The 144,179-nt window shown below is 35.5% G+C and overlaps 6 protein-coding genes across 12 annotated transcripts; 2 read left to right on the forward strand and 4 right to left on the reverse strand.

The window, feature by feature from the left end:
- Positions 1–33,426: 33,426 nt before the first annotated feature.
- LOC108332031 (uncharacterized) lies at positions 33,427–40,484 on the reverse strand. Of its 3 annotated transcripts, none has more exons than XM_017567123.2 (13): positions 39,861–40,484; positions 38,014–38,092; positions 37,853–37,909; positions 37,696–37,751; positions 36,696–36,924; positions 36,379–36,465; positions 36,216–36,290; positions 36,049–36,129; positions 35,383–35,447; positions 35,126–35,309; positions 34,957–35,045; positions 34,729–34,840; positions 33,427–33,675 (listed from the first exon to the last, which is right to left on the reverse strand). In XM_017567123.2, the coding sequence occupies exons 1-13, from the start codon at positions 40,370–40,372 to the stop codon at positions 33,634–33,636; spliced, it is 1,668 nt and encodes a 555-aa protein (XP_017422612.1). In that variant the 5' UTR covers positions 40,373–40,484; the 3' UTR covers positions 33,427–33,633. The 3 variants fall into 3 exon arrangements, 2 of the variants coding, with proteins under 2 accessions (XP_017422612.1, XP_017422611.1); XM_017567122.2 differs by having other exon boundaries at positions 34,729–34,843; XR_008248388.1 differs by lacking the exons at positions 33,427–33,675; positions 34,729–34,840 and having other exon boundaries at positions 35,126–35,325.
- A 27,790-nt stretch (positions 40,485–68,274) lies between these two features.
- LOC108329959 (NAD-dependent protein deacylase SRT2) lies at positions 68,275–74,698 on the forward strand. 3 transcript variants are annotated; one of them, XR_001832273.2, is made up of 12 exons: positions 68,275–68,460; positions 68,753–68,795; positions 68,931–69,168; positions 69,316–69,381; positions 70,425–70,470; positions 71,013–71,173; positions 71,265–71,394; positions 72,668–72,832; positions 73,638–73,765; positions 74,116–74,215; positions 74,299–74,415; positions 74,530–74,698. XR_001832273.2 is itself a non-coding variant. In XM_017564368.2 (11 exons), exons 1-11 carry the CDS (start codon positions 68,437–68,439, stop codon positions 74,347–74,349), a joined length of 1,152 nt encoding a protein of 383 aa, XP_017419857.1. In that variant the 5' UTR covers positions 68,276–68,436; the 3' UTR covers positions 74,350–74,698. The 3 variants fall into 3 exon arrangements, 2 of the variants coding, with proteins under 2 accessions (XP_017419857.1, XP_017419858.1); XM_017564368.2 differs by having other exon boundaries at positions 68,276–68,460; positions 74,299–74,698; XM_017564369.2 differs by lacking the exon at positions 68,275–68,460 and adding an exon at positions 68,487–68,580 and having other exon boundaries at positions 74,299–74,698.
- A 772-nt stretch (positions 74,699–75,470) lies between these two features.
- LOC108330768 (RNA polymerase II transcriptional coactivator KIWI) lies at positions 75,471–77,795 on the reverse strand. 2 transcript variants are annotated; one of them, XM_017565312.2, is made up of 5 exons: positions 77,679–77,795; positions 77,406–77,557; positions 77,206–77,311; positions 75,891–75,913; positions 75,471–75,742 (listed from the first exon to the last, which is right to left on the reverse strand). In XM_017565312.2, the coding sequence occupies exons 2-5, from the start codon at positions 77,532–77,534 to the stop codon at positions 75,683–75,685; spliced, it is 318 nt and encodes a 105-aa protein (XP_017420801.1). In that variant the 5' UTR covers positions 77,535–77,557; positions 77,679–77,795; the 3' UTR covers positions 75,471–75,682. The 2 variants fall into 2 exon arrangements, with proteins under 2 accessions (XP_017420801.1, XP_017420802.1); XM_017565313.2 differs by lacking the exon at positions 77,679–77,795 and having other exon boundaries at positions 75,891–75,945; positions 77,406–77,625.
- A 691-nt stretch (positions 77,796–78,486) lies between these two features.
- On the forward strand, positions 78,487–89,588 carry LOC108331581 (vacuolar protein sorting-associated protein 20 homolog 2). Of its 2 annotated transcripts, none has more exons than XM_017566365.2 (7): positions 78,487–78,930; positions 86,887–87,208; positions 87,414–87,566; positions 87,780–87,932; positions 88,529–88,612; positions 89,124–89,253; positions 89,350–89,588. In XM_017566365.2, exons 2-7 carry the CDS (start codon positions 87,107–87,109, stop codon positions 89,373–89,375), a joined length of 648 nt encoding a protein of 215 aa, XP_017421854.1. In that variant the 5' UTR covers positions 78,487–78,930; positions 86,887–87,106; the 3' UTR covers positions 89,376–89,588. The 2 variants fall into 2 exon arrangements, with proteins under 2 accessions (XP_017421854.1, XP_052732128.1); XM_052876168.1 differs by having other exon boundaries at positions 86,986–87,208; positions 89,124–89,252; positions 89,348–89,588.
- A 5,685-nt stretch (positions 89,589–95,273) lies between these two features.
- Positions 95,274–98,707, reverse strand: LOC108330593 (farnesylcysteine lyase). Its single transcript, XM_017565083.2, has 5 exons — positions 98,138–98,707; positions 97,420–97,593; positions 96,580–96,939; positions 96,285–96,460; positions 95,274–95,751 (listed from the first exon to the last, which is right to left on the reverse strand). Exons 1-5 carry the CDS (start codon positions 98,669–98,671, stop codon positions 95,487–95,489), a joined length of 1,509 nt encoding a protein of 502 aa, XP_017420572.1. The 5' UTR covers positions 98,672–98,707; the 3' UTR covers positions 95,274–95,486.
- Positions 98,708–106,635: 7,928 nt separating this feature from the next.
- On the reverse strand, positions 106,636–109,888 carry LOC108330374 (uncharacterized). The gene is made up of 11 exons (XM_017564859.2): positions 109,725–109,888; positions 109,031–109,267; positions 108,760–108,943; positions 108,547–108,672; positions 107,954–108,447; positions 107,779–107,860; positions 107,602–107,691; positions 107,396–107,437; positions 107,240–107,307; positions 106,822–106,912; positions 106,636–106,737 (listed from the first exon to the last, which is right to left on the reverse strand). Exons 1-11 carry the CDS (start codon positions 109,886–109,888, stop codon positions 106,636–106,638), a joined length of 1,680 nt encoding a protein of 559 aa, XP_017420348.2.
- Positions 109,889–144,179: the final 34,291 nt, after the last annotated feature.

Below are 144,179 nucleotides of genomic sequence, written 5' to 3' on the forward strand. Positions count from 1 at the left end.
AGTACTATGTATACCTGGAGGACACTTCCAAAGGAATAGATCTGGCTCAGTGGTAAACATTAGGAGGATTGATCTGACTCCTCTTGCAAAGTATTGGATGGCATTTTCTCATGCCAACATTCAGCCATGTTCACATGTGCCAGATATTACTCTCAGCCGGGCACTCTTCATCTACTGTGCTATCAGGAACTTAAATGTTAACATTGGGCAGGTGATAGCTGATGAGATTAGTGTGTGTGCCAATACCTCAAATAACAAAGCACCCCTCGGACATCCCTCCTTAATCACTCACCTTTGTAAGATAGCTGGGGTGGACACTTCTGCTCCACCATTTGAAAGGCCAAGAAAAGCCATGGATGAGGCATATTACAGACAGTACTGTGGAGGTGAGGAGGCAGCTCAGCCAGTTCCACCACGCCATGCTCGCAGAGAAAGAGGGCAAGCACAGAGCCAGACATCTGCTGAGACACATGAAGCATAACCGTTCCAGATGAGGGACATGTACATGTCTCTTATAGGTGCTCAGTTATAGTCCATTCATAGAGGGCAAGTGGCTACTGCTGAGATGATTGTGGGGATGTGTGATACACCTCTAGCTCACAGGTGGACTCTGGAGGAATTCCATAATGTGGTAGCTTGGCCAGAGGAGCCGGTGCAAGGAGAAGGAACTGAAGCAGCTGAAGCTTCAGTTAGGGAGATGGAAGAAGATGAAGCTGATGATGATGATGCATTTGAAGATGATGAAGATGAGGAAGAAGAGGAAGATACAGAGGACAACTCAGATTGATGAGGAGCTGAGATAGCATTTACTGATGAATGCTATCATGAACTTATGCTTTTGTTGGTTTAAGTGTTCTGAACTTATTTACTTTTGTTTTAGATTAGGGTTGATGTACTCAATTGGAAACTTGGTTTGTTATGATGGTTTGCTATTGATTGTGATTGTGTGATAAGTAATGTTTGATAATGATTATTGATTGATTGATGTTGAGATAGATGTGCACATAAAATGCTTATACAGGTGATTCACAAGTTTTGTGAACAAATGCAGGATATTATGATTGTGATTGTGAGATTAAGCAGGATGTGTATGTCAAATGTGAATGAGCTTATATGTTAGGTTTTAAGCTCTAGAGTTTTTATTGATTGAATGTTATTACTTTGGAAGCATGAATGATTTTGCCCAGGTTTTCTATGATTGAATCAATTGCTTGTTTTGCATCATATGATCAAGGTCGTTTGTTGGAACCCTTTTTATTGGGCAAATTCATAAAGTTAGCCCACTAAAAGAGAACACTTTGTGTTCTATCCTTTGAACCCTTAGCCTTGAACATAAATTGAAAACCCTTGTTGAAAAGCTTTACCTTGAGTTAAGTAGAAAATCTTGTGTGGTATTGATAAATGTTCAAGTTTGGGGTTGTTGGGAAAGCATGAAAAAGAAAAAGGGAAAAGCATTGAGCTAAGAAGCTAAGAAATAAGAATGTGAAAAGAAAAAGAGAAAGAAAAGAGAAGAAAGGCAAAGCTCAATGCAAACGAAAGTTGGGAAAAATAAGAATAATTGTATTGTTATGATTCTCTTAACTCAAGGATTTTGTGATCCGGAAAAACCAATTTTCTTGTTAGCCCAGCCACATTTTAAGCCATTGAAAAGTCCTTGTGATGATGCATGCTTGTTGATGATTTTGATTGTGGTTAAATGAAAGGCAAAGTTGATTCATGTGACATTGTGATAGTGGAGTGAATGAGTGATTACCTCTTATACACTTGAGTGTGAGTGAAACACTTTACCTGGTGAGGAAGTATTCCATGAGCACATAAACATCCATGCTTAATTGATTGATCATTCATGAAAAATAGCATTTGTTGGATACTAAATGAATTTGTGAACACTAAAGCATGTGCACATCTTGATTGAAATCTTGGTCATAAGTTTGATTGAAGTTTTTACTTATCTTAAAAAGAAGATTTTTGAATGAGTGAACCATCATATGAATTGGTGGAAGATTGAGTTACATCTTGTTTGCTTGAGGACAAGCAAAGTTCTAAGTTTGGGGTTGTGATAACAGTTGAAAAACTGTTATTTTCATGCTTAAAATTGATACTAAAAGCAACCTTTAACCCTTAGAAACTAGCTTGAAATCATGCTTTTGTTCATATTTTCAGAAATAAGAGAGCTGGACAGGTTTATGCTTGATTTCAGTGTTTTTGTGCAGGTTTTAAGGTGAATTTGGTGAAAGAAGTGAAGAAGGAGAGAGATGGAATCAGAAAAGACATCAAAAAGTGCAAAAGGAGGAGCCGCAACTACCGCTCAGCGGCAGTTTACCGCTGAGCGGCACTCAGGAGTTCACGGGGGATCCGCTGAGGGGCAAAATGGCCACTGAGGGGAAGAAACCAACTCACGCACTTACCGTTGAGCGGTACTTTACCGCTGAGCGGCACTTTTATGGGCTTGGGCCTAATTTTTCTGTAATTTACGAATAGTATATAAGCTTTAGGGTTTCCTAGGGTATGTATTTTTGGCAGAAACGAAGCAAACACTCTCTCTTCCACCCCTTTGAAGGAGGATCTTGGATGCTCAGGCTACCTCTTCACCTTTCTAGGGTTTTATCTTTCATTCTTTCATAATTATTCATCTAGTTTCACCATGAATATGGTGAACTAAACCTTGTATTGTTGTTGGGGAATCAATGTAGTCTTGTGAAACTCTCATATATGGAATTTGTTTTTACATCTTATATTTAAGACCTATGCTTTCTTTCATCATTAGTTAGGGTTTTTCCTCTTTGCTCAATGCTTGCTTTGTTTAACTCATTCAATGCATGATTAGTGATTTTGTCAATACGGGAACGTACGGGGAAGTCTAGATCTGGGGAATTTCTCCCAATAGTATATTGGTTGCCGTTAAGCTCCTGCACTAAAAGAACTAATTATTAGGAATGCTAGGAATCGTATGAACTCGTAATTAGGGATAGGCCTTCTTGCAAGGTAATCACAACAGGGAACCTCAATCCAATATTTACAAGATTGCAGCCTCTAATCTCTCAGTTACACCCAATGTGCAGATTTGATCAGCCTTTGTAAGTGCAGTTAACTTACTCTTCAAGAATCCAAAAGGATATGATCACCACGGTCACTTCTTGTTTCTTGGAGCTCTTTCTCTCTTCCTGTTAGAATACACTTTCTACAAAAGATATCACAAACTGTTAGATTCACAAAAGTTCTTATAGAAATCAAGTTCGCGTCAATTTATAGATAAACACAATTCTGACGCATTTTAATCGACTAAGCTACTAATATAGTCGAATATAACAATTCAGTTAAAGCAGTTAGCAGCAATCAATGCAGTTAATTGAATGTAATAATTAATGCAGTCGAATCTCATTTAATGTTTGGTCAACATATTTAAAAATATAGTCGTTGTAACATTTAATTCAAGCATTAATAGAATTTCAAAACTGTAACAAACTTAGTCGAATGCACGTTGCATGTAATCGACTATGTAACACAGTTAAACAAAGTTTTGAAAAACTTTCACTTTGAAAATTCGCACACCACACTTTGAAAATGGTTTGCGCAAAGCCACTAGTTTTAATCGACTCACCCATAATGAAGTCGACTTAAAACTATTGTTTTGCCACACAATTAAAAGTTCAACATAAGTCCTTGTGGTTTTCCTTCTATAAAACATCAGACATGCATTCACAAATAAAATCAATTATATAGCACAGTGAAATGCAATGTATCAACACAATCATGTTCTCAATACTTTAAACAGATTTACACATTGATTAAAACATATCGCATGTAAGCAATAGAACATGTAACACATAAATAGTACATGTGTTATTAATTATGTTGTCATCATAAAAAACCAGAAGCTCTAAGATTGTAGGTTCAACTAAACCAGTGCTCCCCTATTAACTCATTTCTTACCTGTAATAATTCTTACATTACAATGATTCTAAAATGCTTGATCTAGAAAAGATCTTGAAAGGTTTTGCAGGAACATTGCTTCTGGATGAACAACTAGAGATTAACTCAAATGGAAAGCAATGAAGTCGATTGCAATTGGGGATCAATCGATTACTGTTTAGCAGGGGTTATAAATTCCATGATTTGGAATTTGGTTATTCTGTTTATTGATCACATATTATTAATTATTTGTTTTTCAATATATCTTTATTCTTTGGTTGATTGAAATTACTTGAGATAATATTGATATTTTTGATTGATATTGTATTTATGCTTCATTGATGTGTTTGCACAATTTCTGTCTTGATATAATATTGTCACATGCTTATACATGCTTTGAAATGTTCTGTGAAAACTGCATTGTGCATTTGGGTTTTGATTATAAAACATGCATAATGGCAAGGGGAGCATTGCATAGGATATTAGATAATTTCACATGCGTACACTTAAGGGGGAGATTATATCTTTATCATCTGATTATTTGTGACAGGGGAAGCATCTGTGTTTGCTTTATGATTTACTGATGCATCTCTGAAATAATTGATCATCTAAATATCAATACCTGTTTGCATACCTTTTTTGCTAATGCCTAAAGGGGAAGAATTATACTGCTATATGGATTCATATTTGTTTGATAATCTTTATTGTTGTGTACAACATGGTTGTTTATTAATCATGGTTGTGCATCATCAAAAAAGGGGAAGATTGTTGAGATTGTTGATAGGGGGAGCACTGGTTTAGCTAAACCTACAATCTTAGAGCTTTTGGTTTTTTATGATGACAACACATAATTAATAACACATGTGTTGTTTATGTGTTACATGTTCATAACTTTCATGTTTATGATTATTTGAGAACATGTTTGTTTTGATTCTGTCATTGCTGCAATTCACTGTGTTTTACATGAGATCTTATCTGTGAATGCATGGCTTTGCACAAACTTTTTCAAAGTGTGTTTTGAGTATTTTTGGAAAGAAAGTTTTTCAAAACTGCATTGAAGTGTTACAAAGTCTACTGTATGCGCAAGCTACTCGACTTAGTTAGTTATGTTTTGAAATTTTGTTAATGCTTGTGATGTCTAACGGCTATATTTTATATCTTTGACTAAGCATTGATTGTGAGTCAACTGTATTAAATGCGAAATCAATTAAGTTTGTTTGACTGCTACTAACTGTTATAACTGTCTGAGTATAATCGACTCTATTAGTAGCATAGTCGACTTAGGAGCGTCAATTTTGTAAAAAAAAACTATATATAGACGCGAATTTGATTTCACCAGAGACTTTTGTGAATCTAACGTTTTGATTGAATTATTTCAGATTATTGATATCTGGTAGAACGTGCTAAAGCTCCAAGAATCCATCAAGAAAGACTAAGGTGTTCATTCTTTGGTGATTGCTTGACGAGCAAGAATCTGTGTGCATTGACTGATTGATCAACTTGCGCTTGAGGTGTCTGATACGTGCTCAACTTCTTCTCTCAATCTTGTGAAGATTGTGGTTGCCCTATTGTGACTACAAGAAGAGAACGTACGATATTCTGGACTTTGAGGATTGTTCAAAGTGATTAAATACTGCAGGAGAGGGGACATCTTGCTACTATTCTTTATTTGTATATGCCTATATTTTGATTAGAGGGTTAGAGAGGTGTTTTATATTTTGACGTAGAGGTCGTTATAAAAGCCTTGTTGTAAAAACCTTGATCATTATAGTGCATTTGCTTCCTAGGATTGGAAGGACACTATATGTAGGCAGTTTGGCCGAACCAGTATAAAAACCTGTGTTTCAATTCTCTATCCCTGCACTTTTAATTTTCTAAGTCGACTTTACTTTTCACGTAGTCAACAATTTCCGCTGCACTTAAAAAATCTTATTCCTTGTGATTCAAGAAACTTTTGAAAGATCATCCTTTTGTGAAAAAGATATTTAAAAGACTCTGATTTTTGTGTTTCACCAATTCAACCCCCCCTCCCCCTCTTGGTATTGAAACTAAGCCATTCTTTTTCAACAATTATCACTGGCAGTTGCATTGTGTCTTTTTGAGTTCAGACCTGTGAGTTATATATAGTGGTCTAAAACCCTTAGAGGGTTTATCTAAGTCACTTGAGAATACAGTGTGATCTGAGGAAGTTCTCTAAGTGTTAGTTCATTGCTTTTGTCAAGTCTTGTGAATAGGAGAAGCTCGCGCTTTGAGTGTCAAAGGTCGGAGCGGTTCTCTTCAAGTTAACAAAGTTGTTTTCTTCCGGTTCGTTTCTCGAAGGAAGATTTTCTACTGCACTGTTCCGATTCTTCTGTCAAAGGAAAGTGCTCGCTACTTACTTCTAGTTCGTTTGTCGAAGGAAGTTTCCTTCCCGTCCATTTGTCGAAGGAAGGTTTTATTACTCTTATTTCATTTTCCATTTTGTAATCTCTAAATTTTTTTTTAAGGAAATCGTTAATCACTCTTTATAGTCATTAACAACTGGACGTAGAATCCTTTGATTCGAACCAGGATAAAAATCTACTGTGTGATTTTTTTCTACTCCCTACACTCTTTACATTTTCTGCACATCAATTTTTTGATAAAACGTTTAAGAGAAAATTAAAGGAACCATTTTTTAAATTGGCCGAACAAGCTCTTTACTTTTAACAATTTGTATCGTACTCTGTGTTTTACTATTTCCGCTGTGCAATATCGGTATCGATTGTTCCAACAATTGGTATCAAAGCTTGCTTTGATATTCTTTCAAATTTTTCGAAAATGGTCGGTCATCAAAATCAAGTATATGCCGAGGATGCTTCCATCAACTGACCACCACTTCTTACTGGTGATAACTATGCCTTCTGGAAAGTCAGAATGGAAATTTTTATGGGGTCTATTGACAGAGGCATCTGGGAAGCTGTACTAAATGGTCCTTATATTCCAAAAAGTATTGTTGATGGTGTAGAACTAGAAAAACCATATTTTAACTGGACTGTTGAGGAAAACAGAATAGCCCAATTTGACATCAAGGCTCATAATATTATTTCATTTGTTGTTGTACTTGACGAGTTCTATAGGATTTCTATTTGTAAGACAGCACAGGAAATGTGGGAAGTCCTCAGAGTCACACATGAGGGCATTGATGATGTGAAACGTGCAAGGAAGAACACGCTCATCCACGAGTATGAGATGTTCAGGATGCAGCCTGGAGAATCAATTTCTGTTGTTCAGAAGCGCTTCACTCACATAGTGAATCATCTAACAAGGTTTGGGTAAGACCTTTGATGTTGATGAATTAAATGTAAAACTCTTGAAATCATTGGACAGGTCTTGGCAACCAAAGGTGACAGCTATCTCAGAGTTACAAAATCTCACCCAAATGTCGATGGCAATTCTCTTTGGAAAGCTTTGTAAGCATGAGCTTGAATTGCATAGATTGACTGTTGAAGAGGATCAAGGAAGGAAGAAGACTCTTGCCTTCAAAACTGAAATTTCTAAAGGAAAAAGGTCAAAAAGAAATGAAGATGATGACTCTAATGATGAGGAAAACATGAGCCTCACGATAAAGAAGTTTGCTAAGTTCATGAGAGTAAAAGGAATAGACAAATACCATGGGGAAAGAAAAGAGAATCAAGGTTCTCCATCAAGTGTGAAATGCTATGGATGTGGAGAAAGAGGACATGTGAAGGATGATTGTCCTAAGAACAAGAAAAGTGAAGAAAAGATAGAAAGAAGATTTCCCAAAAGAAGAAAGCTTACATAGCATGGGAAGAAAACGCTTCTAGTTCTTCAAGCTCTAATGAATCTGATGAGGAAGCAAATCTCCGTTTAATGGCAGACTCAGAGGATGTTGGAAGCCAAGTAAGTGATTTTAGTTTTGACTCAAAGGATGAATTTCATTTACAAAAGGCCTTTCTTGAACTGTTAAATGAATCTGAGAAACTAAATGTTGCTCATAAAAATTTGAAAAATGAGTTCAAGGATTTGCAAATTAAATATGAGAAACCATTAGATGAAGAAGTGGTATTAAGAAATAAAGTTAGTAATCTAGAAACTAAAATATGTGTTTATCTTGTAAGAGTCATATGTTTGATATTGACATTCTTGAAAATCTACTTGCAAAGGCAACCAAGTCTAACTCATATGATAAAACTATCTTTAAAAAGGGCAATAATAGTAGCAAGAACATGCACCATCATAAAAAGTCTAAAGTTAAGAGAACTCGTAGAGTATGAGTTGAAAAGGGGATTTTTGTGAAAACAAGGTGCATCATGTTTGTTGTTTTTATTGCATGAAGCATGGTCATACAGCAAACAAATGTAACATTAAACATTTTGGAATTCCAAATGGAAAATATGCTTGTTATTTTCCCTTTCTAGAATTCCTAACAACCTGAAACTTGAACATTTATCAATACCACAAAGTATTCTCAACTCAACTCAAGGTAAAACTTTTCAAAAAGGGTTTTCAAATCATGTTCAAAGCTAAAGGTTCAAAGGATGGAACACATAGTGTTCTCTTTTAGTGGGCTAAAATCATGCATCTTGGCTAAAAAGGGTTACCAACAAATGCCTTGATCATATGTCACATACCAGCAATTGATTCAATCATAGAAAACCTAGGTAAAGTCATTCATGCTTTCAAAGTAATAACACTCAATCAAAAACTCTGGATCTCAAAAACCTCACATATAGGCTCATTTAACCATTCCACATACACATCCTGCTTAGCATCATAATCACAATCACAACATCATGCATTTGTTCGCAAAGCTTGTGAACCATTACCTATATCTCAGCATATATTGCACAATCTCAACATTAATCAATATCCAACTATCATCAAGTAATACTCATCATGCATAAGTCATAAGCAAACCATCATAACAGACACAGTTTCAAATTGAGTACATCAAACCCTATTCTACTAACATAAGCAAATAAGTTCAATAGTACAAAACAAAAGATAGAAAAGATCCTACTCTAGTAATGATAGCATCCATCAGTAGATGCTATCTCATCCCATGTTGTCATCTGTATCTTCCTCCTCTCCATCATCTTCAGCATCTTCAAATGCGTCCTCCTCATCATCATCTTCATCATCATCCATAGCTGAAGCTTCAGCTGCTCCAACTCTATTGCCCTGGGCTTGCTCCTCTAGTCCTGTTACCACATTATGAAACTCATCCATGGTCCACCTGTGTGCTGGGGGTGTATTATACATCCGAATAATAATCTCAGCAGTGGCCACCTGCCCTCTGTGGATCGACTGCATCTGGGCATCTATAAGAGACATGTACATGTCCCTCATTTGAAATGGCTCTGCCTCATGAATCTCTGCATATGCCTGACCTCGTGGTGGTCCTCTTCCTCTACGAGGACAACGTGGTGGTATTGGCTGAGCTGCCTCATCACCTCCACAATACTATTTGTAATAGGCCTAATTGATGACAAATTTATGAACACCGAAAAACGGCGCCACAAACTTGTTTAACCCTCGGCAAGTGTGACCGAATCATATCAAGTAATAAAACTAGGTAAGACCAAGTATCGTTTTCCCAAAGGACTCACGGCCTAGTTAGTTATCTGATTTGTTGATTATTTAAGACTTGTGAACGATTGATTGTAGGTTTTAAATGCAAAAGACATTAATTAAACATGTATGCATGAATTTGATCAATGGCAAAAAGAGTAAAACAAACACGGAATGAATTATATCGATGAGTATGTTGTTGGGGTTATCAATTTCATCTTATCCACTCTCATATACTTTAGGAATTCATCAATGTTAATGCCACTCTCTAAATCACCTTATCTAGAAGGCCTATCCTTAATTACGAGTTCATACAATTCCTAGCATTCCTAGTAATTAGTTCTGAAGTGCAGGAGCTTAAAGGCAACCAATATATTATTGGGAGAAATTCCCTGGATCCAGACTTCCCCGTACGTTCCCATATCGACAAAATCAATGATCATAGCAATGAATGAGTTAAACAAAGCAAGCATTATGCAAAGAGGAAAAACCCTAACTAATGATAAAAGAAAGCATGTATCTTAAAATAAGATGTTAAAACATTAATTCCATATATGAGAGTTTCACAAGACTACATTGATTCCCCAACAACAATACAAGGTTTAGTTCACCATATTCATGGTGAAACTAGATGAACAATAATGAAAGAATGGAAGATAAAACCCTAGAAAGGTGAAAAGGGAGCCTGAGCATCCAAGATCTTCCTTCAAAGGGGTGGAAAAGAGAGTGTTTGATTCGTCCCAGCCAAAGATACAAACCCTAGGAACACCTAAAGCTTATATATTGTACCTAATAATACAGAAAATTAGGCCCAAGCCCAAAATAGTGCCGCTCAGCGGTAAACTACCACTCAGCGGTAAGTGCGTGAGTTGGTTTCATCCCCTCAGCGGCCTTTGCACCCCTCAGCGGAGCCAACGTGGGTTTCTGAGTGCCGCTCAGCGGTAAACTGCCGCTGAGCGGGGGTTGCGGCTTCTCCTTTTACACTTTTTAATGTCTTTTCTTATTCCATTCCTATCCTTCTTCACTTCTTTCACCAAATTGACCTTAAAACCTGCATAAAACACTGAAATCAAGCATAAACCTGTCCAGCTCTCTTATTTCTAAAAATATAACCAAAAGCATGATTTCAAGCTAGTTTCTAAGTGTTAAAGGTTGCTTTTAGTATCAAATTTAAGCATGAAAATAACAGTTTTTCAACTGTTATCACTCATCAATAGTTTTTCTTGGCCTCTCAAATGGTGGAGCAGAGATGTACACTACAGCAAGCTCACATAGGTGCGTGATCAAAGAGGGATGTCTCAAAGGTGCCATGGTGTTCATAGTGTTCGCACATACCTGTATCTCATTGGCTATCACCTGTCCAATGTTAATGCTCATCCCTCTGAGCACACAATATAAAAGAAGTCCCCTGCTAATAGTGATGTCTGAGACATGGGAGCACGACTGAATGTTGGCATGAGAGAATGTCATCCAATATTTTACTAGAGGAGTCAAATCAGTTCTCCTAATGTTCACCACTACACCATTCCTGTTTCTCTGAAACTGCCCTCCAGGCACACATAGCACACTTTCTACATCACCAAAGTCTGTTCCTTCCTCCATATTGAGAGCGAACTGACATTGCTCACCAACCCATTCAGTATCTAAAAATCTATTGATAGAGTCAGGATCATACCGAATGGCGTGGCCTATAACATAGATCAAGTAATCCTCAGCAGGATGATCACCCAACCTCCTTGCGTTGGTGTAAAATTCTTTCACCATTGCTATGTTAGCTGGTGCAGGGTAGGTGGCTAGCCTTCTCCAGTTCCTACTCACCATTTGCTCTCCAAACTGTGGAGCTAAATAAGGAACCAATCCAGCTTTTCTTTCCATTAGGAGCCTCCTATCTTGAACAATTTTAAAGTGTTTCTCATGCTTGCGGGAAAGGAACTTGCTAGAATGAGTGCATTATGGTTCCTTATCCTTCCTCTTAGATCCTATAGTTTTGTATCTCTTGCCAGATGAGGAAGCCATCCCTACATCAAACACAATTCACAAACCACAAGACATGTTGTTAATCATTAGTAAACCACAAACAACACCCCAAAATCATGCCAAATCACCGTTGAGGGCAAACAGAACCCCTCAGTGCAACTTATGCATCAAACCAGCAAGCAAAAAGAGCCAAAAATCCATTCTGCCAGAATCGCGCTCAGGGGAAATTTCTGTTGAGCGGCGAATCTGTAGATTTTTCAAAATTCCTTTTAAAATGTCCTATTCTCTACCCACGTGCAGTCTTTTTAGTTCCAGACCCAAATCAAGCATTTTAATCGGTTCAAACAACAATTAATTCACCCCTTGGAAGAAGATTTTGGATGCTCAGGATCCACTCTTCAAATTCTAGGGTTTTATCTTTCATTCTTCCATTGTTTTTCATCTAGTTTCACCATGAATATGGTGAACTAAACCTTTATTGTTGTTGGGGAATCAATGTAATCCTTTGAAACTCTCATGTATTGAATTTGTTCTTTATAATATATGCTTTCTTTCATTAACTGTTAGGGTTTTTCCTCTTTGCTTAATGCATGTTTTGTTTAACTCATTCTATTGCATGATAATTGATTTTGACGATATGGACACATACGAGGAAATCTAGATTTGGGGAATCTCTCCCAATAGTAGTATAAACCTAGACATAGGAGTATGATGGTTGGTTGCCTTTAAGCTTATGTGCTATATAAGGCATGAATAATTGTTAGGGAGACAAGACATTGTAAACTAGTGATTATGAGTAGGCTTTCTTCGCCGAGACATCGGGTTTAAGGTAAATTAGAAACTAGCATTAACATTAATGAAGAAAGGTGAATTCTTGAATACATGAGAGTGGATAGGATGAAATTGATAAACTCCAACAACATAATCATTCATATATTTCAAATCACGTGTTTTGCCTCTTCTTTTCCATTGATCAATACATGCATTCATATTTACTTTTCAGTAATTTGCATTTAAAATCTCAAAGAATTGGTTTTACAAGTCTTAGATAATCAACAAATCACATAACTGTCTAGGCCGTGAGTCCTTTGGGAAAACGATACTTGGTCTTACCAATTTTATTACTTGATACGATTCGGTTACACTTGTCGAGGGTTTAGTCCTCACAACAACTCTCAAATCAATCAATTAATCTCTCTTCACCCCTCAAACCTTCAGTTATTACAAGTTAAGCACACTGGACTCAAACAAATAGAAACATAAAAAAAATGCAGAAATACTGGGTTGCCTCCCAGCAAGCGCTTCTTTAACGTCACTAGCTTGACCCAAAGCAAACATAAAATAAACAGAAAAAATGCAAACTTAAAGAAATAATAAACAATTAGAAGTTTTTAAAACACTGGGTTGCCTCCCGGTAAGCGCTTCTTTAACGTCAGTAGCTTGACCCAATAAGCTCATGTCACATCTTTGATCTTGGTGCTATTTTTTTCTTTTCCACACCAAATGGTCTTTAGTAATTTCCTGTTCACCTTTTTTATTCTCCTGGAAATTGGAGATTCAATCTCTATCAGTCCATCAGTTCTGAGTTCTTTCACAACCCACAACTTTTTGTTGAATCTCACTGGAATGCCTGGTCTAAATTCTTCATGTTTCTCCAGGGAGTCTTGATGAACACTTTTTTCTTTGTTGTCTTTTTCTTCCTCTTTTACTTGTGACAAAAACCACTTTTTACCTTTCTTACCTAGCTTAGCCGCTTTAGTACTGGTCTCTGGTGTATCTCTACTTGAAGTCTTGAGACTAGTCTTCTTCACCTGAATTTTCTGCTCAACCTTGAAGACATTGAAAATCACCTCCTCTTCTTGGTTTTTAAGTGCTACAGTTCCATCATCAACATTAATAATCACCTTGGCCATTTTCATGGATGGCCTTCCAAGAATAAGAGGAATCTCCAAATCTTCCCCATCTCCATTATCACATAGTCAACCAGGAATCTGAGATTTTCAATTTGAACCATCACATCTTCCACCATACCATAGGGCTTTTTTATGGATCCATCAGCCATAAATAGAGTCATCCTTGCAGGTTTGACTTCAAGACCACCAATCTTTTCAAGGACAGATAAGGTATTCACATTGATATTGGACCCTAAATCAATTAGGGCTTTCCCTATTTTATGATTCCCAATAGTACAAGGAATGGTGAAACTTCCTGGATCTTCATCCTTAGGAGGAAGTGCCTTTTGTAAGATCACACTGCACTCTTCCTGTACCTCCTTTGTCTCCTCTTTTAAATATTCTTTTCTTTTGAGGAATTTCTTCAAAAACTCCGCATATTCAGGAATTTGTTGCAATGCTTCAGTCACAAGAATTTTGATCCCCAATTCTCTAGAGATTTCTTCAAAACACCCTAATTGTTTTTCTTTTTCTTTTCTGGAGCACTCTTCAAGGTGATTGAGCTTGTTCTCTAATTTTTCTTTTTCTCGCTCAACCTCTCCATTTTTTTCTCTCTCACTCTCCTCTCTTTCTTTTTCTTCTTTTCTCTCTATTTTTTCTTTTATCTCACTCTCTTCTTTTTCTTTCTCACTCAACTTTTCTTTTTCTTTCTCTCTCTCTCATCTTTCATACAAACAATAGCCTTACATTCTTCTTTGGGGTTAACTTCAGTATTCACCCCAAAACTTCTGATAGGCATCTCATCCAACTTCTTGGCCATTTGACCAACCTGCATCTTCAGGTTCCTTATAGTAGCTTCAGTGCTTTTCTGAGTGGAAAGAGTTGCCTGCATGAATTGTTGGAGAGTCTCCTCAAGCTTGGTAGTTCTGTCAGATATAGAGGGTTGTTGTTGCTACTATTGTTGGTGCTGTTGTGGTGGTCTATTGAATTGCCCACCAGTTTGCCCAAACTGACTTTGTCCATTGCTAGGATGAGATTTCCACCCTTGATTATAATTATTGGGACGAAACTGGTTGCCCATGTAGCTAACTTCTTCATTTATATTCTCAGGCACAACACATTGACCATTGATATGATCACCGCCACATTGTTCATAAAGTTGTTGTTGAACTTGTGAGACATTCTGGCACTCCTTTCGTGGCTTAGAAAGCTTCTTTGTCAACTGATGACAAATTTATGAACACCGAAAAACGGCACCAAAAACTTGTTTAACCCTCGGCAAGTGTGACCGAATCGTATCAAGTAATAAACTCGGTAAGACCAAGTATCATTCTCCCAAAGGACTTACGGCCTAGTTAGTTATATGATTTGTTGATTATTTAAGACTTGTGAACAAATTCTTGTGGTTTCAAATGCAAAAGATAATAAGTAAACATGTATGCATGAGTTTGATCAATGGAAAAGAGGAACACAAACACGGAACGAATTATATGGATGAGTATGTTGTTGGGGAAATCAATTTCATCTTATCCACTCTCATATATTTTAGGAATTCATCATTCTTTTCATCAATGTTAATGCCACTCTCTAAATTACCTTGCGAAGAAAGCCTATCCTTAATTACGAGTTCATACAATTCCTAGCATCCCTAATAATTAATTCTGAAGCACAGAAGCTTAAAGGCAACCAATCTCATATCCCTATGTCTAGGCGATATTACTTTTGGGAGAAATTCCCCGGATCTAGATTTTACCGTATGTGTCCATATCACTAAAATCAATAATCATGACATTGAATGAGTTAAACAATGCATGCTTTGAGCAAAGAGGAAACACCCTAACTAATGATGAAAGAAAGCATGTATCTCAAATAAGATGTTTAAACACAAATTCCATATATGAGAGTTTCACAAGATTACATTGATTCCCCCAACAACAATAAGAGTTTAGTTCACCATATTCATGGTGAAACTAGATGAACAATAATGAAATAGTGAAAGATAGAACCCTAGAACGATGAGTAGGTAGCCTTAGCATCCAAGATCTTCCTCCAAGGGGTGGAAAGGTGTGTGTTTGCTTCGTCTCCAGCCAAAGATACAAACCCTAGAAAGTCCTAAAGCTTATATACTATTCGCAATATTACAGAAAAGTGGGCCTAAGCCCAAAATACCACCGCTCAGCTGTAAACTGCCGCTCAGCGGTACCAGCGCGTAGTCAATTCTCCGCTCAGCTGCACTTTCACCCCTCAACGGAGCCAACGGGTGTTCTTGAGTGCCGCTTAGCGGTAAACTGGCGTTGAGCGGTACTTGCGACTTCTCTTCTTTTGCACTTTTTGAGTTCTTTTTTTATTCCATCTCTATCCTTCTTCACTTCTTTCATCAAATTCACCTTAAAACCTGCATAAAACACTGAAATCAAGCATAAACCTGTCCAACTCTCTTATTTCTAAAAATATGAACAAAAGCATGATTCTAAGCTAGTTTCTAAGTGTTAAAGGTTGCTTTTAATATCAATTTTAAGCATGAAAATAACAGTTTTTCAACTTTTATCACAACCCCAAACTTAAAACTTTGCTTGTCCTCAAGCAAACAAGATGTAACTCAATCTTCTACCAATCAATACAATGGTTCACTCCATTCAAAAATCCTCTTTTCAAGATAAGTAAGTACTCAATTAAGCTCTTGACAAAAACTTCAATCAAGACATGCACATGCTTTAGTATTCAAACAATCACCCAATATCCAACAAATGCTATTTTTCATGAATGATCAATCAACTAAGCATGGATGTTCATGTGCTCATGGAATCTTTCCTCACAGATAAAGTGTTTCACTCAAACACACAAGTGTATAAGAGGTAATCACTCATTCACCTACTATCACAATGTCACAAGAATTGATTTTGCCTTTCATTTAACCATAATCAAATACATTCACAAGCATGCATCATCACAAGGACTTTTTAATGGCTTATAATGTGGCTGGGCCAACAAGAAAATTGGTTTTTCTAGATCACAAAACCCTTGAGTTAAGAGAATCATATAAACACAACCATTCTTACTTATTCCCAACTTTCCTTTGCATTGAGCTTTGCTTTTTCTTCTCTTTTCTTTCTCTTTTTCTTTTTCTTTTGACATACTTAAAATTTTTTAGCTTTTAGCTCAATGCTTTCAATTTCCCTTTCATAACTTCCCAACAACCCCAAACTTGAACATTTGTCAATACCACAAAATATTTTCTACTTAACTCAAGGTAAAGCTTTTCACAAGGGTTTTTAAATCATGTTCAAGCTTAAGGGTTCAAAGGATAGAACACATAGTGCTCTCTTTTAGTGGGCTAAATTCATGCATTTGGCTAACAAAAGGGTTACCAACAAATGGCCTTGATCATATGATGCAAACAAGCAATTGTGTATCTCATTGTCATTGGTAGCCATGTTTTCAATTAATTCATAGTCTTCCTCTGGAGTCTTGCACCTGATATTGCCTCTAGCTGAGGTATCTAACATCAATTTGGTCTGTGAACCAAGATATCCAAGGAAAATAATGACTACTGTTGCTTCATCAAAACCATGAGTAGGTGTCTTTCTCAGCAAGCCCTTGTATTTATCCCATGCTTGCCCTAATGTCTCCTCCATGCTTTGCTTGAAAGAAGAGATTTCTTGTTTCCCTTTGTTGATCTTTGATTGTGGGAAGTATTTATTCATGAATTTTGCAACCACATCTTCCCACTCAATAAAACTATTCTTAGGAAAAGAGTTCAACCACAGTTTAGCATTGCCTCCCAATATTCAGCTTTACAGTATTACAGATCTCATTCAAAGTTGTCAGATGCTCATATGGACTTTCATTTGACAGTCCATTGAATTTGTTGTTCTTCACTAGATAGATCAACGCAGGCTTCATCTCCATACTTGCGGCATTGACCCTCGGCTTTGCAATGCTATTAAAATGATGAGGGTCAACCACTGTTGCATAATCTGCCAAAGTAAGCCTAGCACCATTGTTGTCCATGCTTTCTTGATCAGATTGTAAGGCCTGTGAAATTCTCTCTAGAGAAGGTTCTCTAGATAATTTGCTTCTTCTTGGTCTCCTACTAGTCTCAAGTCCTTCAAGAAGAGGTTCAGCACTTTTGTTCCTCCTTGTTCTAACTGTATCCTGCATAAACTAGACACAAAACCCTAGAAAATTTGTTAGCAGAAAAACAAAAATAAAGGACACAAAACACAACTAAAAGAAATAAAAATAAAAATAAAATCAAAGTTAATCAAGAATCACACAAATAGAATAGTTTAAACTGTGAGTCCCCGGCAACAGCGCCAAAAACTTGTTGATGGATTGGCAAGTGTACCAAATTGCACAAGTAAATATAAAATGGTAAGACCAAGTATCGTATCCCAGAAGACTCTCGGCACTAAATAATTGTGTGATGACTCAATTAATTAAGACTTAAATAAAATGAATTCATTGGTTTAAGATGCAAGAACAGAAAATTAAATATGAATGTAGTTTGATCACTAGCAGAGTAACAAAAAGATGAACGGATGTTGTTTATAATGAGATGAGTATATTGTTGGGGTTAGATTTCACCAAGTTCCATCTCATGTATGTAAGAATTCTTCTTTATGCATTAATGTTAACGTCACTCACTAAAGGACCTAAACCCGATCCCTTGATGAATAAGTCTATCCTTAACCACCAGCTCATGCAATTTCTAGCATTCCTAGCAATTAAATGTGAAGATCAGGAGCTTAAGATGACCAAGACTCATTGATGCGGCTCTCGCGGCCCATCAATTTTGATGTGCATTAAAGAATGCAGTATAGTGCTAGGAAGTGACTCCTAGGTCGTCTCTCAAGGACCAAATGTGGTTCAAGACTTAGGTCAAACACGCAGTGGGGGGTTTTAAAAGTGTTTTTGCAAGGAAAATTAAACTAATTTAAACTGGAAATTAAACATAACTAAACAGAATCGTAAGCGTTAAAATAAATGTGCAAAACAGTAAAGCCGATCGGTGTTCTTCACAGAGCCGAACGGTCCTATTCACAAGGTCGAACGTCCTGACAAGGAGACTGAACGGTCGGTTCCACAGCAGAGTCCGAATTGTAAAAGTAAACGCACAAGGAAATGACGAACAAAACAAGCACAAACCGAACGTCACTGAGAGAGCAACAATAATATAAATCTGAACAAAGAAAATGTCGAACGGTCTCTAACAGTGAAGCTAGAGACCGAACGGTAAGCTACAATAAGCAAATGCAACTAGTACACATGAGAAAAACCGAACGGTAAATAAACAATATAGGAAAGGCCGAACGGTGTTAGGTGACCGAACAGTATGAAGACAACAGGCAATGGAAAACTAAACAGAAAACAGATGAAGACAAGCCGAACGGTCTATAATAGTGAAACATGTTAGAGACCGAACGGTATCAATAAAAAACGAACGGTGTGTGCAGTAAAAGCAGAACGGTGAACGTGCAGAATCGAAAAGCAGCATAAATGAAGTTGTAGACGCTGGAACAGTAAACGCTTTAGCAGAAACGATATTGCAGTGAATTAAAATGCACCAAACAAACTCAAACACAAAAACTCAAATCTAGAAACGCAAATGATAACGAAGTGAACAGAAAAAACGCGAAACAAGAAATGTAAAACAGCAGCGAAGATGATGATGAACAGTAAAAATGCAACCATTAGAGACGAGAAAGAAAGTGAACAATAAATGCACGAACGATTTCAACTCTTAAATTGCAATGTAAAAGGAGTTAATACATGAAATTGGAATGAAGGCAAAACCTAAACCTCCCCAAAGGGGGAGGAGGAAGAAAATGCTCCCAAAAAACAGGTACGTAGTGGTGGCCGGGAGACTTGGGTAAAGTGAAGGTGATTTTGGGATATATAGACCCCAAAAGATAAAATTGCCCTTCTAATGGGCTGTCCTACAAAAATGACATAAAAATTGGGCCCAAAGCCCTAAAGTTCGACGTGGCCACCCTTTTGAAGTCCCAGAACGTGCTTCCAATACTACTGTTGCTGAGTTCTCTGGTCATCTCATCTGATCGTTCGGTCATTAAAGGCTCCCACCGTTCGGTCAACAATGGTCTACAGGCTAGTGTGCAGTGCAGTCTTTACAAGGTCGTTCGGTCAAGAGCAATTGCTAAGATCGTTCGGTTACTACAAAACCATTCCCGTGCTCGGCCATTCATTGCAGGTTCTCAACATACCATTCAGTCATGTCTTCAGTAGACCGTTCGGTCAATGCTCCATAGACCGTTCCATGCTCGGCCATCCAGTGTAGGCTCTCAATAGGTCGTTCGGTCAAAGTTTCCAGGACCGTTCGGTTCATGGTGCTTGACCATTATATTCAACAGTGCTCAGGAGATAGTTGCTCGTTCGGTGTAGACCTCAACAGACCGCTCGGTCTGACGCACTTTGTCAGACCGTTGTTAAGACTCTCATGTAGTTTCAAAGACCGTTCGGCAAAGCCTTTAGAAAACTGTTCGGTCAAGTAGCAGACCGTTTGATCATCCACTCTCAGACAACAGGTTTTTGCCGTTCGGTTCTATGAAGCTCGGCAATTCTGTTCAACAATGCTCAACTGGTAGCTGACCGTTCGGTGGAGGCTTCCAGCAAGGCTCTCAGCTTGTTTGGTGCAGACTTTGACAGGCCGTTCGGTCACATCTTTGACAGGCCGTTCGGTTCTGCCATTACGTTCAAACCTTTTCTCAACTTTTCAAAAGTGATTGTCCTGCAATTTATAATTGAAATAATTAAGCTCAAATAATTCAAATTAATTAAAATAAGAATTATTCTCGAAATTAAGCCCAAATAGTGAAAATGAGATAAAAATGGAGAATTAAACACAATTCACTAACAAAATATGGTGCGAAAAGCTGAGTGTATAATGAAGAATTGTGACTCATCACTCATACCCTCATTCTTGAGAAATATTACTCTTGGGAGAATTCAATAAGAACCTGAATTGTAAGGAACCTCCCGACACTCATGCAATTCATAAATCATGCGATGAATGATTTAAACAAAGCATGTAATAAGCACAAATGAATTACTCTAACAATTAATGAAAAAGCATGTGGAATTAAGAATCAATTCAAACACATGAGAGTTCACAAGGTTACATCATTCCCCAACAACAAATAGATATTAGTTCACCATAGACATGGTGAGACTAGATGAATAATGGAAAAGCATGAGATAGCAAAACCCTAAAAGTAGAGGAAGGACGCTTTCGCATCAAAATCCACCTTCAGAGAGTGGAAGAGTGTGCTGTTGTGCTGCTCTAGCCAGAGATGCAAAACCTAGGACGTTTGGGTCCTTTAAATAGAACAGAAGCATAACAGAAACAAAGCCCAGGCCCGAGTCGTCGGCACTCAAGCACCCTACTTAGGGCGTCCGGGCGGCGAGCGATGATCTTCCACGCTCAAGCCTCTCAGAGGTTGCTCAAGCGCCCCCAAAAGGGGCGCCCGGGCGGTGAGCGACACTTCCTGCGCTTAAGCCTTCGAGAGGATGCCCAAGCCTTCTACATCCGGCGCTCAAGCGCCCCCAGAAAGGGCGTCCGGGCGGTGAGCGGCATTTCATGCGCTTAAGCCTTCCAGAGGACGCCCAAGCTTCGTGCAGTTGGCGCTCAAGCGCCCAAAAAGGGGTGTTCGAGCGGCGAGCGGTGGTTTGCTGCACTCAAGCCTCGAGCTTCTTTCCTTGTGGTGCTTTTTCAGGACCTTTCTGAGCTTTATCTCCTTGGCACTTTATCCCTGCTTTCCATATTAACTCATTTTTTATCAAAACAAAGGGAATTAGTCATAAAATCATCAAATTCAACCTCAACTCTCTTATTCACACAACTTAACAGAAAAACATGATTCCAAGCAAGTTTCTAAGTAGAAAAGGGTGCATTTAGTCTTAAAAGCACATCACAGATAACGGTATTTTCAACCGTTATCAGGAACAACCTCTTTTGGACTTTGGTATCCCTCTAATGCTACACCTAGTTTGATAGGTTACTCTGATGCAGACTATGGGGGTTGTAAAATAGATAGAAAAATTACTAGTGGTACTTGTCATTTTCTAGGATGCTCTTTAGTGTCTTGGCACTCAAAGAAACAAGCATGTGTAGCCTTGTATACCACTGAAGTTGAATATATAGTAGCAGGCAACTGTTGTGCCCAAATCTTATGGATGAAACAGCAATTGGAGGACTTTGATATCTTCCTTTATCACATTCCTTTCAAATGTGACAACACTAGTGCAATATATCTAACCAAGAACCCTATAATGCACACTAGAACTAAGCATATAGAGATTAGGCATCACTTCTTAAGAGATCATATCCAAAAGGGAGACTGCAAGATAGAATATATTGATATTTTGCATCAATTAGCAGACATTTGTACAAAAGCTTTGCCTAAGGATAGGTTCTATGATCTTAGAAGAGAATTAGAAGTTATAGATATATCTTAATCTTAAGATTCATGACCTTTTCAAGTTTTTCGTACTTCCAACGTATTTAATCGATTATTATGGGAACATAATCGATTATTCTGTGCTTGTAGAAAAGATTTTCATTCGCTAATAATTGATTATTACAAGTCATAATCGCTTATCCTAACTTGCCTTGAAATTTGGGTAGTTATGAGCAGACAATCGATTATTACCAATCAATAATCGATTACCATGCAAGTTCTGGAAATTAACTTATGAACGGATAATCGATTATCACTTACAATAATCGATTATCACGCGTGCAGAGCCCAAAATAGAGTCGTTACAATGACTATAAACGGCTAGTTTTTGAATCCTTCCTATAAATAACCCTTCATAATCGATTAACAACCACTCCTCTGCACCCAAAACTCTATCCAACTCATTCTTGCATGTTTTTGTAGATAACATAAAGTTGCTTTTAAACAAATGATTTTTTATCATCATCAAAAAGGGGGAGATTGTTACCAATAAGGTGCATTGGTATTTTAATAGATAATGATTTTGATGATGCTGCAAGAGAAGAACTCCAAGAATGTAGTTGTAATTTATTTAAAAGCACTTTTGTAGACTGGAAATGTATTAGGAATAACCTTGAACATGTAAACACTTAGAAATTTACTGTCTTTAGGATATCTGCGCATATAATCGATTATGTGATTAATAATTGATTATCTTGAGCCTTGTTGAAAAACCATTGCTCTCACAGATAATCGATTATTGCTTGAAATAATCGATTATCCTGGTCTGGATGAGAATTGCCCAAGTTTCGCATATAATCGATTATCACTTTTTTGAAAACCTTGTAACAGACTTGAATAATCGATTATTACTTACAATAATCGATTATCACTGGCAATTGCATTGTGTCTTTTTGAGTTCAGCCTATGAGCTATATATAGTGGTCTAAAACCCTTAGAGGGTTTATCTAAGTCACTTGAGAATACAGTGTGATCTGAGGAAGTTCTTTAAGTGTTAGTTCATTGCTTTTGTCAAGTCTTGTGAATAAGAGAAGCTCGCGCTTTATGTGTCAAAGGTCGGAGCGGTTCTCTTCAAGTTGGCAAAGTTGTTTTCTTTCAATTCGTTTGCCGAAGGAAGATTTTCTACTGCACTGTTTCATATTGTCTGTTGAAGGAGCTGCTTGCTTCCGGTTCGTTTATCGAAGGAAGTTTCCTTCCCATTCGTTTGTCGAATGAAGGTTTTATTACTCTTATTTCATTCTCCATTTTGTAATCTGTAAAACTGTTTTTAGTGAAATCATTAATCACTCTTTATAGTGATTAACAATTGGACGTAGAATCTTTTGATTTGAACCAGGATAAAAATCTACTGTGTGATTTTTTCTACTTCCTACCCTCTTTACATTTTCTGCACATTAACTGTTTGATAAAACGTTTAAGAGAAAATTAAAGGAACCATTTTTTAAAATTGACCGAACAAGCTCTTTGCTTTTAACAATTTGTATCGTACTGTGTTTTATTATTTCCGCTACGCAATATGGGTACCGGTTGTTCCAACAACATCGTTAGAGTCAATCAACACATCAAAAGTATTGTCCACTTTAGAGCTCAGGGTTTCAAAGTAGGTTTGCCTGTAAATGGTGTCATAGGTCTTGTTTAATTTTACTAAATGTTGCAAAAAATAATTAAACTCTAATTGTTTTTAACCTTGCAACAGGTGCATAAGATTCAGTGTAATCAATACCTTTTGCTACAAGTCTTTCCTTGTTTCTTATTACCTTTCCATCTTCGTCTAGCTTGTTGCGAAACACGCATTTTTCTCCAATGATGTTCTTGCCTTGTGGTGGCTTCATGAGCTTCAACACATCATTCTTGTGAAACTGATCTAGCTCCTCTTGCATGGCTTTTACCCTTAGGAGATGAGAGCAGTTTGGCTTTGTCTGTAGAAGGACCTAGTCTTGACATTTTTCTTGATGTCACCAATCACTTTATCTTTTGGATGTTTTTTTCTCCATCAAACAATGTGCTCCACTAGGTACTCTTTTCTCTTCAGGTTCAAATGCTTTGGCCTCACTTGGATTCTTAGACGTTTCAGGTACAGACGATATGTTGACATCTTTGGATCTTGTTCAATTTATCTACAATTTTGAAAATTCATCGTCTAACTCTGACGTTTTATGGTCAGGCTCAAGGTCATTGAATTTTACTTGGATAACATCTTCCACTTTAAAAGATCTTGAGTTGTAATGTGTAAATGCCTTAGAAGTTTAAGAATACCCAAGCATAATTCATTCATCACTTTTGGAATCAAATTTTCCCTATCTTTCCAATGCCTATAATTTTTCCTTGTTGATTTCCTTTAAATGTGACTATTCCACCCTTCTTGCTCCTGAGGTCTTGGAACATAGACCTTTGACCCATCATATGTTACGAGCATTAACTATCCAGGTACCATGAGTGGGGTCTCCTTCTGGTCATCAAGCAAATATGCAAGAGAGATGATTTTTCCTTTAGGTACCCATATTCCTTTGGGTTTTGCTTTGTTAGTCTTATTCATGTTCCTTTTCTCAAAGATTGGTGCATTGTTATAGATTTTCTCTTTAGGTTTAACAAAATAATAAGTTTTGAATTTAAGTGTACTATGATTGTTGTTACTATTAAAGTTTAAGTTGAGTTTGTCAAACGGATGCTTACATCCTTTGACTAGAAGTCCTAGACGTTCATTTCCTTCAAATGTTTTATTCAACACCTTATGAAGAGTGTCATTTTCATGTTTGAGGACTTTGATACGTTTAGCGTCCCCGGCAATGGCTATCATTTCCACAAGTTTTTCATTTTTCAAATTGAGTTTTTCATTTTCTCTTTTTAGAATACATAGTTGCCCTTCCAAGTTACTAATTTATTTTTGTAAAATCTTAACACTATCATCAGACAATGTTACTTTACTTTTTAAAAGTTCATTTTCTTTTGAAATATTTTTATTTTGTTTTCATGTAAGTTGAAAAACTTCTAACAATTTGGAAGAATTTGACAACAACTCATAATAACCTTCAATAACAGAGTGTAAGTCAGTGAAATCTACCTCATCGTCAAAGTCTTCTAACGAGCATTCATCATTGTCTGCCATGAGACAAAGATTAGCTTCCTCACCTTCTTCATCAGATTTTGAGAAGTTTATATCCTCACATGTACTTATCAACGCCTTTTTCTTTCCTTGTTTGGAGAAGTTAGGTTTTCTCTTTGTCTTCTCAAGGTCAGGACACTCAAATTTGAAGTGGTCTGGTTTCTTACATTCATAATATACGAGAGGAATTTCTTTTCGCTAATCATTTATGGAAGTTGATCTAGGGTGTGTGCCTTTAAACTATGTACCCTTCTTCCTTATCCACATTGAGTAGATCTTTTTCGAGATAAACAATGCTTCATCTTCTTCTCCTTCTTCCATAAAGTCTTCTTCACTAGTTGACTATTTTTGAAGGTTCTTCTGCTTTTAAGGCTTTTGTGAGAGTGCTTTTGGCAGGCTTCTAAGTTTTCAACGCTATATTCTTTTCTTTTTTTTATAATTCCATCTTGTTGAAGCTCCTGTTCATGAACTTTTAGGATTCCAACAAACACCTTTAAGTTTATCCCATCAAGATTCTTTAAGGCTCTTAAAGCGGTGACTTGTGATCCTAGGGAGACTTCGAAGAATTTTGTCAATACTATCAAAATTGTCATAGGTCTTACCTAGCGATCTTAACTCATATAAGATCATTTGAAACTTATTGAACATGGCTTGGATGCTTTCATTGTCTAGCATGGTGAATAACTCGTACTCTCGAGTTAGCAAGCTCAACTTGTTTCTTTTGACTTCATTTGAGCCTTCATATGTGAAAACTAAGGTGTCCCCACATTTCTTTTGCTCTCTTGAACGCATGTACTTTCTTGTATTCTTCCTCAAATAAAGCACACATTAGCAAATTTCGAGCTTTAGAGTTAAGAAGGTATCTATGTTTTTGCCCATCGATCCACGAGCTTCTTTGCAAGGGCTCTCCCATATTATCAAGAGGTATATAGTTATCATTCTCAACCACATCCCACATGTTGATGTGATAGGATTCAAAGAATGTAATTATTCTTTGTTTCTAATAATCAAACTTTTCCCCACTTGAATAGAAGAGGCATGTTGACAACATATCCTTCGTTTTCCATTACCCACTAGGATCTTTTCTTCAAGTTCTGTTAGGAACTCGCCCTTTAGGTAAACTTTGATGCCAACTAAAAATACAGGAAAACACTAGAGAGGGGTGAGTAGTGTTTTTGAAATCCTTTTCGCAAAACAGTGTCTAATGGTTTGTAAAGGAGATATCTAATTTCTAAGATGTTTAGTCGTTGGTTTTTATAAGATGAGTAAATGGAAAACATTTTAAATAATAGAGCAATAAACCACAGATTTTATACTAGTTCACTTAACCTGAGCTACGTCCAGTTCTCCCTTAAGAACTTTTAAGGGATTCCACTAATATTTTACAAAGATTACACGAGTTTTACCTCTCCAGGTTCACAATGAGTATTCTTACCATTTATGGTTCACCTAGTCAACATGAATAGTTCGTGTTTAACCACTCTTGGTTTACAAGTATTCTAACCATTTCTAGTCTCATGTCTTCTAACCACTTTTGGTTTTAACCCTAGATAACACGTCTAGACAAGCTTTTAGTTCTCTTTAGAATTTACAACACAAACAGTGTTTAAGAGCAAAGATACAAATGATAACTCTCAAGGAGAGAATATAATCAATATAAAGAGTTTTGTGATTTGCTAAGATTTTTCTCTCAAAAGTAATATATCTTTAGACGATATATAAGCACAGCAAGCTTGAGTTCATTATTCTATTCTTCTTATATTATCCTTATTATGCTATCAGTCTTGTCTTCTCTTCGAGCTTTCGTCTATATATAACCTTTCTTGAAATATTACCGTTAGATAAGGAAGTCAACTTCAGGAGAGTAGATAGCCTTTAAAGGAGAAGTCAAACTTTAGTCTTCTTTTTAGGGGTTGGAGCTTTATCATAGCCTTAAGCAAAGTGGGCTTATACGATGTAACAGAGTAGAAGACTTCAAGGAAAATATTCTAATAATGTTCTTCTTCTCTCACAACGTCTTTTTCTTGGGTATAATAATTCTGATAATATCTTTCTGCTTTAGTGATCTGCACATATATCAAAAACAAAGTATATAAGCATCAAAGAACTTTATCGTACATGCATTAAATGTTTTGAACATTGATAAATGTTAGACTGTATTGTATGTTCAAGACATCTTATCATTTGTTATGTCATTCATAAATGATTCGTTTGGTAAAACATATAGCATGTCAGATGGTATAAACATTAGATATTTCTTCAATGTATATATCGTTTAGCAGTCATTCATTAGACAATGTATTCTTTAAAACATTTTTCGTGAGATAAAACTTGTATTGAATAAAAATTTCTTTTAGCCTCAAATTTGTAAAAGAGATAGACTTTTTTTTTTCTTAAGACGCTAGCTTGTTACTATATATATAGTCTATTAGATAATTTTAAAGATAGACACTTTCTTTTCTTAGATGTTGTTTATTATTTTAGTTCATTAGACAATTTAGTCTAGAAAACATTGTTTATAAGTTTGATTCCATTTAAAACTGATGTTACAAAATATTTCTTTTTTGGACACTATTTCTTTTAAACATTTTTTTCATACATACCAGTATTCCATTTAATGTTTTTTGTTAAACTTAAAAATCTGAGTTGTTTAGACAGTATATTCTTTATACGATCTTGTCGTAATAGTGAGTTGTCGTAATAATATTCAGTTTTTAAAAAAAATAGAATTTTTCCATATCTTTCTCAAAATCGAAACTTATTCAAACAATGCATGAAAAAAAAATTATTTACCATTCATAAGAATCTTTCTCATGAATTTTAACATGTTAGACGAGTAATGTTGAGAAAATAAGCGTCGTAGCATGACTTTCTCCAAGATAAATGTAAAACATTATGCACATGAGATATTTGATATTGAACTTTTACTTCGCATATAATGGAACATATTAAATGGAAAATATGAAAACAAAAAAGAAAGATCGAATAGCGTTACACAGCTCTTTAATTGAAACCATCATTTAACACACGGAATCCATGAAAAAGCAAGAGAAAAAAATGAGAAAAGCTATTTAATTGATTATCTCGTTGACGAAAATGTCGGAACAATCGGTACCGTTATAGAGTCGCGCAGCGGAATAAAGTAAGATAACGGAAAGCGTGTAACGATCACAGCACAAGTTAAAATAGTCGGTTTCAAAAATTGATTTTCTTAGCGAACTTTTATCGAACAGTTGATGTGCTAAGAGTTTAGGGATCAAGAAAATCAACACAGAATTTTTATCCTGGTTCAAATCAAAAGATTCTACGTCCAGTCGTTAATCACTATAAATAGTGATTAACCTTTTTTACTAAAAATATAGTTGTACAGATTACAAGACAATGAAATGAGCAAAGAATAGAAAACACCTTCCTTCGACAAACAAACCAGAAGAGTGCAACAAGTAACTTCCTTCGATAAACGAACCGGAAGAGCTTCCTTCGACGCACGATCCGGAAGCAATAGCTCTGCCAACTTAAAGAGAACTGCTCCGACCTTTGACACACAAAGCGCGAGTTTCTCCTATTCACAAGACCAGACAAGAGCACTCTATCACTTTGAGAACTTCCTCAAACAAACTGTATTCTAAAAATGGCATAGATCCTTTTCACTCACAATTGAAAAGTGCTTTCTAAGAGCTGTGAAGACCTCTATTTATAAGCCTAGTTTCGTGCAGGGTCAAAAACTGAAAAGACATCTCCCAACTGCCATTGATAATCGATTATCATAAGTGATAATCGATTATTTGTGTCCGTTATGGGGTTTTCAAAAAAGTGATAATCGATTATTCTGATCAATAATCGATTATTCCAGAGACTTGGACAGAATTAAATGAAACAGTGATAATCGATTATTTTGTGTAATAATCGATTATTTGCACAAGCAACTCTCTTCTAAACTGGCTCGTGATAATCGATTATTCCTCTTGATAATCGATTATTTGTGCAATGACTCACTAAATACGAAAACTTCTAAGAGTTTTTACATCATTATATTTTATCCTATACATTTGTTTCTACAAAATGCGTTTAACAAAGATGCATTTAGAGTCTTCAATTCTTCAGCTTTTTATCATCATCAAAATTTCACAATAGCTTCAAGATACCAATGCTCCTCATTGGTAACAATCTCCCCCTTTTTGATGATGATCAAAAATATCTTCTTGTTAAAAGCATTTCTAATTTCCTGCACAGGTTTCATACTTACAAACATGTTACTAATAATTGCACTACTTAAATTAGAAGTTTTCTCCCCCTTTTTTATCATAAGCAAAAAGTAAAAAATTGGAAAAACTCCCCCTCAATTTTTTCTCCCCCTCAACAAAAGAATTGATGCATTTCAAAACATAAATAAAATTGAAATTTCATAACATGAAAGAACAGAATACCTCAGCAATATAAGAGAACCAGAAATTCAACTCTAATTAAGAAGTACAAACAGTATTAATTAATCCATAATAGAGATAAAAACAAGATATCTAACAAAACCATATATCTTCCCCTGAATGTAATAATCCCCTTTTAAAAACAGACTCTCAAATAAAAAAAAGTTTTTTTTTTATTTATTTTTTTTTTTTTTACACTATGACTTAAGATAATCGATTGTTACTTTAAATAATCGATTATGTGTGAGCCAAATTGTCAAAATCCAAATTTTTGAGGATGAGATAATCGATTATTACCTTTGGTAATCGATTATTTACGTTAATTTCTGAAAAACACAAATTTGGGCCAAATTTTCAACTTAAGACACATCTAACATTCATAAATTATTTCAAAGCTCTTAAAAAATACCAGGATACCATAGAGTCTTCTTTTCCTTTTGAAAAATTAACCTGCAAAACAAAACAATAGAGTTTTGGTCCCCATAATCTCATTTGGGTCCTTTGAGGTTAGAGACAATTTACTTTATAACAGGAATCCAAGCATATTTTCCATTTGGAACATCAAAATGTTTAATTCTACATTTGTTAGAAGTGTGCCCCTTTTTCATACAATAAAAGCATGTGACAACATTTGGGTTTTTATAAGCCACAATTCCTTTTTCAACCCATACCCTACGGGTTCTTTTAATTTGGTTCTTACTTTTAAAAACACTTTTGTTTTTATAAACCTTTTTAACAGTTATAGGCATTTAAACATTATTATTTCTAGTTGCAACTTCAAGAAGATTTTCAAGAATATCAATATCAAGCATATGACTCTTACATGAAAGACATTCAACAGGATGTTCAACATTTGAAGACTCTTTCATTTCCAAGTTGCAAATTTTATTTCTCAAACTTACTTCCTCATCTAATGCTTTCTCATATTTAATTTGCAATTCTTTAAACTCCTTTTTCAAATTTTTATGAGCAGCATTTAATTTCTCAGATTCATCAAGCAATTCAAGAAAAGCTTTTTGTACATCAAATTCACTAGTGTCAAGGCTAGAGCAACTTACTTGGCTTGCAGTGTCATCAACATTAGCTGTCAAACATAAGTTTGCTTCTTCAACAGAATCACTTGAACTACTTGAGTCATTATCATCCCAAGCAATGTGGACCTTCTTCTTTTTGTGAATTTTCTTGATAATTGGACAAACGGCTTTTATATGGCCTCTTTCACCACATCCATAACATTTAAAGCTTGATGATGAGCCTTGATTGTCCTTCTTTTTCTTCAAGAGTTGGCTTTTAGATGATTCATTGTTGGCCATTAAGCATAGATTTTCTTGCTCATTTGAATTGTTTGAGCTTGAGGAGCTTGAATCGAACAACGTCAACTTAACAACATCTGTGACTTTATCATGAGTGACTCTTAAAAATTCCCACATTTCCTGAGCACTTTCATAAACAGAAACTTTGAAAAAATCATCAAGGATTAGTGCAAATAAAATTATGTTCCTAGCCCTAACATCATATTGTGCCATTTTATTTTCATGCATAGTCCACTGTAAAAAGGGTTTTTCTACCTGCATATCATTTACAAAAATAGTGGGAACAATTGGTCCATTCATAACAACTTCCCAAATACCCCTGTCAATAGACTCCAAAAATATTTGCATTCTAATTTTCCAAAACGCATAATTTTCCCCCGTAAACAAAGGAGGTCTATAAATAGAAGCACCCTCAGCATAAACTTGGTTATGACCTCCCATTTTCGAAAAATTTGAAAAACTATCAAAGCAAGCTCTGATACCAATTGTCGGAACAATCGGTACCGTTATAGAGTCGCGCAGCGGAATAAAGTAAGATAGCGGAAAGCGTGTAACGATCACAACACAAGTTAAAATAGTCGGTTTCAAAAATTAATTTTCTTAGCAAACTTTTATCGAATAGTTGATGTGCTAAGAGTTTAGGGATCAAGAAAATCAACACATAATTTTTATCCTGGTTCGAATCAAAAGATTCTACGTCCAGTCGTTAATCACTATAAATAGTGATTAACCTTTTTCACTAAAAATATAGTTGTACAGATTACAAGATAATGAAATGAGCAAAGAATAGAAAACATCTTCCTTCGACAAACGAACTAGAAGAGTGCAACAAGTAACTTCCTTCGATAAACGAACCGGAAGAGCTTCCTTCGACGCACGAACCAGAAGCAATAGCTCTACCAACTTGAAGAGAACTACTCCGACCTTTGACACACAAGCGCGAGCTTCTCCTATTCACAAGACCAGACAAGAGCACTCTATCACTTTGAGAACTTCCTCAGACAAACTATATTCTCAAAATGGCATAGATCCTTTTCACTCATAGAGAGCTTCCCTTATGCACAAAGCTCTAATACTCTCAATTGAAAAGTGCTTTCTAAGAGCTGTAAAGACCTCTATTTATAAGCCTAGTTTCGTGCAGGGTCAAAAACTGAAAAGACATCTCCCAACTGCCACTAATAATCGATTATTTGTGTCCGTTATGGGGTTTTCAAAAAAGTGATAATCGATTCTTCTGATCAATAATCGATTATTCCAAAGACTTGGACAGAATTAAATGAAACAGTGATAATCGATTATTCTGTGTAATAATCGATTATTTGCACAAGCAACTCTCTTCTAAATTGGCTCGTGATAATCGATTATTCCTCTTGATAATCGATTATTTGTGCAATGACTCACTAAATACGAAAACATCTAAGAGTTTTTACATCATTATATTTTATCCTATACATTTGTTTCTACAAAATGTGTTTAACAAAGATGCATTTAGAGTCTTCAATTCTTCAGCTTTTATCATCATCAAAATTTCACAGTAGCTTCAAGATACCAATGCTCCTCATTGGTAACAGAAAATAGTAGCACAATATTTTTAGTTGACAAAATGAAGTAACAAACAACATTTGGTTAAGTACGATTTATATATATTAAGATCCTAAGATGTCAAAGAGTACAAATACCTATAATCCTTCTTATTGTAATGTGAACGATAAGACGGAATCCTCACCGTGACATTTTCCTATGAGAATTTGGCTTTCATACTCACAAATAACATAATTGGGCCTGTTATTTAACTAAATTAAACCTATTTAGATAAGAAACATTAAACAATTTTCATAGCAGTACAAAATAGAATAATTAAGTTATAAATGCATTTCCATTTGGTACTGTTCGAAAGCCAATTTTCTTATTTTTAATATAGATGAACAATAACACTTTTCTTGTTTTTAATGTAGATGGACAATAACAATTACTTATTTTCAATGTAGATGAACAATAATAGTTTACAAATGAATGTTAGGTCAAATTTGATTTCTAAGATTATCACCATTGTAAGAATTATTACATAATATCTTCATTTATTTTTATAAATATTATAATGTCCTACTGATTTTAAGATTTTATTTCATCTCGACGTATTTTAACAAGTGTCTTAATCTTGTAATTATTGAATGGAGCAACCCTTATACCATTTTCCAAAATAAAAAATATCACATCTTCATTCGAAGCAACACGGTTTTCTCAACATCTAGTTCTTTAATCTACCCAGGATCTGTTCCATTGGACATCAGTCATTATTTTCTATTAATGAAACTACTAGGTCAGATTATTATTTCAGTCAAAGTTAATCCATAATAATTAAGCTTATATTTGTAATATCATAAAAAACTAAATATTTATATAATAAAATAAAAAATCGAAAAACATAAAAATGTAAATGTGGAATGGTTATAAAAAGAGTATGTGAATATTCATATGCGAGTTCCAATTTAAAATATAGAAAAGAAAAAGGGAAAGCTTGAAAATATACAAGTTCAGGACTGACATGTTACTGAATTTCTGACTAGTTCTAAGATGAGCCGGTTAAGGTAAACAGTAACCAGACATATTTCTAGTCAAACAAACTGTCAAAGATTCTAAAATTATACTAACAGTTAAAAAAGCTGAACCTATGTTACCACCCTCAGTATCTTACAATTCACTACTATAGAGTTCGGCGATAGCACTCCCCATACCATTAGTCCAGTGGTAACCAAGAAATAAACTCAAAAGAACTTACGGTTACAATTGAATACATTGGAGATCAAATTAAATTACTGGTCATGAATATCACACCACCTGGACGGTAAAATTTCTGTAACCATACATCTAATAGTACAAGTCATGAATCAAAATTTATAAACTAAACTTAATTTCTGAGAACTACTGTGAGAAAAATATGCAAACTGTCGTCTGAGAACTAAAAGGTGTATAAGCACTTCTTCAAGCGTCCCCTTTAAAGTTGGCTTCGTATATCTGAGGTTGCTGCAAAACAAAAACAAGTTTGAGATACCCACTAAAAGGAAAGTGATGCATCAAAACCACAAGTTTGCCATTTGAGAATCAATGTATGCACACCATTATTACACAATTTTACAAAAAGTAGCAGTTGAAGTTTAATTTAACCCACTACATAAATGTTCAATAACGCACAGTGAATTAAGCGCCCATCTCTTAGAAAACTCAATACTGCCAATAATACCTAGCATGCAAGCCAATGTCAATAAAATACACATCTCAATTTTTACACAATTCACTTCAAAGCTTCGTACTTAAGGATCCTCTCATTAAAAAAAACGAATTTATCAAGAGTGATAATATCAATATTTAATTGTATAAGATTTTATCAACAAAATTTAAGGTTCTAGGTTCTATTAAGTGTGTTAGATACCCCACATCAACCAAAGATATAGTTAAATTATAATATATAAAAGTATATGTAAATTTCATCTTCCAAACCCATTTTACAAGTTCACTTTTAAGATAGTATTAGTATTTATCCTAACAAAGTTTTTTGGGCATATCATGTCACCCATCATCATTAGTACCTACAAATATTTAGTCTCACTTGATAAGTCTTGTCCTTATATTAGAAATCCTACATTGACTAGAAATATGGTCAAATAATAGTATATAAATAAATACAAACTTCACCTCAAAATGGTTTTGTAAGGTTAGATTAGACAATAAAAATGTAATTGGAAATAATTATTTCCCAATGATGAGTGTGGTAATAAGGAATGCACAAATATGCACCATCAATCAGTAAATATATTGTCAAAAGGGTTGGTTCAATTCCCACTACTTATCAGATCAAAACATTCCCCGACACAGTTATCCCATGTGATTTGTTTAAGTAACACTAGTACTTCTTGTTTTCTAAACTACATTGATATTAATCTCCCCAGTTAAACTTCGTCAGACAATGCCCAGTTTACAGACACAAACCCTCCATTAAAGACAGTTAAAATCAGCACGTTATAAAACTGAAGAAACAAAGTCAGCGGGTAACTCAAGACAAAGTGAATAAATGCATACCATATAGATAGCAGAAATCATTCTTCCTGCAAACCACCTTGTGTGCATTGCACGTTGAGCAGCACCAGCTGCTTCGACTGTTTCAAATTGCAAATACACAAAACCTGCACTTCTTCTGTACAAAAGATGCATCAATTATAAAATCGGAACTACATACAGCATATGTGGGAAAGATAAGATGAAAGAATGGATTATTTATGGACAAGTTCTACGTGTTCATAAACTTACTTGTCAACATAAATATGTTTCACCCGTCCATATTTGGAACACTCTTCTTCCACGTCCTCTTTAATGTCTAGATCAAAATCTGGCTCAGTCTGCATCTTGTAATATTTGATATTAGTACTTTTTGAATGAAAAAGCAGAGGGTAATTGTAATCAATCAGTTAATCCTCACCTCAGTGTTGGGATCAAACATATTCTTCAACAGTAGACACTCACTGGGGTTTCCAACAGGTTCAATCACCGGGGTAGGCACAATTTGCGTAGGGACAGCTGGTGCTGATATTACACCTGGATTACCAATAGGCATCATAGCCTGTTGAGCAGGAGCTGACCCATTCCCAACCGGTAGACCAATGCTGCAGTGTTTGAAATCTGTTAAGAAAAGGAATAAGTTAACAGAATATGGTAGAAGAAAATATTTAAACAAACCTTGCTGCAATGCCAGAGCGGTCCAGTTTCTGCATAAGCAATGCTCTTGATTGGGCATTTAAAGCCTGTATACAGAAAAATGCATAATATATCAGCAACAAACTCATAACAAAAAACAGACTAAAGTAACAATTTTGATTCAGTTTTCTCAACCACCACACCATGTCCCAGAAGCCCACATAGAAAAGAAAAAGATGAAGGTTCTGGCTGCAGAATAAGTGGGAGCATAAAATACAATTTAAAGTTTAGATTTTGAGCCGGATCAGGGAAAAAGTAGGGAAATGGAAATACGCCTAGTGAATATGCAAAAACAACACAAGTAGTAAGACATCAATTGGTATTTAATTTGTTTGACATCAAAAATTTGTAATGCCTTCTCAATCCTAAGCTTTACTCAGTAAAATAATAAAAATGGTCAAAACTTAATTGAAATAAAGCTTCAATCAAGTATCTATCAAATAGTAACAATCCAGTCATCTATCCGTGCAAATATTTAAAGCTAAATTATTAGTTACCAAAGTGCTACTCAAACAAACAAGTTCTGGTCAATTGAACCAAACAAACTGGAAATCAAATCCACCCAAATAAAATTATCATACAATGAGAAATGCCAATTAAAAAATGCCTATAGAAACCATTTTTGTTTTTATTCAACTGAACACTTACCAATCCACCTTCATCATCATCAAAGTCTGCAGATTTTGCAGTTGTATCTTGGTTTCCAACATGATCTGTTACAGATGAAACCTGTGTTTGATGAACAACATTAATTACAAACTCAAGGACAAACATATGGGAGAAAAACAAATAGACCCACACAAAAACATGTCTACCTTTATAGTCCTGCCAGCAATTTCTAGCTTTCCATTTAAACTCTGAGCAGCCTTGGCATGCTCAAGATGAGCAAACTGTTCCAGAATTTAATATACAAAAGAGATTAGTAACATCATTATTATTGGAAACAACACTTTTTGAAGTTAAGCATTAGTAACAAACTTGAACAAACCCAAAGCCCTTGCAATGTCCTGTCTCCAAGTCAAGAGGCAGTTGCACAAGCTCCACTGGACCAAATGGCTCAAAAATCTAAAGAAAAAAAAGTCAAAAGCTTATAAATGACAAGTTATCAAATTATTTTAATTAATGTCTGACAGCAGACTAGATTGCACTAAGCAAGTTTAGCGGTTCCCAATTCACTTGTTCTTCAGGTTTTATTTAAATAAAATCAGTGTTTGGTTCTCCTCTTTCCTATTCCCTAGGATGACTGCAAGTAATGAAAATTCATGCCATATTCACCACACAGCAAAGTAATATACCTCTCTTAATTGACCCTCTGTCATGTTGAAGTGAAGATTCCCCACATACAGTTTCCTGTCCACAGCTCCATATGGTCCTACTACCCCAGCAGCTCCACTGGTGGTATTAGATTGGACAAGGTTCTTTTCGGCCTCAGAAGGTTTGACCATTACAGGTTGTCCCAGAAGAAGTTGGCCAGAGAGAGCAATTGCCATTGGCACTGACATTGCATCATAAAATTCAATGTACCTGCAGCCTCATCAAGAACTTACATCAAGTTTTCAGAACTACAAAATACAAAGAGTTCAAACAAAAACTTACAAAGAATACAGCAAAGATGTAGGGAAACAAAAACTCTAGCACACACAACTCAATCTGAGGGTATCTTTTGATGCATCTGAGTCGTGAAGAAAATGTTAGCCTGATATAAAATACCGAACTAAAGCATATATTTCAATCAATAGAGAATAAGATACATGTCAGAACCAAAAGCCGTGGGAAACCACTAAGGCGGGGAGGATAGTAACCAGCAAGCAGCAACTCTTCTTTACTTATATGTGTGTTCAAGCAAATGAAATCCTATGAAAGGGACCTAAGGAAGGCAGGCCTGGAGAAGAAATTATTTCCACACTCAATGCCACTACCTATCCCCCAAAAAAGTAATAAAATGAATGGAGAAGAAATGTCCTTCCATATCAACCTCGTCAAGAAATATGAAATAACCAGTTCAAGAGATATAAACTGAAAAGGCTCAACAACAAACGAAAGAAATCTTCACTGCATGCAGAGGAAGAAAATTGGTAAAAGGACCAAAAAGGAAACCGGGATTATGTCATCTACCTTCAGTACGCAGCATGAATTGATTAAACATGAGTGCAAGGTATTCCCATCATCCCTCATCATTATCGCATTGCTAGTCCATTTAAGAATACAGTTAAACATAATTCTTGAAAGTTGATACCTAATACCACAATTGTGCATGCACATGAAGAATAAATTATGCTATAAGAGAGCGCATACCCAACTCCTTTAGATCGTCTTGAGTTCCTATCCATGATTAGACGGACATCCCTTACCTGAAAATAAGGAATACTAGATGTAAATAGTGATACTATTAAATCAAGCATACAGAAAACCACATCCAACTGTTCAAAATAACGTGTGCAAGTTTACTGACCTTGCCAGCTTTTGAGAAGAATTCATATACATCCCTCTCTGACGCCTTTAAGGGCATCTGTAATCATCACATAGCAGATGGCATTAATTAGAACGAAATACCAAATCCCAAATAGATCAAGGCTTTTAATATTTATAACAAAAAAGGCTCAATCAATCAACCTGGTATGCAAAAACAGTCCTCTGATCCCTTTCTGGATCTGCCTCAGGCTCTGCTGCCTCTTTCTTGTCCCTATATCTCCTGCAATTGAAATTGAATTTTAGCATAAGATATGAATAGAGCAGTACATCAAACTTATACCGAATATTCAGATTGTATAATTTGTAGCATAAATCCAAACGTACATTGCTAATATTAGAGTCCCAAACAGCACCTAATCTTGAGAGGGAGTAATGTCTCAATCTCTTAACTGTAGCCATTATTCCAAAGTATATTGTTAATATAACAATCCAAAGAAGCATTCAATCCTATAACATTCAGATATACCACTGCCCTTGTTCTGGACTTTATTTTCCCTCATAAATTAGTCAAAAATATTTCCAGGTTTTTAACATTTAAAATCCAATGCAACCTCCTAGCTGCTTGTGTATCTCAATATTTATCCCCATATTTTCAATCTCAAGTAGCAGGGAGCTGTAGCGGGCAGGTTGTTATTTTAAACACTACAATACAAACCACAAAAATTATACTTCTCTTATAACTATTCAAAAACCAAAACAACCCAAAATTAAAGAAACTGATGATAAATAATAAGTTGCTGTCCACGCACACAGTCACCACCAATCAAAGTAAAAAAATGGGAGATAATAGCGGAATTGATACTACAAAAATACTCAACATATTACATAAAACTAGCAGAACGTGAACTAGGAAGTATAAAGAAACAAGACAGCATGGACAAGGGAAAAGATAGTCCTCTAAAGTGTAAAGAAACATGGGTCAAAACAAAGGTAAGTTTTTGCAGGATAGTAAAGGAAGAAGGGTTTAAAATCTCACTATTTATATGAAGCAAGAAAACCATTACAAAATGGGGCAAAAATCACAATTGCAACCCGTGAACTAGGAAGTATAAAGAAACAAGACAGCATGGACAAGGGAAAAGATAGTCCTCTAAAGTGTAAAGAAACATGGGTCAAAACAAAGGTAAGTTTTTGCAGGATAGTAAAGGAAGAAGGGTTTAAAATCTCACTATTTATATGAAGCAAGAAAACCATTACAAAATGGGGCAGAAATCACAATTGCAACCCAAAAATTCGAACATCATTGTTTCTAGGGTAAAATGTCTATATCACGGTAGCACCAATATAACACATGGAAATGGTTACTATCCAAAATCACACCCCTATTTGAATCCCATGGCAGCTTAAAACCTCCCCACTATAGCACGCTATTGACTTTGTACACTTAAGAAAAACCCAATATTTACTTGATGATGTAGAAAATTTAAATCTACATCCCGGGTGGAAGACATCAGACATAAAACACCGGGACGGATTCAATGACTTTTTCGGTAACTCTGGTTAATTTCCATGTGTTAAATGACCAACCTCAATTTTCCAAAAAAATATACATGTATAAGAACCCAGTTAAAATTTGAGCAAAGTTATCGAAAGTTTCTTTACATTTCTCGAGAAAAAAAATCACTTTCTCGAAAAAAAAAACCACGGAATCCCTTTCCTAGTACACCTCACTCATACACGAATAAAAGATACAAAGAGTAATGAAAACTAAATTAAATTAGTGCAAAAAAATTGACAGAAACTCTACTTGGCTCCAGAAAAGGGATGTGTACTTCCTGAAACCAAATAGTACTCTTAATTTCTCTGTTACATCCCATCTTCTAAAAGTAAAATGACTTGGATGATAGACAGTCTAGAGGAAAAATGAAGCTAATCATACTATCATGGACTATAGAATACCAAATAGTATATTTCCTGTGATTTAATATATAATATAGCCATAAATTAAAATGAGAATTGGCAAAAAGAAGAAAGATTAGAAACATTACCTGGTATCTCTGGTGTCGAAATCCCGTTCTCGTTCTCTTTCTCTTTCTCGCTCAGAACGACTCCTGCTCCTCCGAGACCTCTCCCTCTCTTCCCGTTCTTTGTCCCTTCGGTCTCTATCTCTGTCTCTCTCCCTTTCCCTCTCCTTCTCCCTCTTCTCCTTATCTTTGTCTCTGTCCCTACGATCCCTCTCCTTGTCTCTCTCCTTCTCCCTATCTCTGTCTCTGTCCCTGTCCCTGCTACTTCTCTCGATATCTCTGTCTCTGTCTCTATCTCTATCTCTATCCCTGCTACTTCTGTGGCGCTCCCTGTCGCGGTCTTCGCGATCTTTATCCTTCTTCGAGCCATTCTCGTCGTCGCCCCTTGACCTCTTGTTCTTCCTCTCCTCGGAGACCTCGTCGATCTCCTCGCGCTTCCGGTAGCTCCTTTCTGTCTCTTTCTTCTTCCTGCTTGAGTCGCCGTCATCTTGTTCCTCCACTGTCTTCTCCAAGTAATCGTACTCGTCAAAGTCCATTGCTCCTTCTCCTCCGGCGATTCTCAAATTCTAGGGTTTTGGGTTTTCTGTTATCTGCACGTAGATAGATAGAAAAAGGAAAACAAAGGACCGGTTTGGTTGGCTATTCCGCTTCCTAATCAATAAAACCCTTTAATCATAATATTATTCTTATTATTATTATATTATTAAACAAAAATATATGTCATATATCTATTAAATCATTATGTCATATATCTATTAAATTATTATATTATTAAACAAAAATATATGTCATATTCATATTTATTTTCCAAATTTATCTTTTAAATAAAAAATTTAAAATTTAAATTTTTATTTTATAATTTTACTGTTTCTTTAAACTTAACCTACTTTTTAATTTGACAAATTTTATATATTTAATTATTTTTTAATTATAAAAATACTTATAAAATAAATAAAAATAACTTATAATAAAATTATAAATATTATTTATATTTTATTTCATAATTATAATATAAAGGATAATAATTTTTTAATTTTTTTAAAAAAAATAATACACGTTTTCACTAATTAGATATAATAAAATAAGGATATTAATAAAAATAACTCATTATTCTTAAATTTTTTTTAAATTGTATAAATATATTTAGTAGTACGTATCTATGAGTCACCATCATAATTCACAAGTATTCATAATTAATTATAATTTTTGAGTAAGAAAATATTTTTGTCCCAATAGTCAATTATGAATATATTCCTAAATATAATTTGTTTTTGTGGTTAAAGTATGGGATGAGGAAGTTTTATTTTAATTTCTTACAATTTATTGCGTATGTATATGCTTAGGATCATATGGTTCCATTAGTCATATACATTAAGTGAATTGGTTGGTGAGTAATATGAATCGAGTAGTCAATTTTAAATAAATGATTGATGATGATTAACTTAAGTTAAAGCACAATCATTATTAGTTAGGTCGTAACTAAATAGACGTTAATTTGAAGCTCATTCTGAAATTCATAAATATAGGTTTAAGGTATTGTGATAGGTTGGTTACTTTTAATATGCATTTATTGTTAAGAATGTTGAATCTTTAGTAACTTCGACATCAGAGTGTCTTTTATACGTAAACTCTCAGTACGACCGAACAGAGTAAAGGACGAACGGTAACTGGTGTAAGGAGTTGGACAAACGGAGCTTGGAAGCCTAAGCCTTACGAATCAGGTATTACAAGCCAACGATGGATGAAGACTACAAAACATTTATTAAAATGTGCAAGAAGTGCCAAGAGCAGGGAAACAACGTCAAGGTACTATTGATCGAGTTGCATAATATAGTTATCCCTTGACCATTCGCCAAGTAAGGCATGGACATCGTGGGTCCCTTCCTGATCGATCGAGCCTAAAAGAAGTTTCTCCTTGTAGTGATAGAATAATTCACTAAGTGGGTGGAGGTAGAGCCTCTCGCAACAAAACAGCACAACAAGTGTAGAAGTTTGTGCAAAAACTCGTTATTGTTTTGGTCTTCCCCGCACAATCATTACTAACAATGGTCAACAATTCATTGATAAGAAGTTAATTGAGTTTTACAAAAACTTAGACAATAAACACGTGACGGATTTAGTGAAGCGCTCATAAACGAACGATCAAGTCGAAGTTGTCAACAACACCATCGTGGTTGAGCTTAAACATCGTTTAAGAGACGCTAAAGAAGCATGGGTAGATGAACTCCTAGAGGTCCTACGGGGATATCATTGTTCACCTTACGGTACCACTAGCAAAACACCCTTCAATCTCACGTATGGTACTGACACCATGATCCCAGTTGAAGTGGACAAGTCTTCTCTTAGGTGGCAAATAGAAGACACAAAGATCAACGAAGTTGAGTTAGACACCTTACAAGAAAAAGGAGAAGCAACGCTCGTACAAAAAGAGTATAAACGAGTAATCGCAAAATGGTATAACACAAAGGTAAAGTCGAGGAAATTTTATGAAGGGGACTTGGTATGAAGAAAGACTTGTGAAACTCGTAAGAAACCCACTCAAGGAATGCTGGTAGCAAATTCGGAAGAACCGTTCAGAGCTGTTGAATATCTAAAGAATGGGGTTTACAGTTAACGCATCCAGATGACACAATCATTTCTAATACTTAGAACGCCTCGAAACTTAAATTTAATTTTAGTTGAACTATATTGTAATCTTTTATTTTCCCAAATTAATAAAATTAGAACTTCCAACTATTCTCTCGTGTACAAGGATCGAGTCTAACAATTGAGTCAAGTCCGTCCAACAAAGGTTGCTGGGGGAACGTTCTCAATGAACTCCCAACGACCTCTAAATCGATCAGCAAGGAACATTCCTAGTGAACTATTGTTGTATCACAAAGACGTGTTTGGGAAACATGATTAGTGAACTCCCAACACTCTACCAATCGACAAGGAATGTTCTTAGTGAACTCTTGTCATATCGCAAAGACGAGTTTTAGGAACTTTCTTAGTGAACTCCCAACACTCAACCGATAAGGAAATAACATTCTTAGTGAACTCTTGTCGTATCGCAAAGATGAGTTTGGGGAACATTCTTAGTGAATTCCCAACACTCGACCGATCAACAAGGAACATTCTTAATGAACTCTTGTCGTATCACAAAGAGGAGATTGAGAAACTTTCTCAGTAACTCCCAACACTCGATTGATCGACAAGGAACATTCTTAGTGAACTCTTGTTGCATTACAAATACGAGTTTGGGTAACGTTCTTAGTGAATTCCCAACACTCGACCGATCAACAATGAATGTTTAGTGAACTCTTGTCACACCATAAAAGCCAATATGGGGAGTACTCTAGGTGAAATCCTAATATTCAACCAATTGACAAGAAACATCATAAGTCGGTCACATTAAACAAATTAGAAGGAGCTTTAGTTAAACTTCAATCACTAAACCCATCAGTTAACCGCACATGAAAATTAGATATCTAGAAAATGTGATAGTCATGAGAGTCATTATTTAAAATAAAAAAAATAATTAGATTGAGTTTCTTTTAATATGATAGAAAAATGAGATAAAAGAAAATATTCAAACCAGAATTTTGCTCTAGATACCAGATGATACGATTCTGTCTAGAAAATAGTATGATCTTTAATTAATTTGAATCTTCAAGAGGCATAACAAAAATAAATCAAAGAAGAATGTAGAATAAGACAAAGATGGAGACGACATAATCTAGTAGATTGATAGGCAAATGAAGATTCGCCACAAAGATGTTAATCTTTGATAAGAATTAGAGTTCTAATCCAAAAAACCAAGAGAATTGATGGAAGCCGCCTGAGGAGGAGACAAATTGGCGCGACGCGAACGCATGTAATGCTCCTTGAAGCTTCCTTTGATGAGAAGATGCAGCGGAAAATGATTGGAACACAAGATCAAGAGAGAATCTATGAAAATTGAAGTGTGATAACCTTCGCAGAAACCCATGGCACAACAGAAGAAAGAAATCAAAAGAGAACGAACCAAATCTGAGATAAAGCTCAAAGAACCCTAATATAGACAGAAGGATCCTTAGAACAATAAGGAAACACTAACTAAACTGATTAATCGGTGGGAATGATGGTTTAATTAGTCGAAAGTGAAGAATGATCAGTGTGATTGGCTTTAATCGGTCAAAAATGGAGGAAAAGGTATAAGGAAGGGAGAAACCCTAATTTGACTATGATAGAAGATGGAAACCGGCTGATGAAGATGTGCTCGAGAGAAACTCTAAAATGGCGAGGCGCGCAGAAGAAGAACATGTGGTTTCTGTGAGAATGAAACTATGAGAAGTGAAGTGAAAATGAGATGCGCTGATGTGTTCAGAGCGTAGATGAGTGTAGAAGCACTGATGAAGCCAAAGACACTGACGCGTGCTGATGTTGCAACATATTGGTGAATAAATGTGTCATGGAGAAGAGAGAAAAATCAAACGAAGCACAAATGGAATTTGGAAAATAGAGAAATGGAGAAGTGTGCTTGAAAGGTGGCTAGAGGAGGATCCCTTAGATTCTTTAACCAGACTTTCAAGGAGAATTGTATTTGGAGTGCTCTCAATAGAAATCAAATTCTCATTCTCAAAAGTGAAAAATACATTGGTGGAGATGGATATTTATAGTAACCCATGCTCCAAGAAAGCTAAAATGTTTGTACAATAAAATGTAAAATATACGAAAAGAGGACACTGAGAAAGGTACTTCAGGTAGTATTCCATCATTCCCTCCCTCTTAAAAAAGGATTTGTCCTCAAATCTGGCAGCCGCCTTATGAACAAGCTCCAGACAGTTTTGGGAGCAAGGCCATCTTGGAGTTGCCTTATTCCTTTATTTCTTTATATATACTTTGCTTCCTCTTGGATCAAACACGAATCTGCAATACGCATAAAATATATCTTCAATTAATATTGATCCAAGAAAGAAATTTTCTATAAAAATAAGATAATAAGGACTTCTTATATTTTGTTTTGTAATTTTAGAAAAATTTAGAAGTCCAAATTCGCTTTTGCCTTGGGTTATTTATTTTCATAAGGATAAGGATAACTCAAGATTTGAATTGCCATATTTTGAAAAAAGTTTGTATAAAATATGGAATGGTAATGAATTTGAAAGAGAATTTAATATTTGAAGACTGAACAATGATTGAAAAAGACGTAAAGAATTGGAAACCTTTCCTTTTAGGTTCGATGGTTTTTGAAAGAATAGGATTTGTCATCAATAGCAAATTCTCCTTTTCTCTTTTCTCCCTTTCTTGCCCTTCTCTCTTCTTTTCTTTTTCTCTTTTCTTATCCTCTTCTCTTCTCTCTTTCTCTTCTCACTTCTTCTCTTCTCACTTCTTCTTTTCTCTCTTCTTCCTTTCTTCGTTCTTCCTCTTCTCTTTTCTCTTTTTCTTCTTTTTTTCTCTCTCTCTCTCTTCTCTTCTTTTCTTCTTTCTTCTCTCTTTTCTTCCTGTTCTTTTCTCTCAAACTCTATTTCTCTTTTCTTATCCTTAAACTCCTTTGTTAGCAAAATGATGAAGATGAAGTTTTGATGATGTCCAAATCAAGTCAAGACCAATCAAGAATCAAAATGATTTGAAGATTTGTATTGTGATGGAAAGCTTTTGTAATACTCTTAGAAATGTGTATAGGACTTAGATAAGGAAAAGAAAAGTGTTTTGTAAAATTACTATAGTAAATCATTGTAACAAAACACTATAGTACTATTCACATGAATAGTAACACTATTCACGTGAATAGTGACGGTTAACGGTAAGAGTATCGCACTTAACACGGACGTGGGAGAAACTAGTCGTTGAAGAAACTAGTCGTTTATGACTATTGAAGAAACTAGCCGTTTATGACCGTTGGACAAACTAGCCGTTTATGACCGTTGGACAAAGTAGCCGTTTATGGCCGTTGGACAAAGTAGCCGTTAAGTTTGTCTTTTAGTAAATGGAAGAGCCTTTGGATGAGTCTATAAATAGACTCTCATTTCCTCTCAAGGGAATATCTAGAGACATAGAAACTCTTCCCTTGTGCTCAAAATACTCAGAAATTCTTGAGACTTGTGTGTTCTTGTTCGGCTTGTGAAACTCTTGTCTGTGGAGCTGGTGAAGTGTTGCTACGGTGACAGAGGAAATAGCCTGTTCATCCTTGGTGTGTCTAAGGAGGTGTTCGGAAGAGAATCATCCTTCGTGAAGTATTCGGAGGAGGTGTTCATCCTTCGTGAAGTATTCGGAGGAGGTGTTCATCCTTTGTGAAGACTCAAATGAGGTGTAGTTTCATCTCTTGTGGTATCAAGAGAGGTGGTTTCTAAACTCTTACAAATTGTATCTTTGTGATTGTAGTTTGTAATTGTTTTGTGTTAGTGAAACTGTTTATCTTGTTTTGAGATAAGCGACTGGACGTAGGATTGGTAAGATCCGAACCAGGATAAAATCATCTGTGCAAATTTCTCTCAACCTTACTCTCTTTATTTGTCAATATTAATTGCTAAGTAAGTTTAATTGAGTAGAAATTAAAAGGCACACGTTTGAATTAAAAACCCTCTTGGTTTGTTATTTCACGCTAACCATTCCGCTGCAGCCGCTCCTGACAATTGGTATCAGAGCTTGCTTTGATAGTCATTCAAATGGCAGGATCACATCAAACCTTTGTAGAGGGTGCTTCTATCAATAGACCACCACTATTCACAGGTGAAAATTACGCATTTTGGAAGGTCAGAATGCAAATTTTTATGGAATCTATTGATATAGATATTTGGGATGTTGTTGCATTTGGTCCTTTTGTTCCAACTAACAATATGCAGGAACCAAAGCCCCGTGACCAATGGACCATTGAAGAAAAGAGAAGAGCTCAGAATGATGTAAAAGCCCGGAATATCATTGCGTCAGCGTTGACTGTTGATGAGTTCTACAGGGTCTCTGTCTGCAAAAGCGCTAAAGAAATGTGGGAAACTTTAAGAGTAACTCATGAAGGCGGAGATGAAATCGGGTGTGCTAAAACGAATACTTTAATCATGGAAGAGAATAAATCAAGCTCTTCATCAAGCACAACATCAAGTATGGGTGATTCTGATGAGCAAGCATATATCTGTTTAGTAGTGAACGACGACGCTGGAAGCCAAGTAAGTACCTCTAGCGATTCTGATGATTCTGATCATATTGATGAAGATGAATTACATGAAATTTATAGAGAATTATTGATAGAATCAGAAAAACTAGATCTTGCTCATAAGAAATTGAAAAAGGATTTTAAAGAATTACAAAAGAAATATGAAAAATCCTTAGAAGAAATAGAAACTTTAAATAGTAAAATTTCAAATGTAGAAAATGATACAAATATATCTGCTGAGTGTAAATTTTGTGATAAACATAAATTGAAAGTTGATAACATTCAAAAATCAATAGCAGATGAAAATAAAAAATTAAAATCAAATTTTAAAAATATTTTTGAAGAAAATAAAATTTTGAAAAATAAAATTTTATTTTATGAAAAAGGTAAATATACTAGTAGTGATGAATGTACATCTTGTGCTAATTATAAGAAACTACTAGATGAAACAACCTCAGGAGAATGTAGTAAAAATAATGAAAATAAGGTTGTTAAAAATAAGTATGTTCCTAGAATTAAAAATAAACATAATCATAGAACCCGTAGAACATGGGTAGAAAAAGGAACAACTTATAGGAACACAAATGTTGTATCATGCTTTTATTGTATGAAAAAGGGTCATACATCTAACAAATGTAAAATTAAGCATTATGGTGTTCCAAGTGGTAGATATATTTGGGTTGTAAAATGATTTCAAATTTTCAAACTAACCCAATGGACCCATACAAATAGTTGGGTACCAAATGTTTCATATTTAAGAATATTTTTTTAAAAAATGTTTTTGCTTTAAAACATTTGAAATAGAAGAATGTGTGCATGTTGTCTTTGATGAAATTGCAGACCTTGAGGCAAAGCCTCTTGAGTCAGTTGAATTACATACAGGCTATGATGAAGATTTGTAGAAGACAACAAATGAAGCGAAGAATGATGACAATCCTCAAGATGAAGATCTAAACAATGTTTTATAAGCTCTTTCTCCTAAAAATATTTGCTTTAAATATCCTATTATGCATGTTTGAATGAATTTTTAAATTTGAAATATTTTTAGCTCATATGCATACATGCTTTTATTAAGGGGGAGTATTATCTTAGGGGGAGAACATCAAACACAACTTTTTAATTATGATCAAAAAGGGGGAGAAAATGGTTAAAGCTTATTTGCCTATTTGTGCAATTTGTGCTTATTCACTAATGCACCTTTTCTTCCTTAAGTTGTGTTTTAAATACAGATTATTACCAAAAGCTTTAAATCAAGGAGTTTTTGATCATCATCAAAAAGGGGGAGATTGTTAGCAAAATGATGAAGATGAAGTTTTGATGATGTCCAAATCAAGTCAAGACCAATCAAGAATCAAAATGATTTGAAGATTTGTATTGTGATGGAAAGCTTTTGTAATACTCTTAGAAATGTGTATAGGACTTAGATAAGGAAAAGAAAAGTGTTTTGTAAAATTACTATAGTAAATCATTGTAACAAAACACTATAGTACTATTCACATGAATAGTAACACTATTCACGTGAATAGTGACGGTTAACGGTAAGAGTATCGCACTTAACACGGACGTGGGAGAAACTAGTCGTTGAAGAAACTAGTCGTTTATGACTATTGAAGAAACTAGCCGTTTATGACCGTTGGACAAACTAGCCGTTTATGACCGTTGGACAAAGTAGCCGTTTATGGCCGTTGGACAAAGTAGCCGTTAAGTTTGTCTTTTAGTAAATGGAAGAGCCTTTGGATGAGTCTATAAATAGACTCTCATTTCCTCTCAAGGGAATATCTAGAGACATAGAAACTCTTCCCTTGTGCTCAAAATACTCAGAAATTCTTGAGACTTGTGTGTTCTTGTTCGGCTTGTGAAACTCTTGTCTGTGGAGCTGGTGAAGTGTTGCTACGGTGACAGAGAAAATAGCCGGTTCATCCTTGGTGTGTCTAAGGAGGTGTTCGGAAGAGAATCATCCTTCGTGAAGTATTCGGAGGAGGTGTTCATCCTTCGTGAAGTATTCGGAGGAGGTGTTCATCCTTTGTGAAGACTCAAATGAGGTGTAGTTTCATCTCTTGTGGTATCAAGAGAGGTGGTTTCTAAACTCTTACAAATTGTATCTTTGTGATTGTAGTTTGTAATTGTTTTGTGTTAGTGAAACTGTTTATCTTGTTTTGAGATAAGCGACTGGACGTAGGATTGGTAAGATCCGAACCAGGATAAAATCATCTGTGCAAATTTCTCTCAACCTTACTCTCTTTATTTGTCAATATTAATTGCTAAGTAAGTTTAATTGAGTAGAAATTAAAAGGCACACGTTTGAATTAAAAACCCTCTTGGTTTGTTATTCCACGCTAACCATTCCGCTGCAGCCGCTCCTGACATCCTTAAGTCTAGTTTCAAATTCTATTTCTCTACGAAGAAAACCATGGTCTTTTAAGCTTTTAAGAAATGTTTTTCCCTCCTCAACGCTATTTCTCATTAATTGTAGGTTTCTCCTAATAGTTGAAGGCATAAACTTTCTTCTCATGCAAGATTTTAATTCATACCATTTATTAATGGTGGATTTCCTACCTTTATTAACCCAATACTACCTCTCATCCCACCACTCACTTGCATGTTTTTCTAACCTAGAAAGATATAAACTAAAAACATGAGATTCACTCTCTCTAAAAAAAATGAACCATAGGATTCAAATTCACTTCTTCTAGTAATTAAAGGATGCATTTTATGAATTTCTTTTTCCCAAGCTAGGTATGTTAATGCATCTATGTCTTTACTAAAGAATGGAAAATTCCTAACTTGATTAAACATCTCATTATCTATCCTAGAAGACCTAAACGACCTATATGAACTATAACAAGTCATCTTTGTTTTTAAAAGTTCTCTTAATCTAAAGGGTTATAAGATCCACACTTAGACAAATCCCAAGTAAGAGAGGTGAGTCAAGAAGACTGCTTAAGTACCAAATCTTGGCTTGCGAGAAATGTCTTAAGTTACTAACTATTTACCCCTTAAACTAAAATTACTTTTAGAAACAAAGGACACAACTCAAACAACAACAATTAAGACAATCACAATACTAGACTCCTAATTACGAACATCTAATGTGACAAAGATCACCCCTAAACACGTGAAACAAAAAAATCAAGCAATCAATATCAAATTCTACTCCTATGGTGAGGCTTGTACCTTTGGCTAACAAGACACACTCACCTATCTAAGCTATGTCAATTTTTAAGAAAGCAAGTAAAGTTGTCAATAGTTTGAAAGAGCACCAAGGACTTTTTCAATCCACTTGGATTTTTAATGACCCTTTACAAAATAAGAATGAAACTAAAAGAAAGGCTAACACAAGCCTGTTACAAACCAATTTGAACAAATCAAATTACAAAAGAAAATCAAAGTTGTGGTGGGCTGCTACGGTCATGCTCCACCGCTTCATCTTGTATGAAAACTTCAAGTGTCAAAATATTGCTTTCAAATCTCGATCTAAATCAAGAAACTAGCTGGTCCAATTCTGCAAACACAAATGCACATAGCTTTTGTCACTTAAAACCCTTAACTAAGCAGATTGCACAATATATATATATATATATATATATATATATATATATATATATATATATATATATATATATATATATATATATATATATATATATATATATATATATATATATATATATATATATATATATATATATATATATATATATATATATATATATATATATATATATATATATATATATATATATATATATATATATATATATATATATATATATATATATATATATATAGCAGTAAGAACTTCCCTTCCTTGGGCTTGTACACTTGATGCAAAGAAAGGTTCCTATTTGCTATCCATTGAAAATTTGTTGCACGGAGAATTCACAATTCTCATCTATCCAAACCTGCACAGATATTCAAACCAACTCAGCAAAGCATACAATGCTTAAAATTATCAGAAACAATTAGGAAACTGGAGGTAATTAAACTAATCAACTCCCCTAATCAAATGATTGTTTACAGTTGTTTAATTCCCATAGGCTCAAATCTGCACAAGATAAATTTCATTCCAAAATCAGCAGTCCACTCAATCCCAACTAGTATTGTCAAAATGGGCTGTAACCCACGAGTCAACCCAGCTCACCACGGTTTAAGCTGGGTTTGGTTTGAAAAAAATGTAATTTTTTTATGCGGGCTAGTTTTCAACCCGGCTCACATAAAACCCGGCTCACCGGGTTGAACCCGTGGTGAGCCGGGTTGAACCCGTGGTGAGCCGGGTTGGCTCACCAACCCACCTAATTTAATTTAATTATTTATTATTTTTGTGTTTCAATATTATTAGTTAGTATTTTTTTTATTATATTGTAGATGGTGATAAAAAAGAAGATGTTTCAAGAGAGAAAAATATTATTGATTTATCTATTCAAGACTCTAATATTATAAATGGACAAGTGATACAAAAATTATCAATATTAAAAACTTATTTGTTTGCCTTTTGTACATGTTTTTAAATTAGATTTATGATACTTTTTTTTAATTTTGAATTGTCTTTGAAGTTTAACGTCATTTTAGTGTGACGTTTATTTAGATTTGAATTAAAAAAAATTGTAATTTTTTTATTTTATAAAAAACTTATAATTAAATGAGCTAGTGAGCCAACCCGTTTAACCCACCAACCCGTGGTGGGTCGGGCTTGGTTCGAATTTTTTCAGCTCATTAATAAGTGAGCTGAGTTGGATTGACTCACTAAGTGACCAACCCGTGGTGACCTGGGCCGAGTCGAGCCGAATTACCTGTTTTGACAGCTCTAATCCCAACAACTACAAGCCATAACAAAGAAAACAATTTAAACAAACTCCCTTAATTTCAAAATTCCCATGTGAGGTGTTTCTGCTATTGTTTCTTCATTAAGCTTCTGCTCAAACTAAAGATTCAATCAATTCAGTTATGCACACACAAAGTCACATCAAAATCCCTCAAAATACACATGGAAATGTACATTTAACCAAATGCAAATGGATGTGATTCAAGGCTGAAACCAAACTGATTAAACAACAATCCAAACTAATTGAAACCTCATCAATCCAATGAAGGAAGAATGATGTGATACAATCAGAAATGATGCATATATATAGTTGAAAGAAGTTAATGTAGGAATGAAGAAGTTCAAAATTCAAGCAGAACACCAAATTAGCAGAACATACAAAGCTAGTAATTTCAATTTGTGATTAAATAGAGGCAAACAAATTCACAATTGTATTAATCAAACAAGACAAAATTGGATTCTAACCATTCCAATAATCACATCAACAAAGATAAACTGGATGCACAAAACTGATAAACTCAATGGACAAAAAGTGATATGATGCAATGCAGAAAATTCAGCTAAGATTAAACAATGAATTTAAACATAATGGAAATCTGCACAAATAAATCTCAATTGTTTAAGCTCTCAAATCATCATGTTGAAGTTCTGATATTCACTCTCATAAACCAATCTACTCAATCTTCATCATATTCAAGACCAAACTTTCAACCTTTGCAACTATTTAAAAGAATCCCAAATAGGTCAATTCAGAATGTAATGCAGTAATCAAATTAAAATTCGAGATGATTACAGTAACAACTTGCTCTCTTTCCCAAACAGATTATTAATTATGCACAGGTAAACAATTAGCAACAATTAGGAAAAAATTGACTTTCTCACAAATTTGCCAAGGAAATTAGGCTAATCCAGCCTCACTAAACTCACTACACTCAGGCTTCTCTTTAAAAGCTTAAAGCACACAAATGAAAGGTTTGGAAGGGAAATTCCCCTTGGTAGTTCAAGGCTGAAGAATCTTTCAAACCACCACCACCTAAGATGCTACCTAACACACAACCTTTCTGTCAAATTCCAAAAATAAGAGTGAATCAGCTTCTCAATCAGGAAAGGGTTAGGCTAAGGCAAATAAAAACTAGAGACGAAACATGACAACCACAAAGCAATGACAACACAACAAATCTACTACTCTAGACAGATGTTAACGGTTGAAAATACCATTATTTGTGATGTGATTTTGATACTAAATGCACCATTTTCTACTTAGAAACTTGTTTGAAATCATGTTTTTCTGTTAAGTTGTGTGAATAAGAGAGTTAAGGTTGAACTTGATGATTTTATGACTAAATTCCATTATTTTAGACGAAAATGAGATAATATAGAAGCAGAGCTGAAGTGCCAAGGAGATGGAGCTCAGAAAGAGCTGAAAAAGCACCAGAAAGTAGGAAGGCCCGAAGCTTGAACGCCCTTTTTGGAGCCCTCAGCGCCAAAGCCTACTGCACACCGCCTGGGCGCCCTTTCTGGGGCGCTGAGCGCAACTTTTCCTGAACCACACCTCCTTGCCCTCCAAGTGAAGCTGAGCGCAAGTTTTAGTGTCGCAGCACGCTCGGGCGCCCTAAGTGGGGCGCTGAGCGCCAGCGTGATGGGCCTGGCTTCGCTTCTGTTTTGATTCCACTCTATTTAAAGGACCCAGACGCCCTAGGTTTTGTATCTTTGACAGAGGAGGCGCAACAACACACACTTCAACTTCTTGAAGGCGTATTTGGATGCAGGAGCTTCCATCTATAACTTTTAGGGTTTTTCTATCTCATTCTTCTCCATTGTACATCTAGTTTCTCCATCACAATGGGGAACTAAGTTCTATTTGTTGTTGGGGGATTATATAACCTTGTGAACTCTCATGTATTTGAATTGATTCTTAATAATTTATGCTTCTTTCATTAACTGTTAGGGTAATTCTTCTGTTATCAATGCTCGCTTTGTTTAACACATTCATAGCATGATGTATAAATTACATGAGTGTCGGAAGGTTCCTTACAATTCAGGTTCTTGTAGAATTATTCCCAAGAGCAGTATTTCTCAGGGATGGGGGTATGAGTCTTGCTCGTCTTAAGCTCATGATCTTCAGAATTAATTATTAGGAATGCTAGGAATTGTATGAACTAGTAATTAAGGATAGGCTTTCTTCATCGAGGGATCGGGTTTTAAGTAATTTAGTGAGTGACGTGGACTTTAATGAAAGAAGAAGAATTCTTATATACATGAGAGTAAACTTGGTGAAATCTAAACCCAACAACATATTCATCTCATAACACAAACCTCATCTCTTCATCGTTGTACTACTCTTCAAATGATCAAAACTGCATTCATATTTAATTTTATGTACTTGCATTCTAAACCAATGATTTCGTTACTTTTAAGTCTTAATTAATCGAGTTATCACACGATTGTCTAGTGTCGAGAGTCTCTAGGGATATGATACTTGGTCTTACCATTTTATATTACTTGTACGATTCGATACAGTTGCCGAAGTCTCAACAAGTTTTTGGCGCCGTTGCCGGGGACTCATGGTTTAAACTATTCTATTTGTGTGATTCTTGATTAACTTTGACTTTTTTTTAGTCTTGTGTTTTGTTTTGTTTTTATTTTTTTTGTGCTAACAATGTTTTCTAGGGTTTTGTGTCTAGTGTATACAGGATGTAATTCGAACAAGAAGTTAACTATATGGGCACTCAATTCCACCGATGTAATTTCAACCACGGGTGGTTACCTCACTCAAGCATGGGTCAAAGTCAATTTGGGCAAGCTGTCGAACAATTCAATAGACCACCACAACAACAACAACAACAATGGCAGCAACAATCCTCTCTTTAAGAAAGAATGGAAAAGCTAGATGACACACTTCAACAATTGATACAAATGTATGTATCTCATCATAAAAACATCTGAAGCGACACTCAGAAGGATGGGGATGCAGATTGGTCACCTAGTTCAGAAAATGGAAGATTTTGGGGGTAATATGAAAGTTAACCCTAGAGAGGACTGTAAAGTCGTTGTTACTAGAAGTGGCAGAATTTTAGATGAGAGAAAAATAGAGAGAAAAGAAGAAGAAAGGTTGAGTGAAAAAAAGAAAGATGTAGAGGAAGAGAAAGAAAAAGAAGAGAGTGAGAGAAAAGAAAAGGAAAAAGAGAGAGTAGTAGAGGGAAAACAGAAAATTGAGTCAAAAGAGAAAGAAGAGAAAGAAGAGAGAAAAAGTGAGGTTGAAAGAATGAGAGAAAAGAAGAATGTGGAAGAAGAGAGAAAAGAAAAAGAAGAGGTTGAGAGAAAAAAGAAAGAATTATATGAAAAACCCCTTCTTTACCAAAAGAATTATTTTGGGAAGAAGAAGGAAAAACAATTTGAGCAATTCATGGAAATCTTCAAGAAATTGGAGATTAAAATTCCTATGTTTGAGACATTACAACAGGTTCCTGGTTATGTTCAATTCCTGAGGAAATTCAACAAAAAGAAAAAATATCCAGAAAAGGAAACAATTGAGGTGCAGGGCAATTGCAGTGTGATCTTGCAGAAGGCACTTCCTCCAAAGGTTAAAGATCTAGGAAGTTTCACGATTCCTTGCACTATCGGGAGTATTAATTTGATGCCCTTATCTGTACTTGAAAAGATTGGTGGTCTTAAAGTCACGCCTACAAAGATGACCTAGCAAATGGCGGATAGATCCACTAAGAAGCCCTATGGTGTGGTGGAGGATGTTGTGATTCGAATAGACAACCTTAGATTCCTGGTAGATTTTGTGGTAATGGAGATGGGGGAAAATTTGGAGATCCCTATTATTCTTGGAAGGCCATTCATGAAAACGGCCAAGGTAATGATCAATGTTGATGATTGAACTATAGCCCCAAAGACCAAAAAGAGGAGGTGATGTTCAACGTCTTCAATGCTGAGCAGTAGATCCAAGTGAAGAAGACTAGGGTCAAAGCTGCATGTGAAGATGCACCAAGGACTAGTACAAAAGCTGTTAAGCCAGGCAAGAAAGGTAAAAATTGTTTCCTGTCACAAGTGAAGGAAGAAGAAAAAGACAATAAAGGAAAAAGTGTTCATCAAGACTCTTTGGTCAAACATGAAGAACTCAAACCAGGCATACCAGTGAGATTCAACAACAAATTTTGGGTTGTGAAAGAACTTAAAGCTGATGGACTGATAGAGATTAAATCTCCAATTTCAAGAAGAGTAAAAAAGGTGAACAAGAAGCTGCTGAAGATAAGTTGGTGTGGAGAGAGACAGGAAAACACCAAGATTAAAGATGTGACGGGAGCTTGATGGTGTCTATCTAATGACGTTAAAGAAGGGCTTACTAGGAGGCAACCCAGTTTCTGATTTTTCTTTTTTATTGATTATTTGTGTGGTTTGGATTTGATTTTTCTTTGTGTGTTTGAGTTTTTTTTTTAGGTTATATGCTACTTCTGATGGTAGTGGTGACAACATCTACTGATGGATGCTAGGAGGACTCAGATAACAACATTTTCTGATGGATGATGTTATGATGAGGATGACGAATAATAGCATCTATTGATGGATGCTATGTGATTAAGCATCTACTGATGGATGCTATAAGATTAGACATCTCATGATGGGTGTATTGTTAATGTCTACTGATGGATGCTGGAATTTTCAAATGATAGCGTCTACTAATGGATGCTATTTTGCCTCTAGAATAAGATTTCTTTTATTTTTATCTCTATTGTTTTTATTGTTTTCATTGTTGAACTATATTTTGCTTCTGTTTTTATTACTTTGTTTTTATTGTAGTATAGGTTGATGTACTTGGCTTGAATTAACTATGCTATAATGGTTTGATTATGATATGTTGTGTGATAAGTATTGCTTTATGATGCTCTATTATATTGATTGATGTTAAGGTGATGCATGATGTGCTTATATACAGGTGATGACTCATAGTTTATATGAAACAGATGCTTGAGGTAAAAAGTTGATTGAGATACTGAGCAGGATATTTATCTGAATTCTGAACTTGAAAGTAACCTTTGTGAGGTTTGGGCTTCAGAGTTTTTGTGAATAATTTCTATTACTTTGAAAGCATGAATGATTTTGCTCAAATTTTTTCTGATTGAACTACTTGCTTGCAGGTTTCATATGATCAAGGCCATCTATTGTTATCCCTTCTTTTAGCCTACACATGATTCTAGCCCAATGAAAAGAGAACAATTTGTTCTAACCTTTGAACCTTGAGCCTTAAGCATGTTTTGAAAACCCTGTTTGAAAATCTTTGCCTTGAGTTAAGTTGAGAACATTTGTGAGGTATTGATCAGGTTCAAGTTTGGGGTTGTTGGGAAATTTGAAAAAAAATATTAAAATAAAAAGCATTGAGCTAAGCAATGAGAAAATGAAAAGCAAAAACAAAAGAAAGGAAAAATGAAAAGAAAGAAAAGAAAAGCTCCATGCAAGGGAAAGTTGGGAATAAGTGAGGATGGTTCTGGGAAAGAAAGGCTGTGTTTGAATGATGAAATCATAAATGTCTCTCTTAACTCAAGGATTTTGTTATCTAGAAAAACCACTTTTCTTCTTAGCATAGCCAAGCTACAAGCCGAGAAAAGACCTTGTGATGAAAACTTGCTTGTGAGTATGATTGATTATGGTTAAATGAAAGACAAAGTTAATTTGTGTGACATTGTTATAGCAGATTGAAAGAGACACCAACACCTCACTATTCACCTGTGAGTTTGAGTGATACGCTTTTGAGTAATTGAGTGATACACTTTTGAGTGCTTGAGTGAAACACTTTCCTTGGTGAGGAGTAGTTCTTTGAATTCATGGTTTCATCTTTGCTTGGTTGATTGATCATTCTTAAGGATAGCATCTGTTGAAGTACATGAGCATCACATTGAGTTTGACTGAATTAAGGCATCTGTACATCTTGGCTGACATCTTTATGATGAGCTGATAAAAATGTTTACTTGTCCTGGAAGGAAAAGTTTTGAAATATGCTGAGCCATTGTAGTAATTGTTGAGAAAAACTGAGTTACATTTTGTTTTGCTTGAGGACAAGCAAATTTATAAGTTTGGGGTTGTGATAACGGATGAAAGTACCGTTATCTGTGATGTGATTTTAATACTAAATGCACCCTTTTCTACTTAGAAACTTGTTTGAAATCATCTTTTTGTTAAGTTGTGTGAATAAGAAAGTTAAGGTTGAACTTGATGATTTTATGACAAAATTCCCTTGTTTTAGCAGGAAATGAGATAATATGGAAGTAGAGCTGAAGTGCCAAGGAGATTGAGCTCAGAAAGAGCTGAAAAAGCACCTGAAAGTAGGAAGGCCCGAAGCTTGAGCGCCCTTTCTATAGCCCTCAATGCTAAAGCCTACTGCACACCGCCTGGGTGCCCTTTTTGGGGCGTTGAGCGCAACTTTTCCTGAACCACGTCTGTTTGCCCTCCAAGTGAAGCTGAGCGTAAGTTTTAGTGTCGCAGCACGCCCGAGCACCCTAAGTGGGGCACTGAGCGCTAGCGAGATAGGCCTGAGCTTCGTTTCTGTTTTGCTTCCACTCTATTTAAAGGACCCAGACGCCCTAGGTTTTGTATCTTTGACAGAGGAGGCGCAACAACACAATCTTCCACTCCTTGAAGGCGGATTTGGATGCGGGAGCTTCCATCTTCAACTTTTAGGGTTTTTCTATCTCATTCTTCTCCATTGTACATCTAGTTTCTCCATGACAATGGGGAATTAACTTCTATTTGTTGTTGGGGGATGATGTAACCTTGTGAACTCTCATGTATTTGAATTGATTCTTAATAATTTATGCTTTTTTCATTAACTGTTAGGGTAATTCTTCTGTGATCAATGCTCGCTTTGTTTAACTCATTCATACCGTGATGTATTAATTGTGTGAGTGCCGGGAGGTTCCTTACAATTTAGGTTCTTGTAGAATTATTCCCAAGAGCAGTATTTCTCAGGGATGGGGGTATGAGTCTTGGTCGTCTTAAGCTCATGATCTTCAAAATTAATTATTAGGAATGCTAGGAATTGAATGAACTAGTAATTAAGGATAGGCTTTCTTCATCGAGGGATCGAGTTTTAAGTAATTTAGTGAGTGACGTTGACTTTAATGAAAGAAGAAGAGTTCTTATATACATGAGAGTAAACTTGGTGAAATCTAAGCCCAACAACATATTCATCTCATAACACAAACCTCATCCGTTCATCGTTGTGCTACTCTTCAAGTGATCAAAACTGCATTCATCTTTAATTTTCTGTATTTGCATTCTAAAACAATGATTTCGTTACTTTGAAGTTTTAGTTAATCGAGTTATCACACGACTGTCTATTGTCGAGAGTCTCTTGGAACACGATACTTGGTCTTACCATTTTATATTACTTGTATGATTCGGTACACTTGTCGAAGTCTCAAGAACATACTCCAGATTAGATTGTAAAAACAAACAAAAGCTTCAATTAGGAACAACAAATCAGAGTCCACATGTGAAGTAGACAAAACCAAGACAACCAAACAAGACAAGCGAATAAAAACAAGCTATTTAGAACAACTAACACACAAACAAAACCTAAGGAATATAATTAGAACAAATTATTAAAGCAATAAAAAGGAATAACATTGAACCAATTATGATTGAAGAGAGCTATATAATTTTGGCAAAGATAGTCTACTGAAACAGTGAACACTATTGTGAATTGCACCAGTTCTCTTTGCATTTTTTTTTAAATCCCAATTTGACAACCAAACCAGAGTTGGATTACACCTTAGAACTTGTTATTTTCATTCACAGTTCACAATAGTTCACCTAATTAGATTTTCAACTTAATCAGACTTTTGCAAAATGTGCACATGATTCAACTCAAAGAAAATCCAAACGAAAACAAGAGGCTAATCACTCTCAGCCACAATTGTAGTTTCATGAATACTAACCACAACAAAGTCCCAAATACCATTGTTTTAGGCTTCCTTGAGTGACCAAAAATGTATCAAGAGTCATTTATAAAAAAATGTAAATGCATATATTATGACTCAAAGTGTCTATATATGTTTTTGGTACCTTTATATTGTCCTAAATTTGTACCACTTGAAGGTTGTTTCTCATACTCTGAAACATGTATAAAGTACATTCTAAATTTTATATCAAATAGCAATGGAATAAGAAATTTCAAACATGTACATTGGCGCTTAGAAGTGACACTCAACACTAGGCTTCTTGTATATGGTGGTGCCCACTAGCAATCCTGACTCTCAATGCTAAACTTTTTTGAAAAAGGTGGCGCTCAATGACAGTCTTGGTGCTCAGTGTCATTCTTCTCGCAAAAAGTTGCGCTCAACAAGACACTACAACCACTCAGTGTCTTGAAACAAAATGCTTTAGACCTGCAATGAAATATGGCGCTCAATGGTGTCCTACTACCGCTTAGTACCAAAGCATTCACATTTTACTGTGTTCAATGATACAAAACTGGTGTTCAGTGATCTTGAGCTAAAATGCTCCTAGACCTGCACAATAAACTGACTCTCAACATCAGTCTGCCACCGCTCAACGCAGTATTAGAAAGCAGCTGACCAATTTTTGTGATTTGAGAAAAATGGAACTTGTTCAAATGGTCAAATCAGTATTTCCTTCTTAGTACCTTGGTAAAAATAAAACTTTTAATGTCAGGGCACATACCAATTGACTCAAATAATCAAATCTCAAATTCTTCAATCAATACAACTCAATTAAGACAAATCACAACGCAAACATCCAAAACAACCAACTTCAATAGACGAAACTTCATCACAACATTCAATCATGCAAAGTCACAAATTTTAAGATATCTATAACTTGTAAAAAAAGCAATTAGTTTCCCTTACCTAAGAGATCGACGAACTAACTCTAAGGAACCCCAAAACCCTTCAAGCTTAGAATCTATGCCTAAGAACAACATAAACAAGATTAAGACACACCATTAGAACCACTTATCAGTAGAGACTAATATAGATAACTTAAAAAGACACATGCAAGTGGAAGAATACTCACATGCAACATATATCAAAAAGAGACCGAGGAAAAGGGTTGAAACCCAACTTACATGAAACAAAGAAACCAATTGGTCTAAATTGAAGAGCTTATCACAACAATTAGCCCTACGATCTCAATTATTCAATCAGACAAACAGAGAGGAAAAAATCTTGGAGAGAAGTTAAAGAACTCTATTAAAGTGGTTTCTAGAGAGATTATGTGTTTTAAAATAATGAACCTCGTTCATAACAAAACTATTTGTATTAAAACTTTTTAATATTAAAATAATTGAGTCTCATTATTTTTAAATCATTATCACTTCTAAAATTTCATTTTATATGTCGTTACATACAATATTAGAAATCAATATTGACCCATACATTTCTCTCAATGTCAAATTGAATATCAAGATAACCTAATTAAACTACGAAAGAATGAAAATAGGTGTGATTTATTAACAAAAGTTTGCTTTAATAAATTTTTGGACTAAATATGTTTTCAGTTCCATAACTTTGATGTGAAATTGGGATTCGTTCCTGTATGAAATTTTGATACATTTCGATCTCAAAACTTTAAAAGTAAACATATATAATGATTTAAACCCAATTACATTAATTTTTTTATGTGTTAAACATGTATTCTATTGTTATTGAAGTGAGAACCTTCAAACGATATAAACAAATTGATTGCATTAAAAAAAATTTAACGTAATTGAGTTTAAAGGATTATACATTTTTTAAGTTTAGAAACCATAATATATTAAACTTCTATTAATGAATTGAAAATTTATATTAAAACTAAATACTAAAAACATTTAACTATAATTTTTTGGTTTAAACCCTTCAGTTGTCCCTATTTATGTGAGGTTTTTTCATTTTGATCCCCTTCTTATTAGAATCCCCAATTGAGTCCTTATAAGTGGTAATTTGCATCAAATAATCCCCTCCCGTTAAATTTCGTTAACGGGGTTAAATTTTTGCACAGGTGGGAGGATTACGTGTTTTTTTCTTGAAACGTGGCATGTTTAGAGTTTAAACGTGGCATTATGCATGGGATTTAGGGTTCAAACAAATTGAATTTGGGATTACAAATCTTTGAGTAGAGTGCATCGGAAGCTTGAGAGAAGTCTTTAGTGGAGAGGATACAAACTTCATTAGGGCTTTGGAGGTTCGTGATTGGAGTTTGGACGTCAAACACGAAGTCGTTGTAGGTGTGCGTGAAGTGGTTGGAGTGGAATTTACTGCAAGGTTGGTATGTGTACTTTACATAGATATGAATTTAATATTCGGTTGTTTCTGTTGTTATCTGGGGATGCTTTTTTGAATGTGGGGTTGGGGTTGTCTGAAAATGTGGTGTTTGCATATTGCGGTTGTGGTCCCCCATGTCACAATGTCCCCCATCTTTAAACCCTTTGTTTGTTCTGTCATTATCACTTTAATAAGTGGTATTTTTTGTTGTTTTAGGCTTATTTGTAGGTGTAGAATATTGTTGATTGTGTTGTGTGTGATGGACAATATAGAGATTATTATTCACCATGGGGGGAAGTTCGTGAATGACGGGTACCTGAAGTATGAAGGGGAAAGTGAGACAATGTATTTTGATCCTGACTTATGGAGTTATTTTGTTGTAGTTAGTGTAGTGAAAAGTCTTGGGTACGATGGTTTTAAGGATCTATGGTTTTCTGTTGGATGTGGTCCTGTATTAGATGATAGGATAGAAGCATTGTGCGATGACGTAGGTGTCATGCATATGGTCAATTTAGCTCACTTAAATGGACAAGTTAATTTATATGTTGTGCACACTATCTCTCAACCTGATGTGATTGACATGATTGAATACAACGTTGATGAGGGAGGTGAGGAAGTTGCACCTCAGGTGAATGAGGGTGGTGAGGGTGCAAAATTTGCTGAGGGTATAGATGATGGTTTGAGGCAACAGTTGGATGAGGGGGTAGGTGGTGATGGTGAGAGGATAGAAGCACATGATGTTGGTCAGGCTGAGATGACACAAGTAGCTGAAGATGAGGGTGAGAGGATAGAGGTTGATGAAGGAGATGTTGAGAGGACAAAAGCATGTGTAGTGCAGGAAGAGAGGATAGAGGTTGAGGAAACTGATGTTGAAGGTGAGAGGACAGAAATTGAGGAAGCTGATGGTGAGAGGACAGCAACAGATGAAGTGCAGGAAGAGAGGATAGAGGGACAACAAGCTGATGTTGAGGCTGAGAGGACAGAAGCAGATGAAGTTGAAGTTGAGGTTGAGAGGATAGAGGTTGAGGATGGTGATGCTGAGAGGACAGCACCAGATGAAGTGCATGAAGAAATGATAGAGGTTGAGGAAGCTGATGTTGAGGCTGAGAGGATAAAAGCACAGGATGGTGAGGGTCATAAGTTAGATGGTGAGGCTTACAGAATAGAAGTACAAGACTTGAAGGATATAGAAGTACATGTCTTGATTGGAGTACATCACGTGATGATGATGATGGTCAGATGAATAGTGAGGATGGGTTAGTAGACATAAATGTGCAATGTGATGTAAGTCATAGTTCTAGTAATTTGGAGGTTGAGGTTGAACCTGTTTTACTTGGGTCTGAGTCAGATATGGAAGAAGATGATATTAATGATTCTAGTTGGTTCAATGATGAATGACAATCTAAGGACTTAACTTCTCTTGATATAAGTGATGAGGACAGTGATAATGAAGAAGGGTATGGGCATTTTTGTACGTTTATTATGCAAAAAAAATGATTGATTTCAACTAGGAAGTGGGAACATATTTCGTGGATAAACAAGACATCCTTGATGCCATCAAAAGTTATGCAGTAGAGAATGGGAAAAATTTGAAACTTGTTAAAAATGATAAAAAAAGAATTAAGGTTAAATGTTTGGGATCAAAAGGAGAATGTCCGTGGAGGGCATATTTTGGTTTCATGGATGTAGTAAAGTCATGGCAACTGAGGACTGTGGTTGACAGGCATACATGCAGTATGGAACACAAGTTGCGACTATTCAATGCAAAATGGCTTAGTAGAAAATTGGAAAAAACACTAAGAGAGAATCCTAATGTAAAGGGAGTTGATATTAGAGATAAAATTACTAGGAAATGGAACATAGCAATATCTAAGAACATGGCTTATAGGACCAAAGCCTATGCATCGGACGAAGTGGCTGGGTCCTTCAGTAAGCAGTATAGTAGAATTTATGATTATGCTCATGAGTTATTAGGAAGAAATCCTGGGTCCACAATCAAGGTGAAAGTTGAGTCATATGATGGGAAATCAATCTTCAAGAGGTTTTACGCATGCCTAAAGGCATGCATAGATAGCTTTGTCTCATGCAGGCCAATCATTAGCTTTGATGGAGCCTTTTTGAAAGGCAGACATCGTGGTGAGCTATTAACTGTTGTGGCTCGTGATGCAAACGACCAAATGTTGTCACTGGTGTATGCAATCGTAGAAGTTGAGAACAAGGAGACTTGGACTTGGTTTATGGAGCTATTGATTGAAGACCTAGGTGGACCTGAGGCGTGTTCTTCACTTATAATCATATCAGATCAACAGAAGGTAACTTCCATTATAATTATTGACTTTTATCTTATACAAATGTATTAAAATCAATACCATTTAACCATTTTTATGACTCATTCACAGGGTTTGTTACAAGCTGTACAAGATGTTGTTCCTATAGTTGCACAAAGATTTTGTGTAAGACATTTATATGCCAACTTCAGGAAGAAACTCCTTGAAAAGAACCTGAAAAAGCTTATGTGGAGGGCAGTTATAGCAACCCACCCACAAAAATGGGAGAGCGAGATGAGATGTATCAAAGAGGTCAACCAAGATGCTTTTCGACACTTGTTAGCTATTCCTCCAAGGTTTGACTCTCTCGGTTTACATAAGTTTTACTTAACTTTTACTTTCTGATTACTGAACATATTTATTGTGTGACATACATCTTTATTGAAGGTTTTAGTCCAAATCAAGGTTCACAACCAAGCTCAATGTGATACTTTAGTTAATAACATGTCAGAAGCCTTTAATAGTGTGCTGGTAAATACGAGGACAAAGCCAATTATTACAATGTTGGAGGAAATCAGACTATACATGATGAAGAGATGGGCCACTAATAGGTCAAGGGTAACGTCATTTAAGTCATTAATTTGTCCAAAAATACTAAGTAGACTACAAAAGGAGGGACTACTAACAAAGAATTGGATTCCCAGGTATCCAACATTTATGACATATGTATATCTTTGTTTATGTTATCCTAGATAGTAAAAAATTAATGTTACCTATTGATTGACAGCTGGTCTGCACAAAGGCTATTTGAAGTCAGACATGTGTCCCAAAGTGGGGAAAAGTTTGTGGTGGATATAGATCAATATTCATGCTCGTGCAGGAAATGGAGCATCAGTGGAATACCTTGTGTACATGCACTGGCAGCAATGAGGTTTCTCAACATATATCCAGAGGACTACATACATGTATGCTTTAAAAAGTCAACCTATGAAGAAATTTATTCCTCCATTATATATCCCATTAATGGAAACAATCTATGGGAGGTAACCCAAATTCCAGATGTCATGCCTCCATCAACAAGACAGATGCCTGGTCGTCCTAAGAAGAAAAGAAGGTTAGAGTAATGGGAGTTAAAGAAAAGTAGCACCAGAATGTCAAAAGGGGGATTACTGAAGGAATGTGGCATTTGTAGGGAAGTAGGGCACAACATAAAAAACTGCCCCAAGAGAAATCAGGTGCAGGAAGAGGGACAACAACCCAGTTCATTATCTGAGGGTGAAGTAGATGGAGAAGAACCACTTCAGAGTTGAAGATTGTTATCTGTTTTAGTAGTAGCAAATGTAATAGGGCAAAGTTTGATGTTTATCATCTTACAGACATCTGTTATAAACAATGGTTTAATGTTTCAGTATGTAATAGCCTAAATTATCCTACATATTGCTACTTGTATGAACAATGGATGACTATTCAATCGTATTAATATACAATTGCTACTTTTATTATTTATCATCATTTTGCCCTTAGTTAAATTCCTCTTAAAGTTCTGTTTACTCAGGTCCTAAGAATACAATATTTTGTATGTTTTATTGAGAACTGGATTACAGGTTGTATGTTTTATTGAGAACTGTTTACTCAGCCTTTATTAAGAACTGTTTTACAGGTTGTATGCACATGTTATGTTATACATAGGGCAACTGCTGACAACAAAATGAAACCAAAACAGAGACAACAATTCAACTAATTTTTCCCAAATTATCATTTCCTTAAAGATCTGAAACTAATACATCTTCATAGCAGAAAACATAAATACATTGCAACCTCTACATTAAACAGAACTAAATATCAACCCTACAACTAATACCAAAACAAACCTAAATTATCAAGCTCTTCCAATCAACATTGCAATTATAATGATGTTCATCACACATAGAACACTAACAACCCCAACCAAAAATTTCATCCAGCTTTGAAAACCCATCACAGCTTTCTGCACACCAACTTTCTTCTTATCACTTTCATTTTCAAAACTCTTCACCAACCTCTCATCATTTGCTTCCAGCACCTCACAGCTAACACTTTCTTCAGTTCCCCAATCACTACACCACTTGAAGTAGTTGCATCCACCATTTTCACTTCCAACCTTATACCTAGGGCAACCCCAGAATTATTTGCCGCGATTCTTACTTGTTTTCGCAGTCCTCAACACAGACTTCTCTCCACAATGGCAAATCAGCCAAGCATCATTCCTATTTCACCCTCCATCTCCACGAGAGCTCACAGACTGCAAATGCTTTCTTCCACATTCATTGCAAGTGGAAGAGGAACACGAATGACCCATCGACATTGTTGCGTCTTCTGCTTTCACACTCCCCACTGTCGAAACTTCAAGTGCTTCCAATCTTCAAAAAGAAAGAACCCAAATGACTTCGCGCAAGGTAAAGAACCCTAAATCCTATATATTTCACAAATCACATTATTTCAATTTAATAACTTCCCAAATGCCACATTTAAACTCTAAACATGTCACGTTTCATGAAAAAAACACGTAATCCTCCCACATGTGCAAAAACTTAACCCCGTTAACGAAATTTAATGGCATGGGCTTATTTGATGCAAATTATCACTTATAAGGACTCAATTGGGGATTGTAATAAGAAAGGGATCAAAATGGGAAAACCTCACATAAATAGGGACAACTAAAGGGTTTAAACCTAATTTTTTTAAACTTTGTATTAGTATTCCTTTTTGGAATTATGAGAATAAATTTTATTTTTAATTTTACATTAATTTTATACAAATGTGAGATGGCATACTTGAACTCCACATTTACGAGAAAATAATTTTTTATATATTCACAGTAATATTAATATATGGCTGATGAGTCAATTTTTATTCATTTTTAAAATGTTTAATCATTTAGAGAGTCCCTATTTTTTGGTGACTTTTCTTAATTAGATCCTTCACTTTTTCTTTGTCTCAATTAGGTCATTTTTTTTGAAAAATTGGAACAATTAGGTCATTGTCGTTTGTTACGTACTAACACTGTTAAAGAGAGTGACACATGTCAGCTCGTGTTTTTTTTTGAATTTTTATAATTATTTTTATTTTTACTTTTGAAAAATAAAAGATTTTGCCACGTGTCAAGCTGATGTAGTGCCACTTGGAAATGACAGTGTGACGTGGCACTGATAGTGTCACGTGTCATTGTATTTGTCTCAATTTGATCCCTAAATTTTTTATTTGTCTCAATTTAGTCCTATTTTTTTAAATTAAATAATTTTGTTCCTCTCCAAATTCAAACAAAATTTAATTTTATATAAATCTTTACAATTTTTTTTATACAAATTGATATTTTTTTATTAGAAAAATACAAAAATTACGAACCAACACATAACACATTTTTATTTATATAATACTAAAGAAAATAACCTAGTTGCATTAAAGTCTTTAAAACAAAAATTAAATTGAGACAAATAAAAAATAAAGAAACTCATTTAAAAATTTTCTACAAAATAAAACAACAAATGAAATCATTTAACCTAAATAATATTAATGAATAAACTATAAAAGTTAATATTTCAATATTAAATATTTTTGTGAAGATGATCTATACGAAAATAGTCTCACTACATAACAAATTTAAAGACTAAGATTCTGAAAAATGTACATACTCTTATTTCATTTGGAAAGGAACAATTTTTTTTAAAAAAATTAAGATTAAATTGAGAAAAAAGAAAAAGAAAAAACTAAATTGAAATAAAATAAAAGTAAAGAAACCAAATGAAAAGAAATACAATAATACGATGTCGGATAGCGACACTCTCATTGCCAAGTAGTTTGACACGTGACAAAAAAAATTATTTAGAAAAAAAAGAAAAAATAAACCTATTTAATTGATTGAGAGGTTAGAAATTTCGACCGTGATAGTCTATTAATTATGTTCATTTTTCTAACAAAAAGATCATAGATTTATATATGATTATTGTGTTTTTGGAAAAGAAAACAAACTGTGTTATTGTAGGCGGAGAAGTATGCGACGTGGAAGTGGTTGAACATAATGAACCGAAATCCAGAGTAAAAGGCCAAAGAGCGATGCGCAAGGTTGTTTGGTTGTTCTCTCCACCACACAAACAAAATGCCTTTGTCTTTCTCTCTCACTGTAAGTTCCCTTTCTCTCTCTTTCAGAGTTTTAACAAAGATTACTGCATAGAAATTGGATATTATGAGTAAAGGAAGAATCAGAAACTGGACAAAATTGAAGTAGAGAACCATTTTCCCGGTAATTTGGATTATTATTGCAAGGAGGGTTTTCTAGAAACATGGTTAATGATAGTAGCATTCCCTGTCCTTCAAATTGTTACTCATGTGATTATAGACACCGAAACATAGTTATTGATGTAACTAAAAAATGTGTTTTTTGTTTTTTGTTTTGTTTTTATCTAAATGAACAGTCTTTTGGGGTTGTGAGGAAAGTGTTGGGGAATCTTATAACAGGCAAGTATTCTCCCCTTGCATTCAAGCTTCTTCTTTTGCACTCACACAAACTATTAATTTGAGTAATTCCTCATAGTAGTGGCTTATTTTACTCACTATAGCATTGCGCTTCTGCAAATTATTTCATCTTAATAGATATTGTTAAACCAATGGGTGGAAATTGGCACTTAGCAAGAAGAGGTGAAAGACTTGTATCATTTAAAGGTAGTGTAAGGCTTGCACATACAACGTGCCGAATCTCTGTCCCTAGGACCTTCCCAAGAAATGAAGAAAAGGCCTTGTCTAATATCTCAAGGGATAAGAAGACAGTTCCAGAAGCAGATCCTCCCAGTATCAAAGATGTTCATCTTTTGTATGAATTTTTCGACCAGAGGTTTAATTTCTTACTCTGTCTTTTTACGGGTTAGAAGTATATTAGATCCCTCCATGCATACTACATGTAATAATAACAGTACTTTGGTAGTTTTCATTTTTGTAAATTTTAACAGTTCCCTAACTGAACTTCAATTTCAACGTACAGTACCAAGCTCACGGTATTGACTGGAGCTGGAATCAGTACAGAATGTGGCATCCCCGACTACAGAAGGTTTCTGGCTCTTCTATGTACTACTTTCTAACGTTATAAAGCAACCTAAAATTTTTATCGGGCAAAAGTAAAACATGTGCTCATAATTGCTACTTGTGAGAATTTGTTTATGATATTGAAAACTATTTCCACTATTTTTAATATTTGAACCGTGTAAGTTTAGTAGATGTAGCATTAAGCATTCACCGATGGCAACATAAAAGGATTTAACGTTTTACTCAGTTAGCTACTTTCTTCTTTGGTAATGTTATAGATACTGTACTTTGATTGATAATATTTACTATACTTCATCACATTTCTATTGATCCTACCACTTCCTTTAGAATATTCAGGTACTTTCCCTTTATTATAAAAGCAAGATGTGATTATATGTATGTATTACCTACGTACTTTAAAATATTTTTCCTATTTTTGTTTCGTTGTAGATGATCTGAAATTTTTGGTCATTGGTATTACGTATGTTTCTGTCAATCTTAAGCAAAAAGGGATCTGTAGGTCCCTTTGGGTTTCATCTTTTTCATTAATAGTGTGAGTTGGATTGGTGTTCTTTAACCAATCTGGCTGCTTTTCAAACTAGTAGAAGTCTGAGATCACATGAATCTGATCTCAGTCTATGCTAATTTGATCTTATTCTATTCTATGCTTCTAGAAGAATTGTGTAATTGAAAAAAAAAATTCTAACGTCATTGCTGCATCAATATGTAATAATGTATGTGTGGCAAAGAGGGCTAAGAAAAAAAACAAAGTTACTGTGTAAATAGTTGAAATCAAATGCATCAATGACTTATCAATTGGAGGGGTTGCGGTCCATTCACTCACTGTCACTAGTGCTAATTCTGACCAGTTTCCACTTTCAATCATCGGTGGAATCAAAGAGATATCCCGTACTTGTTGTGTGTAAAGATTATATAGACGTCATCCTTTTTGAGTTTGATATCTTTAGAATGTGGAATTCATTACTAAAATTTATTATTCATGTTGCTAGCTTTATTTTCCTTTATCTGTTCTTCACTTAACTGATAGCAGTTTATTATTTACTGCAGCCCCAATGGAGCTTATAGTTCTGGTTTCAAACCGATAACCCATCAGGTAATTTAAAGGCTTGTTCTGTTAGATTATTGTACCCTCATATGGCCTAAATAATTTAGAAAAACATGGCCAATGGAAGAGGGAAAAAAGGGCTAAGCATATGAGAACATAGATCTTTTGCTTTGAGATATCGCATTCCCGATGTTGCTTTAATGGCTTGGGATTTCATATCATTTTTCAAATACATTAGATGTTACTGTTCATAGGGGAAAAGAAAGAACACAATACCTGCAGTATGCCGTTATCTTTGGTTGTGTTCTTTGATTTGAGAAAAAAAAAGTTATTTGCCAAAAGAGTAGGGAACACTGAATACTAACCATCTACAGATGGGTAAAAAGGACTTCAAGTTCGACTGTTGATAAGTTATTAAGAATTTGGCACCGGTGTATTTATGTGTGCATATTTAAATTTGAATGCTTATGGCAATGACTTTGATGAAGAATACTCAGCTAAATTTGCATGCCAAAATAGTCATAACTCAAGAAGTCCCTTCATCTTAATCTATGTCTTAAGTTCTCCTTTCTTTTGACACTATTTAAAAGGAGTTTCTCCGTTCAAGTCGAGCTCGGAGGAGATATTGGGCAAGGAGCTATGCTGGGTGGAGACGATTTACAGAGGCACAACCATCTGCTGCCCATACTGCTTTGGCAACACTAGATAAAGCTGGCCGAATTGATTTTATGATTACCCAAAATGTTGATAGGTACCTTATACAATTATAAATTTGCTTATTTGGAAAATATGAGATGTTAAAAGCAAGGCTATCCTGGAATTTCACTGTACCTCATTTGCAGGCTGCATCATCGTGCTGGTAGCAACCCATTAGAAATACATGGGACTGTATACACTGTAATTTGTATAGATTGTGGATATTCCTTTTGCCGGAGCTTATTTCAAGACCAGTTGAAAGCCCTTAATCCAAAGGTTAGGATTTGCAGCTAATGAAAAAATTGTATGATCGATGAATAAGAGTTTAAGAAGTTCTTTCTGTAATGAGAAAAATGCCATTGAAGTGAGTTTGTGATTAAGTCATGATACTTTAAAGATATAATCTTTTTGAAATTAGCACCTGTAAAACGTTGCTTACACGTGGCATTTGATCTATGATTAGTGGCTGATGATCAGCAGACCCTCCTCCTCGTGCAAGGGTGCTGAAATCCCTATAAATTCAGCCCCTCGTCCATTGTATTTCTCAATTTTGATGCAATTATAGTGTTATGTTGTAGAGATCACTCCAGCAATGCTATGCTTGAAAGTCACCACCACACACACCATAAATTCTTCCATCACACCATACATCTTCCATTTCTGCTGTACCTTTAGTTCTCATTTTCGTGGAGCTTCTGCGTTGGCTCTCTGCTTGTGATTCAGTGACTGTCCAAGGCCCTTGGAGCAAGTCACCACGAAATAACGTTTCTTGCTTTTCTTAACAAGGTTAAAAATGTGAATATACTGTCAAATTAAATATTTTGTTAAGTTACTCGAACTTCATTTTTTGGCGTCTCTCTTTGTATGTCCTCGTGTCTTACACTTTAGACATTATTTGTTTCAGGAATGTTTGTGTCGTGTTGGATGTTTGTTAGAGTCCATGCTTCATAACTAAAGGTAGAGAGATAAGTATGGGAAAAACTCTGAAATATTTCAAATGTTTAAGTAAATATTCCATTTTTACGTAAATAAAGCTTAAATATTTCAAATGTTACCTAGTAATACTGGCTATTAAACCTCATGTTTTAAGCAAGACTTATGCCCTTTGTTGCGGCATTGATATAGACTTTCTTAACTCCTAAAACTTCCTCAAATACTTATTGTTTTCTTAAATTCCTTCACACTGCACATAAATAAAGGAGATAAAAAGACAATTCATTGAGGGGTTCATCTTGAATCTTGCAGGGATTACTAAACTGTGTACGGTAGAATTACAACGCTGACTATATATTAGGATGGTTAGTTGAGTTTTCTTACGAATTATGCTTTGCATGTTGAGATCATTTCCATAATTTCTATTAAATGTGTCCCTTGTACTGAAACTGAAACTCTGAAAGTAGAACATAGCTTGCGTCATTACTGTGCATCTGAAAGCAACAATATATTGCTTCATTTTATCAATGCTTTTATGCAGTAGTTGTAGTTTTCATTTCTCAAAACAATAAGACTGCATTTTTCTGTTCTGAGATTCCCTTTTCTGATAAACCAGTGGGCGGAAGCAATTGATAACTTGGACCATGGAAACCCTGGATCAGATAAGAGCTTTGGCATGAAACAAAGACCTGATGGTGATATTGAGATTGATGAAAGATTTTGGGAGGAGGATTTTGTAATCCCAACATGTCATAAGTGCAATGGAGTTCTCAAACCTGATGTAAGCCAATCGGTTTCTTTCAGTTGAAATATTTGGTTGTGCGTGATACTTTTCTGGATACTTCAGCCTGTTAGTATTGTTCTCTATTATCTAGTTGGTAACAAGTGGGGGCAAGAAGAGTATAAGAAATCTTAATCATTACTTTATAATTATGGATCTGATACCGTGAGCCTATGAGCACACCCTCTCTACTTCTCAGAGAGAAAAAAACATTACCATAAAGCATTATACGACTTGAAATGTAGAGAAGCTGAGTAGACACCTCTGGATCTTTTGATTGCCAGTTCAGAATATATAAAGTCACTAAAGGACAGTGGTAGCGGGCTATGTAAGTTGGATATAATGATATATGTATCCACCCATCAACAAGTGACTCATTACCCATAGGCACCCATTAAAGATACCTATTTAATATCCATTTTATTATGAATTTTACTCATGAATATTGGAGCATGCAGATTATTTTGTCATCCCTGAGATAAAATTCCATGTTGATGACCATCGAAGTTGAGTATTATTTTTTGTAGTTCTATTTTATGTGATAAATCTTAGTGTGTTCTCTAATGTATCTCTTTCGTGTGTTATGATTTATGCTATTCTATCTCCTCTTGAATAAGTTCAGGGATGCTATTCAAGATATTTCGCGATTCAGCTGAAGGAACAGAATACAAGTACATTTTGAACAAAAATTATTATGGACAGAGAAAGCATACTTAGTCAATCATGTATATGAAAATGTGTGATCGTTTTGATTTGTCTTATTACGCTGGTGTCCTTAATTTTCTCGTTTTGAATAATTATGAAGGTTGTCTTCTTTGGTGACAATGTTCCCAAGGACCGAGCTGATATGGCAATGGAAGCGTCCAGAAGATGTGATGCTTTTCTTGTTCTTGGGTCGTCTCTGATGACCATGTCTGCTTTTCGACTTGTCAGGTAGATTGAAGTTTACAATGTCCCAGGGTCTTCTTGTTATGGTGTCGATATTATCTAAATTCTAGTATTTGTATACACAACATACTAATAATAATAATAATAATGATAATAATGTTTGAAATTAAAAAACTACCTGTTGCAATGCAATTCGGGCTATTATATTATTGAGAATGAGATCCGTATAAAAATATCATTTGAAATTAGAAAACTATTTGTTGTAATTAGCTTCAAAACTCTAATTTAGAAAGAAGCTTTTAATCCCCAATTTCAAGCAGTGAAATATTTTTCGTTTTCTTGTGTGCATTGATTGCGTACATGACATAATTGGATTTGTGATTTGACTTTAACAGAGCAGCTCACGAGGCTGGTGCTGCTACTGCAATTGTGAACGTGGGTGTGACGCGTGCTGATGATTTTGTTCCCTTGAAAATCAATGCACGATTGGGTGAGGTATGGATTGAGTTTATCTTCTCTGTTTATACTCAATACTGCTGCTTGCTGCCTCAAACCTTACAAGCTGTGCATTGTTACAGATCCTGCCAAGAGTACTTGACATGGGATCTATAAGCATACCTGCTGTATAATGATGGTAGATGAAAACATGTATCAAGTTATCCACTAGCCCAACTTTCTTATACACTCTTCTTCAGGTAAAATCTAAACGTTGCCACACTCTCCATTAGACATCTCTTCCTAACTCTTCAAATTCTGTATATGCCACTTTTCACCATAATTACCTGAAAATTAAAATGCATTGGGTGAAGCATTTTCAACTTCAGAAACAATGAAGTGATGCTTGCAGAGAATATACGCACTTCCAGATGATTGTTGTAGCACGACATTCTAGATTTTTAGAAATGATTGTGATGTATTTTTGCTCTGATTAACTTTCATTGATTAAGAGCTTCAAGCTTTAAAAGTGTTGCGTTCCCATTAGTGACTGCAAAATTGCTCCAATTTCATTGACTTATACGTTATTTTATCATTTTTGCCGTATAAATTATATGGGTAAGGAATTCATCTTACGAAGCTCAATGCGTGACAGAATTGTAGCCAGATACTTCATACAAATAGACAATTATAAATTCCTTCTCCTATAACGTTGAATTAGACCAACACTAACTAATGAAAATGCAATATTAAATTTAATAATGTTGCAGAACCCTTTTCACAGCTCCCAGTGAGATTAAAAGTCTTTTAGATAATAGTCAAATATGGGAATACTCTAAATTTTCATGTCACCAAAGAAATTACTTCAGAAATTAAACTAATAGATTAAACAACTCATATTTTTCTGAAATATGAAAAAGAATTACATTCATTTATCTGAGTTCCAAAGTAATGTACACATACACCCAGCCTACAAACCTCATTTTTATTTTTTTTAAACAGCAAAGATGAAGTAGATAAAAAGAAGAGTCGAAAAAGAACAATATAATTCTCTTAACCAAATTGATTAAATACAAAAGAAAATACTCTTAGTCCAGATGCTCCTCTAACATTAAAAAGACGTCATACGACAATATTCGGAAAAACAGAAAATAGTTTGTTATAATTGTAAAATATTTTTCAATGCGTGTATTTTCTTTCCATTTTAAGAGAACTTCCAAGGTTTGTTCCAGGAGTTCATTTCTATCTTGGTTTGTGCATTCCAACGACGATGAAGAAGTTAAGTTTTAAATCAAAGTTAATGGAAGACCCACACTAGACTGGAAGCAGAGCATATAGATAACAACTAGCATACAACTGTTCACTTTACAGGCACCATTAAACAAAGCTAGGCATCCAAAACCTACAATAGCAGTACCGGCTTACAAAAGGTATGAATTAGACATCACATAACCCTTCAGTGTTGTTCTAATAATCCAAAAAACTGTATACACATGTCATTTCGTAAGTACACACGGTGCCCATTTCCTAAGAATTCTCACTGACTGCTTTGTCAATTTCTTCAACATGAGTGCGAAGAACATTCCACTGCATACGAGAAAGAAAATGAATCATTGGTTGCTAACTTGAAAATCATTTCTTCAGAACTTTTAGGAAAAAAATAAAGCGTTGATTGATCATATGCATAAAAAAAGAACTTGTAACCATGCAACATCCAAATTATTTCAAGATATACCTGATCCATGGTCAACGAGATACCTGAAAAGAAATTTAAAGATGTTAGGGTAACCCTGGGTTTAAAATAAAAGGATAAATATCAAATATCTATATAAATGAGCTCTATCAAGAATCAAATTTTTAGTGAGGACAAAATAGAAGACAACAAAATCTAATCCTGCACTCCAATCTTTCTACATTCTGGAAGAACTTCACAGGCCATCTAAGGATGCCTCAATTGCAATGCACAAGCATGATCTTGGAAACAAATGGATGGCATAAATCAGGACCTTTGAAAAGTCAATCAGGTCAAAAGCCAAAAAACTATTGTTCACAAAAATAGAAGATTGGTTAGCAGCAAAAGCAAATTTTCAATATAAATGCATAGCTACTGATATAGGATATCAGTACATGCAGAGTAGCTATTATTCTACTTAAAAATGATTTATATACAAGTAAATACTCTCTCTCTCTCTGCCCTATTCAAAATACACGACAATTATAATAAACAACATAAATACATGTGTGAACAAAATGCAGCAGGAAAACACGGGAATACAGCAGAAACAGAAAAGAAAACATGTAGTCAGGAGGAGAAGAGAAATCCCCGTCATTATTTCCATGATAATTATGCAAAAGTGCAGTCCATATATACACATTAACAACATTATTTCCAATGAGCCAACAACTAATATGGTGACTAGTAAGTATTATTACCAGTTCATTCATAGAAAAAAGTCCAGATTCTTAAACAAAATCAAATTGAATGTTCACGGATTTAATAAATTTATTTATACTAACAGTAACAAAGTTCAAAATCATAAAAACCAATTCAGTTTTCATATTATCCTAAACCTAATTGTTTGCCAAAACCATACATTACAATGGACTAGAGTTTCCTTTAATCACAAAATGAGAAAAAATAGGCTATGAGTAACCAGTAGCTAACAAAGTAAATCTCAAAGAGGTGGCTTGATATCCCACGGAACGTGTTTATCATCAATCTTATCAATAATACATTACCAATCTACAAGTAAGAACTGCATAAATCATCAGCCAGAACATATCACGTTCATCAGTTTAACTACCTTCTCGAAAAAAGAATGAGCCACCCCACCAGAGACATAGGGTATGAGATAGCAATAGTTCAACCATCCAGCAAAATACATTTTATACCCTTGGAAAATTAATCCAAAACCCTTCCTAATCCTCAAACAACGATCCCACTGAACTAAAAATAAACTCACAGACCAATACATAAAAAAAAAAAAAAAATCGAAGAACCAAATAATTTCGAAAAATAAAATCAAACAAAAACGTCAAAATAATATAACCCTTTTTGCCAGGATATTTCTTGCCATCCTTGGTGTAAAACTCGCGAATGTCAACCACAACCCTGCCTTGCCAGGTCCTCACAGAAACCCTCCTGTTCTTAGAAATCTACATTCCACCAAGATAACATAGTAAATAAACGATAAAATAAAATTTATAAAAAAAAGGAAAAAAAAAACCCTAGTATAGTGGAGAAGTGGACCTCGCAAACGACAATGGAGTCGGATTCGTCGTCGGAATCCTTCTTGGATATCTTTTTTGGCGGCGGGTGAACTTCAGAGTCGGCGTCAGAAGCACCGGCTTCGTCTCTCCTCTTCGCCTTCCCAGACATTTCTCGAATCCTCTTTTATGCGTCTGTGTCGTGAACGAGTGATGAGAGTGAAATTTAATGACAAACGAGAAAATGGGATTTTATAGAAAAATGAAAAAATGAAAACACTAATAGATTGAGAGAAAGACAAGAAAATATTGAAACCTAAAATAGCTTTTGGCGCCCAAATTTCACTCCAGTCCAAGAGTCACTCTCCTCGTGGAGTGAGTTAACTTGAATCGCTGCGTTTCAAACTTTTCACGTTCTTATTCTTTGTTTACACCTAAGACGAGAAAAAAAAACTTTTAAGTATTACTTTTATCAAAAATTAAAATAAAATAATTATAATTTGATAATATTTTTTTATAATATTTTAACATCATCTAAACATTATTATGTGATTAGTTTATATTAGTATTTATAACTATTATTATTGATTATAAAATAATTTTGAATCAATAACACATAAATAATATTAAAATATTATAAAAAAATTTGTCAAAGCATCATTATCTATTAAAATAAAGTTTGATTGTTGCAGAAAATATAATGGTAACCTAACCACTGAAAACGTTCACATATTTTGTTACGTAATAAACATTATTAAAAAAACATATTACAGCGTTATTGTAATAAACAATTATATTATATATACCCAAAACAATTATAAAAAAATATCATCTTATATATTACTGTATATCTATAATTATATATAAAGTAGTATATTGTTTCTTGCTACACAATTTTTGGACAATTTTATCCTTTATTAATATATTTTATTCATTATTTTATTCTTAAGTTTTTCATAAATATTTATTTAATTCACTTTAATTATTTTGTAGCTGTCTTTTATATACCACTCTTTACTAACTTTATCATTTATTAATATATTTTATTTTATTTTTAAAGTTTTATAAATATTTTTTAAACTCAATTAACTATACAAATTAATTGGACCGAAAGCACCTGTTTCTGTATTTTTTTATTTGCCTTGAGTGACTTAGGTGAAAAAGGGAAAACCGCTCTCTGCGAAATTATCCAACCCTAGATCTTTAGAGTGCAAAAATTTTGTGCAATCTCGATTGGCTCTTTTGACGTTCGAGGATCGAAAGGGGAAGGGGAGATTGTTATTTATTTATTTATTTTTGTGAACCCAACCGTGATAGGCTTCGGGTGCGATTCTTTGAGAGAGAGAATTCTTCGGATTTTCTTGGGATTTTGGAGCAACCTCGGGGAGAGCTTAATTAGTGGCTAATTGAGGAAGACAAAGAAGAGGAGAAAAAAAAACGCTGCAGAATGACCGACAGAAAGACTCTTGAGAACGAGAGAACGCGGAGGGCGAGTGAAGAACGTTAGAAAGCTTGAAGTCTGTCGGTGACGAGGGTGTGACCATAAGAGGAGCTAGAACCAAAACTAGGTATGGGGAGCTAATCGGTTTTATTTTGTTTAGATAAAATTATCTGTGAAGTTGGTGATTTTTTTTTTTGTGAAATTGGTGCTTGTTATTTGGTTCTTGTTTCGTTGTTTTGGGTTGTTTTAGAATTATGCACTGTTTTAGTTTAAACAAAAGAGAAAGGTGGTATTGTGTCCATGTATATTGGAGTGGGTAATTCGGTGATTTGAGAATTGATATGATTGTGTCGGTTTGCTACACTAGGGGCGCTATGTTGGGTTATTGTTGAAACAGTGGATACTGGTTTGATTCATATATCTATCGTTCTGGGTAACGTTTTCGCATGATAATGTAGTTGTCTTGTATATGGTTAGTAGGTGCCAATGCTTGCTGTTATAAGTGGTTGAGTTAGCATTTGTATCCTCTTTTTTTAATCTGTAGGTGTGTGAAATTAAGGATTTTAAGTAACTGTAATGAGGGGCTATAGAGCGGAGATAATTGCATTGTTTATTGAGTAACAGGGGTGTAATGTGTTTGGGGGAGCTAATTTCAATCTGTTTTATTATATGGGTGTGTATCTGTAAAAGAAAAACCTGAAATTCTCTTTTTTATTCTTGATTTGTGATTTTGATATTGTTTGAAGATTATAGACATGTCCAGTTTATAAAATGTTATGCCTTTTGATTCGAACATTAGAATTTTCAGTGATTGAGATTGCATTGTTTAGAATTTGGGTTCTGGAAATGATAATGGTATATTATGTGATATATTCCATAAGAATGTAAATGAGTGTGCCCTGCGTTTTTTATTTGATTAGAAAAAAAGAGAGTGCTGTATACATTGGAATTTCCGAAATGGGACATAAGAGGTGTTAGATATATTATATCTTTTAGTTAGTTTGTTATTATTTCTTATTTGTATTTTGGGCTTAGCCCATATTTTTTCTATTATAAATAGAGAACCCTATGTGTGTATTTAACACAAGGAGATTAATCCTATATATAATTTTCACTATATTCAACATGGTATCTAGAGCTTAAGGTTCTTTTTTGAGGAAAAAGTTTTTGGTGCCTCTGCCACTACATCCGCCGCTGCTGGCGGCGGCGCCATCTACTGCTGCCGGCGGTGCCATCGTCTACCACTGTCACTACCGGAGTTCTAGTTTCGACTGATGATCACATTGTTTTTATCGTCTCGGCCAGACGACTACCATGCCTTTAACGACGCCTTCATCGGAGTTCCTTTTAAAGTTATGGATTTGCTCCCTTTTTTGTCGTGCATTGTGGCATGTTTGGTAGTTGTTTAGAGCATCAAGGTTGCTCTTTTTCCTTTTTCAGGTGTCTTGATTGGAGAATTTTGGATTTTTTATGGTTTCTCTCTCTTATTCATCCATGGCTTCTTCTGCTGGTGTCTCTTCTGACCTCATTTTTTTGTCACCATTGTGTTTGACCCATCTATATATGCTTTTTTCCCATGGAAAAGATGGTTCTTGTTAGTTTATTTATAGCCATGGTGGCTCTTCAACAATTACATCTTTATCCACTGGTGGCATTCTTCAACGGTAGTTTGCAAGAAGAGATTTACATGGAGTAACCTCCTAGATTTGTTGCTCAGGGGAGTCTTTTGGGTTGTTATTTCGTCTTCTATGACGTCTTGCAAATCATTAGTAATTTGGTGTCACTCGAGTGTAGAAGTAGATATTTTCACTAAGTCTTTATGGATTATATTAGTAACAAGCTTTTGTACATACGATTTGTATGCACAGCTTGAGGGGGAGTGTTAGATATATTATATCTTTTATCTTTATTTTTTATCTTTTAGTTAGTTTGTTATTATTTCTTATTTGAATTTTGGGCTTAGCCCATATTTCTTCTATTATAAATAGAGAACCCTATGTGTGTATTTAACACAAGGGAGATTAATCCCATATATAATTTTCACTATATTCAACAAGAGGAATGTCTATGTTTAATTGTTTTTTTTCACACTGTTTAATTATTGTTTCTGCACCAGAAAACTTTGCTGTTTGCTGTCAAAAAGGTTGTTGTTTCTGCTCTGTTTTCTTGCTGTTTGGTGCTGTATTGCACTTAAATCATTTGCTGTTTGCTGCAAAAAAGGCTTGCTGTTAGCTGTTATAAATTCTGCAAATTCCTTGCTGTGTTAAAATAAAATTCTGCAGAAAAATGGTTGCTGTTTTACTTTGTTTCTGCCACAAAAAATGCTGTTGTTTTTACTTTGTTTCTGCCTAGAAAAAAATGTTGCTGTTTTTAAAGTTTCTGCACCAGAAAATGTTGCTGTTTGAATGAAAATACTGTATCAGAAACTTGCACTTTGCTGATTGAACGAAAATGCTGTTTGGAATTTTAAAGTTTTGCTGTTTTGGGTTAAAAATTTGCAGAATATACTTGCTGTAATTGCTGAATCTTGGCTACTGATATTTGTATTGTTAATAAGAACAAATTTAGACCGAACATTAAGTGATTTTCATTTCCTAGGTTAATGGATCATTATTATCTTAAGTGGAATGTATTTTCCTTTATTGAATCTTTGTAATTCTGATGGCAAAGATTTTATATAAGCTAAACCATTTTTATCAAGGAAACAAGTTGAGTTTTATTCAGAAATATTAGAGTTTAACATGTTTATCTTAGTGAGAGTGATTCTCGTAAGTCTTGAATGATTGAAGTACCCCTTGACTCCATGAAAGGACTTTCACATCCTTTGTGAGATGCCTCCCTTTGAAAGAGTGATTCTTTCCTTCCACCTTTCAATACTCACCTTTTATTCTTCCTTCACCAGAATTCAGAAAACTCAATCCTACCCAAATTTATCTCGTAGTCACAACTCACATTCTACTCGCCCAAATTGAGTGGTTTTTAGCCTAAATTGAAGTTTAAAACTAGCACTTTCACCTCATTTTGGAATAATCTCAATTGAAGTTTTATAACTCATGTAACTCATGTTATCGAAATTTCTAAAATTTTGAACCAACCTTGGAATTTTCGCCACTTTTCAATCCACCCCTTCATTAATTTTCTAAATTTCTCACAAGATTCTAACCCTAAAGATTCTAAGTCAACCCTTGTGGAAATGGGGTTTAGATCATTTGGTTATCAGAGCTTCAATTTAAGGTAATATATTGGTGTTTTTGAAAGATGATTGATAATTCTCTTATTTACCAATTTTCTTTTACCCTTTGCTATAGCGATTTATTAGTCTTTCTCTATCTACCTAACCTTATTGTGGACACATTGGACCATTGTTCTTTGTTGTGACCATAATCTTTTGAATTGCCTAAGAATCCAAGGAGAATTTGAATGGTGAAAGGAAAAATTGTTTTCATTATAAGAAAAGCCATAATTGTGTGATACACTTGAGTGTGGCGAGTTTACAATATTTTTTTTATTTTCTATTTTATTGTTGCGTTGATATATTTGTTGTGATGGCTAGAAAAGGAAAATTCCAACCAAGGAGCAAGACTTAGTCCATTCAAACAAGGACTTTGACACAACATTTAGAAGGATTAATGATGTGACATAACAATGAGCTCCTTGAAAGGTTGGATTAGTTGGAGAATAGAGGTCTTGAAGAAGAAGAAAAGAAATGACGGAGTTGCAAGACCAAGTAGGCTTGAAGGAGTCAAGCTTAACATTCCTTCGTTTAAAGGAAAAAGTGATCCAAAGCTATACTTGGAGTGAGAGATGAAAATAAAGCATGTTTTATCATTCAACAATTATGAGGAAACCCAAATAGCAGTCACATGGTTTTCCAACTATGCTCTTGTTTGGTGGAACAAGCTACAAAAGAAGAGAGCTAGAAATAAGGAGCCAATGATTGATACATGGACTACGATGAAAAGGATCATGAGGAAGTGGTATGTGTCGGCTAGTTACTTAAGGGACTTTAATTCAAACTCCAAAAACCTATTCAAGGCAACAAGGGGAGTGAAGTATTTCAAGGAAATGGATATGCTTATGATTCAAGCAAGGATTGAAGAAAATGAGGAGATGATTATGGCTTGATTTATTGGTGTTTTGAATGATGATATATGTGATATTGTTGAGTTGTATGAGTTTGTCTAGACGAAGGGTTTACTTCATAAAGCAATTTAAGTGGAGCAACAACTCAAAAGAAAAGGAGTGGCCAAGAAAAGTTCCACCAACTTTGGATCTTCTAGTCAGAAGGACAAAAGCATGAAAGATGGGGCTGCTACTTTTAGTAGTTCCACACCTATGCCTTTAAAGACTCTTTCAAAGTTCCAAGAAAAACCCTCTAAAAGGAGTAGAGATGTGAAGCGTTTCAAGTGTCAAGGCTTAGGACACTATGCTTATGAGTTCCTTAACAAAATGTCTATGGTTCAGAGATGGAAAATATATAAATGAATCTAAGGTTGAAGAAGGAGAGGAGAGTGAGGACATTGAGGAAGAGGAGACTTCGAAGGGAGATTTGTTGATGATTAGTCAATTACTTGGTGGTCAAGTAAAGCCTATGGAAGACAACTAAAGAGAAAACATCTTTCACACTAGATGTTTAATCAATGGCAAGGTGTGCATGGTGATCATAGATAGAGATAATTACACCAATATGGCTAGTGCTATATTAGTGTTTATTGAAGTTCCACATCAACTAAAGGTCAGATCAATTTAGAGTATATATATGAGTGTAAACCTCACTTTAAAAGTCAGTTTTGTGGGGTTGAGTTAAGCTTAAAGTTCACTTCTTAACATGGTATCAGAGTCATGTATTAGAGCCTATCCTAACAAGATTGTGTTTGTTGGACATATCATTCCATCTGCTATCGGGTCGCTATTGGATCACCCATTAATATCTAGTCCCACGCACAAGATGTATATACCTTGGTATGAGGAAGGTGTGTTGGAAGTTCCACACCAACTAGAGATAAAGTCAATTTTGCTAATAAACCACATCTAAGGCCATATAAACTTCAATGGCTTAGTAAGGATAGATTGGTGCAAGTGAGGTAGTAAGCTAAAATAGACATTTCAATCAGAAAAATACAAGGGTCAGAATCTTCTCCCTCACTCTCATCATCACTTGTGCCTTTCTCTTCTTCTTCACTACCATATGAATCAATACTCCTTAAAATTATGGTCTTTTTGGTGGGAGATTGTGATACAATGACCTCTACCTTGATACTTAAAACATTTAATATCACTAGTGCATATAGATGATGATAATTCCTCCTTTCTATTTTCCTTTCACAAATTTCTTGGGGGATTACTCTCCTTTCACTTGTTTTCCCTCCCTCTTATAGTCTTTCTTAACACTAGAGTTAAAGTGGAAAGTTTTCAAATCTTTTCTCAAAAGTTGTTACTCTACTTTTATGCAAATTTGCACCAAATCATTCAAATCTTAGCAATGCAACAAGGATGGCAAGATGGATATCTCTTTCAATTTTCTCTTTTTCTTTTAAGATTGTTTCTTGCTTCCTCCAAAGTTTAAGTGATTTTAGCTTTTGGGTCAAATTGTTCAAACTTGGTTGGACCTTTTCACTAGAATCACTTTCAAGTTGGTAAGAAGGGGTTTTAGACATGCTTAGGCTTTTAGATGCTATGCACAAACAAAACTTGTATTTCAAAAAGAAATTTCCTAAGAGACTTAAGGAGACAAAATGAACTCAAGTTCACATCCAGATAAAGGAGGTGAATCACAAATGATTACTTAACCAAGAATTTCTTACCAAAGTATACCTCAAGCCCTCTTACATTAAACTTCTCAAATGGAATTAATTTTAATACATAAGTGGACACACACTAAATTATAAGCAAATATAGAAAACAAATAAACTAGATTATGTAACTTAATGGTAAAGTTAGAAGGCACTTAGAATCTTTAAACCTTTACCAACTAAAAACATTTTTAATAGGGTATAAAGAGTTTCTAATTAGGAGATGAGATTGGACACCAAAGACTCCCTACCAAGACACCTAATTAGGTTATGAGATACAAGAGGAAAAAAGAAGCAAATTTAATTCAAGAAATACAAACAAATTGAAAGTCTTCCTCCCAAGTGTTTCTCTCTTTTTCTTCTTGTATCCTTAAGACTTGAAGCTCCAATTATGTCTCCGCCACCTAGAATGCCATCTCAAGATGTTGGTTCTCCTCAAAAAAGAATTTACACCACAAAATATTGCCAAAGTCGTGAGTGGACGCCAAGGAAAAGAAAGAAAAGGTCTCAAAACAAGGAAGGCTACCAAAAAGGATTTATATATGACAAAACCGAGAAGAAATTAGGAAAGAGGAAAAGAGATAGTTAGAAGACAAGTTAAATTACCTTTTCTTGCCCGACAAAGTGTGCGTCTAACATTCAACCCCGGTGGTGGCCTTGAAGACGGTTTCATATCCTCTACTTCGTAAATCCCTCCGGTTCATAAATCTCTGTAGTTTCTAAATTCCTAATAGCACATTGGCATAACAACACAATGCGTAATCTCTAAAGAGGCAAAAGATAAAAACTTCAACATCTTAAACCCAATGATTAAAATGTAATTTCATTTTTTTAGTGGGTACTTGTGGATATGGATAATATGATATCAAATGCGACCTGTTAATGAATGAGTATTAAATTACTCGGTACTCACAGGTACTTATTACTTGAGAATATCAACTCACAAATACTTATTAAATACTTATTACTTGAGAATATCAACTCACAAATACTTATTACTTGAGAATATCAACTCACAAATACTTATTACTTGAGAATATCAACTCACAAATACTTATTACTTGAGAATATCAACTATTCACAATGAATTTTATTCGCAAATACCCACTGACATAGATATTTTTACCATCCTTAATTAGGATGTATCAAGGAAATGTTTCTATACTTTAATTCTATCAAGGAAATGTTTCTATACTTTAATTTTATTAATTACTGGTAGGTATAATATATACTATTAATGAATACATTTTTACAAGAATAAGAAAATGAGTCTAACCACTAATGCTTATGCATTACTACTTTCCAATAACTTATCTAATTCGTGGAAAATAAAGAGAAAGTCTCTATTTAAAGTGATTGGTTCATCTATACCTATTTATAAAAATGATTTTTTTATTTTGAAGTCTATCTTTATCTTTTATTTTTATTTTTAAATAAAAGTTGTTCTAAAATAAAATAATTATTTTATTAATTTTTTCTTTAAGTAACCGTTTCTTTACATTTAACCATTTTTTCATTTGACAATTTAATTTAACCATTTTTTAATTAAAAAATTACTTACAAATAAATGAAGACCATTTACAATAAAATTATAAAAGTTATTTATATTTAATTTTATACATATAATAATAACAATAACTTTATTATTTATTATTATTATTATTATTAAAAAAAGTTAATATAACGCTTGTGTTTTCACTATGAATCAATATCATAATTAAAATAAATGTAATAAAAAAGTTGTTTGGCAAATAATTTACCATTAGAATCCATAAGCATTTTAATTATATTATGATGAAGGAAATATATTTTAATATTTATAACATTAATACAATTATTTTTATTTTTATTCTTTAAATAACTATTTTATTCAAATAACTATTCATAATATTTTTATTTTAATAATTAAAGATTACTTTATAGTTTAATATTAATTTTGTTCAAATAATTATTATACTAATAAATCTTTTATTTATAGTAAAAAAGAGTAGACACAAGAACATACTACATGTGGTTTGATTAATAATATATAAATTATATATTAACTTTTTTAATAAATTATTATCTTTAAACCTATAAATTAAATTTGAAATTAATAATAACTAATTTATATAATATTATGTTTACGTAATAATAACTTAAAAAAAAACTACATTTCAATTGAAGAATAAAGATTAGTACTAAAGAGAAAAGAAGAGAAATAAAGACTCATAATATGATATCTTCATGATACACTAAATTTAGCCAATAAAGAGAAACAATTACAGTGGTTTTTTTTCTTTTTTTTCTAGGGTAACAGGTTGTTTTAGTAAAGGACCAAAACCCTGTAAAAGTGTGTGTTTGGTCTGGTAAAACTAAAGCACCAAAGATTTTGTTTGATTCGCTGGCAGCTTCAACAGAACTATAATCATCAATACCCATTTCTTCTCAAAGATCGTTCGATTGAAGTCCAAGCACAAATTAGGAGACAATTGTAGGCTAAGGACAGTGAAATTCAGATCAGAATAATCGATGGGTAATTTGTTTGTGAAGAAACCAAAGGTCACAGACGTTGATAAAGCAATCCTCGCTCTCAAGACCCAGAGACGCAAACTCGCCCAATATCAACAGAAGGTTTCCCTCTTTCTCCACAAATCATTTTTTTCTCTGATTGAATTTTATGTTACAAGACAATAGGGTAAAAAATATGATCAGTAAAGATGCACAGATAAATTTGGATCTTTTGGAATCTTTTCATGGCTAGTTCCGATGAATAAATGTTTGCTGAATTTGGATCTTATGCTATTTCATTTTTTTTCTATTATTTTGTGTTTTCCAGCTTGATGCAGTTATTGAAGCAGAAAAACAGGCTGCACGAGATTTGATTCGTGAAAAGAAGAAGGATAGGGCCTTGCTAGCACTGAAGAAAAAGAAGACACAAGAAGAATTATTGAAGCAAGTTGATACTTGGCTTATAAATGTTGAGCAGCAAGTAATATTTTTATATTATTATTCTGTCATTTATATATTCTGTCTTTGTTTTTGTTTCATTTTGATCCATCAGTAATAACTATACTATTACCTGTTTGCATCTCATATGGTTTTACAATTATCTGTTTCTTTGCAATAATCAGAAGAGATTATTGTGAATTAACATTGCTGTCTTTTTACTTGATTATACACCTATAACAATCTTCTTTTTCAGTTAGCAGATATTGAACTGGCAAGCAAGCAGAAGGCTGTGTTTGAAAGTTTGAAGGCTGGTAATGATGCAATGAAAGCCATACAAAGTGAGATAAACATTGACGATGTTCAGAAACTTATGGATGACACTGCTGAAGCTAAAGCCTATCAAGATGTGAGTTTGACTTTACTATTGTGGTTACACTTCAGTTTTCCTGCTTACAAAACTGATTTCCATGTCTGGCTTTTTTTATATTGAGGGTTTTCCTTTTTTGGGGAAGGTAGATGAAGGTGGGGGGTGTTCAAACATGTTTACAGCTGCTATAGCACCATTGCATTGTGAAATTCCTTGAATCCATGATTGCAACTCCTTTTGCTTGAAGTGTTGTTGTGGCATGTCACCTACATCCTCTTGTTATCTATAGGAAGTCTCTGCCTAATTGAAATTTTGAATAATTATTATGCCTATTTGTGCGCATTTTATCTTTTATATGCATACATAGAGCACAGTTTTTTCTTATGCATATATAATTGGTATATGCAATATATTCCAGCTGCTATGTAACTTCCATAATTTTCCCACGTTGCTATTCACTATATGATACAGCGGATTGTTGGCTTTCTGCCATTTTCTGCTATCTAAGATTGATAAAACCGGGCCTTGAAAGTGCTATTATTATTTGGCTGCTAGTTTTCTGTTTACTATTTTTCATATGCCTTGTTTATATTTGATGCTCACTGATGGTTGCCATAATTTTGTTGAATGTGAAGGAAATTAATGCGATACTGGGGGAAAAATTATCAGCAGAAGATGAGGAGGAGATTTTAGCAGAATTTGAAGACTTGGAAACCCAGGTATATGTTTTCCCAGTCTTATAATTTGGTATTAGTTCTACCTTTTACTCTCTCCAATATAAATATCATCCATTCAAATTGTTCCTATTGAATTTTCGGTTAATCATAATAGTATGGATTATTGAAGGGACATAAATTATTGTGCTTCATTTTAACCATTTTCACACATACTGTACATCTTTGGGAGAATGGCATGAGCATATTATTGTTGTGCTAGCCAAGGCTAATAGAGCTTCTTATCGGTTAAATTTGCCAACTATTTGTTGTTAAGATGAATGGGGATATAATATTATTTGGGGCATCTAACTGTGAGGTAGGCTTGGCAATTCTCCTAGTAAAAGCATGGGATTCAATTGTGTTTGCCTGTATGCAAAGTTTTGAGCTAGTGATTGACTGCAGAGATAATGAATTTGGAATAGGAATGATACATATAACAAACTGTCGCAAAAATAATTCTGAATCAAAGAGGCTTAGATATGGAAATTTTACAGAGTTCATTTTGTTGCTTCAGCTTACAGTCCAAGATCTTCCTGAAGTTCCTCCCTCAGCTCACGAAGAAATCGAAGAAAAGTTGGACCTTCCTGATGTCCCAACCAAAGCACCAGTTACCAGTGATGCTGAAGTATCTACGAAAAAAAAAGGTATCTTCCACTTCCTTCTTGTCGACTTCCAAAGCAGAGATAAAAGAAGAAAAGAAATTATCTAACTTCTAATTAAACTACTTATTACGCAAACAGTTATGGAGGAACCATTGGCAGCTTGAAGAACATTGCGACCATAAACATGTCAATTGCTCTGTAAACCAAGGCTTGCAATATGACTTTGTGTTTGCCTGTATCTTATAGATTTCTCTTGCAATGCACCTCCTGAGTTTGATTGATTTATCTGCAGTGGCATTTAATTTGTACAGATTTCCATGTATAATTATACATGACTTTTAACAAGAGCTATAGACTAAATCATATGTTTTGTTCCCCCTCCTTCTCCCCTTTTTCGACTACTTTCACATTATTTACGACAGATACTCCAAGGTTAACCGAAAATGTTTACCAATAATATCCCGAAATTCTTGGTTGATGATGTTGTGCCATTCGTTAGTGCATTCCTTGTCCATGTGGAAACATTGATTACAAGGTTGCCATGTAAATTAACTGAACTATTAATTAACTATATTATGTTATACAAAAAATATTGAACTGTTTGTAGTTCAGTTTTTTAAAACTTAACTTCTAAAGTTGTAGTTTAGATAACTACTTGTTAATTTAAAACTACATTGTTTTATATTTATTGTTTGAGAGTTTTTAAAGTTATAGTCTAATTTGACAATTGTTGACTAGACCAAACTTTAGTCATGGATGAATTGATTGAATTTGGTCGATTTTTAGTTGAAGTCGACTTGATTGATTTTTGGTTAGGACTAATTTAATCGAATTTCATTTAGGACAAACTCAGTTGAATTTTAGTTTTGGTCAACTTAGTTAAATTTGACCAATTATTGGTTGGGATCGATTTGTCGAATTCAGTTTAATCTTGGTCAAGACTCACTCAACTCAGTTTCAGCAGTGGTCATCCCGGTTGAATTCAATTAATTATCAATTGGTGCCAACTCACTTGAATTTTAGTCAAGATTAACTTGACTGAGTTTCAGTCATTGCCTTCTCGGCCAAATTCAGTTGATATTCAGTCGGGGCTAACTCGACCAAATTTTGATCAAAACTAATTCAAGTGAGTTTTGATTGTGGTTGTCCCGATTGATTTTTGGTCAAGGTCGACTTAATAGAATTTGACCAAATTTTGGTCGGGTCTGGCTTGACATATTTTCAGTGTGGTCGTCTCGATTGAATTTAGACAAATTTTGGTCAGGACTAACTCAATTGAGTTGCGACTATGGTAGCCCTAGTTGATATCAAAATTTTACATTCTTTTAATGTGAAAGACATCTCGTTTGAGTTGTTCCCATCAAAAAATACTAAGGAGCTACTACTTTGAACAAAAAACGAGTTAAGTCCTTTCCGTTAAGTGGTTATAAACGATGTTTTTTTTACTACTTAACGCAAAAGGCTTAATTGTTACGATTTTATAAAATTTAGGATTCAATTGAAACTATTTCCAACGAGATGATCCATTTGAGATTCATGAACAAATATAAGAATTAGCGAGGGTTTGAAAAAAAAAGTGATCAAAAAACAAGAAAGAGAGTAAAAAATATAAAATAATGAGTTGATTAACATTTCTTAAAAGATTTTGTAAGAGAATATAACTGAACATGAATTGCTCGAAGATTATACATTAATTTTATACTTATATTTTATATTTTAAATGTGAGAAACAATCTATATAAATTGCTCCCATATGCAAAGTTGATTGCTAACTAATCCTTTTAGTAAGAGTTATTTCCACAATCATACGTTAAACATTTGTTCTTACGTTTTTCTTCCATGGGAGAAGTGTAAGGTGGATATCAGATGTTGAACTAGTTATTTTCCAATTTATTAAAAACCGTTCTTAATCAAACACAAAAATTACAAAAAAATGGAGGGAAACAATAGAAATCTTCACAGTAAATAAATAAAAATTAAACTAAAAGTACCAAATAGATTTCATTAAGCTTGAAATTGTTCAAACACATATTGTAAAGGGAGTGCTCACCTTACTATGTTATTGCTTCCTGCACCCCTAAAATCACTAACTGCACTCTCCTAATGGTAAAAAACTTCTCAAATACTTTTCACCACTGCACAACACTACCGTTATTAGTATTGTTACCGTCACCGTTTCCATAGTCACCATTTCAAGGAAGAAAACACTACCGCTACTAGTATTGTTACTGTCACCGTTTCCATAGTCACCATTCCTGTAAAGGAAGAAGAAAAGAGAAAATGTGATAAAGAATTTCATTCTGAAAAGTTTTTTCCGCAAGTATTTCATCTGTTTAGAAACACACTTCATACATACAGGGGTCTTCATCAAAAAAATCATTTTGAAAAATATTATATGCATTTCAAAAAGTTTTTTTCTTTCAGAAATTCTAATTTCAAAATGCATTTCATATGTTTCGAAAATTCTTTTCCGAAAATTTTATTTGAAAGATTTTGTAAAACTTATTTAGGAAATTTTGGAAAGTTTGTTCCAGAAAGTTTACAGAACATGCAATTTGGAGGTCAGTTTTAAAAAGGATAAAATGATCATTTTGAAAATTGGAGGACGTGTCAAAAAAGATTGTGGGAGTGTAGAAAGTAAAAAAAGCCTCCTTATCCTTAAAGTAGGAAAACAATCCACAATTGTCCTTTTACTATATAGCAATATACTTTAATGTTTTCCTTTTTCACATTTTCAACATGCATTAAATATTTTCAATTAACGAATAAAATTTTTGTCTCTTCCTTCCTGATTGGAAAAAGGGGTAAGTGTGTTATTGTTTGAAATATTAAAGGTGATAACTTGTGTGGTTTTTCATGAAGCAATTAGTTAGAATTTTCATATTTTTCCAACGAATCAATATTGCTACATTATGTGGGTTAAAATTACATTTTTAAAATGTTTATTTTATTATTAATATTTTAATTGAAAAAATGTTAAAAGAATTAATTAACATAAGTGATAATAATTTTTCTTTTAATCCTAACATCCCAAATTTACTAACTTATAACAGATAAAATAAGATGTCAAGATAAAACAAAATATATTTATCTTTAACTTATAGATATAATATTAATACAATTGTAAAAAAAGTATAATAATAAATATATCTAAAACAACTAAGGATAATTACTAGACAATCAAGAAGAAAACTCCGCAACATCACTGTCTTCCACTAAAGATGTTTCAATATCTATTCCTCAACTGCTCACACCAATAAGTTAATCATCACGAAAGAAACAACACAACCACAAGAAAACACAAAAAACAAACATGGTAAGGTAATGTGAAAACTCATATTAGACTTAATTCATAAAAATACATCACTCATTCATAAAAACAATCATCTCACATATGAAGACTCATATTAGACTTAATTATTTAGATAAAACATTAATGTGAAATCTCGGGGAATCTTGCACCTTTGGTGGTGGAACAATTTGCCTACCCAAACTACCATACACAAGGTTAGTTTGTCAACATCTTTGGCCAAGGTAAAGCTCCTAAACTAATACTTCTTGCACCTTGCATCACATCTAGACTCTCACGTCAATGCTTACACTAATGAAATGTCACCATAGAATCTTCCCAAGAAATCCATGGAATCACACTAAACACACATGCAATACTCATCATCATTACAATATCATACATGAATAAACACCATGAAAGAAGAAGACAATCTCAAAAGGTATCGCTCAATGTAAGCTATGGCATTTAATGTCATTTTTCTCGCAAAAAGTTACACTCAACGACACTTTCTAGTGTTTAATGCCTTGGAGTTAAAATGCTTAAGACCTGTACTATAAAGATGGCACTCAACAACACCTTGACATCGTTTATCGCTAAATCATTCACAAATATTGGCGCTTAGTGGCCTGAAGCTAAAATGCTCCCAGACCTCCACAATAAATTGACGTTCAACTCTAGCCTATGTCTGCTTAGCGTTGTATCAGACATCATCAAATGAACTTTTGTTACTTAGGGAAAATGAAACTTGTTCAAATGGTCAAATTGACATTTGCTTCTTAGCACTTTGGTAAAAAAAAACTTTTAATATTAAGGCACATACCAACTGGCTCAATTGATGAGATTCTAAGTTCTCCAATTAAAAAAAACTCAACCAAGACAAACAACATGACAAACATCTAAAACAAAATAGTAGATTCAATTTCATCATACAACTTGATCATGAAAATCACAATTTTAAGATATCTATAACTTTATAAAACAATGCAATTATCTTTCCTTACTTAAGAGATAAATGAACTTAAAGAATCCCAAACCCTTTCAACCTCACAAGATATCCTATCTACACATAGAAAATACACAAATATGATCAAGATACACTATTAGAACCACTAATCAATAAAGATTCATATAGATAACTAAAACGACGCATGTAAGTGAATGAATGCTCACATGCAACATATAACAAAAAAGACCAAGAAAAAGAGCTGAAACTAAACTTACACAAGCGGAGAAGCTAATCGGTCTCAATTTTTCAATCAGATGAGTAAAGAGGAAAAACCCTTAAAGAGAAGACAAAGAACTCTAGAAAAATGGTTTCTAGAGAGATGATGCTTGGTGGCTTACCTCAAGGTTGAACGGTGAAACCATGCTAAAGCATGCAGTGATCAAGTGCAAAAAGGGGTTTGAAAATGCAGCAGAAGATTGTATTCCAGAGAGATGAAAATGCATTGGATGTGGTGTGTATGGTAAATTTCAGACTAGGTAGGCTTGCCTAGTTAGGGAAGGAGGCTAGAGGAGACTCAAGGTCTCTCTAGCTAGTGACTTTTAAGCAGAGAAAGGTGTTGGAGTGATCTCCACAATATTTCAATACAATTCTCAAAAGAATCAATTACATAGGGTGGATCATTGATTTATAGTGAATTCAACCTTTATGTATACCCTAATCTACCCTCCTGATCATCAGGCACAATGCAGGAATCACATGACACATGTAAGTGCATGAAAACATATTTAACAAGTGGGGAAAAACGAGAAAAACATGTTACTTTGAGCTCTCTCTCTAACGTGGGTGTTAAGCAAGGGAAAAAGTCATTGGGCAAGATGTAGCTCGCTAGGCCTAGAATGCTCTAATGTTTTGCACAGAGCAACTTCTGATGTAGTTAGTTGAGCAATGAGGAACAAAGCTCATTGAACAAGTCTTTATGCCTTACATGTGAACAAGTTGAAAAGTGATTCTTTGGCATATGTTGTCTCCCATCCTTCTTGGATCTTCTTAGCCATGCTTTTTGTGACGGGTCCTTTAGTTAGATCCAAATCATTATGACATGTTTTAAAATAATAAAACTTATTCATGACAAAACTATTAATATTAAAATAATCAATGTTTACTATTTTTGAATTATTATCACTTCTAAAATATAACTTTTTAGATCTTTACATTAACCATTTGATCCAAGATTTATATCCTTATTATGCCCATACCATGATTACTAAAAAATGGAAAAAAGTGGTTTATTTTTACTTTCTAGTTTTCAATATTTTTTATAAATTATATAGAAATAAACATTTTAGTTACATTATTTCCTGTATAAAACTTTATAAACAAAAATAAATTAAAACTAAACTGGTATTCTGTACTCAACAGTAAAAATAGAAAGAAAGAAAAACTTAACCAAATACTCCATACTCAATATCATTCCCATGATTGCAATTTCAACCATATTACCCCACAACAGGCTGTTGGGATAAAAATGCAAGGTTTCCATTGTAGGAAAAAAATTAAGCATAAAAACTAAAACATTGTCAACAAATCTAGGAACCTCTTAAGCATCAAACGCATTTATAATAGTCTTAGAAATCAGGATTTAAAAGAAATTACTCGCAGATAAATATAATTACTACAAATGAAAAGAACTGCTTACTACTAGATATGTGTACAAAACCAACCCCATGGTGAGGGAACCCTCATTAGCCATTGGAATCTTAACATTAACACACATCATCGATTAACAAAATACAAGGGGATGGAGTATTTTGCGTGTATGCCGCATGCATCAAAGTGTAAACATTGTATTAAGTTTGACTTCTCCCTCCATTTTCTTAATAAACAGGCAAATGAGTCGCTTTTGTTTGTAGGGAGTATCTTTTTTTTGTTGGCCAGTACATACACATTGTATGATTATCCAAATTCTCATATGCAATTTACATAAAATCTTTCAACATCACCCAAACTAACAATATCTTACAAATTAAAATCAATGTATCATAAATCTAAATGAGTACCCTCTCCTCGAGAAGTTGCAGACAAATTGGATGAATTCACAATTTCTTTGCCAAAATATCTTGACAGTATGAGTCGGGCAATGTTCTCAGCTGCCACGGCACTTGTCTCCATGGTGCTAGCTGCATTTTCAAATGCATTTACGTAGTATAGATGCCTCTTGTCCAATATAAATGGTGCAAATACTTCTGGGGCATGGTAATGAGGATATGCAGCCCAGTTTATCTGAATAGTCTCCTTCCTCACACTGCCAGTGATACCAATCAACAAAATATTACGACCTTGTTCAAGTTTTCTTTTTCTCGTTTTTGTAGGAGGGAGGGAAACGGGACGACATTTGATAGAAAGCTCAACAGTTAATGCAAAGATCAACAAGTAAATGTCAACATCAGGTTCGAAACCATATGTGTCCAACTTGCACCTTAGGACTAAATAATTGGGTTTGGCTCTTTAAAGTAAGCAAGTACAAGTGATATAAGTTGAAAAAAAGAATCAGCAGTTGATAATTCAACACAGATGATTTGTTATATATGTGCATGTAACGTCGAAAATTGATTTTGCTATCAACGATTGAGATTAGTTACTTTACCTATAAAATGAGGTGCTCATTTTAGAGAAGCTGAATTCTAATGATTTGTTAGAGCCCACATTGTTATTATTATGGACTAGACTTCTTTTCCAACAGCGCAGGTTTGTAAAGAAGGCTTTGGTATACAATCAGTAGTATAATTTCAGTGTCAAGGAACGGGAAATTAATTAACAAGTAGCAGATATTATTACCTGAAGATGCTATCCAGTAATGTGTCTTCCATTGGTTGACGAGAGAATAATTTATAAGTGGATTCTTTTTCATTGTGCTTCTTGAGAACTGCAATGCATGAAAATGGAAGGCTAGGATCCTCTACTGTGCCCACAAGATCAGGAATTTTTGTCTCAGCCTTGAGACCAAAATATGCCTAGTGCACAAGAAAGCAAATCCATCAGACGTAACACCAACCACCATAAAAGGAAAAGACATACAAAACAGACAAATACTAATCTCAGTAATTTTATGCCTCGAGTCTCAAATACTCACAGGGTTCAGAAAGCCCCTGACAAAAGTTGTATATGTGTGCTGCATTTTTCTCTCAGGAATCGAAATTGGGGGAATAAACTGAATATCTAACTCATCCAATGGTGTAGCAACCACAGCAACTTCACATTTATAACTGTTTCCTTTTGTTGAGTTGAGTTCATAAAAATCTCCAAGGTCAGCAACAGATTTTATTTCTTCGTGCAGGTGTAGTGCAACATCTGACCGATTAATCAGTCCAGCGGCCATTTGCCAGTTACCTCCTTTGACAGACCATAATCCTCCACCTGATCCTGCGAGAGAAACTGCCCCTCCCAACCCACTCATGGAGACACTCTGGCCATAATTAATACGTGTGATGACCTGCATAAATAAAACGAACAGAAGTCCATCTTCTGATCAGTTACTTTAAATCTTAGATATTGATCAATTATTTGTGTGAAATCGTTTGCTCTCTGGTAACAATGACTTCCACATAAAACCATTAATATTAATTGCAAACACAAATCCTGAAAACTAGTCAGGTTCTTTGAAGTATTGGCCATGGGCTCATGGCTTCCCAAATTGTTCGTCGTTAAGTAGGTAGTTTAATAACCCTCTCCAACCCCTACCCCACCCCACCAAACAAAAGAAAGGTGTTCTGTCATATGTACACAAAAAACAGTTTTGTAACTCTGTTAACAGTGAAACAATGACAATCCTTCATAACAAAGCACCACTAGTCTACCACAATGACTGCTAGCAAATCATAACCAAAATAGTGCTATCAATGTACTCAGCAGAATCACCGAAACATTAATAGTGATTGAGATATACATTTGAAAGGATCAAAGGAATTCTTACAGTGACTAGTTCGTCGATCAACAAGTTAGACAACCCAGCATCCACTAATTCATCATGCAAAGTCCTTGTAGTAAGATTATATAGACCAGCCCACTGCAGCATCTCATCCACAGTCTCAAAAATGGGTCTCGAACTAGTGTCCTTATAGTAATTTAAGAATCTCTCAACAGCACTCTAAATTAAATAAAGCTTCGTCAGGAAACAATACATATTTGGGGTTAACTTAAATACAGGTAATTTGTCAATTAAACTTTTTTTTCACATCCCCCTCCCCTCCCCACTTTCACTAACTAAACTTTTTTGCATTGTTGGTTAACTTAAATACAGGTAATTTGTTAATTAAGAAAGAGTTTAATTTATACTACAAAATAAATCCCTATTAGATATTTATGTAAAAATATTTTCTAACAGTGTGTGTACTGTAGAAATGAAATTGAAGTCTTTCTTCACGAGATCAGCTTGTGTTGCCAAGTGAGTACTCGTCAGTGTGTGTGATTGTATTATTCCTCAGCAAATCAGTTCTTTTTTTTTTTGATGAGGAGTACACTTGTGTATGCAAATTAAGCACTAAAAATGAATTATTTGAACGTGTAAAATCTGTATCTATACTTGTAAACAAGTTCACCATTGACAAAGATTCATTTAGTAAGTAATTAAATAATAACTGAGTAATTTACTCAACCACCTAGTAAGTATAACGGTTAAACAGTTGAAATACCTCAACGAAGTTTTGCATCTTGAAGAGCGAGAAGCCGTAGCGAAGGAACATGCGAGCGGAATTAAAGAGCGATAAGAGAGTATCGACAAATGGGAGTTCAAGAAGCTTATTGATGAGAGGAACATTGGAACTAAGAGTAACAGTTTTGAAAACGAACTTTTTCCCATTCCAAATGCCGAGAGAGAGGGGATCCGAATCAGGCTCGTTGATCTTCAGGTTCAAAATTTTCACGTAATCCACTGTGTGCAGGTTTTTAGGATGGAGAATGGAGGCTCCGGCCTCGAAGGTCTCCCCCGCAACCGTCACGGTGGCTATGCGGCCCCCGACGACGCCGTTACGCTCGAACACTCGGATATCGGTGGCTGGAGTGGACTCCGGGGAGTATTTACGGAGGAAATGGGCAACTGAGGAGCCGCCGATGCCGGCGCCGACGATGCATACAGTTGTTGATGGTTGCGGAGGGTCATCGGAGAGTGGTTGAGCTTGAGAGAGTGCGAGGAAGGTCAACAGGAAAGGCAGTGTGAGAGACATCATCTATTATTCTCAATTGTCATAGATTCCCTCTAATCTCTTTCTGTTTTATTTTGAATCAAATCATAAAAAAATATGGAAAATGATACTCGAACAACCAAATTTGACAACATTTGAACATGGCACACGTGTCAGCCTTTGAGCGGTCCACGTTTTAGGGTGAAAAAGCTGCTGCATTATGAGAAAACCTGGTTGAAGTGTGACGTGGCGAGGGACAGGCACGGGCAGTTTAGGGTGAGCGTTCGAAATTTGAAATGATATTCGAACTTCGTAGAGAGAGAAGCGGGCGCGAACATTGGAGACGCTCAAACGTGACCTAGACAAAGAGACGAGAGAGTTGGAGAAAGGGTTGACGAGCGACAGAGAGAGAGACCGAGTCCGCGCCGGAGTGCCGCCGTCCACTGTTGAAGGCCGTGTCGGAGAGATCGAACGCCTCCAGCCCGTTCCGTTTGACGGCGCCGCAGCTCCAACGTCGAGCGCTCGACGCGAACACGGCATCGTGTTTCCTCCGTTCCGGCCCAGCGACCTAGGGAGGCGTTGAAGGTGTCGCATCGTCCCAGGTGGTTCCGTCCCTGTCCCGGAGTGCCGCCGGAGGTTCGCCGGAGTGTGGGCTGTGAGGTGGACCAAAAAGAGGGGTTTTTCGCACTGTGAGTTCCACCGACACCTTAGGCAAACCGTCTCCGTTCCAACCGCCACACGTCGTCTTCACTGAAGGTTGGTTTGTTTTTTGATTTTTCAGTGGAATGAATGTTGAATACATGGATGATGTTGTTTTTGGATTGAATTTGGTGTTGTTCTGTTACTCATTTTTATACAAGTGCTGTGGTTAATCTTACATTGTTGCTGTAATTCTGTTCGATTGGTAGTCATGGACCTAGTTGGCCTTGCTGTCAAAAAATGGAATTTAATAACCCACTTCATTCGGGTTTGGTAGCAGTGATGTTGGTGAACCTAGGGTCCTAGAGAATGTATATTTATGGGAGACGATTTTGTTAATAAAATGTTAAGAAATTGTTCCCAGATTACTTAGAAGTAGCTGAAATGAGGCAAAACAAACAAGCCACCCTAAAATGAGAGTGATGGACGTAGGTGGTCTTGGTGTGCAAAAACTGGAACCCAGGTACCCACTTATATTGCCTAACGTACCATTTCTGTTCCTGTAGCTTGAGTGTTTGAAAACCAGAGTGGTTTTATGTGGCACGAATTATATGAAATAATGTTAACATGAGTGTTCCCAGATTACTTAGAAGTAGATAAAATGAGGGAAAACAAACAAGCCACCCCAAAATCAGAGTGGTGGACGTAGTTGGCCGTGGTGAGCAAAAACTGTCACCCAGGTACCCACTTATTTTGCCTAAGGTACCAGTTCTCTTGCTGTAGCATGAGTGTTTGAAAACCAGAGTGGTGGACGTAGTTGGCGGTGTTGAGCAAAAACTGTCACCTAGGTACCCACTTATTTTGCCTAAGGTACCAGTTCTCTTCCTGTAGCATGAGTGTTTGAAAATGTTGTTTTATGAGGCACGAATTATATGAATTAATTAATGACTATTATATTTTTGTTGTCTTTTTTGTTGTGTTTTAACAAATGCTGACAATGTTTGTTATGATTTCCAATTTGTTGTTTTAGTTGATTGTGTTGGTGTAATGTAATTTCATTTTTTGTGTTGGTGTAGTGTGATGGAGGAAGAACTTGGTGAACAAAGTGACAAAGGAAGTGATAGAAGGAAGAAGGTACGTAGGATTGTATTTCATTTTCATACATTTGTTGTTTGACTGTATTTAATTAGTAAGCATGACTTCGTATGCAGTTAGTGTTCAGACACTACTGCAGAACCAAGATGATAGGTGTTTTGAACGAACGGTTGACTATTGAGCACAAGGGTTACATTGAGAACAATGTTTTTGGTTGGTTGTTATACTTGCCAAGTTGTATTAAGATAGGTCGGAATTTGTTATCTAAGTTATGTGGTCAATGGGTAGATAACATGAGTGGGTTTTATTTTGGGGGCAAAGTTATTAAGTTTACTGAATTTGATGTGTGTCTGTCGTTAGGGTTGCCTATTGTTGGTGAAGTGATAGATTTAAATAAAGTTGGGCATCGTAGTGTTTGTAGGGAGTACTTCCCTGAGGGGAAAGTGGATGTCAGCATGGTATATGACTTTTTGTTAGAGGAACATGAAAATTTTCCAATAGAACATTTTTGCAGCTTGTATATATTGGTAGGGATATCAGAGTTCTTGCTTTTGAATCGAAGTGGAGTAGTGTTTCCAATCATTTTTGACCTTGTTTGGGAGTTGGGGTGTGTGGCTAAGTACAATTGGGGCAGTTTAGTTTTTCAGTACTTTGTTGAAAGTGTGTGTAGTGCTTCAACAACAATGAAGAATGAAACAACCAAAAGCTATATTCATGTTCAAGGATGTGCTTACCTGTTGCAGGTACGTGTTTGTTATGTAATTGTTAGTGAAAGACAATAATTGTTTATTGTTTGAATAATTTTTATTGTCTTAGTTGATGGATTAAACATTTGCAGGTATGGTTTTGTCACCATTTTGTGACATCGAAGTCCATTTACAGTACACGGGTAACAAAATTCCCAAGGTTGTTGAACTGGATTGATATGAATATTGGGGATAAGTTTATCAAAACTGCTTTGGCAAAGGGATCGGTGAGTAGTTGTTGATTACAGGAAGGTGCAAAGTTATTTATGATTTGTGTTATTATGAAACAAAAATTGTTAATGACATTGCAGGTTGTTATTGATGTTGGTGTGTCCAAAGAGGAGCTTTGTTATGGTATGGTGAAAGACGCTTGTGAGAAATTTGGTATTCCATTTAAGAAGCAAAATAGAGGAGATAAGGAAAAATTACTTTTTGTTGTAGAAGAACAAACACGGGTAATCGCGGACATGCAAAGTAGTATTAACGATTTAAGAAAGTTGGTTAAAGCAAAAAATGAAGATAAGAATGAAGAATTTGTGGAAGAACCGTTGTGGGGAAGTGAAGATGGTTGTCAAAGTACACCGGTTCAGCATGACCAGCAAACCCCTGTGGTTGAACGTGGATTTCAAATGCAACAAAGCACAATGTATGATCGTATGAAAGCGCAACCCCGAATACGGGTTAAGAGTGTCGTAAAAAGAAGTCCTTATACTGCAGGTGTTAGAAGAAAAAAATGAGTACCTCAATAAGTTGTATTACATTACGAATTTCGGTTTTAGATAATGTTATCATGTTTGGAATCATGTTGAAATAGTTGTTTTAATTTTGAAAACATTGGAATCCTTTTTTGAATTGTCATGATTTCATTCTTGTTGTCTGTAATAGTTTATGACAGAAGCAGGGAGTTCAAATGAAGTGGGATGAACATTAAATCAAGTTCTTTGAATGTGTTTTGATGTGTAAAAGGTTAAGAAATTTATAGTAATAAACCTTTTGTTTGTTAGAATGTTTTAGTTCATGTTCCAAAATATTATTTACTTTTCATTATTTATTACTATTTTATTCAGTAAATGGGAAATGTTAGTGATCATTTTGACAACAAATGTTTTATTGCAATGGTTTTAATGAATTAATTAATTTATTCTTTTTTACCATAACAAATGAAGTTAAGTCAAAATTATTGAAGTTGAAGTACAACAATTGTATGAAGACCAACGTGGTTGACAGAAATAAGTAATAATTGCATTTTCATTAGATCATAAAAATTCAAAGACAATAACATGAATTCGTAATGTACATTATGGTTTACACTGAGATTGGATGTATCACAGTACAGGGACATCCATTAATATAAACTTCAACTAAAATGTCATTTCCAAGATTGTTAACCTCAAAGACTAGCACGTCTCCCTCCTTCAACCCATATTCCGTGCAAAATTCCTTCCATCCTTTGCCAAACTTTGTGGAATTGCGAGTGACAGAAACCAAAACACTACACATGACGCCGTCCTTCTGTCCAAGGAGCATAACTTGTGTCAAGCCTTTGGTCCTGATAAGATTCCCAAATGCAATTTGCAAGTCCTGTGGCAGTAACAAAAATGAAGTAAATCACATTGTCCAATTTATGACAACTATATATTAGAAAATAAAAAATTAGTGACGACGTACCAAATGACTTCCCCGTGCTTGTGATTTTGTCAACTTCACCGAAAACAATGACGTATCAGGATAATTGGTACCATCATAAATGAAGGATTCCTTACTCTCTTGGGAGCAAGCACCGAAATATATGGTGATATGGAAATTATTATTACCCACATAGTCGAAGCTTATGTGGGAATCGTTCAATCTTTCAGGGTATATGTTTCTCATTTGACCCCAACCATTAGTTATTCTTGGATTGACGGTATCCATGTTATAAGTCACCACATGCGTGTGACCATTGTTGTCCAGCAAGGACCATGTCGGTCCTAATTCATTTTGAAAGGCCGCAGCAAAGTGCCTATCAACATACCCAATGTCCTGCACAAGTTTTAACCAAGTATAAGGTCACTTTCATGAGAAGAAATTAATTAAGAAGAACATGCTTACCGAATGAGAAAAGTGGATGGATCCAAATTTCCACAAGACTCGTAATGTTAGAGCGGAGGTTGAGGCAACCATAACTTGAAATAGCAAAACCAATATGTTTGGCTCTTTCCATTTACCCAACCCTAAACCACAAATATATATACACAATGAAGAGGTTTGACGAAAAGTCAGAACAGTGAACCGTTAGACGTGTCCAATGAATTGGTAGAGTAAATTAATTGGTTGGTTACAAGAACGTTGAATGGCATTGGGAGATGTGGAATTTGAATCCGTTCCACGAAGCAGTAAATGTGTTGAACCGTTTCAACAACCATTTATTTCATAATAAATGAGTCGTAATAGTTTATGACGTGGTGGTTGGGGTACATTAAATGGATAACAGAGGAATAAAAACCACATTAAGAACGAACGCTACTAACATTGAGAACGAACGTTCTCCGAATAAGAATATTACGGAACGGGCGCCAAATAAGGACGGTCCTAAGAACCAAGTTGACAAACCGAACGTTCAAAGTCAAAAGTAGAGCACATGTCAAACCCCATCATTGCCGAAGAAAACGAACGATGCTAAGAATGGGCGAACGGTGGCTACATAACGAGCGTCATACCAAGGAAGCACAGGACGCGGAAGGTTTAAAGTCAAAACTGAACCATAAGTAAAGACGGATGATTGGAAGCACAAACCGAATGGCTTTAAAAATGGGCCGAACGGTTACCATGGATAACGAACGACCTCTTTAGGAACGGCCTGTTAACGAACGGCCTCTTAACGAACGAAATAAAAATGCAACAAAGTGCATGGCAACGGTCAAATCAACGTAAACAGTACGTCAACTGCTGAACGTTCGTAGCCGTCAGGGAACGCTATGGAAGTTACCAACGAGCGCTCTGTTAACTAAATATGTGAACTCGTTCGGCAGTTACTATGGCAGAGCGTTCGTTAACGCACGTTTTGTAGTGGTCCGCCTAAGTGGAAGCTTGAACTCAAGAGTAGGTAGTGATTTAGCGGTCGGTCGTTGACGCTTGTTCGTTGACGCTCGTTCGTTGACGTTTGTTTTGGAGGACGTTCGGTGTCCATGCTTTGCGTTATGCGAAATCATCTGGACAACGTTCGGTATTCAACACACTGTTCGGTATTAAACATTCCTCAGTAACCATATTCATGAAAAATAAATCTAACCAAGTAATATATTAATGTTATTTATTTCAATGTAAGGACACACAAAATATTGAACACCATACATACCCCAAAAAATAAGTTTATACCCACAGTGCATGGGTTAAAGGTGTGTATAAGTATTTGGTGAAAAGTCATCATTGTGAACGATGTATTCTCCGGATGTCAATAAAGACATGAATTCTGATTGGGTGACTTGAGATTCAAACATATCCTCATTTGGAAGTTCCTGAACATTGTGGACGTCCGTTATGTCTTGGTTACTTGTATCCTGAAATAAGAGTAGTAGTTAAGGTTTAAATCAATGAACTTGACTACTAAGAAAGTACATCAAAACAAACGACATGTGTGTCTGTTACTGACATTGGAATTCCTTGCATGTTTGGTTTTAGTAGCATGAGACTTTTTCTTTTTTGTAATTTTTTCAACTGTTGATTGCAACCTTTTTGTCCTGGGTCGGCCTTTGCGTTTGACAGCTACAGGACTGCGCACAAGTAAGCCGTCAATTTCACAACTAGGTCGAACCTCTTCATTACAATGCAGACGTCCATCCATGTGAGAGGCATCATTGACCATCGACAATGTCGTTGATGTACATACACCCAAAGTTTTGCTTTCATTGTCACCCACCTTACCTACCCTTGCTTTGCTTTCAGCATTTGGTATTGGATCCATCCGACATCGTTCATGTCAAACAAATTGAGCTGAATTCATATCTAAAAGGCCTGTATGCAAGGACAACACACCCAACAACCAACTCGTCCGTCCTAATCATCCCACAAAACCCCACTTCATCAAACGAAATAGATGACATACTAAGGAAACTTGTTAGTCCCTGATGCGAACGTTTTCTTGTTAAACATTTACACACATTCTGTTTTCCGTCATGCTGTTACAATTAAATTTGGCTAATGTGTTCGACTTCTACGTAATTTCCAAACAATTATTTAATGATCTCCACTGGTATCAATGGCTAAATAAGTGGGTCCTTAAGTTTCACTTTTTGCACACAAAGGCCAACTTCGTACACCACAGTCATTTAGGGGTGCCTAATGTCCTCACATATCATTCCTTGTGTTTGTCATCAATTTCGAAACAATTATTTCTTAATTTATTAAGAAATTCGTGCCACTAGAAGCTCAATTGCTAACGCTCCACCTGCACCACCAGAACGGGTACCACAGGGTAAATAAGTGGGGACTTAGATATAAATTTTTGCACACAAAGGCCAACTTCGTACACCACAGTCATTTAGGGGTGCCTAATGTCCTCACATATCATTCCTTGTGTTTGTCATCAATTTCCAAACAATTATTTCTTAATTTATTAAGAAATTCCTGTCATTGGAAGCTCAATTGCTAACGCTCCACCTGCACCACCAGAACGGGTACCACAGGGTAAATAAGTGGGGACTTAGATATAACTTTTTGCACACAAAGGTCAACTTCGTACACCACATTCATTTAGGGGTGCCTAATGTCCTCACATATCATTCCTTGTGTTTGTCATCAATTTCCAAACAATTATTTCTTAATTTATTAAGAAATTTGTGCCACTGGAAGCTCAATTGCTAACGCTTATACTGCACCACCAGAACGGGTACCACAGGGTAAATAAGTGGGGACTTAGATATAACTTTTTGCACACAAAGGTCAACTTCGTACACCACATTCATTTAGGGGTGCCTAATGTCGTGTAGGTCATGTGTTGTATTTGTCATTAATATTTAAACAATTATCTGGGAATGTATTAACTAACAAATTCGTTCCACTCCAAGCTCAATTGGTAACGCTGCAGCTGCACGACCACAACTGCTGCTACCAATGGTTAAATAAGTGGGTACTTAGGTTGAACTTTTCCCACACAAATGCGAACTTTTTTCACCACACTCATTCAGGGGTGCCTAATGTGTTCTCCCTCATTGCTTGTGTTTGTCATTGATTTCGATACAATGATTTGTCATTTTATTAACAAAATCGTCCCACACCAACCTCAATTGGTAACGATCCAACTGCAGGACCACAACTGTTACCAAAGTCAAAATAAGTCGTTACTTTGGTATAATTCTTTGGACACACAGGACCAATACGTACCTGGATAAAACGTTTTGCACGTGAAAGTCAAATAACTTCAAATCACTTAATTTGAACTACCAAATATATTTCCTTCTCAAAATTTTCAAAATTCAGATTGGATGTGCAACCAATACATAAATATCAAATGTATCAACAACTGTTCAAACATCATTAATCCCCTACATTTTACAACATGCCTAAATCTTCCAAGACTTCATTCCTCCGCACGTTGTCCACATCCAAAATCCATTGACATACATAATTCTCCCTAACTTGTTGTAGTTCTTCCTGCAAACACAATAATGCACAAAACATTAATCCAAAGCAACATTTTTATCCACGATGCACAACATAGAAATATAGACAGCTTACAGTTGTGTAACTGGGCATTGTCTTTCTTTCATATTTGTCAATGCCATCCCACAACTCCATAATTTTCAAAACAATTACTCCACAATCAAATCTACATCAAAACAAGTCCAACAACGTGACTATGATATTTAACATATGAATTATACAATAAAATATTATACTTACAAAAATGAACATTACAAACATACTTGTTTGGTTGGATTGGAGTATGCAAGTGTTGTACCTCCAATGATGGTTTGTTCTCTTCCGCACAATTCAATAAATGTCCAAAAAGCAATGCAAGATTATGTGCATGGAAACAACAAACTTCCCTTATAAATTTGGAATCACAAAGTAAACATCAATTACTATACATACAATGACATTGTCAATCTTTTGTCGTTCCTTTCTTTTGTGCCCAAAAGAGTCCAGTGCAAACATTTCCAATGATGGAATCTTCACAGCGTAGCACCACCAATGGCCGTCATGGATAATTGGGACAAACAACTACAACAAAAATAATATCACACCATCAACTACGAATAGCCATAAACATACTCTCCAAATAACTTAAATGAAATGTAATTGCACTAACAAATTCGGCATTAACAATGTCATCAAATCCGATGATATTAGACTGGAAGTAGTAAGAGTAGTCATTCAATGTCCAAACTTTCCGATTACTCTTTCTCTTTCTTGACTCAATTAAAACATGGGTATGCAAGGAACTGACACGGTTAGCTTTCATTTCTCATGTTAATTGATTATTAGGAGCATAAAACAACTAATATTTTAACCTACCGCATATAATGGACTAAAACATATCCTTTTCACTACTCCAGTACTCCTTCTTTCAAAGAACATGAACACTGATGTGGCAAACAAAATCCCCTACAGAACCAACAACTTCTTAATACTATACAATTCAACTGACATATAAAATAAATCATAAATTCACACATCAAATTTCATTATTACCGTGTTGCCAACCTGCATCCTAGGTCCAAAAGAATAACACTCTTGGGTTCCAAATGTTTGACCGGAAATTTCAGAAACAACCCTTGAAACAAAAATATGACATAAGTCAACATGTTTCATCATCACAGTATTAATAAATGGAATTTAAGAATTGTCAAAGTGTGAAATTCATTACCTCCAAGGAAGTTTAAACGGAATAACCATGTTGTACAACTGTGTTCGATTTACATTCAATAAATTATCATCCTCAGTGTCATCATGTAGTGGCACAGTGCTTACAACAGGTCCAATATCCATAACGTCCTCAACGACATCCTTCAGTCCTTCGCAACAACCACCCACATCACTATACGTGAATGTTTGAAAACATTGCCCTTCCCCATGTGCCCCACCATGACCATGAACATCACCATCCTCTTCTTTACCATCATTCCCTTTCTCATAATCTTCCTTCCCAACACCTACCAATGTAGCCAAACTTCTTAAATCTTTATCCATTGCAACCATTTTTCTTTGGTTGTCTTCAATTTTCTTCATGACCACTTGTTCCCAACTTAACCCTAACTCATCTCCATCATCTTCCGCTATTGACCCTTCTTCCAAATGAAGGGCCGCACAAATGATTGAGTTTTGACGGTCCTCGTCCCGCAAAAACCACTCCCAACATATCTATAAACATCCTTATGTAAGTAATCATTTAATAACAAAAATACACAATTCATGTACTACATATCAAAAAAATGTCAATTAAAATAACACCTAACTTACCTCTTTCCGTTTAAACAATTCCTCTATTTTGTTACACCTTAACTTAAGCGAACGCCAATTCATTATTCGCGGGAAGACAATGTCATGTGCACCGTCCGCTAAACCCAAACGTTCAACCGCCCATAGCTAAAAAACAAATATTAACCAAAACATTAATCATATAATAAACAAATTATGCCCACATCAAATGTAATAAAATTTTCAATTTCTTACCTGCAACACTGCAACATTCCCACTAAGACCTAGGTCCCTTATGTCACCTTGCCTTATCTTCCTTGAAGCATTTCCTAAACTATTTACCACAAATGTGTGCACAGCTTTTGCCCAATTATATTCGTACAAATTATCAATGTTAGCTAATACTCTAAAAGGCATGTTACTAACTGCCTTTGAATGTCTAGGAAAGTAGAAAACAATAAAACAAACTAAAATATACAAACGACAAACACAATCAACATCCGTCTCATTATTTTGTATTAACAACTTTATCCTATGTATGACATCTTTTACAGTGAATGACTTTGACGAAAATTGATGACAAACAACAGCATCAAAGTCATCATCAAAATTTACATCTAAACCACCAACACCCAACCCTAAACCCATGCAAACATCGCCTACTGTAAATGGTACCATTGTTTGCTTCAAAACAAAAGATTCGTTGCGGCTAACCCAACGTCTAACCATTTCCTTCAACAAAGGAGTGCAGAAGTCAATTGGACTGTTCATATAAACACACAACTTGAACAGATTCATTTCGATACGTGTCCTATGACTGTCGCGTAGTATGGAATTAAGGTCCACTATCGGTTTTGTGTGACTTCATGCCCGCAACCGCAACTACAATTCATTTTCAAACAATTAAACCATCATACCCTGTTTTGAAAGAAAGGTTAAACTTTTCGTATTGTTAAATATACTTACATTCTTGTAACCTTCTTCGTTATTGCAATCCATGACTACCAATCGAACAGAATTACAGCAACAATGTAAGATTAACCACAACACTTGTATAAAAATGAGTAACAGAACAACACTAAATCCAATCCAAAAACAACATCATCCATGTATTCAACATTCATTCCACTGAAAAATAAAAAAAAAAACCAACCTTCAGTGAAGACGACGTGTGGCGGTTGGAACGGAGACGGTTTGCCTAAGGTGTCGGTGGAACTCACAGTGCGGAAAACCCCTCTTTTTGGTCCACCTCACAGCCCACACTCCGGCGAACCTCCGGCGGCACTCCGGGACAGGGACGGAACCACCTGGGACGATGCGACACCTTCAACGCCTCCCTAGGTCGCTGGGCCGGAACGGAGGAAACACGATGCTGTGTTCGCATCGAGCGCTCGACGTCGGAGCTGCGGCGCCGTCAAACGGAACGGGCTCGAGGCGTTCGATCTCTCCGACACGGCCTTCAACAGTGGATGGCGGCACTCCGGCGCGGACTCGGTCTCTCTCTCTGTCGCTCGTCAACCCTTTCTCCAACTCTCTTGTCTCTCTGTCTAGGTCACGTTTGAGCGTCTCCAATGTTCGCGCCCGCTTCTCTCTCTACGAAGTTCGAATATCATTTCAAATTTCGAACGCTCACCCTAAACTGCCCATGCCCGTCCCTCGCCACGTCACACTTCAACCAGGTTTTCTCAGAATGCAGCAGCTTTTTCACCCTAAAACGTGGACCGCTCAATGGCTGACACGTGTGCCGTATTCAAATGTTGTCAAATTTGGTTGTTCGAGTATTATTTTCCAAAAAAATATATATGATCACAATCTGGAAATCTTCAAACTTTCATTCTGTTTTCTTTCTTAATTTTTTTAGGAATGATTCTTTCAAAGTTTTTTTTTTCTATTAAAATTTCGTTTATATGATTGTTTAATCAGAATATAATTTTAAAAATATTTTTTCAATCCAAATGGTACTATTGATTTTTGTAACCAAAGATGAATTAAATGATATTGTAATATTCATAAAATATGTTATCTATGGTAAATTATTAAGTCACTTACTAACTTAGTTTGTGTTTAAAAAATATATTTAAAAGCATAAACTTTTTTTAGATGATAAATATTATAGTTATTTTTTCCCAATTACTATCATTTATATTTTAATATATTTTTATTATTTATATTTTTATTTAGTATTATTAATTTCAATTATTTAAATATTATTAATTATTATAGTATTTGTAATACTAATTTAATATTCTTTATATAATTCAGATTTAACATTATAAATTGAAGCGATTAATAAATATTTTAATGTTATACAATGAAAATCATAAAATATAAATTAAATATAACAGTGGTCTAAATTGATAAGTAAAAAATAATTTTGCAAAAAGTAAAAATTTAATTAAAATAATATTTATTAAATCAACTCATTTAAATGAAATAATTTATTCAAATGAAGAAAAAGTCTATCTAACTTTAAAAAAAAGTACTACGATTTTTAATAAAAATTAAAAAAATCTAAAATTATAATTGCATGTTTTTAACTGAAAACATAAATTTATTTGTACAATAAAACTTAGGTCGTTTTATTATTTACTTTACTAAATTTGTCTACTTTATCAAGTTATCATTTTAGAACTGATAAATTATAAATTTATCGTTTTAAAAAATTATTTTTTTATTTATAAATATTTTGTCGCACAACCACCGAACAGAAAGATACTTTTACCTTTTGTCTCTAAATATATTTTTTCCATACGGAATGTCGAAAATAATATTTAAATTTTTTTACACATCCTAGAAAATACGATATGAAGTAGATTCAAAAGCTTTCAAATTAGATATTTTAAATGAGTTATTTGACAAATACACAGGGATTTGTGAATTTGGCAAACCTAGCCTGTAGCTTAAAGCAAGGGATTTCAAATTATTAGTTCAAATTAAGAACTCTTACAAGCAAGTAGAGAATATGTACCAACATCTAAGTTGATAGAGTTTGGGAGAGGGAATTTCCCGAAGTCTCAATTATTTGAGAAATTATTCTGAAAAGAACATTTTGAACTAGATTTTAGATGGGAAAGTTTATTTTACAAGGATTAATGTTAAATAGAATATAATTTAAATATGATTGTAAAGTTATAGAACTCTAAGAATAATTTAGAATGACTTATTAGATTAGGAAAATTATTAGAGGAAAATATTGATAGATAAATTAAGGTTTAAACCTTCGGATGGTCCTCGTATTTATACGAGAATCTCAAATGGGTCATCGTTTTTTTTCGGTCTCAATTGGATCATATTTTTTGTAAAAGTGAGCCAATTTTATCCTAACCGTTAAATGCTCTCAGACGGCGTTAAGTTTAGCTGAACTGTGTTTTATATTTTGATGGCGTGGCATTGTTGATTAAAATTGATGGCTGATGTGTTTTAAAATCAAATCCACGTGGCACCGCTTCTTCTTTCCTCCAACCATTGATCACCTTTCACCTCTTCCGCTCCTCCTCCGCCCAAGTTGCTTTCTTCCCACTCCCATCCTCAAACCCTCGCTCCCCAGACACACACCCTTTCTCCCTCTCAAACTAAAAAAAGCCGTCGTTGGGGGCACGTTTGTCGAACTCTTCTTCTCCTCCGCCGACAAAGCACCTCATCTTCCATTCTCTTCTTTGAATGTCAACAAGGTCATAAATGTCAGAATCGACTGCAGCGGAATGGTTAGCGTGGAATAACAAACCAAGAGGGTTTTTAATACGAACGTGTGCCTTTTAATTTCTACTCAATTAAACTTACCAAGCAATTAATAAAGACAAATAAAGAGAGTAAGGTTGAGAGAAATTTGCACAGATGATTTTATCCTGGTTCAGATCTTACCAATCCTACGTCCAGTCGTTTATCTCAAAGCAAGATAAACAATTCACTAATCACAAAACAATTACAAATTACAATCACAAAGAAACAATTTGTAAGAGTTTAGAAACCACCTCTCTTGATACCACAAGAGATGAACCTACACCTCCTTTGAGTCTTCACAAAGGATGAACACCTCCTCCGAATACTTCACGAAGGATGAACACCTCCTCCAAATACTTCACGAAGGATGATTCTCTTCCAAACACCTCCTTAGACACACCAAGGATGAACTAGCTATTTCCTCTGTCACCGTAGCAGCACTTCACCAGCTCCACAGACACGAGTTTCACAAGCCGAACAAGAACACACAAGTCTCAAGAATTTTTGAGTATTTGAGCACAAGGGAAGAGTTTCTGTGTTTCTTTGTTGAAAGGAAATGAGAGTCTATTTATAGACTCATCCAAAGGCTCTTCCATTTTTCGTTTTCATCCTTTCTCACTGTGTTAATCGATTAATTTAAGTGGTTAATCGATTAACGCACCAACGGATAGTCCAACGACTCTAAAAACGACTAGTTTTTCAAACGGTCACTTTGTTAATCGATTAACAGCCTCTGCTAATCGATTAACGCTAATCGATTAACAGCCCTTGTTAATCGATTAGCATGCAGTGCTGTGCTTCTCCATTCGTCTCTGGAACAATCGATTACTGACCTCTGTTAATCGATTAGCACTGCACAGTTTTTGCTTCTTGGTTCATTTTTACATCACTTTTGAATGCAAACATAAAACCACTATTTTCCTATGTTCATACAGTTATTACAAAAGTTAAAAGTCTTCAAAAATCATTCTTCATGAGTCTTGGTTGTTCTTGACTTGATTTGGACATCATCAAAACTTCATCTTCATCATTTTGCTAACAATCTCCCCCTTTTTGATGATGATCAAAAACTTCTTGATTTAAAGCTTTTGGTAATAATCTGTATTTAAAACACAACTTAAGGAAGAAACAATTGTTAGTGAACTTAGAAATAAGTTTAAGGCTTTAAATATTTCTCCCCCTTTTTGATCATTATTAAAAAGTGATGTATAATTGCTCCCCCTAAATTTATTAGAAATTATACTCCCCCTTAATAAAAGGATATATGCATAGAAATATTAAGGAAAAACAACATACATTTTATCAAAGACAACATGCACACATTCTTCTATTTCAAATGTTTAAAGCAAAAACATTTTTAAAAAATATTCTTAAATATGAAACATTTGGTACCCAACTATTTTGTATGGGTCCTTTGGGTTAGATTTAGAAAAAAGAAATCATTTTATAACCCAAACATATCTACCACTTGGAACACCATAATGCTTAATTTTACATTTATTTGAAGTATGACCCTTTTTCATACAATAAAAGCATGATACAACATTTGTGTTCCTATAAGTTGTTCCTTTTTCTACCCAAGTTCTACGGGTTCTATGATTATGTTTATTTTTAATTCTAGGAACATACTTATTTTTAACAACCTTATTTTCATTATTTTTACTACATTCTCCTGAGGTTGTTTCATCTAGTAGTTTCTTATAATTAACACAAGATGCACATTCATCACTACTAGTAAATTTACCCTTTTCAAAAAATTAAACTTTATTTTTCAAATCTTTATTTTCTTCAAAAATATTTTCAAAATTTAATTTTAAATTTTTATTTTCTTCAGAAATATTTTCAAAATTTAATTTTAAATTTTTGAAATCCTTTTTCAATTTCTTATGAGCTTTATCTAATTTTTCAGATTCTACTATTAAAGCAACATAAGTTTCATGCAATTCATCTTCACTAATTTGACTATAATTATCAGAATCGCTAGATGTACTTACTTGGCTTCCAGCGTCGTCGTTCACCACTCAACAGATGTTTTCTTCTTCATTAGATCGCTCAAATCGGAAATTGTTTCGTTGTCATCGTCCCATGCGATGTAGACTTTCTTTTTCTTTTGATTTGGGCAGTCTGGTTTTAGATGCCCCTTTTCTCCACAGCCGTAGCATCGGTAATTTGAGGAAGATACTGGATTATCATTCTTTTCGTATTTTAATCTTCCTTTGTCTTTTGATTTCAAGAACCTGTTGAGCCTTTTTATCATGAGTCTCAAATTTTCTTCATCTTCTGAATCTTCATCTTCCATTTTGCTCTTGCTCCTTTCTACCTCAGATTTCAAGGCTAGACTCTTTTTCTTAGTTTTTGCTTTTGCTTCTTCTTCATCTAGTCTTCCGAGGTCAAGTTCATGTTCCCTCAACTTTCCAAAAAGTGCCGCCATAGTCATGGTGTTGAGATTTTGTGACTCCGAGATTGCAGTCACCTTTGGTTGCCACGACCTGTCTAAAGACTTCAAGATTTTAATGTTAAGTTCATCGGTATCAAATGACTTACCCAGTCCAATGAGATGATTGACAATGTTGGTGAAGCGTTTTTGAACGTCTGAAATTGTTTCTCCTTGCTTCATCCGGAACATTTCATACTCTTGGATTAAAGAGTTCTTCCTTGCCCTCTTTACATCATCTGTTCCTTCATGCGTCACTCTGAGTACATCCCACATTTCTTGAGCAGTTTTGCAGACAGAGACCCTGTAGAACTCATCAACAGTCAACGCTGATGCAATGATATTCTGGGCTTTTACGTCATTCTGAGATCTTCTCTTTTCTTCAATGGTCCATTGATCACGGGGCTTTGGTTCGTGTGTATTGTCAGTAGGAACAGAAAAGCCAGACGCAATAACATCCCAAATATCACAATTAATAGATTCAATAAATATTTGCATTCTGACCTTCCAAAATGCGTAATTTTCACCTGTGAATAGTGGTGGTCTATGGATAGAAGCATGATAACAGTTGAAAAACTGTTATTTTCATGCTTAAAATTGATACTAAAAGCAACCTTTAGACTTAGAAACTAGCTTGAAATCATGCCTTTTATCTATATTTTCAGAAATAAGAGAGCTGGACAGGTTTATGCTTGATTTCAGTGTTTTTGTGCAGGTTTTAAGGTGAATTTAGTGAAAGAAGTAAAGAAGAAGAGAAGTGGAATCATAAAAGGAAGCAAAGAGTGCAAAAAGAGAAGTCGAAGGCACCGCTCAGCGGCATTTTACCGCTGAGCGGCACTCAGGAGGTCACGGGAGGTCCGCTGAGGGGCAAACTGGCCGCTGAGGGGAAGAAAAGTGAAGCGAGGTCACCGCTGAGCGGTATTTACCGCTGAGCGGCACTTTTTGGGCTTGGGCTTTTGTAATCTTTTGTAACTCTAGAATAGTATATAAGGACTTGCACGTCCTAGGGTTAGGATCTTTGGCAGAACGTAGGCAAACACTCTCTCTTCCACCCCTTTGAAGGAGGATCTTGGATGCTCAGGCTACCTCTTCACCTTTTCAGGGTTTATTCTTTCATACTTTCATTGTAATTCATCTAGGTTCACCACGAATATGGTGAACTAAACTCTGTATGTTTGTTGGGGAATCAATGTAATCTCTTGAAGCTCTCATATATGGAATTTATGCTTGCATCTTAATCTAAGATTTATGCTTTCTTTCATCATTAGTTAGGGTTTTTCCTCTTTGCTCAATGCTTGCATAGTTTAACTCATTCAATGCATGATTATTGGTTTTGTCGATACGGACACGTACGGGGAAGTCTAGATCCGGGGAATTTCTCCCAATATTATATTGGTTGTCGTTAAGCTCCTGCACTTATGAACTAATCATTAGGAATGCTAGGAATTGTATGAACTCGTGATTAGGGAGAAGCCATCTAGAATGGTACTTTAGAGAGTGGCATTAACAATGATGATTTGAATGTTGAATTCCTAAAATGTATGAGAGTGGATGAGATGAAATTGACCCCCAACAACATATTCATTCATATATTTCATTGAAAGTGTTTATCTTTTGTCTTTGCCATTGATCAAATTACATGCATACATGTTTATTTTCGTCTTTTGCATAATATAATCCAAATATTTCGTTTGTAAGTCTTAGTTAATCAAGAAACCACACAACTAAACTAGGCCGTGAGTCCTTTGGGAAGAACGATACTTGGTCTTACCAAGTTTATTACTTGAACGATTCGGTCATACTTGCCGATTGAAAAACAAGTTTGTGACATCATATTTTGGTGCTTACAAATTTGTCCATCAAAGCACCCTCTACGAATGTTTGATACGATCTCGCCATTTGAATTACTATCAAAGCAAGCTCTGATACCAATTGTCAGAAGCGGCTGCAACGGAATGGTTAGCGTGGAATAACAAACCAAGAGGGTTTTTAATACGAACGTGTGCCTTTTAATTTCTACTCAATTAAACTTACCAAGCAATTAATAAAGACAAATAAAGAGAGTAAGGTTGAGAGAAATTTGCACAGATGATTTTATCCTGGTTCGGATCTTACCAATCCTACGTCCAGTCGTTTATCTCAAAGCAAGATAAACAATTCACTAATCACAAAACAATTACAAATTACAATCACAAAGAAACAATTTGTAAGAGTTTAGAAACCACCTCTCTTGATACCACAAGAGATGAACCTACACCTCCTTTGAGTCTTCACAAAGGATGAACACCTCCTCCGAATACTTCACGAAGGATGAACACCTCCTCCGAATACTTCACGAAGGATGATTCTCTTCCGAACACCTCCTTAGACACACCAAGGATGAACCGACTATTTCCTCTATCACCGTAGCAGCACTTCACCAGCTCCACAGACACAAGTTTCACAAGCCGAACAAGAACACACAAGTCTCAAGAATTTTTGAGTATTTGAGCACAAGGGAAGAGTTTCTGTGTTTTTTTGTTGAAAGGAAATGAGAGTCTATTTATAGACTCATCCAAAGGCTCTTCCATTTTTCGTTTTCAGCCTTTCTCACTGTGTTAATCGATTAACTTAAGTGGTTAATCGATTAACGCACCAACGGATAGTCCAACGGCTCTAGAAACGACTAGTTTTTCAAACGTTCACTTTGTTAATCGATTAACAGCCTCTGCTAATCGATTAACGCTAATCGATTAACAGCCCTTGTTAATCGATTAGCATGCAGTGCTGTGCTTCTCCATTCGTCTCTGGAACAATCGATTACTGACCTCTGTTAATCGATTAGCACTGCACAGTTTTTGCTTCTTGGTTCATTTTTACATCACTTTTGAATGCAAACATAAAACCACTATTTTCCTATGTTCATACAGTTATTACAAAAGTTACAAGTCTTCAAAAATCATTCTTCATGAGTCTTGGGTTTTCTTGACTTGATTTGGACATCATCAAAAGTTCATCTTCATCATTTTGCTAACAATAAAGATCAGTGCTTTCAAAACTGCCCCTGTTTAGCTTAAAAAAAACTTAAAACTTGTATGTTTCTGTGTAACTGCAATTTATAGAGGATGGTGGTACGGACACAAAGATATATCCCATGAAAGCCGAACATTTTGTCCACCTAAAAGTGTGCCGTTTAAAACCTGCAAAGCTTCTTCTGCACAGCTCCTGATGCATAAACCCTCAAATGGTCATCGGTAACATTAGGATCCAAATTGCCGACAAAAATCTGCAATTAAACTAGGGTCATGAACAAGAACAAAGAAGAGCAGTTTCTATATTGCAAAGAAGTACGCACAGTTGTATTATTTGGATCATGCTCGTTCTGTACCCCTTGAGGATTCGGATATGATGCTGCATGTTCAAAGTACAAGTAAAAAGATGAGTAACATTATTAAACAAAAATTCTGGAAGCAGGCCGCGGAAAAAGACACCAAAAAAAGATAAAGACAAAATACTTTGAGTATTAAAGAACTGAATCCAACCAGTAGTATAAATGTATCAATATTCAATAACAGATCAAAAGTATGCAACGACCATGGGCCTATGGCTTTTGATGTGGGCAACGACCATGGGCCTCTTGATCCAACTCCTTTCCGCCTGCCTTGGTGTTGCCATCGGGAAGCACCTCGCTGAACTCTACAGGGACTGCTCAACCCTTGTTCTCACCATGACCGTGGAAAGTGATTTAAAACACATCAGCCATTGAATTTTAATCAACAATGCCACACCATCAAAATATAAAATACAGCTCAGCTAAAATTAACGCCGTCTGAGAGCACTTAACGGTTAGGGTAAAATTGGCTCATTTTTACAAAAAATATGACCCAATTGAGACCGAAAAAAAACGATGACCCATTTGTGATTCCCATATAAATATGAGGACCATCCGAGGGTTTAAACCATGATTATATGTTGTTATATTGATGGACAAGGATTTGTGTATGCATGGACATAGGGTTCATGTAATATTTGTGTTGGGTTTTCCGTATAAATTTATGTATGGGTTGTTGGGTTATCCCAACAGAGGTTTTAATGCTAAGAGAGAACAAAGTTATGATGGTTGGGGCTTTTCATGCAAATATATAATGTAAGGGTGTGGTAATATTCATATACATTATAATTAGGTTTATTTGGGGTATAACATGTTAATGATTGGATTTGGATGATTCAAGTGATGTATTATATGTGTTGGAGTATGTTTACATGGGTATGTGGAGCTTGAATGAATGTATGATGTGTTAAGTATGTTGCCACGTGATCTAGGGTTGATGTATGTATGTTTGAATTCTTGAATCATGTTTAGAATGTGTTTCGATTCGGAATTAATCGATTATCATTAGTTACAATCGATTATCTGCGTGTCCATGTTGAGTATGATTGCGGGAATAATCGATTATCTGGGATGATAATCGATTATCCCTTCCTACGTGATGTTTCTAGGTAAGGAGATGTGGAACGTGATGATAATCAGAGATTGAGGTTAATGGTTAAGTTTGACTTGTGGTTGAGGATTCGAGCATGAGTAAATGTTGAGGTATATTTGAGTATGTGATTGATGAGCATTAGAGTGGAGGATAAGTCTACTTGTTGTACCTCATAAATCTTGGTGCTATCTGCGGATAGGTCATTCCTTTTGCCTTGTGCATTCGAAGGGTTGTTCAGGTATTGAGTCTTCCTTGTGTGGGGTGAAGGCGTGGTCATTATCCTTATGTGGCAGGATTACATGTTCATTAGCTGCATCGCGAGACTACTCGATCATATTTGTAGGGGAGGCTACATATGATCTGTAGGGGAGGCTACAGATGTCCCGTAGTGGAGACTACAAGTGGGCTATAAGACTGGCTACAGTCGGTGAGGTAGGGTACAAGAGTGAGACAGACTCTTTCCATTGTAGTGTTTATGGTATGGTGATGCTCATGGTGTTGTTTATAACTGTGATAGACATGATCGTAGTGTGTCTATGATGATGATCATAATATTTGAGATGCTTTAGGTGATGTTATGTTGATAGCACAATTACTATAATAGTTATAGTAAGTAGTTAGCTTAGGCGCTAATGAGTGGATAGGCCAAGGGTCTATGGGTGAGATCTTAGTGATGACAACAAGCTTCTAGGGTCAAGGATTGAGGATTGAAGATCAAGGATTGATGATTGAGTAATTCATTATGATTAAGTTTTTGTGTTAGAGGATTAGGAATCTTGTTGTTATTACTGCTGGGTATGAGGTGGTTTATGGTTGATATATTCAATGTGTTTATATCTTTTTATTATTATGGTTGTTTTATCGGTAGCTTACCTGATAACGGTTGAAAAACCGTTATTTTTATACTTAAGTTTGATATTAAAAACACCCTTTATGACTTAGAAACTAGCTTGAAATCATGCTTTTGATTAAGTTATGAGAATAAGAGAGTTGAATGGGTTTTATGCTTATTTTTCCTTGTTTTGACAGGAATTAAGATGAATTGGATGAAGAAGTTGAAGTAGCAAGGAGCTAGAGTCATGAAAGGATGGAAAAGTGGCACATAGAAGAACCACTGTTTCACGCCTGGGCGCCACTGCTGAGCGCCAGTCCGGAAGTGCAACCACTGTTTCACACCTGGGTGCCACCGTTGAGCACCAACTTAGTTCTGAAAGTAGTGTTTCACGCTTGGGCGCCACCGTTGAGGGTCAAAAGAGTGCTGTAGCTACCACTGAGCGCCCTTTTAGGGCGCTGAGCGCTGATGACGTGGGCTTGGGCTATTTTTTGTATTTTTAATGAACTATTTAAGGTTTTGGACGTTTTAGGGTTCATATCTTTGGACAGAAAGAGGCGAAAATACACTCCTTTCACCCCTCAGAGGCGGATTTTGGATGCGGAAGCTCCGCTCTTCAACTTTTAGGGTTTTATCTTTCATTCTTTTCATTATTTTCATCTAGTTTCACCATGTCTATGGTGAACTAAACCTCCATTGTTGTTGGGGGAAACGATGTAATCCTTTGAATCTCTCATGTAGTGAATTGATTCTTTTTATAAAATGCTTTACTTCATTAATATTAGGGTTTTTCCTCTACACTCTATGCATGCTTTGTTTAACTCATTCAATTGCATGATTATTGATTTTGTCACTATGGACACATATGAGAAAATCTAGAACTGGGGAAATTCTCCCAAAAGCAATATTACCTAGACATAGGGATAGGAGGGTTGGTTGCCTTTAAGCTTATGTGCGAATGTAATGCATGATTAATTGCTAGGGATATAAGACACTGTAAACTAGTAATTAGGAGTAGGCTTTCTTCACCGAGACATCGGGTTTAAGGGAAATTGGAAAGTGGCATTAACATTAATGAAGAAGATGAATTCATAAATACATGAGAGTGGATAGAATAAGTCGCAAACCCCAACAACATAATCATTCCATATTTTATATCAATCACCTTTGCATCTTTCAATCCAATTGATCAACACTTGCATTCATATTTATTTTCCGCAATATAAACACAATTATTTCGTTTACAAGTCTTAATTAATCAAGAAACCATATGAATGTTTAGGCCGTGAGTCTCTAGGGAAACGATACTTGGTCTTACCAATTATTATTGCTTGATACAATTCGGTACACTTGCCGAAGTGTTAACAAGTTTTTGGCGCCATTGTTGGGGACTCGTGGTTTAACTATTCTACTCGTGGTTTAACTATTCTATTCGTGTGAGTATTGATTAATTTTTGACTTGATTTTTTTTTATTTTTCGTTTTGTTTTGTTTATTTAGGGTTTTGTTTTCTTGTGTATGCAGGGTATAATTCAGACTAGAAGCAAGAAAACAACGAAACCTCTTCTTGAAGGATTGGATGAGAGTAGAAGGAGAAGGAGAATTCGAACATCTAGAGAATTATTTCCTTCTCCGGAGACAATTTTACAACCCTCAGCACAAAGATCTGACCGGAGTATTGAAGAAATGGCTGGAGAAAATAATGGCAGACGCACTCTGGCGGATTACACCACTATTGTTGGCCCTCATCACTTTAATAGCATTGCTAGGCCAAGGGTCAATGCTACAAACATGGAGTTGAAACCGACATTGATACAATTGGTGAAGAGCAACCAATTTAATGGACTGTCTCATGAAAGTCCATATGAGCATCTGACAACATTCAACGAGATTTGCAACACTGTAAAGATCAATGATGTTCCGGATGACGCTATAAAGCTCAGTTTGTTTTCTTTCTCATTGGGAGGCAATGCTAAGCTATGGTTGAATTCTTTCCTGGAGGACAGCCTTACTGAATGGGAAGCTGTGGTTTCAAAGTTTCTAAACAAGTACTTCTCACAGTCCAAAATCAACAAAGGGAAGCAAGAAATTTCTTCTTTTAGGCAAGGTATGGAGGAGACGTTAGGTCAAGCGTGGGATAGATACAAAAGCTTGTTGAGAAAGACGCTCACTCATGGCTTTGATGAAACAACAATAGTCATTCTTTTCCTTGGAGGTCTTGGTTCACAAACCAAATTGATGCTAGATGCCTCAGCTGGAGGTAATATCAAGTGTAAAACTCTAGAGGAAGCTTTCAAATTGATAGAAAACATGACTACTAATTACAACGAGATGCATAGTGAAAGAGGAGCTCCACCTCAACAGAAGGGAGTCCTACAATTGCAATCTCAAGGTGCCTTGCTTGCACAAAATAAAATTATAACTCAACAGTTGGAAAATTTAACAAAGACACTCGCTCAGTTGCCAAAGGAGCTGAAGAATGTTTCACAGGTTCAACAACAACTCTGTGAATTATGTGATGGTGATCATATCAATGGTCAATGTGCTTTTCCAATGGAGGCCCTATAAGATGCCAATTTTATGGGTAATCAATTCCAATAACGCCAAGGAAACTTCAACCAAGGGTGGAAACCTCATCCAAGCATGGGTTAAGGTCAAAATGGACAAGCTGGACAAGCAGGAAAATTTAATACACAACAACAGCAACCATCACTATGTCAACAAGTCTCTGCATTAAATGAGAGATCAACAAAGTTAGAAGACACTCTTCAACAATTCATGCAGGTAACTATCTCCAATCACAAAAGCACTGAAGCTGCTATAAGAAATTTGGAGATGCAGGTTGGCAAGCTGGCCAAAAAGATGGAAGATAAAGCAGAAAAGCAATTTGAGGCTAACACTAAGGTTAACCCTAAGGAAGAGTGTAAAGCTATTGTGAGCATAAATGATGAGAGGGTGGAAGAGAGTAAAGAAAGAGTTGAGTTATAAAAGAGAGAAGAAAGAATATGTGAGGTTGAGACGAGAGAAAAAGAAAAGAAGAGGGGAGAGAAAAATTGTGAGAAAAGGGAAAAAGTTCTTCCTTATCCTAAGGTGAGAGAAAAATTTGATAAATAGAGACAATATGAGCGATTTAAAGAGATCTTCAGGCAATTGGAGATTAAAATACCTTTGAATGAAGCACTGCAGCAAATTCCTCCTTATGCTAAGCACATGAAGCGATTCCTCACAGAAAAGAGATATTTAGATGAGGAGACTATTGATGAATAGGGAGATTGCAATGTTATTTTGGAGAAACCACTTCCTCCAAAAGTGAAGATCCAGGAAGTTATGAAGGACCATCTAAGCTACAAATAGGACCTCTAACTAGAGCCATGGCTAGAAGAATCCAAGAAGAAGAAGGAGCACTCACTACTTTACTCTTATGGAGTATTACTTATTAAAACCTTCTTCTCTTTAAATAAATTCATTGACTTTGTTTTGTAGGACAATAAAGGTTGGAAGGATCCTAGGAAGATTGACAAGCAAGAGGGAATAAAGGAGGCAAAGAAGAGTAGCTTTAAAGTGCTTTACAGATTGGAGCTACTACATTCCGGTTTGAAAAAGCAAGGAAGATTGCCACTATGAACCAACTTCCTCATTGCACACGTGCTTGATTAGCTGGCTTCTGAACATTATGTTACACGCCTTATAGTCTCTCCAGTGCACTTATCTTAGCTTGCTAGGCACGTTGTAGAGTCTTCTCTTCTTCTATAAAAGGGAGACTTATTTCTTTGTAAAGGAACTTGAATTGAAAGAGTGTTATGCTACTGAAATCTAGCCCCTACTTTTTCGAGTTCCTTGCTCGAGCTTCTTTAGCTTATCTTCCTCTAGCTCCCTTCCCTACTGGAAGGCCATTTGAGTTAGAACTCTACCTCACACACACCTCCAAACATTGCCAGACATTCCATCAAACACTTTATATGCACTGTCTTCTTCATCCTTCACTTCATTCCGTTGCCATCTCCAGATCTGATGAGCTATTTCTTCTTGAAGATAGAAATTGCTTCTATCAGGAAGTTTTACTATTCCTTGTGTCATTGGGAAGGTGAAGATAAGGAAAGCCTTAATTGATTTAGGGTCAAGCATTAATTTGAAGCCCTTATCTATGCTTGAATGGATTGGTGATCTTGAAGTCAAGCCAACAAATGTGACTTTGCTCATGGCGGATGGGTCTTCTAAGAAACCCTATGGTGTAACGGAAGATGTTGTGGTTTGTATAGAGAAACTTAAATTCCCGGTGGATTTTGTGGTGATGGAGATGGAGGAAGACGAAAAGATCCCAATTATTCTCGAGAGACCGTTTATGAAAACGGCAAAGGTCATCATCAATGTGGATGATGGGATGATAGTGCTTCAAGACCGAGAGAAAAAGGTGATCTTTAATGTATTCAAAGCTAAGCAGCAGATTCAAGAGAAGAAGACTAGTCATAAAGCTGCATGTAAAGATGCACCAGTGATTAGCCGTAAAGCTGTCAAGCCGGTCATCAAAGGTAAAAATTGTTTCTTGTCACAGGTTAAGGAAGAAGAAAAAGATGACAAAGGAAGGATGGTTCATGGTGACTTGATGGATGCACAATTCAAACTTGGCACACCGGTAAGATTCAAGAACAAGTTGTGGGTTGTGAAAGACTTCAAAGAGAATGGAGTGATAGAAATTGAAGCTCCATATTCAAGACGAGTCAAGAAGGTGGACCGTAAGCAATTGATGAGTTGGTGTGATGAAAGCAAGGAGAACACCAACACTAAAGATGGAACTTGAGCTTTATTGGGTCAAGCTAATGACATTAAAAGAGCGCTGCGAGGCACCCTAGTGATTTGAGAACATTAATTTCTTTGAGTTTGTTTATTTTGGTGATGTACTTTGAAACTTTGGAACATTATTTTATTTGGGTATAGCATCTACTAATGGATGCTAGGTGATTGAGTATCTACTGAAGGATACCATGTTTAGACACACCGACTGATGGATGTTGGTAAGAAAGATATGCATCTACTAAAGGATGTTGAAGGATTCATGGGTCAGGCCGTGATATTAAACAAGCGCTACCTGGGAGGCAACCCAGTTGTTTGAATTTATTTTTGTTCTAGTTGCATTATAGGTTTTAATTGTTGAATGTTTGAGTGATGTGAGAGATTAAATGCATTGATTGAGAGAGAGTATGTGAAGCGAGTGGAAAATACTAGAATTTGAAAACATTAGAGTTGAATTTGAGTGAATATTGATTAAGCACGCTTAGGGCAAGCAAGAAAAGAGGAGTAAGAGTGTCGCGTTCACTGCTCAGCGCCAGTTTAGGGCGCTGAGTGCGACTTCTGCAGAATTAGATTTTAGGTTTAGGTTGGGCTCATCGTGAGTTGGCCCATTAGGTTCTTTTCTTACCCTAGGTCTCATCCTAGCCGCCCCTTTCACTCTTCACTCTTTCTAGCCACTTCAAAACACTCTCCAATGGGTTTCTCGCCACTTTCTCCTTCATCTTCCTCCACAAAACCCTTTCTCCACCAATTTTGCATCACTTCTTCATCCAAGTTTGGGGTTTTGTTGTGAGCACTATTGTTAGGGTTTGTTCTCCTCAATTTCACTTGGCATTCTTCACACATTGAGCATCTCCAACCAAGTAAGTACATGCATTTTACATTCTAGGGCATTTGAAAGCATGATTTTGAATGAATGTTTTGGTCCAAGCTTTATTTTTGAAGAAATTTGATGTCTATGCATGATTTGTTGAAAGAATCATTGTTTGGACCGATTAAAATGTTTGATTGATGATTGGAACTGTGAAAAATGCATGTGGGTAGTGTTGAAGGCTAGCTAAGGCCATTTTTGAAAACTACACTGAGTGGCACTAAGGGCCCTCTAAGGGGTGCTCAGCGCGATTCTGTAGATGTTGTTTTGCTGGTTGTTGGACCTTTATGGTTTTTTGGTTGGAGGTTTCTTGATGCAGGTGACGCTGAGGGCCCCCTATTTTGTCCTCAGCGGTGATGAGAAGAGTGGTTTTGGATTGTTTTGATGGTTCATATACTAATTCTTGATTATGCCTCTTGTGATTTTGTGAATTGTTGTTGATGCAGGGATGACTTCATCATCAGGGAAGAGAGGGAAAACCATGGGAAACAAGAGAAAGGATTCGAAAATGTTTTATTTAAACAAGTTTCTTTCTTATAAGCATGACTGACATTTCGGGAAAGTTCAAGATCAAAGGCTCTTGATGGAGAGAAAAGTGGAGTGTATACCATCCTTAGCCCCACAATTTGGAGAAGAAGTAGAAAGAAGAGAATGGGAGAAACTAGCTGCTTACCCTAAGCCAACAAACATAGCAGTGGTCAAGGAATTTTACACCAATGCAAGGCCAATTGGCAACACTCACACAGAGAATTACATGAGTTATTGAGAGAAAATATTATTCGGTATGACCCTGATACTATTAACAGGTTTTTGCGTGCTAAATTGGCCAGTGAACAATGTCAGTTTGCACTAAGTATGGATGAGAGAGTAGAGTTTGATGATGTGGAGAGGATATTGTGTGTACCTGGATGACGCTTCCAAAGGAACAGGAATGATGTACCTATCCATATTAGAAGATCTCAGTTGACTCCTTTGTCAAAATACTGGATGGCATTCACTCATGCCAATATTCAGCCGTGTTCTCATGTGTTTGATATTACTGTTCATAGGGCTATCTTTTTGTATTGTGCGCTGAAAGGGTTGAATATTAATATTGGGCAAGTCATAGCAAATGAGATTCGGACTTGTGCCACTTCTGTCAATAACAAAGCACCTCTGGGGCATCAATCTCTGATCACACATCTGTGTGAATTAGCTGGGGTGAATACTTCCACACCGCCAATGGAGAGACCAAGGAAGGAGATTGATGATTCCTATTATAGCCAGTATTGCATGACGGATGAGGCGACCCAGCAGGTGTCACCACCACGTCCTCCTAGAGTTCATAGGAGGGCTCCACCACCAGCACAGGAACCACCTTAGGATGCACAACCTTTTCAGATGAGGGATATGTATATGTCCCTAATGGAGTTTAGGATGTAGGCATTGCATAGAGGGCAGGTGGTCACTACGAAGATGATTATAGGGTTGTATGATACACCCCATAGCCGACAGTGGATGATGGATGAGTTCAACACTATAATGGAATGGCCAGAGGATCAGGTGCATGCTAGTGTTGCTAGAGCAGCTGAAGCTTCAGCTATGGAAGATGATGATTATGAAGATGGTGATGAAGAAGAGGCAGATGATGATGATGAGGAGGACTCAGATTAATGATGAGAGCATTTACTGATGAATGTTATTTTCAGTAGAACAGGATATTTCTTATCTTTGTTTTATGAACTCTATTTTGCTTCAATTTTTAGAATAGGTGTTGATGTACTCTATTTAAGACCTATAACTGATGTGATGGTTTGATATTGATTTGTGTGTGATGAGTATTGCTTGATGATGCTTTGGTATTGATTGATGTTGAGATGTTGCACAGGATGCTTGATATACAGGTGATTGTTCACAAACTTTGTGAACAGATGCATGATGTTATGATTGTGGTTATGATGCTTAGCAGGATGTGTATTTGGTGTATGTGGAACATTGAATTAGCTTGTGTGAGGTTTTGAACTCCAGAGTATTTGTTTGAATGATTGCTATTCTTTTGAAAGCATGAATGATTTTGCCCAGGTTTCTATGATTGAACTACTCGTTTACTTGTGTCACATGATCAAGGCCATTTTTGATTACCCTCTTTCTTAGCCAATGCATGATTTGTACCCAAATGAAAAGGAGCATGAAGTGTTCTACCCTTTTTGAACCTCAAGCCTTAAACAGATCCCTTGTGAAAATCTTTACCTTGAGTTAACTTGAGAATCATTGTGTAGTATTGATAAAGGTTCAAGTTTGGGGTTGATTGGGAGAATTGAAAAGGAAAGTAATGAAAAGCATTGAGCTAAGTGTTGAGCAAGTATGAAAAGAGAAAAGAAAATAAAATGCAAAGAAAGAAAAGCTCAATGCAAAAAGGGGAAAGTTGGGAATGAGTGAGATTGGTTTGTCCAAAGAGAGATTAAACTTGAATGATAAATTTATGAATGACTCTCTTAACTCAAGGATTTTGTGATCTTGAAACACCAATTTTCCTTCTTAGCCCAACCACATTACAAGCCATGAAAATTCCTTGGGATGATACTTGCCTGTGAGTATGATTGATTGTGTGAAATGAAAGGCAATTTTGTTCTATGTGACATTGGGATAGTAGAGTGAAGGAGTGACCTCTATATACACCTGTGTGATTGAGTGAAACACTTTGTCTGGTAAGGAAGAGTTCCATGAACACATGATTACATCTTTGCTTAGTTAATTGATCATTCATGAGAATAACATCTGTTGGATAGTAGGTGATTATGTGAACATCATGATGAGTGAATTTTAATCAAAGCATGTGCACATCTTGACCGAATTCTGTTTGATGAGCTGATTTGAGTAATTACTTGTCTTGGAAGAAAGAGTTTTTGAATGTGTTGAACCATTGCATTGATTGGTGGAAGACTAAGTTATATCTTGTTTCCTTGAGGATAAGCAAAGTTCTAAGTTTGGGGTTGTGATAACGGCTGAAAAACCGTTATTTTTATACTTAATTTTGATATTAAAAACACCCTTTGACTTATAAACTAGGTTGAAATCATGATTTTGATTAAGTTATGAGAATAGGAGAGTTGAATGGGTTTTATGCTTATTTTTCCTTGTTTTGACAGGAACTAAGATGAATTGGATGAAGAAGTTGAAGTAGCAAGGAGTTGGAGTCATAAAAGGCTGGACAAGTGGAACATAGAAGAACCACTATTTCACGCCTGGACGCCACCGCTGAGCGCAAACTTAGTTCTGAAAGCACTATTTCACGCTTGGGCGGCACCGCTGAGTGCCAGTTTGGTTTTGAAAGCACTGTTTTTGATGCTTGGGCGCCACCGTTGAGGGTCAAAAGAGTGTCGTAGCTACTGCTGAGCGCCCTTTTGGGGCGCTGAGCGCTGACAACGTGGGTTTGGGCTATTTTTTTTGTATTTTTAATGAACTATTTAAGGTTTTGGATGTTCTAGGGTTCATATCTTTGGACAGAAAGGGGCAAAAATACATTACTTTCACTCCTTGGAGGCAGATTTTGGATGCGGAAGCTCTAATATTCAACTTTTAGGTTCTTGTTTATAGAAAATACACTATGATAATCGATTATCACTTATGAAAATAGATTATCTTAGTGAAAATTTCCCAGATTTGTCACACATGAGAGGATAATCGATTATCATCCCAAATAATCGATTATTCCCAAAACAACAGTCACAACCAATGCGTAGATAATCCATTATAACTAGTGATAATCAATTATTGTCGAAACGAAACACATCCTAAACATAATTCAAGTTTGCAAACACATATGCAACAACCCTAAATCTCTAGGGAAAGTCCCCCAAAACATCATGCATGCATTCAAGCCTCACATACCCTTATGAACATACCCTAATACATACATTACATCACTTGAATAATCCAAAACTCATCATTATGCAGATTATAACCCAAACAAACCTAATATTCTACACATGATTATAATACCATCTTCATAATATTTGCATGATAAAACCCTCAATTATCATAACTTTGTTCTCCCTTAACATCAAACCCCATTATGGGTGATGAATCAATACTTTCTACTATTCACTTAGCTTATTGTACTACATTTGATTAGGAAATTATGCTTAATTGTCCAATATTTCCTCAGTTTTGATATTTGGGCTTAATTTCACCAGTAATTCTTATTTTAGTTAATTTGAATTATCTGAGGCTAATTATGTCCATTATTAATTGTAGGGAATTGTTTGGAATATTATTTTGGGACTTCAAGAGGGCAATAACGTCAATAACCACTCTCCACATAGGCGTTTTAGATTGAATTCAAATGTAATTTCATTTTTAGGTAGTTTTTGGACATATTTGACTTTTTGGGCCGTTTTTGGGTCATTTTTGTGGAGACCCATTAGTGGGCTGACCTAGGATTGTGTGCAAAAGGGGGGTAAACCCCAAACACACCTCTTACTCTCTCCTTTTACATTTTCTTGCACTTTGGACAACAAGGGAGAGCTCCCCCAATTTGGGGTTTTAGGCTTTATTTTACATTTCAATGCAATTTCAATTTCGGTTATTGCTTTCAATTTTATTTCCAGTTCTAGTTTCGTTTTAAACTTTGCCATTTACGTTTCAGAATTGGTTTCATTTTCTAGGTTTGCACTTGTGTTTTCTAGCTCTGAATTTACGTTTTCTGCCTCTGTTTCAATTCGTTTTGATGTTGTTGTGTCTCGTTTATGTGTTGTTGAATTTCGTTTTAATGGAAGAGTGAATCTGTTTGAGTTGATGATTATGGATATTGCTTTGCATCGTTGAGATTTCTCGATTGTATTGATGGGGCATTTGTTGAGACTTCGGCAAGTGTACCGAATCGTACAAGTAACATAAAATGGTAAGACCAAGTATCATGTCCCAAGAGACTCTCGACACTAGACAGTCGTGTGATAAGTCGATTAATTAAGACTTAAAAAGAACAAAATCATTGGTTTAGAATGCAAATACAGAAAGTTAAATATGAATACAGTTTTGATCAATTGAAGAGTAGCACAACGATGAACGGATGAGGTTTAGGTTATAAGATGAATATGTTGTTGGGGGTTAGATTTTACCAAGTTTACTCTCATGTCTATAAGAATTCTTCTTTTTTCATTAAAGTCAACGTCACTCACTAAATTACTTAAAACTCGACCCCTCGGTGAAGAAAGCCTATCCTTAATTACTAGTTCATACAATTCCTAGCATTCCCAATAATTAATTCTGAAGATCAGGAGCTTAAGACCGCCAAGACTCATACTCCCATCCTTGAGAAGTACTGCTCTTTGGAATAATTCTACAAGAACCTGAATTGTAAGGAACCTCCCGGCACTCATGCAATTCATATATCATGCTATGAATGAGTTAATCAAAGCGAGCATTGATCACAGAAGAATTACCCTAACAGTTAATGAAAAAAGCATAAATTATTAAGAATCAATTCAAATACATGAGAGTTCACAAGGTTACATCATCCCCCAACAACAAATAGAAGTTAGTTCCCCATTGTCATGGAGAAACTAGATGTACTGTGGAGAAGAATGAGATAGAAAAACCCTAAAAGTTGAAGATGGACGCTCCCGCATCCAAATCTGCCTTCAAAGAGTGGAAGAGTGTGTTGTTGTGCCTCCTCTGCCAAAGATACAAAACCTAGGGCGTTTGGGTTCTTTAAATAGAGTGGAATCAAGACAAAAACGAAGCCCAGGCCCATCTTGCTAACGCTCAGCGCCCCACTTAGGGCGCCCGGGCGTGTTGCGATACACACTCAGCTTCACTCAGAGGGCAAGCATGCATGGTTCAGGAAAAGTGGCGCTCAACGCCCTAGAAAGGGCTCTCAGGCGTGGTTCTTCAGAAAATTGGTGCTCAGCGCCCCAAAAAGGGCGCCCAGGCAGTGTGCGGTAGGCTTTGGCGCTGAGGGCTTCAAAAAGGGCGCTCAAGCTTCGGGCCTTCCTACTTTCTAGTGCTTTTTAAGCTCTTTCTGAGCTCCATCTCCTTGGCGCTTCAGCTCTGCTTCCATATTATCTCATTTCCTGCCAAAACAAGGGAATTTAGTCATAAAATCATCAAGTTCAACCTTAACTCTCTTATTCACACAACATAACAGAAAAACATGATTCCAAGCAAGTTTCTAAGTAGAAAAGGGTGCATTTAGTATCAAAATCACATAACAGATAACAATATTTTCAACCGTTATCACAACCCCAAACTTAGAACTTTACTTGTCCTCAAGCAAAACAAAATGTACTCAGCTTTCTTCAACAATTACTACAGTGGCTCAGCTTATTTCAAAACTTTTTCTTCCAAGACAAGTAATCACTTTTATTAGCTCATCATAAAGATGTGAGTCAAGGTATATAGATGCCTTAATTCAATCAAACTTAATGTGATGCTCATGTACTTCAACATATGCTATTCTTAAGAATGATCAATCAACCAAACAAAGATGAAATCATGAATTCAGAGAACTACTCCTCACCAAGGAAAGTGTTTCACTCAAGCACTCAAAAGTGTATCACTCAAGTACTCAAAAGTGTATCACTCAAACTCATAGGTGTATAGTGAGGTGTTGGTGTCTCTTTCACTCTACAATCACAATGTCACAGAAATTAACTTTGTCTTTCATTTAACCATAATCAATCATACTCACAGGCCAGTCTTCATCACAAGGTCTTTTCTCGGCTTGTAGCTTGGCTGGGCTAAGAAGAACATTGGTTTTTCTGGACAACAAAGTCCTTGAGTTAAGAGAGTCATCTATGATTTCATTATTCAAACACAATCTCTCTTTCCCAGAACCATCCGACTTTCCCTTGCATTGAGCTTTTCTTTTCTTTCTTTTCATTTTTCCTTTCTTTTACTTTTACTTTTCATTTGCTCACTGCTTAGCTCAATGCTTTTTCTTTTGATCTCTTTTCTCAAATTTACCAGCAACCCCAAACTTGAACCTTCATCAATACCTCACAAATTTTCTCAACTTAACTCAAGGCAAAGATTTTCAAACAGGATTTTCAAATCATGCTTAAGGTTCAAGATTCAAAGGTTAGAATAAATTGTTCGCTTTTCATTGGGCTAAAATCATGTATAGGCTAAAAAGAAGGGATAACAAAAGATGACATTGATCATATGAAACCTTCAAGCAAGTAGTTCAATCACAAAATTTTTTGGCAAAATCATTCATGCTTTCAAAGTAATAACAATTATTCAAAAAAATTCTGAAGTCCAATCCTCACACAGGTTACTTTCAAGTTCAAAATTTAGATAAACATCCTGCTCAGTATCTCAATCAACTTTTTACTCATGCATCTGTTTCAAACAAACTGTGAGCTATCACCTGTATATAAGCACATCATGCATCACCTCAACAACAATTACTAATGGTGCATCATAAAGCAATACTTATTGTTAACACTTCGACAATACCGAATCGTATCAAGTAATAATAAATGGTAAGACCAAGTATCGTTTCCCAAGAGACTCAAGGCCTAAACAGTTATGTCATTTCTTGATTAAATAAGATTTGTAAACGAAATTGTTTTGTTTATATTACGGAAAAGTAAACATGAATGCAAGTATTGATCAATTGGATTGAAAGATGCAAAAATGATTGATGTAAAATATGGAATGATTGTGTTGTTGGGGTTCCCAACTTATCCTATCCACTCTCATGTATTTATGAATTCATCTTTCTTCATTAATGTTAATGCCACTTTCTAATTTACCTTAAACCCAATGTCTCGGTGAAGAAATCCTAATCCTAATTACTAGTTCACAATGTCTTGTCTCCCTAGAAATTAATCATGCATTACATTCACATAGAAGCTTAAAGGCAATCGATCCTCCTATTCCTTTATCTAGCTAATATTGCTTCGGGAGAATTTCCCCAAGTTTAGATTTTCTCATATGTGTCCATAGTGACAAAATCAGTAATCATGCAATTGAATGAGTTAAACAAAGCATGCATAGAGTATAGAGGAAAAACCCTAACAATTAATGAAGTAAATCATATATAATCAAGAATCAATTCAATACATGAGAGTTTCAAAGGATTACATCGTTTCTCCAACAACAATGGATGTTTAGTTCACCATAGACATGGTGAAACTAGATGAAAATAATGAAAAGAATGAAGATAGAACCCTAAAAGTTGAAGATCGGAGCTTCTGCATCCAAAATCCACCTCCAAGGGGTGAAAGGAGTGGAATTTCGCCTCTTTCTGTCCAAAGATGCAAACCCTAGGTCGACTAAACCCTTATATAGTTTATTAAAAATACAGAAAATTGGCCCAAGCCCAAGTTAACAGCGCTGAGCGGTGAAATGGCGCTGAGCGGTGAGTGCGACACTCTGAATCAACCCTCACTAATGACGGTTAAGCGCGAAACAGTGTATGTTGGTATCGTAGGGGGTATTTTTCGAAGAGTATAGCGTAGCGGAATTAAAACTCAGAGAGCTGAAAGCGTGTTCGATCACAATTAAAATTAATTTGGTCCTTTTAGTAAAAATAATTTTCTTTCAGAAAATTAATCAAATAGTTGATATACGTAAAATAATATGAGTGTAGGGAATAGAAAAAATCATACAAATATTTTTATACTGGTTCGATTCAATAGAATCTACGTCCAGTCGTTAATCACTATATAGTGATTAAGAGTTCCACTAAAAATCAAATTATATAGCCAAGTACACTGAATGCCAAAGGTCAGCTCCCAATTTCCATGAATAATCGATTATTCAAGTCCATTACAGAGTTTTCAAAAAAGTGATAATCAATTATATGAAGTGATAATCGATTATTCAAGTATGACTTGTGATAATCGATTATTGCTTAACCATAATCGATTATACTAGTAAAAATTACAATGATTAACATTTTCCTACTACATTCAAAATCTACAAGTTGTTTTTTCTAAATATTTTCCTACTACATCCAAAATCTATAAGTTGCAGCATCATCAAAACACATCTTCAGGTTTTACCAATACTCCTTATTGGTAACAGTGTACTCAACAAGCAAGCTTGGCGCTGAGCGGTGAAATGGCGCTGAGCGGTGACTGCGATACTTGAATTTTGCACTTTTCCTTCCTTTCCTGAGTCCAACTCCTTGCTACTTCAACTTCTTTCATCCAATTCTTCTAAATTCCTGCCAAAACCCATCCAACTCTCTTATTTCCACAACTTAAGCAAAAACATGATTTCAAGCTAGATTCTAAGTCATAAAGGGTGTTTTTGATGTCAAAATTAAGTATAAAAATAACAGTTTTTCAACTGTTATCACTTATCACAAAACACAACATAATCAAACCATTATAGCATAGTTAATTCAAGCCAAGTACAAAAACCTATACTAAAACATAAACATAAACATAAATTAAAAAGATAAGTTTAGAAAGCTGGGTTGCCTCCCAGTAAGCGCTTCTTTAATGTCACTAGCTTGACACCATTAAGCTGATGTCACATCTTTGATCTTGGTGTTCTCTCTTTTCTTTCTCCACGCCTACTTATCTTCAGCAGCTTCCTGTTTACCTTCTTGACTCTTCTTGAAATTGGAGATTCAATCTCTATCAGTCCATCAGCTCTGAGTTCTTTCACGACCCATAATTTGTTGTTGAATCTCACTGGTAAGCCTGGTCTAAGTTCTTCATATTTTTCCAGGGAGTCTTGATGAACACTTCTTCCTTTGTTGTCTTTTTCTTCTTCCTTATAAAACACTTTTTACCTTTCTTGCTTGGCTTAGCAGCTTTTGTACTAGTCCCTGGTACATCTTCACATGCAGCTTTGAGACTAGTCTTCTTCACTTGGATCTGCTGCTTAGTATTGAAGGCGCTGAATATCACCTCCTTTTCTTGGTCTTTGAATGATATAGTTCCATCATCAACATTGATGATAACCTTGGCCGTTTTCATGAACGACCTTCCAAGAATAATAGGGATCTCCAAATCTTCCCCCATCTCCATCACTAGAAATTCCACCAGGAATCTAAGATTGTCTGTTCGAACCACTACATAAGGCTTCGTAGTGGATCCATCTGCCATTTGCAAAGTCACCTTTGTAGGCTTGACTTCAAGACCACCAATCTTCTCAAGTACTGATAAGTTGTCGTTGAAGCTATCAAATTAATACTACTTTTCAAGGCAACTTCAGTATTGCCAAGTGGTATTGAAGAAAGTAGATAGGGTTAAAGTAACCCTGAGTCGTCTCCCAATGAATATGGAATTGCCTTTCAATATTTGAATATTATGAATGCAATGCAATGCTAAGGAATAAAAGTGATGTTTGGCGAATGTTTAAAGAACAAATAAGAAACTTAAAAACAATTATGAGGAAATAGGCTAATTCCACTGCTTTTCCAAGATAGATTCATCATCGGTTATTCACAGATCATTGTTCAATTGATTATTGTTCAAGTTTCAAATTAATTAAAGTATATTATTAATTAATTTGAGGGCGATCATGCAATTAACCAAAGTAGATTCTCAATCAAATGCAAGACCTTTCTAGATTATTCACAATAAATTCAACCAAAGTACATTCTCAATCAAATTCTATTGTGTTTAATCATGTCTATTCTTAAATCTCCTAACCAAATTAAAAGCTAATTAATCATAGTAAATTCTTAATTAATTATAGTTGAAATTATTACCACCAACCAAAGTACATTCTCAATTGATAACAAAAATCCGTTTAATCATATGCAAGTTCCTAAATCTAATCAAAGTAGATTCTCAACCAAACCTAGAAACCCTTGAACTCATATGATCAATATGCATGTAGATTCAAACACCTTATGATGCAAAAAACCATTTCTTTTAATATGATTGAGAGATGAGAAACATAGAAAGAGAATAAATCAAATCAATAATCAAAAGAAACAATTGCATTAATTCAACTTAACCTCAGAATCCATAATGAAATTACAGTGGAATAGCCTTAGGAGCTTAGCCCTCCATGAATGGAGTGAAACACATGATGGAATAAAAGTGAGAGGAGTGGTGGATGAATGCTTCAAGTGGAGGAGTCTGAGAATGAATCAAGTATGATTTCTGCCTCCCTTGGGTCTCTTTATATAGGACTTATTGGGCTTGGACTCTGAATAAGTTGTTGATAAGATATTTTCTGTTGATATATTTTCAGATTGAATCAATTATCTTTAAAAATATCAACTGAATTATCTATTTCACTAAAATCCTTTTTAAATTTCAAAAATTACAGAAAAGTCCCTAAAAGTTTCCCTAATTGCACTTTAACCCCAACTGAATGTCCCAAAATTGCACTAGAACCCCTTGTTGACCAAACTTGACCAGAATTAACCAACTTTGACTGAGTAGACGCACCAATGAGGGTCTGCCACGTGGCTAATTCTCACCCAATTAGGGTTTTTCACTTTGGGAAAGGGCTTGTTGCGCCTAAAAGTGATTTTTTGGGTTTTTGGTTTGGCTGTGCAGGTCCGAACGTGATGCCATTAGGACGATGATGGTGAAGACGTGAGTGAAGGTCCGAGATGGGAGATGATGAAGGTCGCGTTCGAACCTTGGTGTGCGTCTTCCGGCACGGTAGCACGAAGGTGATAATGATTCCGCGCAGGAGAAGGCTCGCGGTGCGTCGGCGATGATGGATGGAGGTTCGAAGGTTCAAACTCGGCTCTCGTAGGATGCGAACTCGAAGATGCGAAATCAATTGGGATTCTGGCTTGGAGTTCGATTTGGGCATTTAGGGTTCGAAGGATTGAAATCGGATTGAGTCTTCGTGTGCTGGGTGTTGGTCTGGTTTTTCTTTGATTTTCAAGTGAGATGCGAGGTGCTTCGCGTGATGAAGATGGTGATTCTTTTGGTTGCCTTCTGCAGCGCGGTGACTCATGGTCTAGCGGAGGCAGTGTGACATGGTGAGGGCATGATTCTGAGTTGGTTTCTGAATGTAGGTCTCGTGGAGAAGCAAAGCTTCCATGGTTGTGCGAGATTGATGAAGGAGGTCGCGACGTCCATGGAGTTTGGATGAGAACGAAGGTGCTGTGGTGACCTACTCTCCGACGAGGATGATGACGGTGGTCCTGTGGCGGCGACGCTGGTGGTAGGTGATGCGGAAACTTGAAGGTTGAGGGTGGTGGCTATAGGGTGGCTGACGACGCCTTAGGGTTTGGATTATGAATTAAGGTTTCTGCTTGTTGAAGAAGATGATGTGTCAAGGGAGTTACGTGGCAGCTTCACAATGGTCAGATCTGTGTGTGGGAGATTTGGACACGTGGCAGGTTGATAACGGTTGAAAAACCGTTATTTTTATACTTATTTTTTACATTAAAAACAACCTTTATGACTTAGAAACTAGCTTGAAATCATGCTTTTGCTTATGTTTTGGAAATAAGATAGTTGAATGGGTTTTATGCTTGGTTTTCCTTGTTTTGGCAGGAATTAAGATGAATTGGATGAAAGAAGTTGAAGTAGAAGGAGTTAGACTCAGAAAAGGAAGGAAAAGTGCACAAAAGAAGAACCGTTGTCACCGTTCAGCGCCATTTGCACCGCTGAGTGCCAATCTAGTTGATGGGTACATTGTTTCACGCTTAAGCGGCATCGTTGAGGGCAAATTCAAGTATCACAGTTACCGTTGAGCGCAACTTTTACCGCTGAACGTCATTCTTTAGAACCGTACTTACCGCTAAGCACCAAATTACCACTAAGCACCATTTAATTGGGCTTTGGCCTATTTTCTGTAATTTTTAATAAACAATATAATAGTTTAGTCGACCTAGGGTTGGTATCTTTGGACAGAAAGAGGCAAAATTCCACTCCTTCCACCCCTTGGAGGTGGATTTTGGATGCTAAAGCTCTGATCTTCAACTTTTAGGGTTCTATCTTTCATTCTTTTCATTATTTTCATCTAGTTTCACCATGTCTATGGTGAACTAAACCTCCATTGTTGTTGGGGAAATGATGTAATCCTTTGAAACTCTCATGTATTAAATTGATTCTTGATTATATATGCTTTACTTCATTAATTGTTAGGGTTTTTCCTCTTTACTCTATGCATGCTCTGTTTAACTCATTCAATTACATGATTATTGATTTTGTCGATATGGACACATACGGGGAAATTCTCCCGCAAGCAATATTACCTAGACATAGGAATAGGAGGATCGATTTCCTTTAAGCTTCTATGCGAATGTAATGCATGAATAATTGCTAGGGAGACAAGACATTGTAAACTTGTGATTATCAGTAGGTTTTCTCACCGAGACATCGAGTTTAAGGTAAATTAGAAAGTGACATTAACATTAATGAAGAATGATGAATTCATGAATGCATGAGAGTGGATAAGATAAGTCGGAAACCCCAACAACATCATCATTCCATATTTTACATCAATCACTTTTGCATCTTTCAATCCAATTGATCAAAACTTGCATTCATGTTTATTTTTCGCAATCCAACCACAATGATTTTGTTACAAGTCTAATTTAATCAAGAAATCACATAACTGTCTAGGTCATGAGTGCTTTGGGAAACAACACTTGGTCTTACCAATTATTATTACTTGATACGATTCGGTACACTTGCCGAAGTGTTAACAAGTTTTTGGCGCCATTGCCGGGGACTCTTGGTTTATTATCTTTGACCTTGTTTTTATCTTTTTATCTTTTTTTTTTTATCTTTTTTATTTTTGTTATCTTTTTATCTTTTTATTTTTCTATTTTTTTTTTATCTTTTTGTGCTAACAATTGATTATAGGGTTTTGTTTTCTTGTGTATGCAGGATATAATTCGGACTACGAGCAAGAAAATAGCGAAACCTCTTCTTGAAGGATTAGACGAAAGTAGAAGGAGAAGGAGGATCTGAACATCTAGAGAATTATTTCCTTCGCCAGAGAAACTTCTACAACCCTCACCACAAAGATCTAACCAAAGTACTGAAGAGATGGCCGGAGAGAACAATGGTAGATGTACGTTGGCGAATTACACCAATGTTGTTGGCCCTCATCACTTTAATAGCATTGCTAGGACGACGGTCAATGCTGCAAACATGGAGGTGAAACGTGCATTGATACAATTGGTGAAGAGCAACCAATTTAATGGATTGTCACATGAAAGTCCATATGAGTATCTAACCACATTCAATGAGATTTGTAACACTGTGAAGATCAATGGTGTGCCGGATGATGCAATAAAGCTAAGCTTGTTTCCTTTCTCATTGGGAGGCAATGCTAAGCTATGGTTGAATTCTTTCCCGGAGGATAGCTTTACTAAATGGGAAGCCGTGGTTTCAAAGTTTCTAAACAAGTACTTTCCACAATCCAAAATCAACAAAGGGAAGCAAGAAATTTCTTCTTTCAGCAAAGGTATGGAAGAAACGCTAGGTCAAGCATGGGATAAATACAAGAGCTTGTTGAGAAAGACGCCCACTCATGGCTTTGATGAAGCAACGATAGTCATTCTTTTCCTTGGAGGTCTTGGTTCACAAACCAAATTGATGCTAGATGCCTCAACTGAAGGTAATATCAAGTGTAAGACTCCAGAGGAAGCTTTTGAATTGATAGACAACATGGCTACTAATGACAACGAGATGCATAGCGAAAGAGAAGCTCCAACTCAACAGAAGGGAGTCCTACAATTGCAATCTCAAGATGCCTTGCTTGCACAAAATAAAATTATCACTCAACAGTTGGAGGAAGTGACAAAAAAGCTTTCTCTATTATCACAAGAGAGATATAATGTTTCAATGGTGCAAAGGCAGCAAAAACAGTTACAACAACAACCTACTCCAATTGAGAAGACCACAAAGCTGGAGGAAACTTTCCAACAGTTCATGAAAAATGAGTGTCTCCTATTGTAAGAATATAGAGGTTGCATTTATCAATATGATGCACATTGGACAAATGGTCAATAAGATGGAGGGTTGTGAGAAGGATGTGAAAAGTAATTTAAGGGAAGAGTGTAAAACCATTGTTACAAGAAGTGGCAAAGTGTTAGAGGAGAGAAAAATAGACAGAAAAGAGAAAGAAAATGTGAGTAAGGAAGAAGTAAGTGAGCAGAAAGAGAAAATTGAGGGAGAAAAAAAGAAAGAAGAGGTAGATGAGAGAAAAAAAAAGAAAAAGATGTTGAAAAACCCCTTCCTTATTCAAAGATCTATTCATGGAAGGAAAAAGAAAAACAGGTTGAGCGGTTCATGGAGATGTTTAAAAAATTTGAGATTACTATACCTTTCTCTGAAGCATTGCAACAGATGCCATCATATGCAAAATTTTTGAAGGAGCTTCTCACAAAGAAAAGAAAATATCTTGAGAAGGAGACTATTGAAGTGCAAGGTAATTGCAGTGCAATCATACAAAAATTACCTCCTATGTTCAAAGGTCCAGGAAGCTTCACTATTCCATGTACCATCGGAGATTTGGAAGTTGGAAAAGCATTGATTGATTTGGGAGCTAGCATTAATTTGATGTCGCTTGCTATGTTCAAAAGAATTGAAGGTTTGGAACTCAAACCTACTAGAATGACACTCTAATTGGCGGACAAGTCTCTTAAATACCCATATGGGGTGGTTGAAGATGTACTGGTGAAGGTAGATAAATTTTTATTTCTAGTGGATTTTGTCATAATGGAGATGGAAGAGAATGGAGATGTGCCTCTCATCCTTGGTCGACAATTTATGAAGACTGCTTGAGTTGTAATTGATGTGGAGAATGACAAGCTTAAAGTCAAAGTTCAAGATGAAGAAGTAAATTTTGATGTATTCAAAGCCATGAAACATCCTAAAGATGATAAAACATGTTTCAAATTTGATATACTTGATGAAGTTTGTATGGTGCAAGAAAGAATGGTACATTGTTCTTCTCTATTAGAGAAAACTCTTATTGATGCCTGTGAAGACTTGAACGAAGAAGAAGAAAAATTAATTGATGAGTGTATGACGGATTTGGAGACATTAAAGGAGATCCCAGTGGAGGAGGCTAATTTTGAGATGATTGATATCAGAAAAGACGTCAAAGAAAAGAAGTTGGAGTTAAAGATGTTACCAACACATTTGAAGTATGTTTTCTTAGGAGAAGATGAAACTAAGCCAGTCATCATCAGTAATTCTTTACTTCCTGAAGAAGAAGAAAAGTTGTTGGAAATATTGAAAGTCAACAAAGAAGCTATTGGGTGGTCAATTTTAGATCTCAAGGGTATCAGTCCAACTTACTGCATGCATAAAATATTTATGAAGGATGACTATAGACCAAGTGCTCAACAATAGAGAAGGTTAAATCCAGTGATGAAGGAGGTGGTTAGAAAAGAAGTATTGAAGCTTCTGGAAGCTGGCATTATATATCCAATCTTTAACAGTGAATGGGTGAGTCCAGTACAGGTAGTGCCAAAGAAAGGTGGAATGACAGTAATCTATAATGAGAAGAATGAGCTTATTCCTACATAGACTGTTACTGGATGGTGAATGTGCATTGATTATAGGAAGCTAAATAAGTGTTAACACTCAGCAAGTGTACCGAATCGTATCAAGTAATAATAAAATGGTAAGACCAAGTATAGTTTCCCAAAGGACTCACGGCCTAGACAGTTATGTGATTTGTTGATTAAATTAGACTTGTAAACAAAAATATTGTTGTTGAATTACGAAAAATACACATGAATGCAAGGTTTTGATCAATGAAATTGAAAGATGCAAAAACGGTTGATGTAGAATATGAACGATTATGTTGTTGGGGTTTCCGACCCATCCTATCCACTCTCATGTATTCAAGAATTCATCTTTCTTCATTAATGTTAATGCCACTTTCTATTTTACCTTAAACCCGATGTCTTGGTGAAGAAAGCCTACTCCTAAGCACTAGTTTACAATGTCTTGTCTCCCTAGCAATTATTGATGCATTACATTCGCACAGAAGCTTAAAGGCAACCAATCCTCCTATCCCTATGTCTAGGCAATATTGCTCTTGGGAGAATTTCTTCAGTTCTAGATTTACTTATATGTGTCCATACAAATAACGTCAAAGATCATGCAATTGAATTAGTTAAATAACTATAATAAAGAAAAGCATATAGAATATAGAACCAATTCAATACATGAGAGTTTCAAAGGATTACATCAGTTCCCCAACAACAATAAAGGTTTAGTTCACCATAAACATGGTGAAACCAGATGAAAAACAATGAAAGAATGAAAGATAGAACCCTAGAAGGTGAAGAATAGAGCTTGAGCATCCAAAATCCTCCTCCAAGGGGTGAAGAAAGTGTGATTTCGCTTCTTTTTGTCCAAAGATACTAACCCTAATTCAACTAAAACCTTATATAGTTTCCTAAGGATTACCAAAAATAAGCCCAAACCCAAATTAATGGCGCTCAACGGCACTTTTTCCGCTCAGCGGTAAGTGCGGGTCTTAAGAATTGACGCTCAACTGTAGTTTTAGCCCTTAGAGGTGACTACGGGTCTTCAGAATGCCGCTCAGCGGTGAAATGTGCACTGAGTGGTGACTACGACTCTTATTTTGTGCACTTTCACTTCCTTTCTTGAGTCCAGCTCCTTACTACTTCAACTTCTTTCATCTAATTCATCTCAATTCCTGCAAAATCAAGGAAAACCAAGGATTAAACCCATCCAACTCTCCTATTTTCAAAACTTAAACAAAAGCATGATTCCAAGCTAATTTCTAAGTCATAAAGGTTGTCTTTAAGGTCAAAATTAAGTATAAAAATAACAATTTTTCAATTGTTATCAATAAGGCTACTAGGAAGGATCGTTTTCCCCTTCGTTTTATGGATTAGATGCTGGAAAGATTGGCGGGTCAGGCTTGCTATTGCTTCCTAGATGGATATTCTGGATACAATCAAATTGTGGTAGATCCAAAAGACCAGGAGAAGACAAAATTTACATTTCCATTTGGTGTATTTGCTTATAGAAAGATGCCATTTGGGTTATGTAATGCGCCAACTACTTTTGAAAGGTGTATGCAGGAATTTTTTTCTGATCTCATAGAGAAGTGTATTGAAGTCTTCATGGATGATTTTTCAGTATTTGGAAATTCATTCGAAAGGTGTTTGGCTAATCTGGATATTGTCCTCAAGAGATATGTTCAAACGAATCTTGTGATTAACTAGGAGAAATGTCATTTCATGGTAACAAAAGGAATTGTGTTAGGTCACAAAATTTCGGCTAGGGGGATTGAAGTGGATAAAGCCAAAGTAGAGGTCATTGAGAAAATTCCTCCACCAACAAATGTGAAGGGAATTAGAAGTTTTTTAGGCCATGCTGGGTTTTATAGAAGATTTATTAAAGACTTCTCAAAGATTGCCAAACCATTGAGTAATTTGCTTGTTAAAGATGTACCATTTGTGATGAATGAAGAATGTTTAAAAGCTTTTGACATCTTGAAAAGCAAATTGATCTCAGCCCTAGTGATTGTAGCTCCATATTGGAATCGAAATTTTGAATTGATGTGTGATGCCAATGATTATGCAATAGGTGTTGTGCTGGGTTAGAGAAAAGAGAAAGTATTTCATAATATCTATTATGCTAGTAAGGTTTTGAATGAAGCTCAATTGAATTATGCCACCACAGAAAAATAATTTCTTGCT

The sequence above is a fragment of the Vigna angularis genome, chromosome 4 (genome assembly GCF_016808095.1).
Source record: "Vigna angularis cultivar LongXiaoDou No.4 chromosome 4, ASM1680809v1, whole genome shotgun sequence".
NCBI classification, from domain to species: Eukaryota; Viridiplantae; Streptophyta; class Magnoliopsida; order Fabales; family Fabaceae; genus Vigna; species Vigna angularis.

What these genes read in the sequence shown, in the direction of transcription:
- LOC108329959 (XM_017564368.2), top strand. Translation starts at nt 68,437, where the DNA reads ATGCCTTTGTCTTTCTCTCTCACT. An exon ending in GTTGGGGAATCTTATAACAG is followed by an intron (nt 68,796 to 68,930) that starts GCAAGTATTCTC and finishes TCATCTTAATAG; the next exon opens with ATATTGTTAAACCAATGGGT. An exon ending in TCTGCTTTTCGACTTGTCAG is followed by an intron (nt 73,766 to 74,115) that starts GTAGATTGAAGT and finishes TGACTTTAACAG; the next exon opens with AGCAGCTCACGAGGCTGGTG.
- LOC108331581 (XM_052876168.1), top strand. Translation starts at nt 87,107, where the DNA reads ATGGGTAATTTGTTTGTGAAGAAACCAAAGGTCACAGACGTTGATAAA. An exon ending in TCGCCCAATATCAACAGAAG is followed by an intron (nt 87,209 to 87,413) that starts GTTTCCCTCTTT and finishes TGTGTTTTCCAG; the next exon opens with CTTGATGCAGTTATTGAAGC. An exon ending in AAGCTAAAGCCTATCAAGAT is followed by an intron (nt 87,933 to 88,528) that starts GTGAGTTTGACT and finishes TTGAATGTGAAG; the next exon opens with GAAATTAATGCGATACTGGG.
- LOC108330768 (XM_017565312.2), bottom strand. Translation starts at nt 77,534, where the DNA reads ATGTCTGGGAAGGCGAAGAGGAGAGACGAAGCCGGTGCTTCTGACGCC. An exon ending in GAAATATCCTGGCAAAAAGG is followed by an intron (nt 75,914 to 77,205) that starts GTTATATTATTT and finishes ATTTCTTTTCAG; the next exon opens with GTATCTCGTTGACCATGGAT. An exon ending in TCTCGTTGACCATGGATCAG is followed by an intron (nt 75,743 to 75,890) that starts GTATATCTTGAA and finishes TCTCGTATGCAG; the next exon opens with TGGAATGTTCTTCGCACTCA.
- LOC108330374 (XM_017564859.2), bottom strand. Translation starts at nt 109,888, where the DNA reads ATGCGAACACAGCATCGTGTTTCCTCCGTTCCGGCCCAGCGACCTAGG. An exon ending in AAAGAGGGGTTTTCCGCACT is followed by an intron (nt 109,268 to 109,724) that starts GTGAGTTCCACC and finishes TTATATGAACAG; the next exon opens with TCCAATTGACTTCTGCACTC. An exon ending in CCGTTTAAACTTCCTTGGAG is followed by an intron (nt 107,861 to 107,953) that starts GTAATGAATTTC and finishes TTTTGTTTCAAG; the next exon opens with GGTTGTTTCTGAAATTTCCG.
- LOC108332031 (XM_017567122.2), bottom strand. Translation starts at nt 40,372, where the DNA reads ATGGACTTTGACGAGTACGATTACTTGGAGAAGACAGTGGAGGAACAA. An exon ending in GGACTGTTTTTGCATACCAG is followed by an intron (nt 37,910 to 38,013) that starts GTTGATTGATTG and finishes TGATGATTACAG; the next exon opens with ATGCCCTTAAAGGCGTCAGA. An exon ending in CGCTCTGGCATTGCAGCAAG is followed by an intron (nt 35,310 to 35,382) that starts GTTTGTTTAAAT and finishes CAAACACTGCAG; the next exon opens with CATTGGTCTACCGGTTGGGA.
- LOC108330593 (XM_017565083.2), bottom strand. Translation starts at nt 98,671, where the DNA reads ATGATGTCTCTCACACTGCCTTTCCTGTTGACCTTCCTCGCACTCTCT. An exon ending in TGATCGACGAACTAGTCACT is followed by an intron (nt 96,940 to 97,419) that starts GTAAGAATTCCT and finishes TTATTTATGCAG; the next exon opens with GTCATCACACGTATTAATTA. An exon ending in TTACTGGATAGCATCTTCAG is followed by an intron (nt 95,752 to 96,284) that starts GTAATAATATCT and finishes TATCACTGGCAG; the next exon opens with TGTGAGGAAGGAGACTATTC.